Raw genomic sequence first — 115,562 nt, forward strand, 5'->3', positions numbered from 1 at the left:
GTATCAGGAAAAAATTAACCTCAAAATCTGAATTTTACATATTTTCATTTAATTTTGCCTCTATCAGAAGTTACCACTTCTCTATTCCAAGTCACAGCTATAGACTCTCCAAGCACAATCTTTTCCTTTTCCCATGATTTTGTTGGAGCAGGCTGACTGCTTGATTTGTTAGCATAGATTTATCGATTTCACTATATTCAGGGCATGCTCAAGTTGTTTTGGCAGCCAGGGGAAACGACGATTGACTAATTGCCATCTGAACTATTTAGCCTGCTAAGATTGTTACAGCTTAGAGCAGTGCAAGAGCCTGTCTGTCTGACCAGAACAGCTTCAGAAATACGATCAGACAAAGGATTGCTCTCTTACAGAAAGATAAAATGAATAAACTAATAAAAAGATGCCATTGCAAATTACTGCCTGCCATTAGACTGGAGTTGACTCAGGGTAACGGCAAGTCACGCATATCTACAAGAAGGAAGAATTTGACATGTTACATGAAATCATCAGACATGTGTTGCTAGACCACAAGGGACTCTTACGAGCAGCGCTGTTTACCATAAACACTGAGCTCCCATGAAATCATCAGACACGTGTTGCTAGAACCCAAGGGACTGTCTTACAAGCAGCGCTGTTTACCATAAACACTGAGCTCCAACCAAAATATTCTTTCAGCTGTCACGAATGCCTTATCTCTTGTCATAGCACTGCACTAAAAAAACTCCCCCTGTGCTTATTCAGATGAAGAGCTGAAAAAAAGCCTTTGCATTAAGGCGATATGGTGGAGTTACTAAAGACAGACGAGGGTAATACATGAGATTCAGCCCTCTCCTAACTCTAATCCACCTTCTCACAAAGGTAAGATCTTTTTATCTTAGTGGGAATTTGAAACAACTTTATGCACTTGTTTCAGCTTTTTCCTGATGTAGACACAGCGGTTTCCACTGAATTAGCTCCTTTACAGGCAGCAAAAATACTAATTGATCGTACACAGGTGAAGGGAAACAAGGTCAGTTGAGGGTTATAGTGTGGTTTGGAACACTTCAAATATTGACCAGATCAGTGGGGAAATTCTTCCACACCTTGGTGTGGCTGCAGAGTGATACAGGATGAACATGACTGGAGCGGAAACCAGAGTATGTACAGGCCAAGATGTGGTATATTAGAAAGACATTCTTTCCCAGCTGCTGACCACAGGTTTTAAGGTTGTGTCTGGGCTTCTGCAAACCACATCTGATCTGAACTGGTGTAATCAACAGTATTTTTTCCAAGGAAGATACACTGATTATCGTTTCTACCTTTCTACCCAAGAAATCAAAGCAACACAGATTTCCTTCCTAGTTTTTCTCTAATGCAATCCTGGTCAGAATAGAAGGACTTTCAAAAGCCTGTTTTTTATTTCAGTTATTTCATCTCTGGTCTTTCTCTGTTCTTAGTATCCGTTCTGCAAATAAATTAATCTGTACCGACAAATACACATGTGCATATATACACAGATGTATATATAATGTAACATAATGTAATAAGCATTGAGTAGTTTTTCCCCTTCCATTATATTTCATTAATATAAGTGGCTTTATTAGTATATTTATTGAAATAAAGGGTGTGTACATTTGTGTAGAGAGAGAAGAATAGATGAATCTACCCTGACTAAGAAAGTATATTGCATAAACTCTTGTGAATTTATCAGCACCTGGCAATTTTGTGGTTTTTTACACTGCTTCCAAGCACAGCAAGATACTTCTAGCACTTGCTATGAAATAAACATTCATTTCAAGCACACTTTTAAAATATAGTGGAAAAATGGAAACAGGAACCAAGAGGTTGTTCCAGAAATAGGAAACTAGGAACCAGGAATGGAAAACCAGGGGCCTTTATGGTGTAGGAGGGCTGTGCTGGGTCTGGCTGAGATAGAATTAATTTTTTATAGCAGCCCATATGGTGGCGTGTCTTAAATTTGTGACTAGAACATTGCTCATAGCACACCAATATTTTAACTATTGCTAAGAAGTGCCAAGGCCTTCTCTGTTTCTTACTCTGTCCTCTCTCCAGCAAGAATGCTCAGGGTTGGGCAAGAGATTGGGTAGGGGACACAGCCAGGACAGCTGACATCAGCTGACCAAAGGGACTTACAGGATATTCCATACCATAAGAGGTTGCACACAGCAACAAAACTAGAGTAGGCATTGCTTGGAGACTGGCCGGGCATCAGCCCGCTTGTGAGAGGTGAATGTCTTTGCATCACTTTGTGGGTTTTTTCCCCCCTTACCTTCACTTTTTTGGCTGTCTCTATCCTGACCCACATTTTTTTCTCTCTTTTGCTCTCCTGATTCTCTCCTGCATCCCACTGGGGAGGGGAAGGGGAGTGAAAGGCTGGTGGGTGCTTCAGTGCTCTCTGGGGTCAACCCACCACAGAGACTTCAATCCTGCAAATATCTAACAGAAATTTTTATTCCAGTGGATTCCAGTTGGAAAGAGAGTTCAGTCCACGTGCAGAACTTCCCCTTTGCTAAAAATACTGATGGTCAAGCTACACTGATACTGCCTTGGGTCCATGCCTCTAAACCATCACAGTTATCACAGCAAAGACAACAAGAAGGTTCAGGCACAGTTGTGACAACTCCTTTGCTGGTTTAGATTACTGCATTTGAAGGAACTGTTTCAGCTACATGGAAAAAGTGATCTTGGGCTACCACAAACTATGCTTCCACAAAGTCACATCAGCCACCATAGCCTGACCTATGCACTATCAGGGTTAGGCATAAGGTTTATCCTCCATACTCTTTGGGTTATCCTTGAAACGTGGTATAAGCAACCTTTAAATGCAATCGGGTTGTAAGGCTCAAGAGCTCACATCTGGAAGGGGCTCTGTAAAGTCCTGCTGAAAGCTCAGCAAGTCAGAAGAATGATCATAAAGGTCTGCGCTTCACACCTACTGTGTGGGCTGGTCATTCTCAGCATTTTCACATCTGACATAAGTCTCTGAAGGCACAGAGAAAGGACAAATGGAATGGACAAATCTTATTTCCCATTTTGCCTTTACTGAGATCAGCATGTTTGGGTACACAGTGAACAGAAGCCATTAACAAAGAAAAAGGTTTCTTGACCCATCTTTCCACGTTCTAGTGCAACTTGTTATGGTTAGCAAAGGCTGAAAGACACACATGCCTCAACATTTATGATAGGTTTGGGGTTTGCTCAGTTAACCAAGAGAAGATATGATGTCTCTGACTATATTGTCCTTTCAAAACTCAGTGGTTTTTCTTGGATCATTTCTAACTCTACAGCTCCTCCATGTGGAGATCATTAACAAACAAGAAATTAATAATCGTAAACACTAGGTATCTGGTAAAGAACAGCCTTCCCATAACCACTGCCTGTCCACAGCCTTCAGAAACTGAGTTCTGGATTATTTAATGCAGTATTTAAAACATTGGTTTAATAGACAGTGAATATTGTACACGTGTTGGTGATGATACAGTCCAAATGACTTCAGGAAAACCTAATAAGCATTAGGTTTGGGGAAAAACAAAAAGATAAGAAAAGAGAATCACCTGACACTCCATAGGGATTTTGGAGAGCAGGTGCTGTCACTCACCGTCCCCTCACATCCCTCCAGGAGGAACAAATGTGGTGTGAAGAGAGACTGTCCCACCCCTGCCCGTTCTCACAGCTGATCCAGAAACGGCCAGTGTTCTGAAAGGTTGTTCAGATAGCTTTCAGTCACCACAAGGACATCTGATGTATGCCTGGAACTTAGAAAAAGTTATCTTTTAACACTTTGGATTGGAGGTTTGAGGCCGAGTAGGAAATTGAAGAAAATACAGAAAGAGGAGAGACTTCAGGTGCTGCTAGATTTGACCTGCAAACCACACTTTCAATAAACGTCCAATGGTCTGAACTCACATTCGCTATTAATTAGTACAAGAGTGCATCTCACACATGGTAAAGCAGTCTTTCTCCATGCTTTTATTAATTGTTTCTTTAAGCCAGGCCCCAGAATAGGTAGGGAAGGTTGTGGGATTCTTTCTGTTAGCTCTGGTCAGATTTTGACCTCAAAACTTAAAATAAATCGGAGCTAGACAATTCCTTTTGAGAACAGGACTTTATAGCTTTTTGAAGTACAGTCCAGCAAAGAAACCTTAGTCCTTCCTCCTTTCAGCATCACTAAAAGCCCAAAGCTGCTCTGAACCAGGACAAACTGCTGACTGAAGCGTTCTGCTTCATCAGAGTCTACAGCACAAAAAGTCCCACTGGCTGCCCCACCACCATGGCAGGGAGTGAGATGGGGTGCATTCAGCACTGGGCTGAGATCAAGAAGAAAAAGAATAACCTTTGGACACTTTCTGCTCTGAAAGAACAAAAAGAGATTTTTGAAGACGAACAAAATTTGTGACACAATCTCACAAAATCACTTAAAACCCTTAGTTTATTTTAGGGGATGGCATAAAATAGAATGACTTCAAAGGGAAAAAGTGGCATTTTTCATTGCTGTCTTCTCACCAGATTGACACTTGTAAATTCTAGTTTTGGAATAGTCAATGAAATCTTGGCATTCTCAAGGGCCCTTTCCTGTTACCCCATCAATATGCACTCTGTCCAGCTACCCAGGATCAGTTGTTTACTATTTGTACAAAGGTTGTTTGCTTTTTTTTAAATATAAAAACACAGGTTAGGTTTTAAATATTATTTTTGTTCCTCTCCTTATCAGCTCTTCCTCCTTTCTCTGAATCATTATAGTTAAGGTAATGAACAGAAAGAACCAAAGAGTAATGGTTTTAATTAAGTATAAACATAACTAGACCAGAGAAACACTGTTGCATTCAGATGGAAGATTTACATTCAAGTACCTGCTGGCACACATAGGCAGGTCTGTATTCACTGGGCACGCTATATACATTAACCTGCACTTTGTAGCATGACAGATTTATGGTTGGAAGAACTAGTGTGATGTTGAAAAAACAGACATGCAAGAAGATAAAATTGTAAGCAGCAAAACCTGAGAAAGAGATAAAAATTTGCAGCGCAGAATTTCATTATTGTATCTATGTGCATAAAACCTACTGATTTCAGCCAAACAAAGCTGTGTAACCAGCTGGCTCTGTTGAAGAGTCCTCACTGCATGTTCAGGGCCCAAAGCCGGGGCATGTGAGGGATGGGCTTTGTTCCCATGTGTATGCTCATCTAGTAGAATTACTAAAACGTGTGTTAAATTTTTGTTTCTGCTTAAATACACACCTAGTACTGTGTAACACACTAGCTTCTGTCAAAACATCTGCTGTCAGAGGCCCCCTTACATGTCTCTCTTTCCTAAGCTTTTAAAGGTAAATATCCTGAAATGTACAAATAGAAGGCAATGTAGAAACCAAATTCAGTTTTCCTTGCCTGGTCTACAGGCTGAGAAGTGATGCACTTGCAGAAAGGTGTTGTAGAAAGCGCACTAGCAATTAAATCATTATACTTCTCTTAAAATAGCAAAAATTATTCTTGGTCTTAATAACTATTAGATAACACAGAAGAAAACAGAAATGAGCATGATGTGGAAAATTCATTACCTGAGGATTTGCTTTTTGGATGGATTTCTTCCCCTCTCTCAGGTATTTACAATGTGCCTTTCTTCTCACAGATGCTGAAGGCAGTCAGTTTTCTACACTGCTTTCTAGTTCTTGACAGTATATTTTCTTTGCTCATGTGAAATATGCTGAAGCTGCAAAGTAGTCATATACTGCTCTTTCTTATTTGAGTTCAACTAAAATGTAGATGTTTAAAAAGGGCCATGATATACCCAGAAGAATAATTTTTCTGGTGGTAAGGAGTTAACGTAATCTTTAATTTTAGATCCTAGGTTCTTTCCAAGTCAGAAACACTTATGACACAATCCTCCACCAAAAAAAAAAAAAAAAAGAAGATTAATAGTGAGGAAGAAAAAAAAAAAGTTTGCCCATTCCATCAAATCACTGTGATTGATCTATTGTACTTCAAATGAAGTATGTTCCTGCCAGAGGACATTGCTGCTGCTGCAGTGTTTATAAGTGTTTATAAAAAGTTTTATAGCTCCCTAATGAGGTGAAATATCTAGTGTTTATAAAAAGTTTTATAGCTCCCTAAGCTGAAGGAAGGCAGTGTTTCTGATTTCTTTCTGTTGTTGACTCACCCTGAGCCAAGAAGATGCCCAGAAACCATGCGATCAGTATGAGGCAAAACCAAAGGCTATTGAATTGATTCCAACTACGTAAAAGATTTCAGGCTCAAGAAAACAGGAGAGGGAGGTGGCTACAGATGATGTTCCTTGTTGGTGCTGCTCAATGGCTCTTACCTCTTCTTGTTTGCAATATTGTGAAATATATCTCCTGTTCTCCTGGCATAGCTTACCTTTATGGCAGATGCAATGTGGACTTCTATGGACAGGTTTAACAACACGTCTTGAAGCAGCTTTCTGATGAGAGAAAGCGGTGCAGGGTTGGTCGTTGGGGACAGCAGAATTTGATGCAGGTCTTGAGGAAAGACAGAGATCTTGTCATGATGAACCATGACTCCACAGCCTGCTCCGGCATTCACCCTTGGGGCAAAGCCATGATCCCATGGCCCAAGCTCACCAGCATGACATAAAAGACATTGGCGTCTCTCCCGCTCTGGCCTCCAGCCCTTGGCAAGTTCCTGCCAGCCATGTCTCCTGAGCACTGCTGCTCCCAGCCAGGCCCTGCAGAGCAGCAGAAAGACCTACATCCGCCAGCAAACCACCCTCCTCAGCACTGCTCAGGGCCCCACAGCCACAACCCAAGCCCAACACTGCAACATGGCCCCGCAACATAATGGAACACAGTGCCCCTGCACAGCCTGTTCGCACCTGGGCCATGGGCAGCTCACTCAGGGGATGACCCTCATGGAGGCCACGTAGCTTTTCCCCCCACCAAAAACGGTGCTGCTCAAACACTTGAGCTTCAGCTTCATTTGGGCCATCTGAGGTACCAAAGAGCCACGATGGTCTCAGGCAATGTTTTCTGCACACAGGTGTAGCAACCCCACTCCGCTCTTCCCTCCTGTCACCTTCCCACACTGGTCGGGTCTCCCGCCATATTGTGAGGGGATCAGATCAAAGAATCACAGAATCTTCATGATTGGAAGGGACCTTTGAGATCATCAAGTCCAAATGCAAAAAAAACCAAAATCAAAACCCAAAAAACCAAACAAACCCACAAACAGACACAAACCAACAATCTCAGGCACAAGAGCATGCCCTGAAGAGCCATGTCTATACGTTTCTTAAATACCTCAGGGATGGCGACTCCACCACCTCCCTGGGCAGGCTGTTCCAGTGCCTGACCACTCTCTCAGTAAAGTAATTCTTCCTAATATCTAATCTAAAACCTTCAGCCCATTTCCTCTGGTCCTGTCATTATTCCCTTGGGAGAACAGGCCAACACTCACCTCTCTGCAGCCTCCTTTCAGGCAGTTGTAGAGGGCAATGAGGTCTCCCCTCAGCCTCCTCTTCTTCAAACTAAACATGCCCAGTTCCCTCATAAGACTTCTTCTCTAATAACCTTCCCCAGCAAACACGAATCTGTGTACTCCCACGTTAAATTTCTGGAGCGTAGACGACAGGGGAGCACCTCAGTACCTGGGTGACAGCAGCCGTGTGTGGCCTGTGCCTCCTCGAAGCGGGAGTGAGAGGGGAGAAGGAAGAGCAGTGAGGGGGGGAGTGAGAGGGGAGAAGGCAGCACTCCCGCTCTGTTTTGGCAGAGGAAAGGTGGAGGCCCCTCTGTCAGAGTTCAGAGCCTGAGTTTTGCTCACCATTTCCTTCGGGGGGAAGTCTCTAGCCCTCTCTTCAGTTCCTAGGCAGATTCTTTATTTTATTACAGCCATTTTGTGGGGAGGGCCCCCCCAGCAGGCCACGTTATGCTGGTAAGGCAAATAAAGGGGCAACCAACTTCACCATTTACACATTAATTTTTACAGGTGGTGGCGACAGCAGTTCTTTACGTCCTCAGGCAGCAGACCTAAAAGGCCACCTCTGTTCCCCATCCTGACTACAGTCATTGTAGGGCTGGGATGCCAACAGAGAGCAGCCGTTTGCACAAACAGTTTAATAACCAGCCGAGGAGAGGGAGGATGAGGTAGGGGGGGGACATGAACTTCCAACTCCCCTTCAGACACCAGCTTCATTTTTTTTCTTGCTCTGTACACACTGCCATAGAGCCACTCTGGAAATTCAGCTACTCTGGCCTCCTGCCTAACGCTTGGTTTTCTTATCCCTGTTTTCGTGTATGTATCGCCCACTTTCTGTCACTGTGAAATGGTCTGTGAAGTCTGACGAGAGCAATCCTCTCGTTCGCAAGGGGAAAAGCAGAGAGAGCCAAAAGAAATCTCCTGTGCTGGGTCTGGCTCCTCTTCAGGGAAGAAAGCAGAGATTGGGAAAACTAATAGCAAGAGAGACATATAAAAGAAACTGATAACCATAAAGCTCCTAAAGAAGCAGGGACGGCAACAGGCAACTTTGGCAAATTTTAGTTTTTCCATTATCTTCTTATTTTTGTGGGAGAACTCTGTCCCTAGGATCCATGCCATATCAGCTACGACACCAACTGAAAAATCAAGACTGCAAACCATGCAAGAACGACCAGGCAACACACCTACACAGTTCTCTCAGAAAACACCAGAGTGCACTACTGCATAGTTGAGATGACTTATGGGCTGACAAAGCAACATGATTATTGAGGCGTGGATTTGGTCAACTTTAACACAAGTAACCTACACGCTGAAAATGGCAATTTTCTTAGTTTTGGATACTTGATTTTAAAATAAATGAACCTGATGTTCGGTGTTCCTTAAAACCTGAACTTCTTGTTGATTTTCTCTGCTGTCAAAACCAGGCTACATAAAAATATGTACCATAAGACAAAGGCACTGAACATGAAGTTATCCAAGACAACACATGCAACTTAATGATGGGATCTGCCATCAGAACGTACTTAAGAAAATCATCTCTGTCATAGCATTGTCTAGGTTGGAAGGGACCTTAAGACAACACATGCAACTTAATGATGGAATCTGCCATCAGAATGTACTTAAGAAAATCATCTATGTCATAGAATTGTCTAGGTTGGAAGGGACCTTTAAGATCATCTAGTCCAACCATCAACCTAACTGAAAAACCAAAAAAAAACCCCAAACACACCCACATTACTAAACCATGTCTCTACAAACCCCAAACATACCCACATTACTAAACCACGTCTCTAAATCTGTCAATTTGATATAGTTAGAATGTTTGATCCAAGCACCGTTTTTACACTTTAAGGAGACACAGATGCTAACAGAGGTGTTCACTATTAAATAACCAGAACTTTTAAGCTTTCTTCTGTGTTTCCATTGTAAATCATAGAATCAGTCAGGCCAGAAGGCACCTTGGGAAGTTTGTAGTCAAACCTGCTCAAAGCAGGGTCATAATAAATTCATACCATGTTGCTTAAACACTGTTCAGTTGGACTTGAGGAGAAGCTCCACAGATGAAGATACTGGAGCTGCTGCACCTGTGTTTATTGTCCTTACAGTGAATATTTTTCCTTATACCAGGTCAGAACCTCACCTGTATCAATTTGTGACCATGATCTTTTTTTTTCCTTCCACACAAATCAGTGAAGAGCCATATTCTCTACATCCTCATCATATGTACTGGGGGCTGGCTACCAGGTCTCCCCTAAAGCCTTCTCCAGGCTGAATGAGACCTGATCCCTTGGCCTTCCCTCACAGGAATGTGCTCCAGTCCCAACCATTTTGGTGGCTCTCCATTACACTCGCTCCAGTCTTTTCTGGATCTTAACTATGCGTGTTAAACACACATCCTTTTATGCACAGGTTCTCCAAATGTATCATTTTACTTTTCTCAGAGGCTTACCTTGTCAAAGTAGCAAATAATCATGATGCTTCTGTGGGAACCTAAGGGTGAGGATCTTGAGGCAGGTGGACTACCTCACGTTGGCCTGAATTAGGAGCAGAAGCAGCAGGCCTGGACATCAGAGGTCTCCCTGCCTGCAGGAATCCAGACAAACAATTTTGCCTGCTGTTCCTCTGACAAGAAAATAAAGACAAATTCCATCTCCACTTGAGCGGATTTCCTGAGGCACTTACGTATGTGGGGACTAACAGGTTAAGCTAAAATGAATGAAACAGCAGGTCTCATTCATTCAGGAGGTGCTTGAAGGCTGCATTAAACTCACCGCAAACACTTCTCAATTCATCCTTTCATCAATGAATAGCACTTTCATACCAAGGCCGCAACTGAAACGTCACGACTGCAGGCTTCCAGAGCTAAACACAATTAAATGGTAATGTAGCTGATACAATCATGGCACTGTTACACTAAGGGGAGGTATTTCAGCAAATATTCAATTTTTAAACATTTTGAAGGCAAGATCATTACAGTTAATGGACTTGCTAAGGATGCATAGTGCTGCCCAATGAAATGCAATCCAAGCCACGCATCACCTTGCTACCAAAATCTTCACCTTTTCATCAAATTTAGTGCTTCACTGTGTATTTTGGATCCTGGCTATTTTACCAGAAGAATTTCATGAAGGAAGGTCCTTTGGTGCAAGACTATTAGATTTCTAGCTTCCACTTCAACAGTGAAGCTTCGGGTGGTGACAACGCAGCGTTGGGCACTGAGCCCTGTGCAGCAGGACTCTGCCCTATGAAAGGAGGTATGAATTCCCTGGGAAGCAGTGCACTAGCAATGCAGACAACACAGCCTCGGGCACTGAGCCCTGTGCAGCAGGACTCTGCCCTATGAAACAAGGTATGAATTCCCTGGGAAGCAGTGCACTAGCAAGGATGTGGCATTTGTCCTCTACTAAGCAGAGTCAATGATGGCCACGTATTTTAGACTGTATCATCAAGAGTTCTACAAAGTGCCAGGCCACTCTGCTGCTTTCTGCACCCAGGAGAGGGCATAAAGGGGAAAAATTTTCTTTTAGTGAACTGATGAAACCTTCTCTCTTCTCCTGCTATCAGTATGGTGGGGGGCTGATCCTCCCAGACTTCTCTCAATGCAAGACACAGTCTCATTTTCGAGGTAATTACTGTTGTAGTGGATACTACTGCGAAATATTCAACTCTGCAGCGCGGATTCTGCATCATACAAAAGAGCAATTTTAAAATATTTAAAAAGCACACCTCAAGAAAAACTTCAACCTCTCTTTAACATTTCCAAATAGTTCCCAAATATCACTTTGAGGCATTTCATACATTTACAAACCAATTATATTCATTTCTATGACAGAAAGAAGTGAGTAGGCGTACTACTACATTTTTTACTCACAGCACAAGAGCCTGGCAAAGGTAATTGAAGTTAGAAATGAAAATTAACCACATCAGATTTATAGATGACAAAACCAGAGATTTGTTTGAGCTTGCATTTGATCAGCAATCAAGCCATACTTCTGCCTTTTACATACAACCTTCTGCACTGATCCCATGTTCATTACTTGCTGTTCTTTCTCATTTCAAGAGGATTGAGGACAGAAAATTATTTCAAGGTTGATGAGATTTATGCAAGTGCCCAAGTGCATAGATATGAGTTACCTTTCAGAATATTTACCAAACCCAAATGTTAATAATATTACCACCCACAGATCCTAATAACACTCGGCTCCGCAGATGCCGCACAGCTGAACACTTCTAATCTGTTATGTTTAGAAATGTATTCTTACATTCCTCTCATTTCTCCAGCCGTTTTTTCCCTGCTGGCTGAAACTTATCATCGTAATATAAACACAGGAACATTGAAAATATTAATATTAATGAAAACATGCTCACAGTGGGAAAGCAATGACTCAGACCCGTAACTCATCTTACACATTCTACCAACAATCTCTTAAGAAACAAGTATCAAATACCATGACTTTATACAAATAGTACCGTTCAAATTTTTAAAAAAGCACACCGAATATGTTTTCGAAAAATCTTATTTTTATTGTTTGCACTAACTGTAGCATCATTTACAGCTTTCACCTCGAACAAACTGAAGCGAACCAGCACACACACTCCTAAAAGTGGAACCTGGGTTACATAAATGTGCCTTGGTGTGTGACAGACCTACGGACAGTTAGTTCATCCTAACACTTTCAGTACAGTCACTCCAATTTCATGCGTTTTTCAGGGCAGTTAAAAAGTTTGCATTTTAGGGGTGCACAGAGAGAACAGCTACAAGATTTATAGAGACGACTCGTTTTTAAACCCCAAATTCTTACATCTAAATTATTAAACTACAGCAAGGACCTTTCTTCAGCTGTAAAAACTTTGCTCTGCAAAACAAAAAAGAGAAAAAAAATTAGTCACTCTGCCGCAGAAATAAGATCATTAGCAGCCTAAACGCTTGCTGGCTCATGCTGCATATATGTGTGTATATACATATATATATATTGATTATATTATACGTATAAAATCACCAGCTCCTGGCTTTCTCTCCTAGATGAAATAGAAGTGAGTAGAAAACCAATCTGTGAGGGCTTTGCCTTTTTAAATCCTGGCTGAAAGGCTTGATTATATTATATATATAAAATCACCAGCCACTGGCTTTCTCTCCAAGATGAAATAGAAGTGAGTATAAAATCAATCTGTGAGGACTTTGCCTTTTTAAATCCTGGCTGAAAGGCTCCTGCCTGTGATCCCCTGTCGTCTCACAGAAATGTATCCACAAACCAAGACAGTCTGTTTGGTTTTACTCACATCTGCATGCGTTGCTTGTGAACTAATTTTTAAAATTAAAATGGTTAATCATTAACTAGCAGTTTTGATGGACAAGCTTTATCCTCTCAATTTCTGAATGTAGTTTTAAATTGTTCCAGCTGATGTGTTTGTTATTGATCTTACTTCGCTGGCTGAAATCCAGCAGTCAGCACAAGAGGGAAGGAATGACAGAAGGCAGAAAACGAGCCCAATACAAACAGTTTGAACTGCAATAAGATTAATAACAGACACGACAAACATCTCAGCACATACTAAAGACCTCACAGGAGGCTGTCAGGGGGTCCTGAACTAGTAGCCATCACTACGAGTTTAAGCTGTCCAGCCCCTCAGAAGCCACAGTAGATTTTAGTGAGTGAGCCCAGAAGCTCCTTGTCTGCACCCCTGAGAGACCCCCAAGATCAAAATAAAACAGAACTACAACAGCATTACTCTTAGGTATATTCTGCTGTGCTTAAAGATGGGAGTTTTACCTGAAGCACATCCTTAACCTCTAAAGATGCCAATAATGTAGGAGCAGAAACCATGCAGGGATTCCCAGCAGTGCTCCCGTGCCAGTTTCATTGCTTCCGTCTCATTCTCAGACCCCTGACCACGATGGGTTGGTCTTACAAGAGGGAGCATTGGAAGTTTCCCTATTTTCTTAACAGAGCTTTTCCCTGCTCCCCTCGTAGAAGTTTTCTGATCTGATTCGTCCTGGTTCGCTAGATCTTCTGGCTCCATACCAGCAGCTATTTGCTTCATGAGAGCCTCTGTGGGAGCCTTTTGGCACATGGTGGTCTTCAGGACTTGTGTGGATTCACAAGCGTGGGGGAGCTTTCGGAGTTCGGCGGCGATCTGATTCCAGTAAATCTTTGGATTGTTTCTGAAAGCACGACAGACCGATGGCTTGCCAGCAAATTCACACCAGTAGGACATGCCTTGGCTTTTGCATTCGATCCTAAGTCTCATCTCCTCGTCCCCACTCATGCTCATTGTGCAAACATCTTTGGTTTTAGTCCGAAATCTGATTTCTTCGCCATTGCTTCTTTTCTTTGGCTTCAGCTTTTGTCCCAATCCTTCCACGCCAGAGGATTGTCCCAATCCTCCCACCACCACCAGGAAAAGAAGAGCAAAACTCTTCATGGTGAGAGGAGCTGACTGAGACCCTTGAGCAACACGATCCGGAAAAGTGAAAGCAATAAGTAAGCGGCTGCTCACAATTTAAAGACTCGGTGCACAAAGGGGCCTCTTTCCAGCGAAATGTGGGATGTAAGGTGGGTTTTTTTGAAATAAAAATAATAAATCTCACTTCAGTAGGCATGTGCACGTAATTTATAGCCCAAGGGAGTGTCGAATAACCTGTGAACTCCTAGGAAGGTAACAAGACAAATCTTGTAAATGCAGTTAAATACAGAACGATAGTTGTATAACCAAGAAGCACATTCCTATCCAGGATGAACATGTCATATTTGATTTTTAACAGATATTTTCCATTCTCCAGCTGCTTTATAGCTGTCTTCATGCCAGAGCTTGTAAGACCATATTGAAGTTTAAAAAAAAAAAAAGTGCCAAAGCAATCCATGCAGCTACATCTGGATGATTATAAATGTGTCCTACTAACAAAGTCTGATTTGTGGAACAGGTTTTCTGTGGATTTGACCAGTAAGAATGCAACTTTAGTACTTTATTTTGTCAGCAAATGACATGTCGTGGGGACACATGGAAGAATCAACCGCACATTCTTTGAGCCATGGAAGATTTTTAGACTCGCAACATTTAAGTAAGATAAGGAATAAAGCTTTAGCAAAATAAGGTATTACAAGCCTAAACATAGATTTGAAAGTCTTACCACCGTTGTCACACCATGGGTTAGTTTCAGCCAACAGAGCAAGACAACAGAACTAGGATATCATGGGTCACAGCAGCCGGAATAGACTCCAGAGGACGTCAGACAGATATTGGTGCTTTATCACCTTTCATTGTCCCTATTTATTTTTGTTAAATAAATATTTTCCTGTTCATAATAAATGAGCTGTAAAAATACCATTAAAAAAAGGCAAGAGAATAGAGATATTTTAGTGCAGAATCCTGTATTAGCAGTTTCTGCTGCAGTAACTAAAAGCAGAGCTAAGAAAAACCCTAGTAACTCCCCTGGCATTCAGGAGGTCATGAAGAAAAACCCCTCCCGTGTTATTGCAAGCCACAGGACTTTTCCAGCCTGACCTGAACAGCTTCTGGAAGGAGTATCATATTATTTAGGGTATGCTTGAGTAACTGGGGGGTGCTGGAAACCCTGGGTTTAAGAACAGCCCTACATAATGGAATGGAAAACCATTTTGTATATCTAGCCACTCGGAAGGTATCACTACAGAAAACACCAAGGGCAAAACCATTAATTTAACACATGACAGCGAAGCAGAATGAAAAAATAAAATTGCAAAAAATGCAAAGTGGTGTGGCTCCCCAGCCAAGTCTTAGGAGAAACTGTGATTGCACAAGCTACTGAAGATTTACAATTCATTCTTCTGTTGTCTTCTGGGGAGCCTCCTCACCGTTATCCAGCCAGACAGAAGAATCTCGTTGCCCCCGTCACACTTCATTTCAAGGACTTCAAATCCCTACTGCAAGCACTCAAAGGCCTCCTAATATTTGACAAATGAATGTATTATTTACACTTGGTTATGCACAACAGCACTGACAGTTCCTAGATTAGAAACAAAAAGCATTAATGTCTCTTGCTCTAATAATTGTTAAAGAGTTCAAAACAACTTAAAAGTTACTTTATCCCAGTTTCAGACCTCTTGTTCTGAAAGTTTTCAAAGTGTAACCACAAAAACAAATCAGACTAGAAGGATAAGGACAAATACCAAAGCTTGGACTCAAGAGCCCTGGTATTTTTATGTATTACAGTTAATACATTACTGCCAAGTGTTTGTCTCACTCCCACCTGCCATTTGTGTCCTCTGTGCTTCAGATGAAACCGCTCATGGTCTGTTCTATCAGTCCTTTTAGAAATTAAGCTAGGATTCACAAGTTAGCAGTGAATCACGGGACCTAAAGAACTGGGAAACATTTAATTTCTGCTACAGAAACAATGGAGGGAAGCGGTAATACCTTGAGCACTTGCTCATCCTACCATCTTTGTATAAATCACATCCTTGGTGGAAGCTGGAAGATCCCTCACCCAGAGTCAATGTTCTCTCAGTCCTTCCTGCTCCAGTTCTTGGTCTCTTACCTTGCTTAAGGTAAAGTCATCAACAAATGTCAAATACAGCACCATTTTTTAATCAGGGTAAAACCAAAATCATTTTTGAAAGATTTTTAACTCAGTGCAACTCTTCTGAGACAGGTCTACACAACAAAAGAATTGAGAACCAAACATCAGGTAGTTAAGCAAGTTCTTTTTTATTTAAATGAATTGGGAACATTTTCTCAAATTAAAAATAGAAACTTTTAAAAATCTGCAGTTCTGAACATTACATATACACATATGCTACATACTGTCAATTAGAAATGTTTCCATTTATGACCTAAAAATGAAAAATTTAAGGTTATTCCAGATTAAAGACCGGTACCACTTTTCAGCATTTCTTTAAAATTATATGAATGATTTACAGGATTATCCCTACTTCAAGCCAATGAACCTCATTGGAAACAAAGTTAACAACACTGATATATGAAGAGACACTATTTAGGTCAATATACCCAATAAAAAAAAAAAAAGTGCCAAAGCAATCCATGCAGCTACATCTGGATGATTATAAATGTGTCCTACTAACAAAGTCTGATTTGTGGAACAGGTTTTCTGTGGATTTGACCAGTAAGAATGCAACTTTAGTACTTTATTTTGTCAGCAAATGACATGTCGTGGGGACACATGGAAGAATCAACCGCACATTCTTTGAGCCATGGAAGATTTTTAGACTCGCAACATTTAAGTAAGATAAGGAATAAAGCTTTAGCAAAATAAGGTATTACAAGCCTAAACATAGATTTGAAAGTCTTACCACCGTTGTCACACCATGGGTTAGTTTCAGCCAACAGAGCAAGACAACAGAACTAGGATATCATGGGTCACAGCAGCAGGAATAGACCCCAGAGGACGTCGGACAGATATTGGTGCTTTATCACCTTTCATTGTCCCTATTTATTTTTGTTAAATAAATATTTTCCTGTTCATAATAAATGAGCTGTAAAAATACCATAAAAAAAAGGCAAGAGAATAGAGATATTTTAGTGCAGAATCCTGTACTAGCAGTTTCTGCTGCAGTAACTAAAAGCAGAGCTAAGAAAAAACCCTAGTAACTCCCCTGGCATTCAGGAGGTCATGAAGAAAAACCCCTCCCGTGTTATTGCAAGCCACAGGACTTTTCCAGCCTGACCTGAACAGCTTCTGGAAGGAGTATCATATTATTTAGGGTATGCTTGAGTAACTGGGGGGTGCTGGAAACCCTGGGTTTAAGAACAGCCCTACATAATGGAATGGAAAACCATTTTGTATATCTAGCCACTCGGAAGGTATCACTACAGAAAACACCAAGGGCAAAACCATTAATTTAACACATGACAGCGAAGCAGAATGAAAAAATAAAATTGCAAAAAATGCAAAGTGGTGTGGCTCCCCAGCCAAGTCTTAGGAGAAACTGTGATTGCACAAGCTACTGAAGATTTACAATTCATTCTTCTGTTGTCTTCTGGGGAGCCTCCTCACCGTTATCCAGCCAGACAGAAGAATCTCGTTGCCCCCGTCACACTTCATTTCAAGGACTTCAAATCCCTACTGCAAGCACTCAAAGGCCTCCTAATATTTGACAAACGAATGTATTATTTACACTTGGTTATGCACAACAGCACTGACAGTTCCTAGATTAGAAACAAAAAGCATTAATGTCTCTTGCTCTAATAATTGTTAAAGAGTTCAAAACAACTTAAAAGTTACTTTATCCCAGTTTCAGACCTCTTGTTCTGAAAGTTTTCAAAGTGTAACCACGAAAACAAATCAGACTAGAAGGATAAGGACAAATACCAAAGCTTGGACTCAAGAGCCCTGGTATTTTTATGTATTACAGTTAATACATTACTGCCAAGTGTTTGTCTCGCTCCCACCTGCCATTTGTGTCCTCTGTGCTTCAGATGAAACCGCTCATGGTCTGTTCTATCAGTCCTTTTAGAAATTAAGCTAGGATTCACAAGTTAGCAGTGAATCACGGGACCTAAAGAACTGGGAAACATTTAATTTCTGCTACAGAAACAATGGAGGGAAGCGGTAATACCTTGAGCACTTGCTCATCCTACCATCTTTGTATAAATCACATCCTTGGTGGAAGCTGGAAGATCCCTCACCCAGAGTCAATGTTCTCTCAGTCCTTCCTGCTCCAGTTCTTGGTCTCTTACCTTGCTTAAGGTAAAGTCATCAACAAATGTCAAATACAGCACCATTTTTTAATCAGGGTAAAACCAAAATCATTTTTGAAAGATTTTTAACTCAGTGCAACTCTTCTGAGACAGGTCTACACAGCAAAAGAATTGAGAACCAAACATCAGGTAGTTAAGCAAGTTCTTTTTTATTTAAATGAATTGGGAACATTTTCTCAAATTAAAAATAGAAACTTTTAAAAATCTGCAGTTCTGAACATTACATATACACATATGCTACATACTGTCAATTAGAAATGTTTCCATTTATGACCTAAAAATGAAAAATTTAAGGTTATTCCAGATTAAAGACCGGTACCACTTTTCAGCATTTCTTTAAAATTATATGAATGATTTACAGGATTATCCCTACTTCAAGCCAATGAACCTCATTGGAAACAAAGTTAACAACACTGATATATGAAGAGACACTATTTAGGTCAATATACCCAATTAACTTCACCTGTGGAAGTGTTTACACTAGTAACAGTGTTTTACACTAGTAACATAGATACTTTTGGCCTTGTTGATGAATTCTGCTGTTAACTAATTCAGCGATCCAAATGCATGCCTAGATTCAAGGCAATAATACTAACAGTACAAATCTTAACCCCAATTGCTAAACACATTTGAATTTCAGTATTGGAAATCGTACTTTGAAATTATTCAGCAAAAATAGCATCACTGCCCCCTGAAAGGGCCACAGCTTAACCCTGATACTATTAAGGACATTACAGAAGTGAGCGTGAATGAAGAAAAGGGAGGCAGAAAATGTAAAGCATTCTAAAAATCACCAACATAGGACATCTCTCATGCTCTTTTTGAGTACTACTGAAAGCTAGAAAGCTTAGCTTTTTTGCTATATTACGCATCACGCACATTCCCAACCCTCCCACCCAAAGAGTTTCAAAACAAACTTCTCCAAAAAGTCCCTTTTAGATCTATACTGCAAAAATCACTAAATATTAAATAATTAAAAAAAAAAAAAAGGGGAGAAAGCAAAATTGCAACAGAACTTTTCAGAGACATAAGGAGACACTGTGGATCCCATTACACTTCAAATTTAGTCCAAAGTGGTCATTCAAGAGCACCAAATAGCAACACTGATCATGCTGGTAAATTCAATTGTGAAGAGTATTATACAATATTAAAATCTTAACTAAACACTCATAAGTTTTAAGAAAAATGTATATACAAAAGTCTCTGTATACAAAATGTATTTTTATGTAAACGTGTATGTACTGTATTTAACACAAATCAACAATTTAAGATAAGAAGTTGACCAGTTGTCAGAGGATTGCTAGGCAAAGGCTATTAATCTAATTAATTTATATACTGTGATGTAAGGTAGAAAGCCCAGTGTAAAAAAGTAAAAAACAAAAAAACCTTTTAATTCAAGCCTTGAACAGTGGTATCTGAGAGGCAGTGCCCTGATCACAAAATATTCTGTACAGTAGTTTATGGCATAACATTCAATAGTACATTTGGGATTTACAGTACGGGTGACATAAAACAAGTGGCTCAGGATTTGGAAGATGAATGCAAATGCCAATACACTTGGAAGAATAATGATATATTCCTGTAGAAGAATCTTGAGCCTCATTTTTATAGCCTGGAAATAATCACAGAAACAATTCAGGAAAATTTGATGAAGACAGAATTATAATGTAATTTAAGCAGAACGAAGCCATAGATTTTCATATGAACATCAATATGGTTCAATAATTTTTTGGTTTTTTTTTTTTAATTTTTAAACCTTACAGCACATATTATAGAAATAATTGACTTGAAAAGGTTATTACTTACCCCTTAATGTTTCCAGTATGTTACCACTGTTCCACAGAGCTATACAAGAAAAAAAAACAAACAAAAAAACAAACCAGCATTTTCTTTTGCCCACAAATGCAGCAGAAATACTGTGTCTAAGGTGAGACAAGCTCAGTTGGCACAACCTGTTCTCCAACTTTTACCCAATTCATTAGGAATTTTTCAAACAGGAGGAAATAGACTCATGGTTTTCTTCACCAACCTCTCTGGTTATCTTTGTTTCATGAGAGGAAGAAGTGCTTGGATTACCTATTCAACACCACTCCTCTGAGAACTTAATCCAGCCTCCAATTTTGCCCTCACAAAAATGGTGGCTGCATTTGAGGTCATTTGTATCTTCAACACGTATATAAAAACACCTGTGTGAGATACCTGTACAAATATAAATATATCTCATGTAGATCTCATACTTGCATTTACATAACTTCTATTTATAAAGAAAGATATCTGCATCTCTTTCCAGCAGAACAATTCAGTTGATTTCAAAGGACAAACCCCCCAAACCTATGGGATTCTTTACACCTACAAAAGTGCAGGTGTATCCAAAGTCATCTCTCTCAAAGTATTTCTCAAAATAATCTGTAAGAAATACGAAAAAGCAAGGGTAGCATAAAAGCAAAGAGCTGAAATGAAAAAAAAAAAAGACTCTATTGCTACGGGAATCCCAGACTGAGAAATTCAAAGCATGTATCTCATATAATTAGCAGTTTTTCAAATTACCTCAGCACATCAGAAGACAGCACTGCTTCAAACTGAATCCTTCTATTTTATTATGGAAAACCATTTTGAGTAACTTAAAATTTAGGAAAAGGAAGTCAGGACTGAACTAGTGGGTCTTTGTTTAAAAGACTATTTTATGTTAGTGATTTTTAGATTATTCAGGAATTCTGCATTAAACCAATAGTCAATCACTGAAGTATCACTGAAAACATGCTATCAACCTCAAAAGTATTAACATTCATATTAAAGATTCAAAGATCAGAAAGGGACTTCTAAGGCCTGAGCAATTATTAGTTTCCTCTTACATAAAATACTGCAAGTCCTTAAAACTGAGAGCCCTTAGACATGCCAGTGGAGAGCACTTTTGAATTAAATGACTTGTAGGTTAATTTAGGGAGTGCCCTTAAGCTGCAGAACAGACCGTGACTATCATGATGATAAATATCACTAAAGACATGGTTGGTTATATATAAATACTTCCTTCAGAAGGAAATGAGGAATCAAGATTTGGTCAGCAAATAATTATTGTAAAATACAGTTCTAATAAATAATAATATACAACCAATGCAGCCATAAAATCTGGCAAGACTTCCAAACTTTGACTTCTCCTGGTATTTACCCATTCCTGAAAGAATGGTGGTCTCTAGCTTCTCTGCCAATATTTAATCCATACTTTCAGTCATGAAGTTGCAAGGTAAGGCACAGTGAGCTACAGATTTCAATCATAAATCAGATCCTGCCTTAAGCAACTTGGATATTTTGGAAAGCCAAATATTGAAGTTGTGGAGCACCCTATGGAAACTGAAAGTCTCACAACTGGCTAAGGTTTTACAGCACAAAAGTTGTAGAGACAGAAAAGAACCCAAATCTCTTCCATTTTAAACATGAAGTCAAACCTCTTTTTTATGATTTTACCCTAGTTCTACCCATGCAGAAACACCCGGTTTCTCTGTTCATGTTTGCTGCATACCCTGGATCACCTGCCCTGTGTGCAGGAAAAGCTCTTCTCCTCACCATCTAAAAAATAGAACAGCTTCAGAGTAAGAATGCATCCCACTTTCAACTGCTAACGGAGTATTTTAATATGTTTATCAATTTAGGACCACCCACTGCACTCGATAAATACCTAATTACCTGGATTTTAAGATCAAATTCAGGCAATTGCTTTGTTAAGTTGCTGGAAATCACTACAAAACCTGCCGTCATGTAAAGAATATTTGAGAAATATAAATCATACAGCATTTGCTATAGCGAGTCATGCAAAAAAACATAAATTAAGTGATTCACTTTAAAACGTGCAGAAAATCGGACAGGTGATTAATACAGTAGATTAAGTAAGGACACATGAAGGCATGCAGTTTCAGACTTGGTTTACCTTGTAAAAACAGGATTGTGAATACCATATAAATGCTCTTTATGATAACCATTATTACCATTTTCTGTACTGTAATAAAATAAATACACCAAGAAAGACCATGTTAACTCTAAGATGCACTATGTACAGTATGGCTTCTAAGACATGTACATGGATGATGGTATTATATGCAAAGATAAACTGTGTCTGTACAATAGAAGATAACTTTTCCTTTGTAACATTCAAGACTTATAGCATAGTTATAATTTTACATTTTTAAATATTTTTATATTCTCCAAAAATTAATTAATTGTTTTGCTATTCTTCTTAAGTTGTATACTCTAATATAAACTATAAAGTGTGTTGAAACAGAACATGTTACCTCTTCCGAAGTAACAAGTTACATAAAAAATATAAACCCTCCCACCTGAATAAAATAATTTTAAAAAATACCAGCAAAAATGTCTTACGTTTTCATGGGTATAGTTTCGACACTAAAAAAACACAGAAAAGGAGGAGTGATTAACTAGACACTGATAAGTGAGTAGTTTTAGCTGTACATGCCTGTTTCTGCTTCTCCTGACTTGTGAATGTGTAATGAAAAATGAGCAGTGTGACATTTGAGAAATGCAGTGCAGAGGCTAACTGAGCAATGAGCAAAACACAGAGGAGAAAAGAAAACAGCAAAACCAAAACGGATGGGAAAATATGTAAGAACAGTTATCATAAAGTAAAATGCCAAGTCCCTGAGACAGAGGAACTGCAATTGAAAAAGGAAAGACTGGTTAGGAACAACTAAGACAGTAAGAAAGCAAATCATTAATTCAAGGAGATTACAAAGCAGGCATAATTCACCTAAACAGGTCACTTAGCAAAGCTAATCACTTGCACATCGGGAAGGTATTTATATAAAGGCTGTACACAAAGCTCTGAAGACCTCATTCTGAATTAAGCTGCTCCAAGTCAGAGCTGGCACTATCTGCACCGAGTCCCAGCAAGTCAGGGCAACCAAAGCCCACCTGCAGGAAGCAATTTGCAGGCACCAACCCAAACCTGCAGTATTTCACAAGAACATGCAGTTCTAATCTGACAGCACAGAAGGTTCAAGGAGTATTAGCGCCTTCTTGTGAGACACTAGAAAAAAAAAAAACATTTCAACCCCTTTGCCATTCAGCTTATTCAGGAGTATATACTTACTCATCATACACATCCTCTGTATCCATTCTACGGTAGTATTTGGAGAGTTTTACAGCAAAAATTATGGCAGGAATTAAAAATATTGAAGAGCCTCCCAAACCAAACCAGAAGGCATTCTGAAACAAAGCAAAATCCAAGGGAAAAAGAGATCACTGAGAAAATTTATCAGAAAAGTACTGAATCCTTGCTTGATATTCTAAGCATTGTTACCAGAAGAACACAGCAGAAATTAGTGGCACTGCCCTTGTGGACTATCTGAGGTTCCTTATACTGGTGTGGAACAGGGCATGTTGAGCATCCTCCACCATCAATGTGAGCTGAAGTAAGGACACCGCTGTCTTACAAATGTAACCAAGCAGGAATATGACCAAAGTTGCTCAAGGCTACACAGCCACAGGGCCCTAAAGTTATTTCAATGTAGTCAGCCTTGGGCTAGAAAGTAATTTTGTGTCTCAGCATTAATTTACTAGCAAACTACCATTTATTTTATTTATTTTTTTTTTACTATCAACTTTCTTGATATTTCAAACTAGTTGTCTTGCAGTTCTTGTCAAAATCTGAGTTTCCAGCACTTTGTCAAGGTAATTTTTAACTTTCTAACTGCAGCCTGTTTGTGTAACTAATTTCATTACCACACAGTCGAACTGAGTTATCTCCAGGTGCTAAAATGATGATTTTTCAAATTTGATTTGTATTGGCTGGAGGCATTTTGACTTATAGGTGACTCAGCTACGCTCTATCATGAAGAAAAACGTGGTGCATCTACCACCACATGGTTGGTGGCTACACAAAGGAGAAGAAAAGCTCTCTTATGACATAATCAATGAGTACAGTGTGATTCTGGCCGGTTAGGAGATTTCATGGTTGAGCGTTATCAAGGTTAGAGTGCTTTGGCTTTGATTAATTACATGCATTTACAGTTGGTATGAGTAGGACCTGGCTAAAAGTGCGATGAAGTTAAATAATAGCTATAGGATGTTTTAGGCGGTTTCCAGGCATATGGTTTCTTATTCTATTTTTAATACATGCTGTCCTCTTTCCAAGCTCTTTTGCAAGATGAAAAAGCCAATATTACCCTTATATACTGCTACCAGTCACGCTCAAATTCTCCACTGTGCAGAAATGAACCAAGATCTGTCTAATACAAGTCAAGTGATAAAGAGTCCCTTTAACTCATTGAGGTTTTCTAGATTCCAGGAAAGACACATGAGAAAGTCTTTTGTTGGTGTTTCTCACTCACTTTTTGACCCTGCCCCATCCCTTAGCTTAGATATGATTATAGCTGAAACTTCAGATCTTTATGCTTTTCCATTTCAGGGTGGTTCAGAAACAAGCAATTAAAATGAAATCCACCCTTTCCAGAATTTTTATTCCAAAGCAGTATTACTTTGCAATTCAAGTTGGAAGACATTTAGTAAGAACAGTTAATTTTACAGAATTCTTGCTAATAGAAGCTTAAGTTTAATGGGAACCTAAAACAAGTCCAGCACTGCTTTGGCATCGGACTTGATCCAGATCAGAACATTTTTCCCTTCTATAACTTTGGATGTGATACTTTATTATCATACTTCAGAATAGTCTAGCCAGAATAATTAAATGCAGATTTATGTTCAAAGCTTTTCCCACTTGATGGCCCAATTTTGAGTAACAGAAAATATTTCTTACCACAGAATCAGTTATATAGCTGCATAAAAAAATATCTACTGCTGTATCTATCACATTGGCAATAGGCTTGCAGGCTGCTACCTCCATGGCAATCTGAAAGACAGATTAAAAAAAAAATAGTTTGAAGTATCTAACAGAATAAAATAAGAATCTCAAAACTTGCTTACAATTACAGATACTGTTTACTAAATTGTTCTCTCTCACCCTATCCAAATTCAAAGTAAATTCCAGTGGGATGTGCTATCAACTGAACATACACATCTTTAAAACATCATCTTTCTTTTTCAAAGGCTGCAGCTGACGAAAGAAAAATAAAACAAGATGCTAATGACATTAATTTGAACTAAGCAAGGTCAGGCTCAGTGCAATATTAGCACAAATGGTAGATTTAAGGCAAGCCCTGGAAAAATGATGCTGTGTTAAATCTGCATTTTATTCCAATCAACACAACTCATCATTTTGATTCTACTTCGAACACAACAGACCTATTTATAGGAGACAAATTTCCCCCTTCATAGAAAGTACAAATATCTTACAAACTAAACTATAAAACACACTAACAATGTAACATTTTTTATTATTATTTCTATTTAGTTTTTTGAATGTTTTTTATATGCAGCTTCTCTCAATAAAGCAAATGCATCTTACCGACTCCTTGACCCACTCGATGTATTGCTCAAAGTAGCCAACTATGGTATCCATGTACTTTTTTGTCTCCTAGGAACAGACAAAAGTAAGTGAACCACTATCTCCATGACACCATAAATTAATGTACTTTAATCAAGTAAAGCTTACCTGGACAATAACGAAAGAAGCATTGTTATTTATGAGAAGCTGGGCAGCATTAACAGCGCTAATGACATTTTTCACCTTAACCTGGAGAGGAAGAGAGGACGTTTAATACAAATAACTCCCTGTCAGGCTGTTAGAATGGCTCTGCAGCCCTTGTCTGTAGCCTATTGTCTTGATAAACCAGCATCACTGTCCTGTCAAAACTTGACAAAACATGCAATTCCAGACAGAACATAAGCCTGCCTAAGGATTCATGATCATTGGAGAAGTTCTCTCACTACTAAAAAAGTAAGATATCAGTGGTTATGACTGGTATCTTTTCCTGGCACCTGTGTAACTAATTTATGTACCAGCTCAGCTTTCTCTTCCGTTCTCTTTCCTTTCCTTAAGTGTAGAGATACTTTCACCAGTGTATGTGTATTCACTAGGGACACACACACTGCATAGGAAGAAAACAGTGGGCTGTATATTCACACCACTCTTGACCACCAGCAGAACATGCTGCTAATCAATATCCAAAAGGATTGAGACACTTCTTCAATATATGTACAATCCCATGAAGTTTCTCAAAGAACACACACAAAGAATAATGCACGTAAAACCTCAGACTGCAAAGATGTTTCTTAAACATACTTAAGGATGAAACATCATCCTTTTTATCATCAACACCTTATTCCATGGCTTCCTACCATGAACATCCAGGTTCAGACCACACATTCTAAAGGAAATCTAGCTGGTCTGCTGCTGTGGATGGGTGAAAACCTTAATGGGAAGAATTGGGTTAGCTTATCAACACCTTATGCCATGGCTTCCTACCTGAAGCCATGAACATCCAGGTTCAAACCACAGATTCTAAAGGAAATCTAGCTGGGCTGCTGCTGTGGATGAGTGAAAACCTTAATGGGAAGAATTGGGTTAGGTATGGTCCATCACGGTTTTGTGACTATGACTCTTAAGTGCCAACAAGTGCATCTGGATTCTTGCTACCACAGCGGGGCTGATGCTGCAGAGGCAGGAAGGTACCGAGTACAATGCTAAAGAAACAGGCCCCAGTGGGAGCTGGACGTTGGACAAGAGGCAGTTAAGGATGTGAATCACAAACCTCTCTTTTCACAGTTGTATTTTTGTGTTTTGCTTCTTGGTTTTTGTCCCCCCCCCCAAGGTTCGCATTCAATGATTCCAGAAAAAACAACTATATTTTTAGGAACATGAATAACACAATATATGGAACTGTACTGAAGTCCATTTTATCACACGACAGTTAAGTTTACAATTCATACTTCAAAAAATATCCCAAACATTATTTTTTCTTTCCTTTTTTCCTCCTCTATAAGGAAGGGAAAGCCAGGGTAGAAGAAGCTGTGCAGAAAAGATATCTAAATCTTGGTTACTACCTCAGTGCATTACAGTCTCTTCCAACAACAGAACAGCTAGAAATAGAAAAAACTGCACAGAAAATATATGCCCTGCCTATGTGGTGGATGAATTTAAAACATATGCAAATGTTCCTGTTGCCAGAAAGAAAAGCTTACCATAAGTTCAGATGATGTCCTCTTCAGCAACCTAATGCTCTGATTTAAAGTGCTCTATTAGAAAGGAGGGAGGAAAAAAAAGATTCAAGTTATTGATACAGGAAAAGAGCCCACTTGTTTTAACATTATATGCATACTTTGGTCTTCTATAGATTATTTTGTTTCTAATACAACACATCACGTTATATATAGTAACAACAATTGCATTAAATCTAATATATTGTCAGTTTAATCATTGAATCAGTATTTCACCAACAGCACTAAGTAGTTATGAATTGTGCACTGAAGACTTCAGATTTAACTCCAGTTAGTAGCGATAAGATTTATTTGGAGGGAAGAGAGAACAGCTAAAATCAGAACCAAGTGTTCAGAGAATTCTGTAATTCTCCAATTTCAGAAGGGAAAAAGCACTTACCCTAGCTTTAACATATTTCTTGACAGTCAGTTTTGTGAAAGGAAAAAGAGATGAAAATAATTAGGAGTTAATTAGGAAAGAACAGCATAGCATCAGAGTGGAACAGAAGACCTAATGCTTTTCTACAAGGGGGCTTTGATTGAGGCAGAAATACTGTATCTGCTGCTAGGATAAACTAAAAGTCTTTATGTTATGCAGAGGAAGAAACAACACCTAGGCATGTATGAGATTCACAGCTTGATACTACACAAATCAGTGCAGAAGCAACCCTTTCACTTCTTTTACAGCATCAATAAAAAGATTTTTCTTTGGCTCCAAATACATCTGTCAGGAGTTTCCAATTCCAACACTGTCAGGAGATCGCTAACTCCAAGAAACACAGTGTGAAAGTGGTAACTTCTTTTATTACTGAAGATGAATGGTAAGCAAAAAAGAAAAACGAGTGATGGAGGGTTAGAATTTTGTGAAGTTCTCTGCTTCCTCTTTTATTCATACATAAATCACAAATAGATACAGAAAAAAACGGGGAAGAAAAAGGTCGTGATTTTACACAGCACTAAGTACTGGCAGTACTATAAGCAGGAAAACTATTAAATGGGGAAGAAAAAGGTCATGATTTTAGACAGCGCTAAGCACTGGCAGTACTATAAGCAGGAAAACTATTAAACACGTACTTTCACCAGATTACTCTTCAGTGACACAATGCAAATGTAATCTTTGCTTATATAATAGCAAAAATCCAGGTTTCTAGACCGTATTTAAGAGATTTAGCGATTCATATTTTCTACAAACAATTCTAAATATTGCTTTAATATTTTACCATAGCTTGCTCTAGTGGAACGACTTGCTGGTTATGAATCACTCGTATGTTGTTTGCATGTCCCTTTAAGGCATTTTCCAGTGCTCCTTTTGGCTGCAAAAAAAGAAAAAAGAAAATGCAATTATGCGGTATTTATTGTTCAGTAGCTTCAAAGCTTTCTAAACACGTACTTTCACCAGATTACTCTTCAGTGACACAATGCAAATGTAATCTTTGCTTATATAATAGCAAAAATCCAGGTTTCTAGACCGTATTTAAGAGATTTAGCGATTCATATTTTCTACAAACAATTCTAAATATTGCTTTAATATTTTACCATAGCTTGCTCTAGTGGAACGACTTGCTGGTTATGAATCACTCGTATGTTGTTTGCATGTCCCTTTAAGGCATTTTCCAGTGCTCCTTTTGGCTGCAAAAAAAAAAAAAAAAGAAAATGGAATTATGCAGTATTTATTGTTCAGTAGCTTCAAAGCTTTCCAGCAAACACAAAACAATGGAAATTGCACAGTAAACTCATCTGCTGCACAACAGCTGGTGCTAACAACAGCGTACGGCGAATTGAATTCCCCAACACAAGGGAGGGGAAAAAAAAATAATCATAGAATCACTTAGGTTGGAAAAGACCCTTGGGATCATCGAGTCCAATCATCTACCCTACTCTACAAGTTCTCCCCTCCACCATATCCCCCAACACCACATCTAAACGACTCTTAAACACATCCAGGGATGGCGACTCAACCACCTCCCTGGGCAGCCTATTCCAATGCCCGACCACTCTTTCTGTGAAAAACTCTTTCCTAATGTTCAGTCTAAACCTACCTTGTTGCACCTCGAAGCCATTCCCTCTCATTCTGTCACTAATTACCTGTGAGAAGAGACCAGCACCAACCTCTCTACAGTGTCCTTTCAAGTAGTTGTAGAGAGTGATGAGGTCTCCCCTCAGCCTCCTCTTCCTCAAACTAAACAGTCCCAGCTCCTTCAGCCGCTCTTCGTACAATTTGTTCTCCAGGTCTTTCACCAGCTTTGTTGCCCTCCTCTGCACTTGCTCCAGCACCTCTATATCCCTCTTGTATTGAGGTGCCCAGAACTGGACAAAATACTCAAGGTGTGGCCTCACCGGTGCTGAGTACAGGTGGACAATCACCTCCCTACTTCTGCTGGCCACACTATTTCTAATACAAGCCAGGATGCCATCAGCTTTCTTGGCCACCTGGGCACCTATTAATAACCCTATTAATAATTCAAACCTCAGCAACCAAATCAGAACATATTCTATACTGGCTATGACCTTATCAGCACAGATTTAACCAAAGAGACTTTTCACCCCACTTGCCACACGCCAGACCTCAGTGCAGGAACCCCACAGCTCGGTGCCCCAGCTGGGACCAGCATTTCCCCGTCACAAGAACCTGCTCTTGTTTTGGGCACTCTTTTGAGGGCACAAAGGTTTACATATTTTCAAGACAGTAACTTGGACAAGCACCTGCAAAGGGTATTTTTCATTATCGTGGCTCCCAACTTTTATTTCTTTAATTGATTGTTTTTGTGAACTTTAAGAGCTATCACAAATACCAAAGCGGGATCATAAAATACCGTTGGGAAGCAGTATCAATTTTGAAAAAAAAATAATTTTTGTAATAAGTCATATTGCTGTGGGGTTTTTTTTTTATTTTTTGGGGTTTTTTTTAGACATTTCATAGATTACACTAAATAGCATCGCAAGGAAGAAATAAAAACGCACACCGTGACAGTGAACATATTTAATAATGTATTTTTCACAGAATCACAGAATGATATGGGGTTGGAAGGGACCTCTGGAGATCATCTAGTCCAACCCCCCTGCCAAATCAGGTCCACCTAGAGCAGACTGCACAGGAACGTGTTCAGGCGGGTTTTGAATGTCTCCAGAGAAGGAGACTCCACCACCTCTCTGGGCATTTTTCAATGTCTTTTATAAGAAGAAATTACTCTGCCTGATCTATTCTTAGTTCTACTGCTTCCTTTAGATGCTATTACAAAAAATAACGAAAAACCACTCTACCAGCACAATATATTTTCCTCTGTGGAGCTAGGTAGAATACACCGTTAAACAGACATCTCAGAGGCAATTATGTGTCAGATATAACATGTTTGAACAACCTCAATTTCCACTTTGAAAACAGCCCCAAAACAACAGCAAAAACTCCCCACCTCTATTACCTTCAAAATAGCACAGTAAAAATTGAAAATGGAAGTGAAGTGGGGGCAAAGCTACTGGTGCCTGTCCAAGTTAGCAGACATCCTACATGGAATCATCACAGAATGGTTCGGGTTGGAAGGGACCTTAAAGGTCATCAAGTTCCAACCCCCCTGCCATGGGCAGGGCCACCTCCCAGAGGAGTGAACAGGCAACGTGTGGCTCATGGTGCTTGGAGAGGATATGAATGATGATACAAAAAACCAATGAGCAGCCTGACCCTGCCATGAGTGCAGAAAAAAGAAAAAAGAAAGATAAAATAACACAACGGATGTGATCAAATTAAGTAAACACACCAGGAGCTTCTACTGGTGGCCTTCTCTCCCTGGAGGAAGTCTGGATATTTGATAAATTCCAAAGGGAACAGTCTCACACTGCTGTGTCCCTTAGAGACCTGAGCGACTGTCGTACGTGCGCAGCATAAGTCTCTCTCCCACATCCCCCAGCAGGAATCTGTCTTGGGCCAGCGTCCAATCCAGAGGCTAAACTATGACTCTCATTTTGAAAAGTAAATAGACAGTGACCTCCACACGCACGCAGACACATCAACTGAATCTTCCCTCTCTGTTAACACAGCCCTGTCACTCTGCAGGTTCATTTGCGGGCGATGGTGTAGCTCTACCCTCTGACCGTTGTCTGCCTGTCTGCTTTCAGAAAGCCCTTCAGAGCAGACAGCATCTCTTTTGTGCACCCTCCCACCACAATGGAGCCCCAGTTCTCATCAGAGCCCTTACGAGCTGCCACAGTATTAATTTTATGGCTAATTGCAAAATTTTCTGCTCACAAACTGCAAGAAAATTAATTCCCATCATCTTTTCCATAATGATCTAAGCAATTTTTCTTCCAACAGGGACCCTAAAATGTAGACAGAATCACAGGAAACATCCCTAATTTCTAAAGCAAACAATGGAATTTAAGAAATTACAAGTTAGCATACAAAAATCAATAGTAATATTTAAAATACAGCTCTCATGCGACATGTTCTCGAAAGCTTTCCCTTATTTGACAGTTAAGTGTCTGAAGTACATTAATTCTTCCATAAGAAGTCTAAATACTTGGCTATGTATTTATATAGTATAAAACCAATACATTTTATGTATTACTGTATTAAGCTTACCAGCTGGTCTGCTCTTGCTTCTAAGTCATTAGCAAATGACAGAAGATCAACCTTGGTAACACTTTTATTGATCTGAAACAAGATGTGAACAGTAGGGAAAGAAAAAGAGTATGTTATTATTGCATATAGAGATGGCTTGCACTTAACTAACCACACTACCTACTTTGTCTACCCTTTATTTCTTTTCATGTTTATTGACCTTAATTTTTGCAGTGCTTTTGCTCCAAGTTTTGCAATTCTTCAAAATCCAAAAGCAAATTTGTCTCCACTTTTTCCATTGTTAAAGAAATATTTCATTTTATGCTTTGTCGCAGTCGTGTCTCCAGTTTACTACAATCTCACCTCTGTCAAATATGCTGCAAAGTTTATCCCTTCTATTCCTGAGGAGCTGAAATTCAGAAGATTCTCCTTCCCGATTTCATCCAGCAGAATGATTTTGCTGAGGTTTATCTGAATGTGTTCAATTTTAAGTGCTACATCTTCTGTGTACTGTGAGGGAAACAAAATAAAACACAAAAGCAGTTTGCACTCGGTGCATATTCCTCTGTAGGCACTCCTCCCTCAAAAAACATCTTACTTTTGCTGACTCGTCACTTCCATGCAGAAGCACACATTGATTTTTGCTTACATCAGTTTAATACAATTAGCTTTGATAGAATCCACCAGGTAATGCTCTTCCCTTATCTGCAGTATCCTGGCGTGTTCTAACCTACCTACACATCTTTCATACCAATGAACTACTTGCCTCCCATTACATTTTAAGCAGCCTTCTCTGAATAGATGTTAGATCCTCCTAGGAGGAGACAAAATAGAACTCTCTCTCCCCTCCAGGAATGCTATCCTTTAAAAAATTTAAGTTATACCCCTGGCCTGAATGAAGGAAACCCGGAGAATTCAGTATCTCACCTGTGGCCGGGACAGACACTGCTGTATTAGCCACAGGACTGGATGAGACTCCTCTAAATATGTTTAATGGTGACTACAGACGACTTGCTTAGTGTTACCCAAAGCCTTCTTGCACTAGACTGCACTAAAATGTTACCTGTCCTGCACGGGCAGCAGAGCAATAGATGAGGAATCTGGAAACCTGCCTTCCTTCCCAGCCTCCACCATCGCTCCGTTGCGGAAATTCAAAATTATTTTCCCTCTTAGTGAATCTTCCCTGTTCATTTTAATTGTGTATTATCTGGGGCAAGGACTGTATTTATTAAGTGTGTGTACAGTTAGTTCCTGGTAGATCAGAACACGGATCCCTTAGGGGTTGCTGTAGTGAAGATGAGTAGTACAGGTGACCCCAAAATTAGTAGAGTCACATAACGACAGCACAGTCATGTATTATTACAGTTTAACTGAAAAGATTTTATTTTAGCCTAACCCCTTCCCACCAAAATCAGAACCATTCTTAGGAGCAAAGCGTATTATACCCTGCACCAAGATAAATTTGCCTGGAATAAGAAGGGAACAAACCAAGAAAGGCATTTATATAAAAAACAAGACTCTCTTTATAAACACTGTAAACAGCCTTTGTTTCAAAATTAAAGCCAGTGTTATTATCAGCAGCCATAAAAAAAGCACATCAGAAAACCTTCCACAGCCCACTGAGACAGGTAAAAAATACCTTATTTGTAAATAGATTTATTTTTTTTCAAATTAATTGGACAATTCTTGCCGCCTTGCAGGATGTATTGTCTATAAACCCAAAATCCCATAAAACCCAGCCATGCTATACCCTGTTCAAGAGCAAACACCTCTCCAACCATCAAAAATAATCACCAGCTCACTCATACTTTCTTTACTTACCATACTAACATTTAGAAATTCATTGATATTGAATAGGTGTTCTAGGTGAAGGGAAGTATAAATTCCTTTGTTTTCCTTGCAATCACTATAAAAATAAAAATACATACTTCAGCCTAAAAACCACCCTGAGGATCAACTGTTAAGAGAATGATTAACAATGTTTTCATATTCCAAGAAAAGTAGCCCTTTAAAAAAAAAGTTCTGGCTATATTTTTTGAAGCTCAGTCTATAAGAAAGCAAGTCATTAACAATTTCTGCTCGTCTCAAAGATGCAAAATATTTTTTCAAAGAGCTCAACTAGTATTGTCATACAATATTACTCTAAGACTATCTCTAATAACTCACATATAGGAGAAAATTACTTTTGCTAGTGATTCACTTGACAATCAGGATGTATTGGAATGCATGCAATTCCTGCGCATGCTTGAAATACGAAGTGCATGACACCACAAAAACAATATTTATAAATTGAATTAAATCTTAACCATAACTTTAATACCTGTACACTTTCTCAAAAGTCAAGTTAATATTTGGATTTTTAAACAGGAGGCCAGAAAGGTAGTTTTTCCAGTGTTGATTTAGTAAGTAGGGAGTATCCAAAACCTAGAAGAAAAAAAATCAGCAATATTACTGTAATTCTGAGTTTTCAATTCATGAATTTATTCATATACAATCTTTTGATACATACCCACATCTAAGCTCATCACCCAATAATGGAAATACAAGCAAAACAGCAAATTCTGGTGCAGAGAGTGAATATTAAAGCTCCATGTCACCAAGAAATGCTAAATCACAGAAAAAATTAACTTCAAAGGAAGACAGGCATGCCGTATTCGCTGCAAAGCAAATTAACCAAGAAAGGATGAATGTCTCTATTCGGTGTGTAATGGGAAAGTAAAACCAGATCCAAACTGACTTGAAGTGTCCCATAAAAAATAAGCAGCTATACATAGCTGACAAGACCATCAGGACTCAGGGGGATTCTCTTCGGTGTTTAATAACTTGAATAACTTTACCTTGAATAAAGTTTTATCTTCAAAGGGCTCACAGACCAGTTTTTCTACGTTTCCACCTGTGACAAAAGTGAGCACCACTACAATCATCAGCACCCAGGAAAATAGAAAACTGAATCCAACACCACTGAAAAAGAAGTAAGGCAACTAAGTTTTTGCTTTTTAAGAACAAAATACATACACTTCAGGCAACAGTGAAGCCAACAGCAGATATAACAGAGATATAAAAACTGATAGATGGCTAAAATACTTGCTTTCCAAATACTTCCTCTGAAATATCTTATACGTTTCAGCCCTGTAAAGCCTTCAGCCAAGGTGCATCTAAAATGCCCACATTTACATTGGATGTGCAAAGTCTTTTAAGAGATAAGTGCCACAAAAGCACACAATTTTCTTCTTTGAATTCAATTCTCTAGCCTTGTGCTACCAAAAGAGTTTTGGGCAGACTTCAGACGCAATCTTCTCTTAAACCCAACAGAAATGACGTTAAGCCACTACTGGGAACTTCCAAGAACAACCCTAAACCTCCTAAAGTGCTCTGAGAAAGTCAACTTTTTCTTGACTCCTCATGTGGCCTTTTTTCCTTTAGAGCAAGTGCTCAAGTGTACTAAAAAGGTAAAAATTCCCTTTATATTTTCAGTTATCTGTTCCCAGTTTTTGCAATTTCCAAATGGGCTTACATAGAAATTCATTAGATACAACACTTGACTTAAAACACTAGATTCAGAGGTTTTATCCTTCAGCTATGATTCTCAATGAAAGAGCAACCCAAAATCCCCAAGTCCCTCAGTGAAAATACGTGAGGTTAATATTTATTTTTGCTCTATTTTTTTCAGCACACATAGACAGGAGACGAAACAAATTCTTTTCATACATCTGTCCTCCAAAATCATTAAAAACAACTTTCTACAGCAACTTTTATTTTATTTTTCACCAATTAGTGAAACTTACGCCATAAGAAAATTTCCCCCCGTGTTGGAGATGCATCCTCTGGTTGTTGGGGAAGCATGTTTATCGTAACCACAGGTGCCACAGAGCAGTCCAAGATAGAAAAAGACCAGAATCAGGACCAGCACGCAGCACAGAATGAGACAACCCAGCCACCTAGGGAATAAAAACCAAAGTGTTTGGTTATTCACATGCAAAGAACACCCTGGAGACCTGCAGGACACATCAGCCAAAACCGTGTTCCCAATGGGCCTGCTCTTGGTTCTGTTTGAGCCACAAATATTAACGATGAAAAAACTGCTTTTCCTACATTAGCAGGTATTTTGGTCCAGAAGATAATCCTGTTGGTTTATAGACAGCTGCTACTCAAGGTTGGGGAACAAACATCACAGGACTGAGGTGTTTCCAACTCCAGTTACTGCAGGTGGACTGTACCAAAGCGTCAACGTGCGCCAACCAGAGCAAACAATGACTCAGAGGAGGCAGAGTCTCAAACGGTAATTTATTCAAGAAGCAAAGGATAAATTTATGGATGTGGACTGGCCACTGGTCATGAAGTTGGTAGTCGCTCTTATTCTAAGTCTAACTACTTTTGCACACAGTGTGTTAGGTTGCAAACGTAAATAACTGTATTTAAAGCTACTAAAACCAAGGCTTTGTGTGTCTGTGCTGGAATGCTCTCAATGTATGGAGCAGTTCATGGAACTTGATCAGGAGAAAGATCCTGGATAGGAATTGAACTTTCATTTTTATTAATTAAATCACAGAACAGTTCTATCTGTCCACGTATTTGGAGCACATCCATTTATTCACACATTTTGTATCTCATTCTAGCCTTTCACCCTCTCCTCTTCCTTTTCCCTTCAGCCACTTCTCCCAGCTTAAAAGTTCCCTTTTCTCCTCCCTGTAGCTTTGTGGAGAGAAAGCAGGAACCGGAAAAAAAAAAATCAGAGAAAGGTTTATCATAATGAATATACACAAGCAATAAAGAGAAAGAAAAACATGAATGCTGACAGGCACATTAATAAAAGAATATTTATTGAGAACTACAAATAATGCTTCTGTAATTAAGGGATGGATGGGAAATCATTTGGACAACTACAGGCTTGATGTTTTTATTTGTACTTCAAGTACTACTATGTCAGATTTGATGAGAATGGGTATTTAAGTGCCATGTAGATATGTTTCTCCACTTTTTCAAACTGAAATACAAGATTACCAGAAGTATACTGTAGCAGAATGAAGCAATAGATTTATTTGGTTAAATGCCATCTGAGCTTCAAAGAAAACATTGGTAAATTTGTCAAATTAAGGCTCACCATAAAAACTGCCAGGTAAGGAATGGGCTAAAGGTGAGGTTATAAGTCAGGTTCTTAAAGTCTTCTGCACACTTTTATTTAACATTGCATGAAAGCCACTAGCACACTGATTCTGTAGCAGTGAAACTGACTATTACACAAAGATAGAAGTAATTATTGATACAGGACCAACTGAAGTGTCAAAACACAGGGAGAACTTGATGAGCTTGAGGACTGAACTGACTAAAACTGGACAAAGTTAAATGGTATGAAATTAAAAGCCTTATGCTTCAAAAAAAATGAGATCATTACTCAAATGTAGGAGTCACACAGGTCTCAAATATGAAGAATATGTTTTTCTCAAGGTACCTGTGCATTCACAAGGAAAAGCACTATCTCAGTAGGAACAAGCACGGAGGTGTGAAGATTTACAAGGTGTGAAGCAGAATCTGTGCTGCTACTCCTCTGTGGGAGAAAGATAATAAAAAGAGATTGCCTTCAAGGCCTCTCTGGTCCTATGCCCTCGCAACTTACCTGCAACTCAACAAAGCCAAGCCCTAAATAAGAAATGGCCCTGGCGTTGTGAAACAATCCATTCCTTTGTGCATTACATTTTTGACACTGCCCTACGTCTGTCCTTCCTGCCACAGGCCTGAAGGCAGAGCAGGAACTGGCTCTTGCCCTGTAGTGGAACAGCACCCGGTTGCTGATTAACCACAGCTTTGGCTTTTACCACACTGCCAGTAACAAAGAGTTGTCCCACAGCACCTTGGTTTCACTGCACTCGTCATTAAAAGTTTAACTGGCTTCAAAGAACATCAGAATGTTACCAAGTGCTACCAACAGGCAGCACTTCACTCCCACCTCGTTTGCCACACGTACCTGTAGAAATCGTACTGCTCCACTAATGGAAAATAATCCTGAACGTAGGCTTCACTCTGGGTAAGATAGATGGTCAGATCTGCCAAGATCTTCTGAACGGGGAGCGCCTTCGTGAAGGTAGTGATATTTGAACCAATGGATTCCAGCACGTTTTTGATATCTAAAAAGAATACACATATTGCACCATTACAGATTCATAGAAGAAATTTACATTCCACGTATGCTTTATGAAACACTATTAAAAGCCATTTGCCACATGTAACGAGCAAGCCATGAAGACAAGCGTGAGGAAGAGACAAGCAGGCAACAAAACCACTGAGCTTCAAAGTAACACAATGGCATTTTACAGTGCAGACTTTATTTTTAGCATTCGGTTTAATGATGAAAGATGTAGATGTCGAGCCAGAGTTCTCTCTTTCCTTTCGTTATAATGAATGTGTCACTTTTCTATCTAGCCAGCTTAAATCTTGCTTTTCGTGCAGTATTGCAAATGGTAACACTGAGCAAGACAATTAGCCACTAAGTTTACGAAGGAGAAGATCAAAATCTATTTAAACTCCATCCCTTGGGAATACAACACTGTGAAAGAAATTAGACTGCCGGTATTGAGAACCTATACTAGTGATTTTCAATCTTATTAAAAAAGATTACTTAAATTCATTCCCATTAGTTAGCAACACTCTTGAGATAATGATCATTTAAGTCTTTTTTTTCCTCAAATTATGAATGAACATGCTACCCTATATGTACAGTTTAGATGCACAGTATCTAGATACACAAAGACATGATTAATTCACTTATTATACGTATTGTCTATTTGTAAAATGCAGTTTCTGTTGACTCTTCTCCTTCTTTCCACTTGGAACACACTTGGAACAGCAGGATGTAGAACCATAGGTTGCTACTTGGTAGTAGGCAACATCCTTCTCTTTCTCAAACAACTGGACAAGTTTTTGGCTGCTTGTTTTGGTGTTTACTCTTCTAAATTCAACCAGGTAACAAACTAGTAAAACTAGAATATTATTTTTTTTTATTTGTAACTCAAACTCCATTTTTATAAACACAAAACCTCAACAATTTATAAATAGATAAATTAAGATAACCTGTGTTTACACTTATCAGCAGGTAGATACCGAATATGAATAAATTAGCACTAGATTTCCTAATAAAAAGTATAACATCAATTTTAGAAAACTGGCTCGGTTTAGGCAAATTCACACAGTATACTACACTGGAATACATACTGTGTTTCATTTTGCCCAGGAAAAAAAACAAAACAAAAAACCAAAAAACTTACAAGGAACAGCTGTTTATATATGCAGAACAGGTCCACAATGCAAGAACAAAAATTAAAATAGATTAGTATACATACGGTATTACTACATTTTATTCAAATGACAAGTGTCCAGGCACTGTCAAAGAGTAACAGTTTAAAGCCCAAGTCACAAAACAATTAAGTCAGACATTTAAATTATCCTTAAGGCATATTTTTACCTCTCCTTCCCTATCCACTACATTTGAATGCAGCATGAGGCAGGTTTAGTTTTTTTTAACATCACACTCCTAAATAGGCCATAGACACATCAGTCAAAGAAAAATAGCTTTTCAATCAAATAAATCCTAAGACTTCTCAGTACTTGAGCAGTAAAAAGCCTGACAAATAAACCCACTCCAATAAAATACCATACAGCCCATTTTTCGATTTAATTTTGGGTCCTCATTAAGAGACAGTTGTTTTCTATGTGTTTTTTTTTTAAAGAAAAAAAATAATTAAGTTTGACGTTTCCATGTTTAATCATCTCTAGCCCAGAAAAAATATTATCAATAAAAGGAAACAGAAACATCAATAAGTAATGTAAACATATCAACACTAAATAATCAAAGTGAAAAGACAGATTGTCCTCACCTGATAAAATGTTCCTGGTTTGATTCACCACCAAGTCTGGAGTATCATTAAATGCTGCATAACCCTAAGAATAAAAGTTGGAAAAACTATAGTAAGTTTCTCACTGCAAAATTCTTGCCATTTTTTTTAAGTTTATACAAGGAGTAAAAGTATAGACACACTAAAATGTATGTGGTAATAGTATGAAAAATACATTTTTATGACTGCACATTAGAAAAGGTCAAAGCAAAATAGGAACTCAAGTGTATTTCAGATTTGGTTTGCTCTCCAGGATAGTCCTTGAAAAAAAATGTAAATCTACAGGTTAATACATATGCACCAATCACAATCATCTCAAACTTCATAGTCCTGTTGCCTGCCAGACCTACCTCATACAAAGCTGAGAAGGCACATATGAAGACTCACTTAGTGGAAGGAGTTACCACGTACCAAATACCTCCTCTTTGCAATTCTGTGCTTTCTTAACATGAAATGCATGTTATAAGCAGTGAAACCCAACTGCCTCTGAAGACACTGCACTGCTTTTTCTAGTGAGAAGGGGAAAAGCAGGGTCTAAACCTGCCTTTTGTTAAACTGCTCAAACTATGACTTTTTTTCCTAGGAGAAAATAACGGTGTTTTGTGGACAGCCTTGCAAAAATACTAACAGTAATTACATTAAGTCCATTGTGCCAGATTTAATATCAAATGTGCACGTAAAGAATTCAGAATTTGAAAGACATACTTCAAAATAGCAGGAATACAACACAACTAATTAGGAGACCATGGATTTTTTTTCCTTTAGTTTGAATCAAAAAATATAGAGCATGCGAGTAGATCCATGTTTCTACCTTTTTGTTTTTTAAGGATTGTTCTTTCAAGCAGACAATTAGCAATACATTTTTGATCTGCAGTATCCTGGGGATACATTGATACTTTCAAGTATTAAATCTTGGCCAAGCAATGATATAATAAGGAGAGAGATCCACCATGAGGCTGCATAAGGCGGGAACAAGAGAACACTGCTTGAGAAAGCCAAGGGAAACAAGAGATACGTAAGTAACCCAGTTTATTAATTAACAGTTTACAAGCCTGTCAAGAAACTTACCTTTTGAACCAGACTAGAAAGGTCTATTTTAAGGACATCGTTGACCTTGGCAAGCTGTGAGCTCACTCCCGGCAACTAGGAAGCAAAAAGTATTCGAGTCAAATCAAAGTAGTAGTTTTGTTAGTTTATTAAATATTTCAAAAGAAAGGAGAGAGGGCAAAGAAACTAGAAACTAGACAATTTGTAGCAGTAGAATCTTTCCTAGCACACCCTTGAACCCTTTGCTGTACAAAAGCAAAGCTTAACCTCGGTGGTGGTTTTTTGGGGGGTGGGCAGATTATTTCAGTGCCCAGAGCAGCACTTTAATGCAGCTGCTTGACACACACTTTATCTGCTGCTACACAGAAGACGAAAACAGAGACTGGAATTACCCAGAAACACAGAATAAGAGAAGGTCACTTATCTCAAAAGTGACAGCACACAGCGTTGCAGAGATACCACTGGGGTTCCTCAAGGCAATCGCACCCTTAAGAGTCTGCAAAAGGTCCTCTTACCCCACTAAAATTGGCATTGATGTTCAGTTGGCTTAATGAGTTCCTGATGATGTTGCAAGTGGAGGCAGCCTGAGCCGCAGAGCAGGCGGAATCATTGAGGGTGTTGCTCAGGTGCGTTTTAACTTCCGTCAGGTTGGAATGAAGCCTCTCTGTTCCCTCCTGCAAAACCTCTACAGAGACGCTCACGTTTTCCAGCGCTTCCTTTGTTTCTCTGATGGCTGCAAGGATGTAAAGATTGGTTTTGGTTTTGTTTTTTTTTAAAAAAACAAAGTTAGAAACAAGTCTAGAGATACAGATATGGGGAGAAAGTGCACAGGTGTAAATGCTATGATAGTCTTAACAATACTGATTTAAACAGCCCTGCCTCCCTCCCAGAAAAACCCTCTAACACAGAACATGTATTTATTGCACATAAAAATTCACTTGTTTGTAGAAAAACGTAAGTGATGTCACTTATGTTTTCCTACAAACAAATGAATGCGCTCGGGTTACTTTTATTGAGATTCTATCCACTTCCCTGACAACTTTTCTCTTTCCCTTCCTCTCCTTACCCAGGGATTTCAGTAAAGAACTTTAACCCTTGGCCATTAGAAACTAAAAGAAAGACCATATTCATAAAACAGTACTTTGGGTATAACCCAACTCACAAATTATGTGGCTGCAAGATGAAAGGGAAAGAGATCATGTTGCATCAGCAAACATTACGGAGTGTTCAACACTGTCTGGCTTTAGATTTCATCCCAGTCACACCAAACCAAAAAAACAACCACTGAACAGGTATTTAGTGGACAAAAAATCACACAGATACAACTAAAAATACACTAGTCACAAAAATAAAGTGCACTTCACACAACACAAGGTTTTATTGTATTTTTTACCTTTGATAGCCCTTTCCACTTTGACTTCAAGACAAATAAGAGAAATAAAGCAAAAAAAAAGGACAATGATGACGAGTGAATGAGAAAGAATTAATGGGTAAAAAAAAATCCAAGGTGACTCCAGTTCACCGATTGCTCTATAAGCTGTATCTGATTCCTGAAAAAAAACCCTTAAATGGAATAAATAATAAAAGGCTATTTTCTTTAATGGGAGACAGAACTAAGCATGAGCGATGCTAAACTCAAGAGACACAAGAAATGATGGTTATCACTCTCGTAACAGGCTTGGAAGTGTATAGGACAGGGCCACTGAATGTTCATTCCCTCACCTGGTGAAGACTAACCTGCAGAGCCCCATGGACAGCTCTTAAAGCAGTTCTCCTCATCTCCCTAATATTCAATGGAAAGGGACTACCACCTGGAGCAGGGAATTTGGATTTCATCTCTCTTCAATGACTGGCACATAAATCTTTACTTAGTTTTTAAACAGATTTATAAACCTCAAAATATCTGAAATCCCCAGTTCAAAAGAAATATCAAGGCACGTAGAAAAATGGTAAGTTGAATCACAGTACTGCACAAAGCCATCCCATGCTGTGCACTAGAAAGGTGATGCCCATCTTACCATGGCAACAGAAGATTAATACAACAACATGTACATCTTTACCTCCTGCCATTGTCAGAGCCGCATCCAGTGCGGGACGCACTTCTTTTCCCAGCTGTTCTTGAACTCTGCTTCCAAGCAGTGGTCCAACATCTGTAGGAGAAAAGAGAGCAAAAGAACTATTACACACTATTACTCTAAGGCCTGACAGTTAGAACTTAATGACAGAAGATAACGCAGGAACACAGCTCTCCTTTAGCTAGCTACAGGTCTATAAATGAAAGCAGTAAATCAAAATATGGCAGAGAACATTCAATAGCACTTGACCATACAGGTAAAGACACATAACATTTCAACAAACTCCAAAATATATATTTCATTGTATTTAGTGCTGTTTTGGAAACAGTTACATTTTTTTTCTAATGAGGTTCAACATCTGGATGGGAATTTTGTGGCACACTCTCTCGCTACACACTATGTTTCCATAGTGCAAGAGTGACAAGAAAATGAACTCTTTCCCTTTCTCCTGTTCCTCATGCATCCAGCAATGTCAAGGTCACCCATCAGACCTTCCAGCCACCTCTGCTGAAATCCCTTAAGCGTGTTAAGCACAATGTCTGCTGGTCCCTGCCCTCCTCCCTCCCCTCCAGGACATTTAGCACTGATTCTCATGCCCACCCAAAGTCACCCCCTCCAACACACCCTCCTATCTCTCCACCCACTAACAGAGACAAAGCTTTGGTTCAGACAGACAGACAGACAAAGGCCGAGCAGACTTTGGTGAAGCATCTTCATGTAACACATCCTTTAGGTAGTTGATGGGTCCCCTCCGTTTCCAGATCATGGAATCATAGACTGGTTAGAGTTGGAAGGGACCTTATAGATCATGTAGTTCCAACCCCCTGCCATGGGCAGACACCTCCCACCAGACCAGGTTGCTCAAAGCCCCATCCAGCCTGGCCATGGACACCTCCAGGGATGGGGCAGCCACAGCTTCTCTGGGCAACCTGTTCCAGTGTCTCACCACCCTCACAGGAAAGAATTTCTTTGCAGTATCTAATCTAAATCTCCCCTCTTTCAGTTTAAAACCCTTACCCCATATCTTATCAGTACATTCCCTGACAGAGTCCCTCCCCATCTCTCCTGATGACAGTGAACAGGTTTTTTGGAGGGTTTTTTTTGCTCTTGATAAGACAATAATACAGCACAGTACAGAAGCATCCATTACTGTCGGCATTGTCGTGTCTGGCTTGGGATGGAAATTTTTATCAAGCAGAAAACACTTTTCAGCGTCTCTTTAGGGCAGGCAAACTGAACTGCAGTTTTCTCAAGGTTTACGCTACTGATGATTCCCTTACAATGAAATCCTTTTGTCCCCAGGTGTCACACACTTAATTCTGGTATTTCAAGAAAATAAAAGCTATCTTCATTTATTGAGGAGCATTCTCATCCCAGATCCGGCTAGGTTCCCAGTAACTTATATATTAAATTGGCACTGAGAACAAATAAATATTTAATTTGAGATTCTATTTGAAGTGCCTGGGAAGCAACAATCTAGTACTTGAAATGCAGATGTCAATTTATTATTATTATTATAGACTTAAAGATGATACACACCTTTTTAGACCAGAGTGTTCCTGCCTAGAACTAAGTAGAAAGACTACTAGGTACTATTACTTTTGCAACCACATTCAATGAGCTTTAGTTGCCTCATACAGACAAGACACACTGACCCCTGGCTATGCCAAACTGGCTGCATTGAAAATTACCTTTAAAATAGGTTTTAAACCTAGACAGAAGCACAGATTCTGGGCACGATAAGTCAATTCATGGTAAATGGCATGCTGCCACAGTTGCATAGTTTGATCCTAGCAACTATCTTATTTAAAATAGGGTTTGTCTTTCTGTATTTCACTTCAAACGCAGACCCGTACACACTTACTAACAGCTGTTAACGGTGCATCTGGAGTTCTAATCTGCACTGAATATGGTCAGCCCTATCTATTATTATGATTTTTGGAAAGTGATGCTTAAATTAAAAAAAGAAAAACAGTGGTTCTGTTGCTTCTGTTTACTGAGAGCTTTAAAAGGTGACGCTTCGCATCGTAACTCCGCTGAAGGAGAAAGTGCAGCAGTTGTATTTCAAGTTTTATCTCCTGCTTTTCAACTGCTTGTTCTAAAATGGCAAATACCTTAAGCAGCTTTAGAAAGAAGATAAGCTTATGCCTAGACTTGTAGCTGAGTAGAGGACAAAGGTATAACAACAAAAATAAACAAATAGATCTCTCGCTGGCTGGAACCACCAAAACAGCTAGTAACTTCATTTCTTGACATTTGGCTCCACCATTAATAACCGAGGAATAATATTCTAAAAAAGCATTAAGTATTAGTGGCTACTGATCTATAAAAAGGAAAATAAAATATTAGCCTGACTTATTGTATAAGCAATTTAACAAAAGATTTTTATTTCAAGGCACAATATGCATTACAACTGCTCCAAGACGTTTTATGTGAAGAGAATTTCAGGTTTTAGTCTCAATTACCACTAAGAACAGCACTTCTGCTTGAAAACCATATTCTTACAAATAAAATTTCACTTTGCATTATAAGCTATTTATATCATCCTATTGAAGTCTTTAAATACACATCGCTAACTCCCTTTAAATCAAAGTACTTACTATTTAGGTCAGAGAGTGCTTTATCCTTAGTTGTGTTGTACTGGCTCACCAAGTAGTCAATTTGCTGAAAAGAAGATGATGAAAAAAAACTATTAAAATAACTGGAAAAAAATAATGCTTTTAAATAATGAGACAAACTGCCACTTTGGAACAATCAAAATATTTGTGCGAACGCCCAGAATCCTGAGGCTCTACTGTTTTCATTTAAGCAAGTATTTTACAAGTTTGCTTGGCAGAACTGCACGTCATAAAAGATGTGTTTAATTGAGAAATCTGCTTAATTGGAACATAGGTGGGGTAAATGATTCAGCTTAAAAGTGTTACGTAGCAGGAACTGTGGCATTATGAAGGCTTCAAGTTGGTGAGGCCAATAAGGTTTTACATGTTTTCATCTTCATTATTTGATTTTCTAGTGGCATTAGCTCCTCCTTTACGCAGAGATACGTGGCAAGTTGACAGGGTGGTAATTTGGAAGCAATTCACCAACCAGATGGGCTTTTATCTCCACAGCTTCTCAAAGCTTCTCCTGCAGAAAGGAGCTGGCTGCTCCATCTTAACACAAAGGGTTTTCCTTGCCCCCGGAGGGATCTGGCCAGGTCACAACTTGGACTCTACCAAGACTCCAGAACAAGCAGCAGCAACTTAGTTATCACCAGATCCCAGGTTTGGACAAAAGGCTATCAAAGAACCATCCCAAGTGGAAATCTTGCTGTACTGATTTTGAAAAGACATTAAATAACCTCAATTGATTTCTGTATGTTTAAAATAATGCATTATGAATCCTACTCCTATTGAGTTAAAGGTTAACACACTCGACAAATGGGGTTACAATTTTAAACGTGACTCAAATGAGTACCAATGCGTATCTGACTGGCAATCTCAAACTTTCCATGGAATAAAGAAAAAATAACAGAGAAAAAAAAACATCGTCAAACCAACCTATCGATCATACAGCAGTGGACATAATTAAATGATAAATATGAGGCAGACCTCCTTTTACTAAAAATAGGAGGGAAAAAAATTGAGTTTCCTACTAAGAAGGATGTAGGTATATTTCTGTTTGTTTTATCTTCTGAGGCTAACCTGAGGACACAAATTTTGCAGGGGGACAGGTTTTGCATTGTCTCCAGCAATGTCACAGACAAAAGGCAATTCCATGTAAGTAATAGTGTTATCACTCAGTACTCAACAGTCTGCAAATCTTTCTCGACACGACCTCTTAACATGTGACTTCTTTTCACAAATCCTCTTACATGCTGTACACCTCATACCGATGAGTCAAGGACATCAGTTAGGATTTCAGAGCCAATTAGCTGGATTCTATGACTTTTTTAAGAAGCTGAAGTCCTTCTCCTATCCTTAAAAAACTCTTACACGTGTGTGTGTGTGTACATGATACCCATGCACCTTGTCTGTCAAAATGACTTAGAAGATATATCTGGTAACAGCATCATTAAATATCATCAAATCTAAAAAAAAAGAAAAATTAACAATCCTGCAAAGAAACTAAAAACCTACTTCCCAACTGAGACTTTGAGAAACCCCTGGCACAAATGTTCAAGTCCTGATACTTTTCAATTAAAGAGTTCAGGTGGTTTTATTATCTTTTTAGCTAGTGTCTATTTTTTTTTCTTTGTTAAGTTACTTCTACTTAACGGATTTTCTACCCTGCCATTTCCAGCTGTCAGCACTCAGCATGCTGCGAAGGGGAGTCTGGTGGTCTCTGATGTGACTGGATTACATCCTTCTGCGCCCTGCGTCAGCTCCAGGCTGACAAAAAACACTCTGTTTCAAGAGAGATTGTTGGCACCACCTCCACTTCCTGCCATAGACCTCCATCACCGGGCTGTCACCACACTGTGGGGAAATAAAGAATTGTACAGGGAACAACTCTGGATACGGAAACGTTCAATGGCATCCTGTTCTCCTACACTTCTGCTGGCAGAAAAACAGCTCGTCGGTTATAGGAGCCCAGAGTCACCATGACTGGGATGTCACCACGCTCGTGGATCCCACATAATTGTGTCAACTCCACCTATTCCCAACTTATCAGTCACGTGCAAGTAAAACAGATTAAGTTAAATTAACTAAAAAGACGGGTAGACATAGTGCTTGGAGATTGGTTTAGTGATGCCTTTTGTCAGTGTTATGTTGATGGTTGGACTAGGTGATCTGAAAGGTCCCTTCCAACCAAGGCAACTTTATGATTCTATGAAAACTAGTGAAAGCCAAGATAATAGGACTGTTGGACTTTCCCCCCCCACCTAATCCATAAAGAACTGAAATTTGTACATGGGAAAGTTTGCAAGTCTTCCTTGCTAGCGTCCTTTTTTCTTTCAAATCAAAATAAACACATAGAGAGGACTGCTTTTGATACTTTAAGGAAAGTCTGAAAGTGGAGAGAATCTTTTCCGTTCAGTGTGACACAGTATGACACTCATTTAAAGAAAAAAAAAAAAATTAAAAATAATGCTGGAAAGGAAGTTATTGTAGCTCACTCCCAGAGCGCATACAAGTTAAGTTCAAAATACAAGGAAACAGGAAACTGCAACAAGGAATCCAAGTCTTCATGTAATATCATTTTTTAATATGTATTCCTTTTAAAAACACTTTTTTTCGAAACAATTCACCTTCTCCTAGAGATCTACACTAGTTCAGTAGGAGGAAAAGGCCTGCAAGCATCATTGCAGCATGCTCCCAGCTCAAAAGTTGCTCAAAGAACACAGATCCATCAGGATAACTCCCAAACATCTACTGCAGTGTGAAAATGTCTTACCTTGCATCATTTATTCTACTTCGTAGGACTGACACACAAAGAATAAACAAAATACAGTAGGTGCGATTTATACCAAATAGAAAGAAACAGTTATTTTCTGCAATACTTCTTACTTCCACCTCTTCCCTCCCACCCCGTTCCCCATAAACAAAAAATTCTTTACCGCTGGAGTGTCGTTAAGGAAAACTTTCAGATCTTTAAAGTTACTGTTAACCAGTTTCTTTGCTCCTCGGACTTGGTTAGTTAAATGCTGGTTGGCAGCATATGCACAGAGTACTCCAACACTACAAAAAATACAGATAACAGATATTTCTTTATTACTGTAAATGCCCATTCTGACGTAAAACAGAACCAAAAAACTACAACAATAAAAAGTCAACATTATCAAAATGAAGGTCTTTATAAAGATACACTCTCTTTTTTTCTTACTACAAGTTCTCCCAGCACCACGAGGCGGAGCAGAGGAATTAGCCATAAGGGCCAATATTGTACCACCAATTCAAAAAAAGAAGGAAAAAAGCAATGTTCACTCAGAAATCTTCAGATGTTATGAACGTACAGCTACCTATCCATTTGCATTGATACTGCCAGAAAACGTATATAGCCTAGGTAAATTGTATGAGACTTTGAAATATTAGGATCTTTTACAAGTATCATTACCCTTGACACAGCTACAAGCAAATGCTCATAAAATAACTGTAACAAGTATATCTTACATTTGAAAACTTGAGCAACATGTACTCATAATGGCCCAATTTATTTACATAATTGCATAGATCTTTTGAAGGAACAAGAATAGTCCTTATTAACGCTAAAATAATATATAAGCATTTCCTGATAGTAAAATAAAAGGTGAAAAGTGAGCTAGGCTTGCAGTCAGCACTGCTGATCGTTTTCTATTTGATCATTCCCCACTGTAAAACTCTAATTACAGCCTGGCAGATCTGCACAAACAGTAAGTAAAAAGGCAATTAGAAGTCCCATGGGAGGCTTCAAAACCTCTCTCATCATCCTCAGCTTGTTGTTTAGCTTAGGTGTAAAATAGACTTAAACAGAAAGATGACTTTTTGGGTTTAAACATCTTGCGTTCGGAACAGCTAATCTTTTAGACAAGCACCAGAAAAATGAAGAGTAACCACCAGAGCTCAAAGGCATGCTGGCTACAAACCCACTGGATGGGTTAAGCGTTAACTCTCCACAGATTTAGCAGGTATAGACAGCACAGATCCACCCTACACAGGCACGACACATCCCCAAGGGGAAAAAAAACCATTCCCCAGTGGCTGGAGTCAAGTCAGCTACATGGAATTCCTGGATGGGACGTGGATGGCAACTACAATTCTTGCTCCAAAGAATGTATTTTCAAAGGAAGCCATAATCCAGCCACATAAATGAGAAATAAGACAGTGGAGAGCCAACAGGTACCTAAAATAACATGATTTGCATATCCTGGCCAGCATACCCTGGCAAGACCAGGAGCAAACACCTTGATGATGCTCATCTCCTCTTATCAGTGATCCAAAATGAAGCCTTCAGCTTTATTTTGCTTTTCCTGTTTTAACTTTCCCAAACAAGGTAAAGGCTTGTTCTCCCAGTAAAACTGGTCTCAACTAGGAGAATTTTTGCTGCTCTGACAAATAGCATGATACAGGGAGAGATGGCAAGACTACACACCACAGGTGCTGGTGTGTTAGGAATGCTTCACTAACATTTTTCTCAATATCCAAAAAAGAAAAAAAATAAAAAATCAGAACAGGATGACAGAATTTAACATAAAGAGGTTGCTTCTCTACCCAAAGTTTCACAGCTACATCTTTAAGACTGGCTATTAACTACCTTCCCAGCAGTCACTAATGAACAAAGGGACACCAATATTTATCTTACTACTTATTTAACTAACAGCAAATGCTATAGTCTTATTTCCACTATGACCAACGCTCAAGCAGCCATTAACATCAGCTACCACTCATGGAACAAGAACTCAGAATGCATAAAAAATACCAAAAAAACTGAGTAACTTTCAACATAAGCAGAAGGAAGAAGTTTTCAGCAGTTTCACACACAGTATATTATTTCTTTTCACTCTACAGTGACAGTAATTGTTTTTAAAGCTTTTTTTTTTTTTAAATCAGAAGACAAGCTATCTGACACTACCAGGAAAAGTAAACATTTGTACATCAGTCTGGGGTCCGGAGTTTATAACAACATCCTTGTTCTTTGAACAGCCATCATTTTTATGTCCTTTCCATGTTATGCTCACAGAGCAGAGAGGTCAACTGGAAGCTAACAAAACACTACTTCTGTAACATTTGAGCACGATCATTTTTCTCTTCAGTCTCCTAAATGGAAGGAGTGGGAGGAAACAAGATAGCGGAGATGCTTGAAGCAGACAAGGCACTCGGAACAATTGCCACTACACTCTGAAATGTAACTAAACAAATACACAGCGTGAGTGAGGAAAAATCTATTTATTGCATAACTGAGCCTTGAGTCAACATTCAATGAGCAGCTACAAGGAGAGAGGCATAAAGCAGGACTAACAAGGACAAGCCTTTTCTGCAACAGATTAGAGAACTGTTTAAACAGTCTCTCCAGGAGTCAGATATTCCACACTCAATTTCTTGTCAGGTTTCACAGACAGCTATAAATGCTACTAATCAACTTGCAGGGGGGGGATCCAAGTTTTTCCTTCAGCTGGGCTTGCAAAAAATTTCAAGTCGCAGAACAGAAACCCTGGATGGATGCACATATTGGGGAAAGGCCACCTTCCTCACAACTAGCTAATGAACTTCAGAAAATAATGGGCTAGAGATTTCTGTACCAACTTTTTCACCAATTCTTGCAGATTATGTTGGTTCCCAGGTTTCTGAACAACAAGCACTACGAACCTCACAAAGCCAAGAGGGCTTCCACGAGGGCTGCATGAGGTACTCGCCAAGGTACCAAGTACCATTCCCTTTCTCCACACTTGGTTTTCTCCAGCTTCATACAGAACAACCCAAGTTCCTTCTTGAAGCTGTGGATAACACAAGCTTTCTTGGAAGGACAGAAAACTGACTATGAATTTTTCTATCTAATAGCCAGGACACTTTCTATTGCCAGTATTACATTTGGAACTGCAATGTATGCTTCCTTAAAAATCCAGTGTCCCTCCCTTGTCTTTACGATGTAGAGGAATTAATGAAATCACATTTCTTTCACAGAGAAAACGTGTTTGTCTAAGCTTGCAGATGACTAGGAAATAAAATGAAACAGCAGCTCTGTGTCCCTAAACTCCCAGTTAACCTTTCAAGAAAAGCACATTGCTGCTTTAATGACAAATTTGGAATATCAAACCTACTCAGCTACCTATTGGACAGACTATTTTTACACCCTTCCTTTGTACGACAACTGTCTTGTATAAAACCTGTGAACTACCAAAATACTACATGTATTTCTGAGTCAATCTACCAAAAGAAATATATAAAACACAAAATGCATCTACTGGAAATGACACACTTAAGGCTTATTCATTTTAAAATAAACAATTGTGTACATCTTCACGAGACTTCTGATTTACTTTTTATATCTCTCCTGGAGGAAAGCAGACTTCTCACGTGTACCTCATCTTCAGAAAGCACATGTAGGTAGGGAATTTTTTTTTTTAATAAAAAAAAAATCTGTCATCTTTGTCTTTCATTTACATATTACTCCAGTAAACTTCACCCTAATTACTAGAGCACTGTATCAGTGGAAAAGTGAGAAGAAATTATGTCCCTCATGAGTAAAATCTACTAGCTGAAATCTCAAATCTGCATTACCAGCGTACATATGTCAGTGTGAACTTGCATGCTCGACACACAGAAAAACCATCCCCCGTTACTGGAGTTTTCAAGAGTTGTTGCCTGTACGTACACATGATCTACTGCAAGCTCTGTGTTCCCTGTCTTTCCCCCACTCTACCATGCCTGTGACCTGTCTTTCCCAGCTGAGACCCATCGAAGTCCATACCATGGACTGAAAAAATGAATTTAACTAACTAACTAAATAAAAATGGTTCATGTTTCCTGCTTGTTAAAGTTCTGATCCATTGACTGAGAGAATCCCAGAAAGGCTGGCGTTGCAAGAGAGATGGAGAGAAGATGCAGAACATACACTTAGATGGTATCTCCTGAAGAAGTCTATACCTTAGAAATCCTTCCCGTTCCCTCCACACACACGTTCTGCTGCAGAGCTCCAAAGCTCCACTGGCAGAGATGTGGGTTCAGGGTACTGTGATGGCTGTGTGCCTTGCTAAATACATCTTCTGAAGTGGCACAGCACTTGGTGAAGGAGTCTATGGCACTCCAGTCACCTGGAAAAAGGTTTGGGAGACCTATACTCCTAAGAGATGCCCCCAGCACTGCATGAACTTTAAACTATACTCAAACAACGTGAGGACCCTCCTTAGCGATTTGATGGCACATCTTGATGTAACCTTGTACCAGCAGAGATCATTCGAATTTCTGTTCTTTTGGCTCTGTCTGCAAGTAGCTACAAGCGCTTTACTTGCACAGGACTAAACTCTTCTGGTTATTGTCACAGCTTTATGTATGCAGCTGTGGCACTTGAGATATGTGGGTTTGGGAAGTCCTTGAGATGTGTGGGTTTGGGAAGAACCTCTCCAGGTACACCTTCCACCTAAGCTGAAGCTGTATGGGAACTTGGGGGGAAAAGTAAAACCACAAGTCTAAGCACAAGTGTAAGAAACTTGAGATATGTGGGTTTGGGAAGTCCTTGAGATGTGTGGGTTTGGGAAGAACCTCTCCAGGTACACCTTCCACCTAAGCTGAAGCTGTATGGGAACTTGGGGGGAAAAGTAAAACCACAAGTCTAAGCACAAGTGTAAGAAACTTGAGATATGTGGGTTTGGGAAGTCCTTGAGATGTGTGGGTTTGAGAAGAACCTCTCCAGGTACACCTTCCACCAAGCTGAAGTTGCATGGGAACTTGGGGGAAAAGTAGAGAATAAAACCACAAGTCTGAGCACAGTGTAAGAAACAGAGAAACAGTTTTAAGTAAATCTCAGGCTTTCTCTGGTTTTTTTTTTTTGTTGGGGCAATACCAATTGGGCTACCAATAACACCATATTTTTGTGTTTCAGCTGAACAGTAAACAAGCTGACGTGGGCTTAAACAGATCCAGGCATGACATCCTGCCTTCCCTGGGGAAAGATGATCCAGGAAGGGCAGGAGAGTCCTGCGGAGGCGTCCTGGAGAGCTGAGCACTGCGTCAGGCAGGGGTCAGCAGCATTAGCCCCGTAAAGTCCTGCCTTGCCTTGCGCAGCACCCCCAGCATTAGAGACTGAGCCATATGAGATTATCTCCACCTGTGGAAACCTGCAGACAGAGCTCAGGCCAACTCCTTCCTTAGGGCAAGCATCTGATACTCCTGATGTCTTATACAAAAGGGGAAAGAAAAAAAAAAAAAAAAAAAAAAAAAAAAGAGATACAGAAAAGAGGCAGTTTCCCTAGTCCTGGAAAGCACGTTACTAAGAATCACTGATCTCCCAGACGTGAGCCAGGAAGAAGCATTTGCTGATGCTGGGTATGTTTAATGCCACCAGAATAGCTGGCAGCAAAAGCACAAGTTGAAGAGACCAACAAGAGGGATGATCTTCTCATTTCTCTGCCGACGGGCAACATTCCTCAGCCATTATAACCAGAACGCAGCGTCCTGCAACGCGGTGTAAAGAGAGCTGGCAAGCTCTGCGAGCTACCTTCAGCTTTGGCATGCTGAGAGGCAATTTAATACCTCTTTTTCTTTGAGGCACCACTGTACTCTGAAGAACTTTTGTCCTGTCAGCACGGCAGGGATGCACCTCTCCCCTACAATACCATTCAGCTTTCTGGCCCTTCAGAATATTTAAGTGTCATGTTAGTGATGCCTGGGAGAAGAGAGCGTGCTCCCATACCTGATATCACTGTGCTGTCCATCTGAGCAAAGGCAAGCTCTCAGTTTGTCGTGACAAACAGTAGTAAAAAGAAAAAAAAAGTCTAGATTACAGTGAAGTGACAAAGTAAATCCCCTTAACTGAACAGTCACAAAGTACAGATTTATTTTTTTTTAAATATAACCACAAAATAAGGGTAGTAGGCAGGTGAAAATATGAAGAAGTTGAAGGAAAATAAAAAAACAGAAAGCAAACAATGTCTTTTGAAAGCATCTACAGGGAAAAGAGAAGTCTGGATTGCAGTCCCTCATCGCCCTTTATATCCTAGATTACAGTGAGGAGACAAAGTAAATCCCCTTAACTGAACAGTCACAAAGTACAGATTTAATTTTTTTTTAATATAACCACAAAATAAGGATAGTAGGCAGGTGAAAATATGAAGAAGTTGAAGGAAAATAAAAAAAACAGAAAGCAAACAATGTCTTTTGAAAGCATCTACAGGGAAAAGAGAAGTCTGGATTGCAGTCCCTCATCGCCCTTTATACACCTGGCATAGAGCAGGAGAATGCTCCTAACACTAATAGAGCTAAAATGTCTTCAAACTCCAGGATTATACAGTGAGTGCATGCATGGATTAAACAACCCAGTGCCCCAAAAAAAGCCAAAGAGGGTCACACAATAGCTTTTCTCACCACTCCTACACTACCAGGAGCAAAGCAGTATGTTGTACCTCAAGTTCTGTATAGCCAGTAATTAAACATAGGACACAGTTATTGTATGTTCCTAAGTTTAACAGAACATCCTACAATTGCCATTTAAAGACTGACAAAAACTTCATTTGCCAAACTCATGCTTAGTTTTTTTTTTGTTTCACACCTACATTCTTCTCGAGTACATAATGACCTGTGGACAACAACGGTAGCAGCATTTTTATGATGCAGTCACATTTTCTTTAAAAAAGCAGTAATATTAGTCTAATAAAATCATTTCTGCACCTGTAGGCTAATACAGAAACATTATTTGTCTTATGACACTGCAAAATTAGTGCTATACCAAGCTTCATATTGTTCTCTTTATTACACTTGCCTTATTATTAAAGAAGCAACAAAAAGAAATGTTGCAAAACAGCTCCTCTGACAGTCAGCATTTTTCTTCTGTCTTTGATGCATTTCCCCACCACAGTTGTCACAGCAACGACACATACAGAAGCAAAGTCCCACAAGAGGCAGTAACAAAATAAATAGCAATCCCAAGGCTGCGGAGACTATAAAACCGATTTCATAGTAGATGGCCTGTAATTCAGACAAAAATAGTGGTAATAGCAGATATCACACAGTAACTGCAATCAATATAGAGCAAATAATTAAAAAGCAAACTACAGACTAAACCATCTACTAAGTTACCGAGGTTACGGACTTGGTGCATTTTGTCAGTAATTGACAATTTTTCTAACAAAAAGATACATAACATTGTAGATACTGAGAGCTAAGAGTTATTTAGCTAGAATATTAGCCAGGCAAACTACAGGAGTGAGTGCTAAGAGAGAAATACGCTCACAAGAAACTAATGTGCATCAAGGCAATTGAAATAGGTTATAAAATGAACACATTTGATTCCCCGGACCACATATTTACTGTTTCCCACATCTGTTTCCAAAAAAGGCTCCCCAAATGCCAGCAAGGCTGAGCTAGATCTGCACTTCATCTAGGGCTGGTGGGGGGGGACACACTTGGCTTGTTCTCCTTTTTTAATCAGTTGTGAGTGTAAAGATTTGTATGAAGTGCAAAGGGAAGGACTTTGCTGGAAGATGGACTGCCAACGGCAGAGGTTTCCCCAAACTGCAGAAGTTACAGCTGCTTAGGGACTGGACAACACGAAGGAGAGGATTTCAAGCTCTCTCAGGTAAAGATATTTGTTCTGCTGCTGAAGTTAAAGCTGCTTAGGGACTGGACAACGTGAAGGAGTGGATTTCAACTCTCTCAGGTAAAGATATTTGTTCTGCTGCCAAATGGCAAAGCAGCAGCAACTCAAAGGACGCTTTCAAAAGCTGGAAGGAGTGAAAGGGAACGATGCAATGCAATACCCCCTGGCTAGTTTTTAGGCTGGAAGCGGTGCGAGCGCCCCAGGGACCTGGCACAGCCCCACACAATGTGATGTGGCTTCCAGGGGACAAGCCACGAGCTGGCCACCCTGTTTGCCTGGCTTGCCCACACGAGCCAACACATCCCGATGGGGATGGGGCAGGTGTGGGCACCCAGAGGTGATGCCATGCCCCGGTGGGTCTTTCCTCCCTGAAAAAACAAACAAAAAAAATCTCTTCTCTCCTTTCCTTTCCCTTCCCAATTTTAGGAGAGCTAATTCTCACGCTAGTACTCTGAGTCCTCCTCTGTTCCACTAATCCGCCAGCGCCAGGGGGGCTTGGCAGTAAAAGGAGGAAATTGAGGCAGCCTGTATTGTCCTGCAGAACGAGCTACAATTTCTCACGAGCTATCAATCATGCTCCACTTCCAGCTTTGCTGATGCCCTTCCTCACGGTCCCTAATTACCAGCTGATCCAAATACAGCAACCACCACCAGCAGCAGAGTTGCAAATTTCTGACCTAATTACCAATTCTAGGATGAAACCTATTTTATTATTATTAACCGCTGGTTAAAAGCTGTTGTCCCTCCTGAAACTAGGTGCCTGCAAGAAGAACTTGGCTAGAATTTGCAAAAGAATTATCATTTTTTAAGTGAGCTGAATGCTTCAGAAATTATTTGATAGCATACATTTTAAAATAGGTTAGATGGAAAAACACATTTTAAATAACATGAAAAATAATTATGGACATTTTAATAGACGTAGTGCATACAGACATGGTTAGTTGCTTTTCAAAGCTGTACATCTACCATAAGACATTACCTGAAGAGTGAGGACAACATTTTCTGGCTGTGGAAGTCAAAACAAATGGAGAATGTGTATAATGCACAGGCAGCATGCACAAAAACAAATCACGTGAATAATGAATAATTAACCATGACCAAAACAAGTAACAACACAGAAACAATAATAAAAAGCAACTAAAGTAAAACAATGCATACAAGCAACATTAAATAATTATGAAAAATTATTTACAGTAAAATACATAGCAGATAATTTTTGGTTTCCTTGGTAAATGAGAGGAATTTAGGATTTGTCCAACAAATATTTCCACCTTAAAACAATAACAGACCAGTTATTTCTACACTGAGCATCTGTTTCATGTAATCCCTAACACATCTCACTGATTAGAGGGCCAGAGATTACATTACTTTATGGTTTAGCGATTTATTCACAAATTCCACCTGTCATAACTGACCTACGATATCCTTGACTAACTTTTTCAATGCTAATTTTGGCATAAAAGCAGCAGTTTTAGTAGTAGTTTTGGGACCTTAACACTATATAAAAAATTCGCCCTCACTTTGCATAATTTGAAATAAACCTCTACATAATTAGTTAAAAAGTAAAAAAGAAAAGGCATTCAAGAAAGACTGAAGACGTCTATTTATCAGGTTCTTAACTGATTTCTTATCTGTAATTTCAGAAAAAAACTAAATATTCAATGGCAGGAATTCCAGAAGAACCCAACTTCCCCTTTGTTTCCACAGTGGAAATAGAATTTCTTGTATTTAGAATCACAGAACGGTTTGGGTTGGAAGGGACCTTAAAGATCATCGAGTTCCAACACCTCCCACCAGACCAGGTGGCTCAAAGCCCCATCCAGCCTGGCCTTGAACCCCTCCAGGGATGGGGCAGCCACAGCTTCTCTGGGCAACCTGGTCCAGTGTCTCACCACCCTCACAGGAAAGAATTTCTTCCCAGTATCTAATCTAAATCTCTCCTCTTTCAGTTTAAAACCATCACCCCTCATCCTATTGCTCCACTCCCTGATCAAGAGTCCCTCCCCATCTCTCCTGTAGCCCCTTTATCCCGGTATGACAAGTTCACAGTTGATAACACCTTCCCCTTCCTCATAAGTAGAAGAGAAAAGGGAAGTGGACAAGCTAAAGACAGCAAGATCCTTCAACCCAAAGTCAGACGTGTGAGAATCAGAAATATTTTTAAGTTTTTGGAATTTTTTTTTAAGCACCACGCACATCTTCATGAAATTTCTACTGTACAATATGCTTAAAAAGTTCAAAATCATATTTGGAACTATACTTCCAATGGAAGGAAAACAAATGCATACCCTCCCTTAAAAATCTGGTACCAAGTATGATTTTTAGTGTTTTAAGCAAGCCCATCTCCAAGCAGAAGTAAAGCAAGGAACTGGCTCCCCCTGAGCAGGGACAGCAGCCGTGTAGGGCTGGCCCGGCAGATTGCTGTCCCTGACAGGGGATGGGGACAACGTCAATGGTTGGAGTCCAACTGGGAACACAGGGAACACGGCACAGAAGCCAGAAGGGCCTCCTGGGTCACTAACACATTCTACAAATAGGTTTGAAAAAAATTAAAAAATAAAATAAAAAGGATACAGAGAAACAACAGTAGAAATTTAACAGGATAAATACCAGAACCAAATTTCCTGTTCTCGCGACTGAAGGAGTGTTCCCAACGCTCGGTGAGCTACTAAGCCTTACATGGATGTACACTTGGCCCATTGCTGCCCCTTTGCTTCTGTGGTAGCACCATCTTTTGCCCAATTAGCAGTTTTTTACGCCTGGTCTTTCCTCTCCATACATACTTGTAAGGACTAATCAATTATCAATTATTTTGCTAAGCTAAGCAAACTCTTCCAGTCTCCTCTGAAGACCTGTGTGTTTTCCCAGATCATCCTCATACACACTTGCTGCACCCATCCAAGTTCATTCTCCCTAAATCTGAGTGATCAAAACCTCAGGCAACACTTTTGACTACTTACCCGCACCCTTCAGTGACATTCACACTTCCCTGTTCCCACTGGAATCTCCTCCAGGAGCACATCTACAGCCACGCTGGCCTCTTCACAGCTACCTCTCTCATTGATGCTTCTGTCTTTTGAGGGACTCTAGTTGTCTTGACAGATTTTCCTTTTCCAAATTTGTTTTAAAGTTTTGCATTGTATTCAGGTCAAAATAAGGACTTATAAATGGCCTCTATCTGTTTTACTTCCTAAGCACACCTAATATTGTATTTTCCACCCTATAACCAAACAGTATCTTAACAAGTGTCTCTACTACACAGCTGTCATCAGTCTCAAATATCTCATGACTTGCACAGCAGTTACTAAATACTTGCACTTCTGCATACCACCCATGGTCTCATGGTTTTGTTCCAAAACCTCTGCCAACCAAGTCCACCCTAGGCTCCTCCCCGGGTATGCAGGCACAATCTGTGATGCACCGCTCTCTCAGAGCCCCACCAGGCACATGGGATCAGCACATGTCGCTTGATGCACCACCATGTCAATACTCACACACTCGGATGCCCTGCAGAAGTTATCAAGCTACCGGAGAGATAGCTTCGTTGTTCAGGAACTCAAGGAAGCACAAGGCTTTCCCCCTTCACATCTCAAGATCATTCAGGTCATCCTGACTGAAGGCAATAGCTCAGCACCTTCATGCCAACTTCCATACTCATCTTCCTGGTAGGTACACCACATGGCAGGGGCTGCCAGCAAGTAGCTTACACGAAGTAACGTGTCCATGGTGTGGGCCTGGTCAAAGTTCCTACTGCACTCAACCTGTGACATTGCCTCAAAGATGGGGTACTGTCCCTGAGAATACCCTAAAATAAGACCCACTTCTCATTCTATCCTCTCTTGCTACCAAGTACCCTATGAATTTCAGGATAATCAGCCACCTAAAGAGAGAATGGAAAATATCCTTGATGTGATCAGCACACTACGTAAATTAAAATGTACTTTATAAGCAGGCTATGGAAAATTCATTTTACAAAGGCACCAGACCAAGCACATAAATTCAGCTTTTTGTGGACAATAGCTAAAGTTAACGTGAGCTGAGCACTAATGGTTCAAAGTGTTTTTAAATAAAAGCAGTCTTTGTAAATACAAAGAGCCTTCAATCTTTGTGCAAGACACCACAATCACATTACAGCTGGAATTGATGAGAGCCTTAACTATATGTAGCTTCTTTACAGTGACTTATGAAAATTTCTTTGTAACATTTTTTGAAAGGTTTTGGTCCCAAGTTTTGCATGAAACCATCATACACATCATTCACAAATTTCATTCTTGCATCCAGTTGTTATAACTTTAAAATACTATCTCCTATTTTAGAAAGAAAACTGAATTTCAAAGTAATTGTTTTCAATACTTTATGCAGATACACATAGACAATTTACCTTTTGATAATCGCCCTGTGTATTTCCAAACTTCTGCTGTGCTAGTTTTCTGATGAGATCTGAAAATAAGCAAGAACATTCCAGAGTTTTAAACAACATAAAAACTAAAAACGGGAGGGTAAGAGGATGGTATGAATTCTACTGTTAGGTAGGCAAGTTGAAATTAAGAACAGACATCAACAGCACAGGCAATTGCATGAGTGTTTCCATAAACCTGTCTAGTAACAACATTTTTAATCAACTGTGTGCTTTATGAGCTCACAGGAAGATACTGATTAAATGATAGATAACCTGGGTATCTGCTGAAATATAGTGAAGGTTTTTCCGAGGTCACCCTCTGTACCATAGCATCATTATTAAAACTGTATCCTAAACTTATCAATTACTTGGACTAAATTCAGGTATCAGCTTTGCTTCGTGTTTATGACAAGTACAAACATACACGTGTGCATATATATATATATACACACACACACACATATACAGAATTGGGTAGATAATGTGCAAAACAAGGATGTTAACAATGACTTCTTGATTGGAAGATACAAGGAAGAAGACCCTTATTCTTGTTAACATTATCCCAATCTTTTTTTTTTTTTGGTCCCTGGACCAACAGACTTTGCCTGAGAGTATACAACACCACCAAAAGAAATCAGAAAGCCCAATACATGCCAACTTACTGCATGTGCAGCTCCAACACACTCATTTCTAACAATATAGACAAAATACAGCAACCACCAAAAGAAAGAAAGTAGGAATTTAACACAAATAGCACACCTTAACATTATAAATATCATTTCACCACACCAGTTTCTTTCAGTAAACACCAGGAGCTGCAATGAATGGATACTCTATTTAGGACACCACCTACCATCCTTATGGACATTTTGCCAACCCTGTGGGAACTCACTGGGAACTGTGGCTCCTGGCCATTTCAGTGACTCCCTGCCTTTAAAAAGGGGCACCCCAAGCCCTACAGACCCTCTGCCTCAGACAGACACCAGTGGCTCTGGGTATGCTCCATGCCAGGTTGTGTAAAAGCAGCAGCACCTGGATGTCAGGGAGAAACGACTGACCCAACTTTTGGTCTCCTCTGATGAAGGAGAAACACATTAGGAAGGAGCACACAACACATCGAGGAGAAGCACTCTGCCCCACTTGTTCATACAGAGCTGCACTTCATGGTACTACTGCCCCGTCATTAGTCTCCCCATCTGCAACTAAACATATTTGAGAAAAACCCCCAGCAAGTTACCTATCCTGTGGATCAATAAAAGATCTGTAGGTTCAAACCTGACCATCCATCTCCTCAAAAATCCAAGCCCCCTCAGAATTTATCCCTAAGCTAACAGCACCCATAGTCCTCCCTCCCCAACACCCTGCAGAAGGAGCATGGACATGGCTGATGTGCAAGCTGAAGAGATCACAGAATGGTAATGGGGTTGGAAGGGACCTCTGGAGATCATCTAGTCCAACCCCCCTGCCAAAGCAGGTCCACCTAGAGCAGGTTGCACAGGAACGTGTTCAGGTGGGTTTTGAACGTCTCCAGACATGGAGACTTCACCACCTCTCTGAGCAGCCTCTAGCAATGCTCTGCCACCCTCAAAGTAAAGATGTTTTTCCTTATGGTCAGATAGAATTTTCCGTGTTCCAGTTTGTGCCCGTTGCCCCTTGTCGTGTTGCTGGGCACCACTGAGAAGAGTCTGGCCCCATCCTCTTGACACCTGCCCTTTAGATATTTCTAAGCATTGATGAGGTCCCCTCTCAGTTTTCTCTTCTCCAGACTGAACAGACATGGGCATCTCAGCCTTTCCTCATAAGAGAGATGCTCCATTCCCTTTATCATCTTTGTAGCCTCCGCTGGACTCTTTCCAGCAGTTCCCTGTCCTTCTTGAACTGGGGGTCCCAGAACTGGACACAGTACTCCAGATGTGGCCTCATCAAGGCAGAGTAGAGAGGGAGGATGACCTCCCTCCACCTGAAGTGTTATAGACCATCTGCAGGCAGGTGGCCAAACTGGGGAGCCGGCTGCCCAGGACCCTGTGGCACCATCCTCCTCCCTACTACTCCAAAGCTGAGCAGAAAAGCCCCCAAGCAACTGGCTCTCACTTCCAGGTTGCTCCTAACCCCAAGGCTCATCTTGCTTTGGAAAAGGGTTGGACCTGATGACCTCCGGAGGTTTCTTCTGATCTAAATTATCCCAAAGTTATCGTAAAATCTTGCTGACTTTTTATTATAAATTATTTAATGGAGGAGTGAAAGCACTGCCAAGAAGCATGTAAGAAAGCTAAATTTTATTATTGACAAAAATGTTCTTTGATTCATTTCCTACCATTGGGAATCAGTAGAGAATAAAATTTTTAAAGCATTAGCTTTTCCTGTTTTTTACCAGTTCTTCTAGTTGAGTGTCTGTCCCTGTCGTAAGTTAAAATGAAAACTGAACAAAAAACCCCCAACAATTTACATCAAGTTTTACAGACATCTATACATATATATATTTATGGACATCTATATGCATATGTGTATGCATACGTAAAGCTACTCAAAGGAAATAGAGGGTGGTTGAGGCTGAAAGGGATCCCCAAGATGACCCAGTCTGACCCCCCAGCTCAGCACAGAGTCACCCACCACAGGTTACTCGGGGACACATCCAGTCAGGTTTTGAGTATCTCCAAGGTCAACATCCAATACTTCAAGAAAACAAAACAAACAAAAAACCAAACTGCTCTGATTGCTTGCTCAGAATGTTCCTGATGCACAGTTTTTATTTATCCTGTTTCCATAATTTATAGCCTGTCAGTCAAAAAAAAAAAAAAAAGAGAGAAATACTGTTTCCATAATTTATAACCTGTCAGTCAAAAAAAAAAAAAGAGAGAAATCAACCTGAATACATGATGACAAACTAATGCAGAAAACAGCAGTTGCAATGTGTTTTTGAAATTTAGAGGCTCTAAAGCCCGCTCATCAGAAACTAAAACACCTTTAGGTTTATAATCAACAAGAAACCCTGAAAATAGGCACAAAAAGTTCCCACGTGGATTGAATAATTTACAAAGGAGACTAATACAGGTTTCAGACACAGCACAATAGCCGGTATTACACAGCATATTGCCTGAAAATAGACACAAAAAGTTCCCATGTGGATTGAGTAATTTGCAAAGTGAGACTAATACAGGTTTCAGACCCAGCACAATAGCCGGTATTACACAGCATATTTTTTCCTTGGTTTTCCAGGAGGAGAGATTTCCCTGATGAATAAAAACTTGCTACTTATGTTACTTTCTAATGATTCCATTTCCTCTTGTCCTATGGCCTGTGACCTGGGGGAAGAGACCAATCCCCCCTCTCTGCACCCTCCTTTCAGGTAGTTGTAGAGGGTGAGGTGGTCTCCCCTCAGCCTCCTTTTCTCCAGGCTGAACACCCCCAGCTCCCTCAGCCTCTCCTCATAAGCCTTACTCTCCAGACCCCTCACCAGCTTCGTTGCCCTTCTCTGGACCTGCTCCAGCACCTCAATGTCTTTTTTTGTGGTAAGTGGCCCAAAACTGGACACAGCACTCGAGGTGGGGCCTCACCAGTGCTGAGTACAGGGGGACGATCACCTCCGAGTCCTACTCATCGCGTTGTTCCTGAAATACACAGGTCCTACTCATCGCGTTGTTCCTGAAATACAAACGTGCCGGGAAGGTGTGATAAAAAGCAGTGTCCTCTATTTTCAAATTAACGGGATTACTTCTGAAATCTCGGCTTGACCAGCTGCACACATTGTTTCACAGGACCAATAATCCCAGGCTTTAGCACAGAACACATTTTATCACCGGGGTTAAAGAGATTTACCTTGTGAGGCTCATACACACGGCTAATTGCATTACTGCTTCGCCCCCTCTCCTCCCTGCTCTCATCACACATGCAAAATGCCATCTGCCCGAGTCAATCTAACTAGCCAGATGAACTGTTAGTTTACCAACGCAATTTGGGATGAAATATTAAGCACCTCTGAGGAGCCCCGGTGAAGAAAACATAATCACCAACTCCTGCGTTGCACGCGTATTGTATACATAGGCTCAGTATCTCATTACCCAGACAAGAAAATGAGGTTAGCACCAGGCTTGCTTCTTAAAACCGCTCTACAGAAAGGGAGAGCAAAAATAATACAGATTTAAAAATAAGCTGTCTGGCTATTAAGTACCAATTAGTTCGAAATTCTTCTGCCAAGAAAGCTTTTCAGATCTAGGTGACAGGAAAACAGTTGGAGTAAAACCTTTGGGAACGCTACGCTTCATCTTCACTCAAACAATTCCATTGAGCCCGTTCAGTTATAGTGCAACTCCAGCATTAATCAAATTATGCCAGAAATTAATTTATCTTTTTATGCATAATATAACATATTAGGCTTCTATTCTGGAAAGGACTTCAAGCAAACCAGTAAGAACCATGACTGAAGCATTCATGTTGTACTGAATGGAGATTTTTCAGAACAACAGGGGAGAATTACATAGATAATATACATGATAAATTAATAACTGCTTTAATGCTATCTCATTCTAATGCATATCATAGTATTTCACCCCATTCCCCTTCATAATAGAGGCAATGGACTGCACACACACTGAACAGTTCAGCATCTCTCTGAATACGAGTCAGTTTGATGACATTTAGTGTCATAAATAAGTAGAAATAATTAATCTGAAATTAATGAATTAAAATTACTTCAAGATTGGTGGGTTGTTTTTTTTTTTCACTCTAATTATGACTCAGACTAATGAATAACTCTTGCAAGTCCAGGAAAGCTTTATTAGCCTTGCAGACCTCATATCAGAGATAAAAAACCTTTTGGGTATCTTATAGCAAGTTTTACTGCAAGTTCACTCTACTGAATTTTAAAAAAAAAAAAATAGTTGTTTTGACTTGAGTGGGGCTTTGGTTGCTTCCCCAAAGTTAAAAAGCCTCTATCCATTAGTCTTTATGGCCAGATTCATCTGCAATTGAAGAGGTCTCCTTCAGCAGGTAACCCAGGGTCCTTCACTTTTACTACCCACCCAACAGCTCTGCTCACTCTTACTGCCATCACTTGGCTCTGGTTCCACCACAGATGAGGTGGGAGCTCAGTAACGTTGATGGCCAAAGAAGCCACAGTGCACATTGGTACAGAGACTGTAGAGAGGGTCCTGCTGTGTCGCCCACCCCATATAGAGGACACCCTTTCCGCACAGCAAGAAGAAAACTCACTCTTGCAGGCCAAGTTGGAAGTCTCAGAGGTGGGATATTCCCACTTCCTACCACTGTAGTCCACAGATGATGAGTCTAACCCATGTGTTGACTCAGTCTAGACTGTTCCTTTCCAACTCCAGATTCAGCAGGTTCACTCCTCTCCCTCTTCACAACATCTCCCTCGGACAGACTTGGGCCAAAACCCTCGTCCCCAAACTAAGAAAACCCCAGCCTTGTCAGATAATTTCACCCCACAACTTTTAGGCAAGCTGTCTCTGTACAATTCCCAGTATTTTTAACTGGAAAACATCAGGCTGATTCAGCTTCCACCCTCCTGCTCCTCACAAGAGGCCATTCTGGCTGCCTTCTCTTTGAGCACAACTGCAGAGTAACACCCACCTGCCCTCTCCTTTTGAAGCCCCACACAAGACCACCACAGAGACGTTGAAAGGAAATCCTTTGTTCAACCTCCTGTTTTCTCACCTGCATTACAGAAATAACGTACAAGAACTATAGCCTTAAACCATCAGCCGTGCCTTTGGAAGAGAATAAAAGGCAAGTAAGAAAGGGACCTTGCTGTTGTACCTCACCTCTGACATGAAGAATGAAGCCCTAGAATCTGTTATGCTACAATGGCTGGAAGAATTTGTTCGAATGGAGGTAAAAACTGGCAAATACATACAAACTTGCTTTAAGTATTTTAACTTCTCATCTCATCTCCTGAGGAAGTCTTCCTTTTCACCCTTTTCTGCCTTCAGTGTGCTGTTTCCTCCCATCAACATGATCATCATCCATTCCCATTCTCTGACTCTGCACTCTTTAATTATATGTTGATCAAAAGCAAGAGAAATACATTTATCTGAATCGGTCTCAAAATCCAGCAAGGCACAATATGACACAAGAAAAAACACAATAAATGCATTTTTAAGGTCTCAGCAGACTTGTAAAGCACATATTGCTTTATTCATAATTGAAAGGACAACCTAGAAATGAGTCTTAGCTTATACTGGATGCAATAAGGGACAGTGTCAAAGGGGTAGAGCTGCAATATGAAGTAGGTAATGAAGAGATGAAGATCTACAAGCAGAATTGAAGCTCCAGGAGTGGTCCAAACAGGGTGAGCTTTAACCAGAGCACAGGTAGGACTAAGCATGGTGCAACTGCTGAAGATGAGGAACTGCAGAGCAGCACCAGCTGCTGAACGAGCAGGCTGCAGTAACCAGAACATGAAATTAAGGACACCCAACAGAATTAGGACTTCCCAACAGAAAACACCACTGATCCACTGAAGAAACTATACAGCACTGGATCACATAATAGTAACAGTCAATCAACTTCATTCACGCATACAGAAAGTTCCCTAATTTTCAAAAAATATGGATGAAACGATAGAAGTTTTATAAATTTAACTTCCTCAAGGTCATTATTCATTAGGAAGACCAAATGGGTAATTTAAGTCTTCCACAGAAAATAACAGAATCATAGAATTCTCTAGGTTGGAAGGGCCCTTTAAGATCATCTCATCTAACCATCAACCTTAACTGATAAAAACCATCACTAAACCACGTCACTAAGCAGTAAATCCTGACACAGTTTATTCCTTCAGTGCAGCCACATTTTCTGTTCAGGCACGTTCTGCTTTCTATCAACACAGACAACGTTCAAGAGCCTGGTCAGGAAAAGGTTTAAAGGAAAAAAAGATATTGCTACAATATTGACTGTTACAGGACACCTAGAATGAAAGATTTCTCCTTTGAAAGTAACCTTTGCAGGGACTTTCTAGCTGTTCTTTGATACAAAGAAAGTTCTGTTCCTGCTGAAGTTTTGGAAAAAGAACAAAAAAGAAAGTAGCTTTCAGAAAAATCTTTCCTTAGGAGGCTGCAATAAATTTGCATACATCACACAGACACAAGGTCAAGCAGAAAGCTTGGAAGAAGTATTCCACGCAGAAACTCTCACTTTCTGAAGGCAACAAAACTTGTGTAGCACATTGTTGGTGCCACGGCAGCTATTTTTTTTGCCACGTACTTTCTTCGCAGGAGCTACCTAAAGTTCTCTCTAGGCCACCATCTGGTAAGGATTTACAACAGATTATGGGCGAAGATTTAACTTGGTGCACTGTATATGCCCGTCTGTTTTAGCACACTGCAGAGACTGAGCAGCTTCTTGATAGTGTGGGTTGTGTAGACATATTGGGCTTGGAACTTTGATCAAAATAGTAAATATTTAGACTGTACGAACAACAGGATTTTTCCTACTACTTTCTCTCCTCAGAAGATGCTGTAAACCCAGGAAAGCACAGAAAATCCTCTCTTATGTTGCATAACTTGAATTATTGGAAGTACGAACACAGATAATTGGGAATGACACACTGGAGCCCTGCTGGTACCAGCTGTTAATTACCTCAGTGAGTGGTGTTCTGGCAGCCTCACTGAGATTCCTCAGAATTCCCTCTCTCCATTTTCTCATTTCTGCAAGGGACACAATTTTCCACATATATTCGATAACTGGGGCATGTGTATTGGTTCAAAGTACTACAGAGATCATCACTGCTTCACTCAAAAATCAAAGCAAAAGTAAAGGTCGATACTGTGAAGGAAGTTAATTAGGCCTCAAATTTGCATTTATTCTGTACAAGTGCACCCAGGCATCTTTCAGTTGAGTTAAACAGCCAAGGCAATACTTAGTAAGAATATTCACATTCAAAAGTGTAATCACTGTTTAAAGTTCACAAAAATAAAACAATTTGCATATTTTCAGAGAAAAGAAAGATCTTGGCTATGTTACAATGTCGTACAGGTCATAATTTAATCACGGAACTGCTTTTAGATGAGAAGAAATATCATAGAATCGTCTAGGTTGGAAGGGACCTTAAAGATCATCTAGTCCAAAAGAGCTTTTGAGTATACTTCTTCCTTTTCCACAAGTGAGTTGTCTTCTTGTTAGAAGGGAAACCAGCTGCCACGAATGTCAGCTATTGCAGTTTAAGCTGAGTAATCTATCAATATATACACCTTAGTGGAAGCCTACCAGTTACCAAAAAAAAAACACCAAACCAAAAAACCACACACAAACCTGCTTTAACCCTTTTTTGCAAGAGGTTCACACATGATTCATGTTACCAGAGAATGTGGCTGATTCCATCCCACTTCTCACCTGCAGGTACACCCTGCAAGTCTCAAATAAGCTTTCATGCTTTTAGTGGTTTAGATTTCCTGTTAACAGAGGGAGGGACACAAAGAACTGCCTTCTTCACGTGGTGTGCTCTGACTGTGGTTGTGCACTGGCATCTGAAAAGGCAAAACTTAGGCTTTGACCAAGTTGATGACCAAATTGCTTATCTCTTTGTTATGAGATACTAAATGGGATGGCTAATCTTTTCTAAAAGTTAAAAAAAAAATGCATGCAGAGGTTAATTCAGTGTTTTACTGTAATTGTACAGAGACACCATGCTACATTCAAGGTATCTACCACTACCAACCCCACCACCAATACACACACCACACAGTAGTACTAATTATCTACAGACATGCATTTGTAGGACATGGTACACAAACAGAACGGGGTCAGGACAGGCTCAAGCACTTGCCTGGCATTGCCCATGCTGTAACTATTAGCAGGTTTCCTCAGCCCAGAAAATGCCCAACCCACTCACCAGGAAACCTTCCCAACAGACAGAAAGGACACAGCTGTCTGATTAACTTTGGGAAATAGAAGCTGAATCTCAATACCACACAACTACAGGGGCATTTCATTAATTATTATAATCTAGCCTCCAAGAGGTACTACTGCTTGAGATGCCCTCCAGCCTGTCACCACAGCCATCTGTGGTAACCCCACTTCTGAACATCCTCCCCACAGAAAGTAACCCAGCTCCCCCAAACTCAGCTTGAGGTTCATTTTCATTAGTTTCTCCCTTCTGCCCTAGTAGCGTTGAAATTGTGAAGCTGGATTGTCATTTTCCAATTGCTGTCAAGGGATGTTTTTTCTCCTAGGCACAGCTGGCAGGCAGTATTAAACCAGATCAGGGCAAGCAATTGAGGATACTGTAGGGAAAGGATTCCAGATGTGGGTATAGTGTAAGATTTTCAGATGATCAGCTACACTACGCTGATTAAAAAATGACTTGCATATTTTCCACATAATACCTTCCTGCAAAATAGATCCCTTGTTTATGCAATCCAAAAGAAATGGGCAGGAAGACATCAGAGAAGCATCAATGTCTGCAGCTGTAGCTTTCTGTGGTAGCCTCTAGCAGTTAATCTGTATTAAGCCTCCCCTCCCTAAAACCTCTGTCTCTCCCCTCCTGTCCACAAAAAGAAAAAATATATCCTTTGACAAGCAATCTGTTAGATAGTCTGCAGTTTGGAATAGTTTAGGGAAAAAGCAATTACTCTTCTGATGCCTAAGAAAATACATATAAAAAAAGTCTGCTTCAGAAACATCCTCAGAGTGTTCCTTGTTTACATGGGCATGCCATCAAGTGGAGCATCTCTTAACTTCCCAGCCAGAAATGTGCAACGATTTTTTTAAACACTATTTGCTTAAATGTATATGAGTGGGCAGAGAAAAGAAGAGGCTAATTTATCTTGTATCGTCCCCCTGCTCCATCTTCCCCAGTATTTCCAATGTTAGACACAGGACATTTCTTTCAGTGTATACGCCGTATCACTGAAGGAGCATTTCACCTCCCCCTTCTTATCCCAGTTCTACCCAAAATACACCACCAGTATTGCTTGTCACTGAAACCTGCATTTTTGATATATACGCTTCAGCTACTACTCTAAATTCACATCACAGCTCCAGCCACCGTGCTGGAAAACCAGTTACAGGGATGTGGTGAAGGCACTGACTCCCCAGCTTACTGAAATTGTCGTTTTCCAACAGAGCTTACCCAATCTAACAGCTAACAGTAAAGAACAGCTCTCTTGCTCTTCTTCCCTTCTTCTCACTTCCTGCCCCAGCAATTGCATCTGTGCTCCCAACCCAGCTCCAGGACATCAGCTTTAAGAAAACCAACCTGTAGGCACAATAGCTCGAAAAAATAAAGTCTATCACATCAGTGCAGCTCCACACCCAAACTAAAACTTAGTTTTCTTCTTCCAGTTGTGCGAAATCTCAATTTCAGGTTTCATAAGAGGTCATAATTGCTTGGGGTACCCGAGCAGCATCTTATGTCACCGAACTGTAGCATCTGCACATAAGTCAGAGCTGGATTACAGGCTTTTTTTTTAGATACCAGAAAGAAATTCTTTCCTGTGAGGGTGGTGAGACACTGGAACAGGTTGCCCAGAGAAGCTGTGGCTGCCCCATCCCTGGAGGGGTTCAAGGCCAGGCTGGATGGGGCTTGGAGCAACCTGGTCTGGTGGGAGGTGTCCCTGCCCAAGGCAGGGGGGTTGGAACTCAAGGATCTTTAAGGTCCCTTCCAACCCAAACCATTCCATGATTCTTTTCACCGCATGCTGGTGTGGATGTGGCCGGCATTCCAGGGAAAGGCTCAAGTTTATAACCAAAAAGGCATTACCAGCTACACATAGCTGAGTTCAGCTCTAATGCTGCAACATCCAGGCACATGCATTTTTTTTTCATAGGGGAACCGTGGAAGATTAGTTTTGCTTCCTGTTAGTAACAAAAGTAGAAATGGAGAGCCAAGAACTAAATAGTTAGAAAAGCAAAGAAGTTAGTTTTACATGAAAAAAACCGAACCCAATCCTGACTTACTGAGGGGGTGATAAAGTGTTTTGATTATTTTCTTTAGAACCTCATATCCAACACAGCCAATCTATAAAAAAAACCAATCAATATCCTAGGAGCTTATCAAATCTGCCTAAAACAACAGGGTTTTGCATATGTATTTTCTATTACAGCTATACTAACTAGAGATACACTGTATATTTCCACATCAAGTTATGTGACATTTTTTTAAATGTTAAAATGTTTTAATTGCTGAATACACTCATGTGGGAGATTAATTGCAGAGATAGGGAACACAAGATGAACTTATTGAACTCCATAATTTGCAGCTGCTTTAAAGGTGACCAGGTGAGGGGTCAGAAACAGGATTTTGCATTAAAATAGTCAAGCTCTGACCCTCAGCCTTATCCTCAAAGTGCTCCACAAGTGAGATTCCACAAACAGAAAGAGTTGAGAGCTGTAGACCAGGTCTAAAAACCAGTTTGCTCTTGTTCCCAACAGGCAAATAGAACATTGAACATAAGTAGCACAGTTGTCCTGCACTATGGTCAGGTAGAGACAAGCAAGGTAAAAAGGCTTGTAAGTTTTTGTCTTATTTCACCTAAAAAAAAGGAGCAGATTTATTCCCAGATTGGTTCCCTTGTGAACTCTTCACATTTTTGTTACAAGACACAACCTGTGAAGCCGAAGATTTGTTGTGCACATCCTGCTGGCAAGTGGAATCTCAGATTAACATTGTCTTACTGGAACTAACAACTGGTTTCCATGGGAACAAAGACAAAGCCACGATAAGATACTCGGAGCAGCCAGAGGATCATACTGACCATGCCCTGTCTGCACCAAGTTCACATCTGAAGGTCTCCAACACAACAGGTGACATCCACCGTGTCACAACAGTGAAGTGGCTTAACTTTATTAATAAAGTAATGCTTCAGCTTATGACAAATTCCAAGAGAAAAACATGACAATTCATTTTGTTAGATGTCCTCTCAGCTGAGAAGGAACTTGTAGTTTTCCTATTATCATCTATTTATTGTAAATGGTGCTATTAACAGGAAGGAATAAGGATGCTCTATCCTACACAGTCCTCAACAAAAGGAGTAGCAGCACCATCATCTCCATTTTACAGATGGAGAAACCAAGGCACAGCACAAGTAGAGACCTACTGAGCCCCAGGCAGCAAACCAGTGACCAAACACAGCCTCTTCCACTCTAGTGTATCATTAACTCAAAGTGGAGGCTGCTTCCCAGCACAACAGCTTCTGCTTGGCATAAATTCACTTCCATTTACACCAGCACATCATCCAGTTAGAAGAAAAGGATTTGACTGGTGGAGCTGAAAGCAGAATCTATTTACGCTCACTGAAGCACTGCAATCAGATATCCTAAATCACTCTTTTAAACTACTGCCATATCCAAAGAGCAGTGTGCTGCTCTTACCCATTCAGCAATTTAAAAAAAAAAAACCCAAACAAAAAACACTTAAGGAGTTTCAGTTCCTTGCTCTGGTTCTGTTACTGTGCTTTATGCGAGCACTATATTTATTCCCATTAATAACTTACCTATTAAATCTAAACTTAGATGAAGCTGCATGCCCACAAACTGGATGGCAAGAATAAATCTAGAAGTGAGTAAATAATTACTCACTTAGATTTAACCCCTTAAAGAAACTTAGAAAATATTTCTTGGCTGATTTTTTTCCTTTAAGTGAAGCGATCCCTCTCAACTTTCAAGTAACATATGAGAACACTTAAATAAATGTTAAGGCATAGCAGCATGAAAATACTTTATAAACAGTGCTACCCAAAACACTCTGACATACTTCATACTTTGTTTTATCATACTTTCTTCCTGTCCTGGTTTCAGCTGGGACAAAGTTAATTTTCCTCCTAGCAGCTGCTGTGTTTTAGATATAGTACGAAAATAATGTTGATAACACATTTTGGTTTAGCTGTTGCTAAGTAATGCTAAGTAATGCTTATAGTAAGTCAAGGACTTTTTCAGCTTCCCATAGAAGCTGAGAGGGAGCTCAGACAGGACAAGGTGGCCAAAGAAATATTCCATACCATAGATGTCATGCTATGGGAGGTGGCCAGGGCTGGGGAGGATCTGCCAGCACTGCTGGGGATGGCTGGGCAATTGATCATTGGGTAGCGAGAGAAATTCAACTGCATCACTTATTTTGTATATTCTTTTACCATTATTATCATTATTTTCTCTTCCATTAATGTTTTATTAACCTGTATTTATCTCAATCTATGATATTTCTTTTCTTTCACCCCCCTCTGATTCTCCTCCCCTATTCCCCTGGGAGGGGAACAGCTGCGTGGTCCTGGCTGCTGGTTAGGGTTCAACCCCAACACTTCCCAAAAGGCATCCTTGAGACTGAAGGAGTGTGAATGCTCTACTGTAACATTCAGCTCCATCAGAGCACCACTGCAAGCACAAAGGCAGAAATATCCACATGCAATTAGACATTCCTGTCACTTTTTTCCCTCCCAGATAAGAGCACTGAAAGTAGATTGGAAAACCAAACATCAAGTATTTCCAAGTATTAGGTTAAAAAAAAAAAAATAGACTACTAAAATCTAAGGTCTAAGTGTCTGATGTCAAGTCCTGCACACACATCACACTCCTCTCCTCCTTATGGTTATATGCAATACACTGGGGCATTGCCCTGAAGCTGACTCTTCTAAAGCACCAGCCCAATCAGAATGATGAAGTTTTGAGCTAGAAACATCAAAAGGCTTGCTTTCTGTGCCCATTTGTGATTATGTTTATTTTCATCTCCGAATCAGAATTAAGTCTATTTCAAGTTTGCAGTTTAAAAAGAAAAAAAAGAGGCATCTCAAATATGTAACTACACCATTAATACACTGATTGTGAAAATAGAACAGCATATGGCAAAAGAGATTATGGGGATTAACCAATTAAATGGTATGACTCAAACTGACGTGATCCGTCAAATCTGTATTTTCCAGTGAGGTACGTGGGGGCATGGGCAAAGGGCTTCACCTCATGCAAATAATGAAGGCCAGACTTCTAGAAATGACTGATTTGGCAACAAGTATCTCCAAGGAAGGAAGGAAGGAGAGGTATGAGATGTTCGAAGCTTACAAGCTAAGAACAAGCGATTTACCTCTGGATGCCTCTTTTCTCTTTAATGCTGGATTTCGTAACACCCACTTGATGCAAAACTTACAACAAGCAGCCCCACAGGACTTTAATCTTGATGGTAAATTCTATAGTCATTAATTACTTATATGCTTAGGACACATAATATTTAGTTTGACATACAAGGTTACAGACCAAATTCCTGTGAATATAAAGACACAGTAAACATCCCGCTGAAATCAAATTTCCTCAGTCATTTAGAGAATCAAAGCAGGGCTTTAGGCAGGACAAAGGCCTGTTTCTAAGAGTCCAGTGTAGGTGTCAATCCTAACATCTCACCTCTCACAGGGCAGCAAACAGCTCATCTGCTTATTTAATGGAAGGAAAGAGGCCACAAAAGCAGAGGCATCTGGAAACAGTCCCTCCGAAAGGTGACATAACTGTCACCTTCATGCAATTGCCCTCATTACACCTTGTGTAAGACCTGCTCAGAAGACAGACCCTGCAGGGAACACGCCGGGTTTTTCCTCTCCAGGTTAACACCTGGGACTCCAGGCACTTGTCTGAATAGAATTCATTCATTCAAGTTCATTTGAGCTCATTATTTCACAGGTATTGAAGAGATGTCAAAAATACAAGTAACTAATAGTTTGCAGGTATCATGCAGGTATGTGACCAATTTAAATTTAAAAGAATTTAATTACTAAAGGTTTTAAAATGTAAATTGAAAATGTACTCCAGAATGATATAAACATCTTCTATACACAGTTACAGCTAAATCACCAGAAGGAATTGATAACAAACCAAAGCCATTCTCAGATTTTATTAAAGCTTCGCCTCAGTATAAATTTAAATGCAACGCTTAACAAACACATTAGCATTTTATTTTAAGAACTAAATGAAAGAAAAAGCATGTTGGAAAGTTAAGTTGATACAGCTACCACATCCACAAACACACAAGAGTTACCCAAAACACCTTTTAACCAATGCAACCGCAATAAGCACACACTTCTCTCGTATCTTAACTTTTCCTTTAGAAAAAGTGACAACTTAGAAGAAAGGAATGGAAAAAAAAAAAAAAACAAAAACTCAATAAAACAAATTCTAAATGCAGTCACAAGTGTTAACTTCAGCCTACCAAGGAACAAGAAGTTTCATGTGGCTGTGTAATGGAACTGCCCTTATATAAAACTTGACTGTAGATGCATAAATGTGGAAATGAAAGAAATTCATTTCCAGTTGCTGCATTTCCATTTCCTAGGCTAAATCTCATAGTATTATAATCACCTGACTGTTTTTCCTAATATGCAAATCTCAAGAGCTGTCTCTTACGGATTTAATATTAAATACAAAGCAGTTTATGCTTTAGTCCTATATCCCATGCTTCTGGGCACACGTAAGAAAAAGTTTCAGTTAAGAAAAAAAAAAGCCTCAAATGCATCGGTGACAGCTTTGAGATATGTAAGCAGAGTCCTGTGAAGTTTCATCAACGTTTTGTTTTAATTAACAACCCCCTACACACACTATGCTTAGCAGAAAAGTGTTAGTTCATATGCAACTGTACACATTTCCAGGGCATAACACCTGCTACTAACAAAGCCCCTCACATCATTCAGTTCCAGGTGATGGTCTTGGTATCTACAACAGAATGAATTAGCATCACTAATAAATATTAAAAAAAAAAAAAGATAGATGTGTATCTACTTACCTTGAGGAAAAGAATTTGGCTGCACTAAGTACAGGAATGCATGGACTATTTTAAACAAAATTCCTATTGGCCCAGGTTCATGGTATGCACCTGTATCATACGTCTTGGCTGGTACAAATCCAAAATCCAAAGTCCCAGGAGGTGGCTTGTATATAGGCTGCACCTCTGAAATAGTACTTCCACAGAAGAGCAGCAGCAGCAGACAAAGTTCCACAGCCATAGCTAGCAGTATTCATAAAACTGGAGGTAGAAATAATTATCCCACCAAGTCTAGAAATCTTCAATACATTCGCTCGGGGGTTAGCTTTCTAGCCAGGAACACACTGGTGCACCCCCACACCTTTAATTCTTTAATGGATTCTTGCTTCACAGTGGTACAGAAGCCTCTCGTGGAAATGATTCAGCGCACCATCTCTGGCAAAAAAAAAAAAATGAGAAAGAGCTCATTAAGGCGTGTGCAAGCAAAGAGGAAAGTGAAAAGAAAGTGAATAGAAAGATAACTTGCATTCTTCTGTGGATATTGTACATATCAATAGTTGTAAAAGCAAGCCAGATAGGATAGAAAAGAAAAAAAAAGTTTGAAGTTTGTGAATAATATGGTTTACTACATACAATGTACTTGAAAGAGTGGAGAAAAAACAATTATGTGCAGTTCCAGGTCAGTGAGTTTTCAAAAACAAACAAAGCAGAGCTTTGGGACGGCTCCAAGGGAAACAGAACTAAAGGAACAGTGTATGAATTGCACTTCTGACTAAGTACAATATGTCATGTCACAACAGTTACACAATGCATTTAATCAGCCACCTGATGTTACCGTAGTTGATGGCAATTATTACAAGTCATATCCTGTAGCTTCCTTAATCTCAACCTTTCAATAAAACCTTCCCGATGCCAACTATTCCTAATCGTCCTCCAAGAATGAGGAAAGAAGTTATTCCCCACTGAAAAGTTAAAAACAAGAAACCAACAAAACTTCACACAGGTGACAACAGGTTTCAGTAATTACTTTCTACTAACTCCAACTATCTCAAGGTTCTCCTTAGGAACTGGAGATGTCAACTCAACAATTTTTATTTGTAGCTTGCTAAAGCTGACTGACATTAAGATGCCTTTGGATGCTTGCACATTGTTTAAGAACATTCTGAATTCACAAAGTCACAGCAGTTTAATCAACCACCACTTAAGAAATGTAAACTGACACACTCCATCACCCCCAGGTTTCCAACAAAACACCTTCATCTACCGGTCTCTAGGTAAGACTCTGTCACTTCAGCATGGGCCATGGTGGCCTTCAAGGAAACGGACCAAAAATAACAAATAAAAGGTAACAGAAAGACTTCTGCCCCTTTCTAACTTTGGAAGTCGCACGCATGGTGTGTCACCAATCATCACACTGACTTTACCACCAACCAGACCGGCTTATCTTTGAAATGTCTTTGGTGATCTACACCAGAGTGCCAGTGGTGGGGGTATCTGGGACAAGCTGTCCACTGCAAACTGAGGGCAGTTTGTGCTGGGTGCTCCCTTCTCAGCACAGTTGTGTCTCCCGTCTTTTTGGGAGCACCCAGCACAAACTGCCCCTTTCTCAGCACAGTTGTGTCTCCCGTCTTTTTCAGGAGCATTATCTACACAGAAATATTGTTAATCTCCACCTTGGTGTTCAGACCATTCACTTGCAAGAATGACACCAAAATAACTCAAACATCTCAGTCTCCGTCAGCCCAACCCTACACCAATACCTTGACTTCCAAGGTGCTTCCAGGTCGAAGAGACGCTGAAGGCAAAAGACTTAAAAATTGGAGCTAAGGTGGGACTTAAGTGTCTCCCAAGCTTTACAGTTTTTGGTAAAATACAGGCCACTATTCTGAAAACCATTATCGACTTGCAAGAAACCACACTGCAGGCTTGTTTAGTAGTCCGTGCTACATTCAAAGCATAGATCAAGATCAAGAAAAATAAGGAAGAAAGGAATACAAGACCAAATCAAAGAACTAGAGACAGTTTTGTTTCCCTGAAGTCCAACGGAGTTAAGATTAGCCACTCGTGGCTACTGAAAACCAAGCAGAATGAGCAGTAATAACGCATGAATAGCAGAATTATACAAACAGCATTCAAAAAAGTGATGTTAGCAAACACTCTGAAATATGATGTTCAACACAGGAATACAAGAACTTAGAACACACCAAACCATGAGTGTTTTCCTACCTGGAAAAGAATGTTTTGTTAAAGAATAATGAAATGGGGGACAAAATTCCAGTTTCAAAAATATTATTTTTCCTTCTTTAATGTTTTCTTAGGCTGAAGACAACTAGTCTCAAAAGACATTTTTCAGTGGAATTATCTTTTATGCACCTACTACTTCAGGGCTGAACATAGAAATGGTCAGAAACTGAAAATTGTTTAGGCTGCAGTTTATTAACAAATCTACAGAAACTCCACAGGTCAAAACATCAAAAGCCCAGAACTATGTGAAGGCAAAATAAAAGTACTTTGCCTTATGACAAAACAGTGAAGATTGTGCAAGCTGGGTATAATACATTCTAACTTGGCTTTTCTTTAAAAAAATAAATTTGAAGACTTTTTCTAAGTAAAGTTCAGTTTTTCTGGATTCTTCTCAAGGACAGTCGCAACACTTCAACAAGTCAGAAGGAAAAGCTCACACGTGGTGACTGAGCCTTGATTCCAAGAGTTGAGGAAATAGATAAAAAAAGCATATAATATAGGTAAACATTAGGTGTGTTTGTGAAAGATGAAATGGAGAGGAAGATCACCTCCCTAACTGGTGTCTTAGGGCAAAGCTAGAAGACAGAGCTCATTCTCTGTAGTGCTTTCTGTTATACTAGAGAGAAGGCAGAAGAAAAAAAAAAAGTTGTATGTACTTTCTAAGTCAGATTTTAGGTTAAGGGCAATTTAAAGTGTATCAAATTGTATCAACAGGCAAATAAAGCATTATCAAAATGTCCTCCCATTACAGGAAAATAATCACTATGCCTTCTGGAAACGTGAAGTCGTGTATTAACCAAGATAGAGCGTTGGCAGCTTTAAGACAAGGACACTACTGAAATTGCAAGGACGCTACCTGTACTGCAGCTACAAGTAACACCCTGCTAAGTGGAGACACATAACCACCTTCCAATTCCAAAGAATCTACAGAATTTTCAGTTAAACTTTCATAAAGTTCAGAGTTTTTCAGCAAAGCGGGTGGGTTTCTTTCAAATCAAAGCACCTGCAGAATTCTGACCGTACCCTCCTTCCTCTCCCTTTGTTGGCAAACACATTCACAATAAACATGGTGTATATATAATCTCACCGGGCAATTCCTCCAGCCTGACACCATGTCTTCTCTATTCTGCATAAACCACAACTCTATTTTCAAGGTTACGTTAATACGGGTCAGGAACTTGCAGAAACACTATTAAACCTGTAACTCAGGATACCTCTGAGCATTCAGTATGTATTCAACCTACCTAAAAATAACTCGGATGTAAAAAAGCTCCCAGCAGTTATCCTTATCTCGGTGTCTAGAAGCAACTTAGCTGGGAGCAGGGTAGTAGTTAAATACGGTAGACACACAGTATTAAAAAGAAAAAAAAAATAATCTATCCATGAAATTTATTGTGAGAGCTGCAAGCGTGACACCTGCACGAGTGATATATATAAAGAGAATTACACAGCAGTTTGTGGCACTCCTCATTGCAGCATGTGGCCATCTCATTTCCCCAGAACCAGCGTGGCACCGCTGCAGCCAGGGAGCTACAGGAACTGCCGGTACAACGCACCCCAGGTTCAATAAATAGTGAATGAAAAGAAGCTGTGTGAACCTTTGAAGTGCTTCCATTAATTACCAAATAAGATACCCATTTCAATATTATGTTTCAATTAAAAAAAAAGAAAACAAAACACCAAAACACAAACCCTGTTAAGTAGTTAATATCATAGAATCATAGCATAGTTCGGGTTGGAAGGGACCTTTAAAGGTCTATGTTTCGATTAAAAAAGAAAAAGAACAAAACAGCAAAACACAAACCCTGTTTAAGTAGTTAAAATCATAGAATCATAGCATAGTTTGGGTTGGAAGGGACCTTTAAAGGTCATCAAGTCCAACCCCCCTTGCAATGAGCAGGGACATCTTCAACTAGATCAGGTTGCTCAGAGCCCCCTCCAACCTGACCTTGAATGTTTCTAGGGACGGGGGGGATCTACCACCTCCCTGGGCAACCTGTGCCACTGTATCACCACCCTCAGTATAAAAAATTCTTTCATTATATCCAGTTTACATCTTCCCTCTTTTAGTTTAAAGCAATTTACCCTTGTCCTATGGCAACAGGCCCTCCTAAAAAGTTTGTCCCCATCCTTCCTGTAGGCCCCCTTAAAGTACTGAAATGCTGCTATAAAGTCTCCCTGAAGCCTTCTCTTCTCCAGGCTGAACAACCCCAACTCTCTCAGCCTGTCCTAACAGGAGAGGAGCTTCACCCCTCAAACCATTTTTGTAGCCCTCCTCTGGACTGTATTGATACCAGGGCTTGCCCCAACCCATTCAATCCCTCAAATAATTTTTGTAGCCCTCCTCTGGACTGTACTGATATCAGGGCTTGCCTCAACCCAGTTGCAGGACCTTGCACTTGGCCTTGCTGAGCCTCGTGAGGTTCACACAGGCCCACTTCTCAACCCCGTCCAGGTCCCTCTGGATGGCATCCTGTCCCTCAGACATGTCAAACACACCACTCAGCTTGATGTGGGCTGCAGACTTTGAGGGTGCACTCAATCCCACCATCTGTGTCACTGATGAAGATACTGAACAGCAGTGGTCCCAATACGGACCCCTGAGGCACACCACTTGTCACTGATCTCCATCTCGACGTTGAGCTGTTGACCACTACACTCTGGATGTGACCATCCAAACAATTCCTCATCTACCAAACAGTCCACCAATTCTCCACTGATTTAGAGAGAAGGGTGCTGTGGAGGATCATGTCAAAGGCCTTACAGAAGTCCAGATAGACGATATCCATAGCTCTTCCCTTGTCCACTGCTGTAGTCACTCCACCGTAAAAGGCCACTAGGTTGGTCTGGCAGGACTTGTCCTTAGTGAAGCCATGCTGGCTGTCTCAAATCACTTGCCTGTCCTTCATGTACCTTAGGATAGCTTTAAGGAGGATCTATTCCACGATCTTCCCAGGCACAGAGGTGAGGCTGACAGGTCGGTAGTTCCGAGGGTCCTCCTTTCTACCTTTTCTAAAAACGGGTGCAATGTTTCCCTTTTCCAGTCACTGGGGACTTCACCCAACTGCCATGACCATTCAAATATCATGGAGAGTGGCTTGGCAACTGCATCAGCTAATTCCCTCAGGATTCTGGGATGCATCTCATCAGATCCCATAGACTTCTGCACGTTCAGGTTCCTCAAGTGGTCACGAACCTAATCTTCTCTTACAGAGGGAGGGACTTTGCTCCCCCAGTCCCTGCCTTATGGTCCATCCACTCAAGAGGTGCAGGGAGAGAAGTTGCCAGTGAAGACTGAAGCACAACACATTGTTGAGCACCTCAGCCTTCTCTTAGCCCGACGTTACCAGTTTGCCAGTCTACGCTTTTTTTGACCCTCCTTTTCTGGCTGACATATATAATGAAAGCATTTAATTTATTTTCCATGTGGTTTGCAAGTATCCATCTTTAAAAGACTCGAGCTTTTGCTTTTTATTCTGCAGTTGTCACTAATATTCTACACACACAAGTCACTAAACATAATTACCATGGTTTTAACTGCTGTCTGTGGAGAACATCACCCCCCGTTTACCAAGTATGCTGCAGTATTATCACATGTCTGATATATATTACTTATTATTAAAAATATGGTAGTATTTTCCAAAACCAGTAAAGCTTCAGCAACTCCACAGTAAGTTTTAAAAGGGGGAGAGGATTCAGAGTGAGATGCAGAAATTCATCAACTGCTTCCATGACACATCAACTCTAAAATAGCAGAGCTCAGAAACAGCATGATGTCCAGCTCTTTTGTTTCAACAGGACTGGCCTCCTTCTGTTTAACACTGCCATCCATGCAAATACAACGCTGCAGTGCAGTGATGCAACAATGATTAACCCTGGGAACTGAAATTCAATCAACCAGGGGCTGGACTGCTAAAGCTCAGTGTGGGAGCCTGCCGGCAGTGAACCACGATGGGATGGTGGAAGAGGTGGTTGTCCATAGGAAGCCCACCCAAAGGATCTGGCTACGCTTGTGACAATTTTTAACTAGCCATTTGAAAACTCTGCTCCAGTAACAGCAACCACCAGAAGTGTGAAATGCATCAAACCAGCCACAAAATACAGGCAGACTACAACTCCTAAGTATTTATAAAACAAAACCCAACCCACAAACAACAACTTCCCATTCAAAAGACATAATACAGCTAGACGCTGGCAAGTTAAAAAGATAGTTTTCTGTTACAAAATCTGTCCTAAGCTTACAAGCAATTACAACCTGTTGCCATAGGAGGAGTAGGAAGCAAACGAACCTAGTGAGCACTAAAGACTGCAGAATAGAGTCTGGCAGCACCACCAGAAAGCAAACAAATAGGATCTTCCACACAAGGTAGCCTCGGTGTCTATCTGACACGCTTGCTATAGGCTCAAAATGAGTAAGTGCTCAAGCCAGGAAAAAAATGGATATTCAGAACCCAGTTCACTCTGAGCAGCCACTTTACAATTTGAAAATAAACAAACAAACAAAAAAAAGCAACACCAAAACAATCCTGCTGTTTTGCAAGTTACGGCCATTTGCAAACAACAGCAGAAACTGACCTGTAAAAAGCCCAAGTGAGACACCCTCCCCAGAACACCAGCAGGTCTGGTTTTTAGCTCTCACTGAAGTATAGTCTCGCTAACTGAACCAAAAAAAAAAAGAAGATAGATATATATATTATTTAACTTGATTTTAAGTGGTGCATTTACCCTAGTATTCATAGTGTGTTCCTTGTGAGAGCGCTTCTTAGCGTCACATAGAATTATTTTAAAACATGGTAAAGCCAGCCCATAAAGAGCTAGTTTTTTGGTGACCCGATGAGGGCTGGGGACGTGGGACATTTACCAAGGAACGGGGAAAACGAGATGCCCCTCCCGTGCTCCCACTGCCAGCTGAGACCGAGCCTTTCTTCCCTCATAGACACCAAACCTGTCGACACCTCTCTTCCCCCTTCCCTCGCTGCTTCGCCCTTGCTCTGCAAACTGCACCGGGTACGGCGGGCACCGCAGCTCTGCCTCTGCTGGAACCAACGACCCATCCGGTACCTCCTGCCGCTTCTCCCCTGCGTGTGTGTGTGTGCAGGGGGAAGGCACACCCCGGCTTTTCACCACCACAAACCCCTCTTTCCCCCCCCCCTTCTCCGGCTCGCAGAAGGAGCTCACCCCTGCAGAGAAAAAGGGGTTTTTCTGTGTGTCCCCCCTCCCCGAGGCGGGTTAGCGGGACCTGCCCAGGCACACACCGAGCATCAGCCCAGCACCGCCTCGGGCAACTCCCGCGGGGCCGCCATCCGCCGCATCGCGCTGCCGTGCCCGACAGGGAAGGGAGGGAAGGAAGGGACCCCCCGGAGACAGCGGCGGCCGGGCTCCCCTCCTCTCCCCGGCTCACACACACCGTTCCGCCGCAACCCCAAAGGCAGGGGCTTCCCCTCCCCGCCGCCTCCTCCTCCTCCCGCCCTGACGAGCCGATTTCGAGGCCACCACCGTGTCCCCTCCGCCTCCGCGGTGCCGCTCAGGCCCCACCGCCCGCTCCCCGCGGGCAGGTGCCTTCAGCGGGCGCCCTTCTCCCCGCGGGGCTCCCCCCCTCACTCCTCTCTCTTCAGCGGCCAGGGACTCCCAGCCAGACCCCGACCCCCTCCCTCGGTCACCCCCGCGGGGAGGGAGACCCGCTGGGCCGCCAGCGGCCGCGCCCGCCGCCCCGCTCTCCTTAGCGGGGGGATCCGCCCCGCGCTCCCCTCAGGGGCACACACCGCCCCGCCGAGCCGCAGCCCTTCCTCCTCCTTCCCGCGGGGTCCCTGCCCGCTCCCCCGGCTCCCCTCAGCGCGGACCTGCCCGCCCGCCGGCCCCTCTGAGCTGGGGCTCCCTCCCTTCCTCCCTCCGCTCCTCCATCCCGCCGGCCGCCCTCCCGCCTCCGGGGGATCCCCACCGGCCCCGCTCCCCCGGGCATCCGCCTACCCTCGACGGCCAGCCGTACCCCCTCTCCCCGCCTCACCTCAGCCCCTCACCCGGCTTCCCACACCTCTCCTCCCGTGCTCTCCCCCCTCAGGACCCTCCATGCCGCCCGCAGCGGGAGCAGGGCCGGGGATGGCGGAGATCCCCCCCACCCCTTCCATCCCTCACCTTCCTTCCAGCACTTACCGGCCGAGGAGAGGGGGGGAAGCGGAGTCGGAGACACCGGGGCACGGCCCGCTCCGCCTGCCGCCTCCCAGCGCCGCGGCGGTGGTGGCGGTGCCGCCCGCGCATGGATTATGGAGGGCGGGCTCTGCCCCGGGCCGGGGCTGCGGGACCACCCCGGCGGGCTGGGGCTGAGGAAGAGGAGGAGCGTGAGGGGTTTAACCCCGGAGGGACCCGCCGGGCGAGGGGCGGGGGAGCGGGAAGGCTTTGTGCCGCGGTTATTTAAGGGCGGCTGAGGCGGGTCGGGCGGAACCCGCAGCCGTGCGGGGAGGAGGGTGACACCCAGCCACCGGAGACCTGTTGCTTCCCCGGGACGGGCTGGCTCCGAGGGGTAGACCTGGCCCCCGCCGGGAAGGTGTCCCCAAGGGCCGGCCTCCGCCAAGGGACATCCCTCCCTGGGCTTGGTTTGGGTTCATGAGGGTCGCTTTCCCTTACCAAGGTGGCTTATCCCATTCACTTTCGGCAAAACATCTTGTTTTCCCCTTCCCGAGGGGTGTCTTATTTCCTGATGGGGTGATGCTTATAAATACTTAAAGGGTGGGTGTCAGGAGGATGGGGCCAGTCTTTCCTCTGTGATGCCCAGGGACAGGACAAGAGGAAATGGGCACAAACTTGAACACAAGAAATTCCACCTAAACATGAGGAGCAACTTTTTTACTTTGAGGGTGGCAGAGCCCTGGAAGAGGCTGCCCAGAGAGGTGGTGGAGTCTCCTTCTCTGGAGACATTCAAAACCCACCTGGACACGTTCCTGTGCAACCTGCTCTGGGTGGACCTGCTTTGGCAGGGAGCTGCACTAGATGATATCCAGAAGTCCCTTCCAACCCCATGGGATTCTGTGATCATTTCTCTTAGGGCTAATATCCGTGTTCCTAATTGGGTTTTGTTTCTGAGAGCTGGGGATTTATTGGTAAGACAAAAAGCACTTTTCCTACAGGTCCCAATACAGTAACAGACACTGCACTTTCCACCTTCTGCCTTTTGTGGTTCTTATTTGCAGCTTTGATACTTTAATAGGGTTTCCCCAATTTTCGCAATATTAAAACATAAACATGACTCTTACCTCTCCCTCCATTATTCAGCATTACGTGTCAAGGCAAAGTAAGAATTTGCACTGGAGATCCAAGGTCATGCTCGTTCTTTGGAAGTCCTTAAAACACTTGAAAAAAGGGAGAAGGTGTTTAGTCTCCCTCTTGGCTTTATGCGTTGGCTGGCAGAAAGAAGTCAAGGCCGTGGCTATGGCAGTGGGCTGCTTTGCTAATGCAAGTTTGGCCAAACATCCAACAGTTTCCCCACCAGCCGTGTTTGGTGTTGCTGAATTTTCCCTGTATTTCAGCTCGGGGCATCCAAAGAACAGGTTGCCTCATTGGCTGCACATAGAAAGGACGACTATTCTGACCAGGGCTAATCTTGGGCTTATTCAGCAGGAGGGTATGTAGTGATACAACCCAAATTGGAGTGGCACAGAGCTCAGAGAAAGGGTCTTGACCTAATTCTTTTTATAGTTCTCATGTGCACCCTAAGCCAAAGAGAGACAATGCTGTGGTCTTGGGGAAAACACAGAACGTCTCGACAAAAAGATGAGCGTGTTACATTAGCCAGATAGTCCCCGAATTCAGAAATGCATCTCCTCTCTTAAGCTTTGGATCAAAATTGTTCTAAATGCAAGAGAATATTCCTTCCAAATAACGTGCTGGGAGTGCCCGCCGCTAGCGATCAGATGATCTGGGGGATTTGATTCCCTTGCTTCTGTACAACAGAAAGGCCAAATCTCAGTGGCCACATTGATGCATTGACTGAGTGAGGGCATATGGCTACAGTGATAAATAACCTCAAGGGTGGAATAGGCTGTAGGAACTTGAAGAGAATGTGGAAAAGCAGAAGAGAACAGCATGGAATGAAGTTCCAGGGAATCTAGCCTCACTGGAGCCGAAGGCACTAAGATTTTCTTTTGGATTACTAATTAATACAAGTTACAAGTTTACTGCGATTTATTCTAGGCTACCACAGGAGTTTTAGGTGAGAAATTTGCATAAACCAATCTGTAATTTGCATAAACAAGGACATGCAAATGGAGTCACAGGAAAAAGATAATAGCTTTCAGAGAAGAACTGAAACTAAATCAAGCCCAACACTATTAACGGAGGCATTTCTTCAGTAGGCTAAGCCCACACCCATTTTCTGATTAGCATTATCCACGTGTAACAGCTTTCTTGCTTTTTTACAGATGATGCCACCGATATAGGAAAGCTTTCCAGTCACATCTGAGTTTCCTTGTACTATTGGTATCCAGCCTGAGACAAGGAGTTTGCCCAAGGTCTCTGGAAGTGACTGAGTTACGGTGATTTACATTGCATCAGGTGCTGAGAACGTGTTCCCTGGGTAGCACCTAGTTAAACTGTCAGAGCTTGTCACTCTGAGACGGTAAATGGAAGCCTGACCTCTTCAAGCTGCCTCCCATTACGTTGCTGGCAACCCCAAGCCTAACGTTCCACCTGAGAGTGCTCCCAGCAGCTGCTGACCTTTCCTGGATGTTTCCTCTCCACTAACTCCTTACTGGCAGGTAGGGACAGACCACGGCGGAGTGGGAAATACCGCACGGGTTTGCAGCCCTCTCCCTCACTCCCTGTCTCCCTGCCATCCACATCACACCCGTGCCCAGGCTGGCTTCACTGCATGCTTTCCTGCTTGGTGTTGGGCTCTTGGGCACTGCCAACAACCTGTTGGTGCGTGGTTTGCACGCACAGTGTGACACAGGCTCACTGGAGAAGCAGAACATGTTTAAAAAAAAAAAAAGTCAGAGTCTTAGCAGGCTCAGGGAGCATCGAGAAGACTCATCCTCCAGGGACTGCACCATCTTTTATCTGTGGCCCTTCGTGCCTTAGGGCGACTGGGCTAAAATTAATCAGGGTGCCTTCTAGCTTTATACTTTTAAATGATCTCAGAGCAGCGGTCAGGTTCCCCAGACAGCAAAACCCCTAATTGCTCACATAAATGAGGAAGCCGTCGTTAAATCCACCGCGCAGTAGGTGCTAAAGCCTTTGAAAACCTGCTTTATAAGCATCCGAAACAGGAACAGCTGGATGAAAAAAAAAACCTGGCCTGTACTTGGTGCTGAGCATTTGAAAATCTGGCCGCGTATCAATCATCTCTGTTATCTCAGAGGAAAATCCTCAGATAACAGGAAGATACATGAGATTTAGAGCTTAACTATAATGGTTGTATCATGTAATTGATTTTTAAGTAGAGCTCGTGATTAAAGGTCTATTAGATAAATAGCCTTTTTCATTAGTTGGAGCTAAGCTAAGGCATAGCATGGCCTGAAGAAATCTAAAATAGTAAGTCCAACCTTTCCACCTCCCAACAACAAAAAGGTCGAGGTACCAAACCCTCTTGGGTTGTGTTTAGTCCTCCTCTGGCTGTCCTCTGAGCGTGTGGGCAGGGAGAGAAGCACACATGGAAGATGGGGAGAGGGGCAGCGTGCCTTCCCTGCACCAGGGCCGTGGAGAAAAGTGATTTACACCCTTTGCCAAGAACATGCTGAATCAGCGTGAATTCTGCCAACACCCCCAAATCCAACCAGACTGCCTGTCCCTCCTGCCAGCTCTACCCCTTACCCCAACGCCTGCCCACCTTCTGTGGGTTATAACCTCCAAGTCCTTCCCTGCCCTCCGCCGCCCTGCAGACTTAGCTCTGTCCTCCCTCCTACCACCCAATGCCACCCTCCGGGCCTGGCTTAGCCCTTTGGATTCTGCCAGCCCTCCCAATTAGCTAATGCCACCCAGCAGCACCCACCAGCTACCCCGTGTACCCCATACCCTCCTTTTTTTCAGCTCCCCATCAGCACGGTTTCTCCCCTCTCCGCCATCCCCAGCTGCATCCCTCCTCCTCCTTAATTCTCCCAAGTCACGAGTGACAGGACAAGAGGAAATGGCCTCAAGTTACACCAGGGGAGGTTCAGGCTGGATATTAGGAAAAATTTTTTCACTGAAAGGGTTATCAGCCATTGGAATGGGCTGCCCGGGGAGGTGGTTGAGGCACCATCCCTGGAGGTGTTCAAAAGGTGGATTGATATAGTGCTGGGAGATACGGTTTGGTGATGGTCTTGCTTTTTGTTTGCTGTGTGGGCGTTTATTTTTGTCAAAGTTAGGTTGACGGTTGGACAAGATGATCTTTAAGGTCCCTTCCAACCTAGAAGATTCTGTGATGATTCTGGGATGTGAGGTTTAAGAGAATTCGGGCTGTGGGAGTTCACAGCCCGAACTCCAAGCTGTGAACTCTTCCAGGCTGGAGCCAGGCAAGCCCAGGCTGGGAGAGCAGGGGTTATAGCAGGCAGGAGGACCGTGTTGCTGTGTTGGACACAAAAGACATCAATTTTGAAAGACCCATAAGAAATGGTGGAAAACAACACAATTGCTGTGTGCTATAGCCTGCCGTGTATTTGCTTAATTTCTTACTCCTGAGGGAAAACAAAAAGAGGAAATGGACAATCTTATTCCCATTCATTCTCAAGCTTAGAAAACAACATGACATTTTATTGTAGACCTTTGATTCATGCCAGTTTAGGATATGATTTCAGTGCAGATTGCCTTCATTTGAATGGAAGATTTATCCTGCTGTATATCACTTCAGGATGCCTTCAGAGAGTTGATGTTTTGTCAGCTACACATGTCTTGCCATTACACTCTGCTGTGCCCCCTCCTCGTGACTGTGATAGATCTGCATGACAACTCGTCAAGGAACTTAAAAATTATATTCATTGCTTTTCATCTGAGGAAACCACTAGTTGTTGCTATAACAGATTTCACAGCTAAACAAAGATACAAAATGACAGGGATTACATGATGCATGTAGTCAGAGCTTGTAGCTTCTTTTATGAGCTCCCCCCGCCCCTGTTTTTCCATCATCTCTGTGTTTTATTTCTGCTTGCAAGCTTTGACGCTTGACATCCTGATAAATTACCATGTCAGGAATGCTTGAAGTTAAACTGGGAAAGGCACATTTCCTTTTGACACTGGAACAAAAGGAGCACGACTTGGTTCTGATGCTGTTTGATGACAGATTGGGGAGCAGTGGCCAACTACCACTCCAGATTTCTGGTTCCAGCTTGCATCAGCAAGGGCATTTCAGTTTGTTAGAAAGCAATTTACGGCCTTAAAATAATGCTTTCAGATGAAGTCCTGAAAACCTCCTGCGCAAGTGTAATTTTGTCTTATAGAAAAAAAAAAGATTTTAAATAAGGCTGTTCCTGTTTACCAAACTTGCACACAGAGTTTGGTGCCTTTCCCCTCAGACATGAGGGTATGGCCACGGGGCACATCTGTTCTCAGCTACTGGTAATTCCTTGCTTGTGATCAGTTAATTGCTGACTACAGCTGGGGCTGTTTCTGGTGGTGCACCTGTATCCTGTGGAGGCACACAGGGGCTTCAGCCAGGCTGGGTCCCACAGGCACAGCCACAAAGGTGAGTCCTGGCTCACAAAGTCACCTCTGCGTGTGGTTCAAGTGGCCAGCAGCTCGGTGGTACAGCACCGAGCCTGGCCCACTGCATCACCACAGGCTACAGTCATGGAAACCTGGAGGTTAGGACTGGGAAATTCTTCATTCTCCCTCATGGCTTATTTATTTGATTTGATTTTGCCTTTATTTACCTCTCCTGAGAGCTAGGACCTGAGCTGGACTGATGGGGCAGAGGCAAGAGATGCTGCAACCTCCCCTTCTCTGGAGATGTTCAAAACCCACCTGGAGAAGAGGCAAGAGATGCTGTAACCTCTCCTTCTCTGGAGACATTCAAAACCCACCTGGACGTGTTCCTGTCCAACCTGCTCTGGGTGAACCTGCTCTGGCAGGGGGGTTGGATGAGATGATCTCCAGAGGTCCCTTCCAGTCCCTGCCATTCTGTGATTCTGTGATAGGGTTTAAACAAGCAATTAATAATTCTGTGATAGGGTTTAAACAAGCAATTAATCTAATAAAAGTATCTACATGTCAGTAAGAACAAAACACTACAGCAATAATTAATCAGCCAAACCAAGTACACTCGTGGAAGATTGCACAGAACCAAAGTCACTCATCTTGGTAGTCAGCTGTCAGGAAAAAAGCAGAGATCTGTGTTTCTCTCTGTCTGTGACCCTGTGATAAGTCCCCTCAGCGCAGGGTGGCTATCCCATGCTTCCCACAAATGTAATCCTACCTTAGGAGCTTAACTGCTGCAGTGACCTTCTTTTGTCTGCTTGCTCTGGTGTAAATTCTGTCTGACGTGAGTAAAGAAGATTGGAAGAAGGTTATTTTTAATATCAGTACAGAATAATCTGTGGCGCAACAAAACACAAGAAAGGAAGGCATCCGTTCATTATGTTTTCGGGGAGAATGACACCACCACCTACAACATCTTGCAGGAGGCACATAAACAACACACGTCGTGGGATTAACCTGACAGGGCCCCTTCGCTCTAGTTTCTATTAATAAATTTACACCGAGTGCAAGTCTCCTCAAATGAACTATGTGAGGTTTAACAATTTATCTATCACAGACTGCACCTCGGCTGAAAATTTATTACCAGGATAGTAAGAGGCCTGGGTTTTATACTCCCTTCACAGGGAAGTGCTGAGTATCTGATGCCCAAGTTTCCCACAGAGCGGATAGAGAACAATTTTTATTGTTGACTTGTCCAGGCTTCTGGTCTAGGTGGTGAACTTTTCCCTCCTTCTCCTCAGGTTAAACTGAACACTTAAAAAAACACCAAACATTTCTGTCCCTCCCCATCCATCCCAAGCCTCCACTTCCCACGGAACGGTTGGGAGGGCAGCCTGCTATCCACACGCTGTTATCACACACAACACAAGTGCAGCCACCTCACAGCTCCAGCTCCCTCCTTGCTCTCCTCAGGTCTGGCACAAAAAAAAATGTTCATTACAGCTGAGCCTGACTGCAGCCCTGATGATAACATGCCCAAGCAAAATGCCATTTTAACTCTTGTAATATAACCTCTGCTTGTTTTATTAGTTTGGATTTTTTCTTTTTTTTTGTCAAGGAAGGTGTTTTCAGAATTTTATGGAGGATATTGGCTTTTTTCCCCCCCAGTGTTCTCATTAATGTATTCTACCTCCCTGCTGATTAAAATATGAGAGACAAAGAAAAGGAAAGGTATTTCCGCTGTGAAAGCATGCAAGACATGCAGAAGAGAAGCTGACTTTTAACTCTGCTCCTTTGCCTTTTTTGCACGTCAGAATGTCAAATAATTTTCCGTATTCTAAGTATTTTGTGGCATCGCTAAGCATTCGAGAACAAGGAAACGTTTATACTGTCAGAGGCAGGACACTGAGGTTTGTTGCTTTGAAGTTAAACCACAGTCTTACAATCCAGCCTGAGTAAGAGGTTCCCTTGAGCACGTCCCACAGTCTGCACCCTTTGGCCTGGGGATGGAGGCCCACGCAGGGACAGAGAAAAAGTGACATTGCACACGTAATCTGGGCAAAAGAAAGGCCAACTTTCATCACGGAACTTACTCATCTCCTGCTTTCATAAAAGGGACTGCAGCAGCAAGTCACGCACTCTTTGGTCTGCACTGCGTCCGGTGAAGAAAAGAATGATCAAGTGTTGTTTCCTAAGTTCCTTGATTCACAGGGCTTTTCTTTTCAGTCAGAGGAGACTGTTCTGATCACTTCACTTGTGATTCATAGGCACAACGTGCCATGAAGCCATGGAGGCTCACATGGGAGTTTCAGCATCAGGCTCATCACACGTGCCACACTTCTGGAGAGAGGTCCCTAGGCCTGAGATGGCAGTAGATCTTGGCTGGATGGTGAACTGTCTGAATGACCATCTTCTCTCGTGATTAAAGATTAAAATTTTAGCCTTCCCCTGAGTTGTCTTGTTTCAGCTTCCAATTTCTTTTCTACTCTTTCCAACAGCCTCGTAATAGTGATAAACAATGTAGTGTCTCCCTTTAGCCTTCCCCTGAGTTGTCTTGTTTCAGCTTCCAATTTCTTTTCTACTCTTTCCAGCAGCCTCGTAATAGTGATGAACAATGTAGTGTCTCCACGCTACCAAGCAACACCAAAGGATTAGGTGTGGTAGCACTCCGTGGTGATACTGGTCTTCAAGTCTAACCCCTACATCATGGCCCGATGCTGTTTGGTGCCATTTGACCTTCATGAGAGTCTTTTAGTCTTTTCCTTTGAGAAACTAAAGCTGTTATGATAGTGTAGCACCATTCTTGAAGAGAATCTTGCTAAGTAGAACTTTGATGCTTTTGTCTCCTTCTCTGAAATAAATATTAGAAAGAACCATGTTTAATAATATGGTTTAATACTCCCAGCACTGGTCACTTGATTGAAATAGTGCCTGTGATCACATATTGTTGTTTATCCCTGCCATCAAGTATGGTTCAAGTTATACAGCGTAGGAAAAGAGGGTCTGTGCTTGGAAAAGGCAGTGGTCCAGAGTGGAGATGACTCATAAAAGATTGGGAATCTGGTGCCAATTCCAACTAGGAGGCACCAGTATTCCATTCAGCGTAGAGAGCCTGCAAATCCTCCACAGCTGCTAAGGCAGAAAAGGTCTTTTGACAAATCTAGAAGCCATTGCTTGTTACTCTAATGTTTTATCTATAAATCTGAACCTGACTCATACTGTGGCAATATTTCTCCTCTTTAGTTCCCTGAACGTTGAATCTCAGACGTTTGGAGAGCTGGAGGTCCAATAGGCTGAGCTTAGACTGCAAACTCCCGTTCCCACTCCTCTCGTTAAACGAACACTTCATTTAACTCCTCTGCGTTTCATCCTGCCACAGAAGGACTTACAGGACAGTCAAGGGCACTTACCTGCCAGACAGGTTATTCTCACAAGCTCAGGGACTTTGTGTTTATTTGTTGCATTTAACTTTACAAGTCCAAACGATAGTCATTTTCACCATACTCTGGTAAAGCTTTCCCAAGATACCAGATCACAGTTTTTGGTGCCCCTTCCTCACCCGAGCATTTGCCTCTGTACAGGCTTAAACGTTTGCTTTTGCAGATTTGTAGTATTTGCCCTCTGCTATTTGTAGTAAGGCAAAGAAATAAATTCCCAAACCATGCTTCAGTTGTAGAAGCAATCATCCTACAAAAAGTAATCCTCAGTACGCCGCAGTAAAGCACGTTAGTTGATGTATTCTGTATGAGCTGAGAGCTGATACAGCACAGGCATGCAATTAAAAATTGCACATTTAGATGTATTTTAAGCTTTCTTTAGCAGCTGTTTCATATTACCAAGCATGCACATCGCAGTGGCTTTGTAATTGGATTTAAGTAGCTCACAGAATATCTCAATGCACAGAGCAAAACCCAGCAAAACATTGTAAAAAGCGTAGTAATTCCATCCCGGAGTTGCCAAAGCACGAGCAGAGAGATCCCATGAAAAATATCTCCCACCCGTGTGAAATCTGTGAACATTCCCAGAAAGACTAGGACACAGGGCTCTGCCCTGGGATGGGAATACAGTTTCCATTGAACCCCACAAGAGAAGATACATGCGTGTGTCTCTGTCAGCCAAATCTGAATTCTGGTGTACGTCAGATGTAATTAGTTTGTACTTAATGACACAGCATACCACGGACACTTGAAAAATCCTTCCGGTTGAATTTCCACCCCAAGTTTGTGTATATTATAAACATTCCAACATTTATTTTCTGTAGTCACTTCGCAACATCTGAAAGACAGGGAATTAAATATCTTGTCTTTTGATTTTGACTCAGAAGCCCAATTTATTTTTTTAATATTGAAGGTCTTCTGCGATAAAGGAGGAGGGAATAGTATTTTTATAATTGGATGCTTAAAGATTTTAAGTATACATTTTCTCCCCAATTTTGGAGAGGGGGAAAAAAGAAATCTTCTAAGGCATTTTTGCTGCTGAAGCAGGATTTGCAGCACTACCAGGGACTGCTGTTCTATTTGTGAGCTAAGATTACTCTCAGTGAAATGGCTCAGCTCCCCGAGGTTCTCAAAATTCCCGTTATGCCTTTGCCAGATTCACAATAGTCTCGCATTTGTTATTTCACTAAAAAGAAAAAAAAAAGAAAAAAAAAAGGGAAAGCACGTGCATGGCTGAAATAAAAAGGAAAAAACATGTGCATGGCTGAAAAGCCTCAAAAGCATCTCCACAGAGCACCTGTGTGCTGAAGAGGGTCGAGAATCATTAACTGCTTAACCAGGAGCTGTGTATCCCAAGGCTGGGAACAAAAGGTGGATGTCATGACCTAAAACCTCTCCCTGAGAAGTTGTCTGTCCCCCCCCCGTCACCTTGAGAAAATACTGTGCTTCCTGCAGTCCATGTTACTAGCTGGCAATATGGTTATAATAAAACTTGCCTTTTTCACAGGTTTCTGTCAGCATATACTTGGGAAGTGCCTCTGGAGCCCTGTTTGAAGAGCACTGCATGGTACGGTATGGTGTCTCGGGAAATCAGACAGATGTGTGCCATGTTTAGAAATGATATGTCTGTTAAATGAGATCATAATTGGTTAAATTGCTGGGTAATTAAGGAATTTTTGCTCTTCTTATTAGATAAACAGGCTTTTTATTGCAAACAGTTCTCGTCTTTCTAAATCAGTTCCAGGAAACCCTATAATGTCAGTCACTATTAGCATTTGGAACAGCATTAAGAGCTTTATAGGAGCTCATATTAATCTGTCTAGGTTAACCTTTGTATCCAGGCTGCCTCAGTTGCTGTATTTCAAATCTGCGGAGTGTCAGTTCTTCTCGGTGGGCAGGAAGAGGTTTAGCACAGATTTAGCAGTGCTTTGATCCTAGTATGAAGTCATTCTGAAGTTACTTGTGACCAAAAAAAAAAATTTCTCTGGAGCACTTTTGTTCAGTCTTATCAATTGAGTTGCTTAACCAGTTGGAGCAAATTTTTACCTTCTTCTTTTGTTTGAGAAGCTGCTATGAAGACCAGATGAATGTTAAGGAAAATAGTAGTGTCAGGAACATCACGATTCATTTGGGCACTGGATCTCAGAACTGCAGGGATACCATGCAGGCATAGAGACAGAGTGGGAAGGGTCCCCGGTTCCCCCTCCCAGCTGCAAAGTCTGCCCAGAGCACCCCAAGACACTTGCCCAACCTTGATATTTTCCCTCCTTTTCACTTTGCTTTCTTTAATTTCAAATATATCTGATTTAGGACTTTCTCAGTTTGTAAAGATTATTTGGAATAACCCTGTCTCCGAAATGTTTGCTGTGTCTCTCAAATTAGCACGAGTTGCATGTGCTTTTGTGAGCACACCCTCCACTCCCTCCTCTGTATCGTTGAGAAAAGTATTGGGAGGAGGCACAGAGCTGGGTCCCAAAAGACCCCACTTTAAATGCCTTGAGAAGTTGTCACTGAGCCATCAATATCTAACCACCCTGTTGCATGCAGTGAAAAGATTGCCATGCCATCGGTTTCTCGGCTGCATACAAAGCAGGATTAAGAATGGTTCGATGGTAATAGCACAGCTTTCAATAATTATGGTACAAAGTTATTATAGAATCATAGGATGGTTAGAGTTGGAAGGGACCTTAAAGATCATCGAGTTCCAACCCCCTGCCATGGGCAGGGACACCTCCCACCAGACCAGGTTGCTCCAAGCCCCATCCAGCCTGGTCTTGAACCCCTCCAGGGATGGGGCAGCCACAGCTTCTCTGGGCAACCTGTTCCAGTGCCTCACCACCCTCACTGGAAAGAATTTCTTCCCAATATCTAATCTAAATCTCCCCTCTTCCAGTTTAAAACCATTACCCCTCATCCTGTCACTACACTTCCTGACAAGAGTCCCTCTCCGGCTCTCCTGTAGCCCCCTTCAGATATTGGAAGGCTGCTATAAGGTCTCCCCAGAGCCTTCTCTTCTCCAGGCTGAACCTCTCTTTTCATTGATTTCCTTCTCTGCAGAAGGGAAAAAAAAAGATGCTTGTGAAGTGCATGGCTCCTGGGGGGGAAATGCTGCTGAAGTGCAGAATAGAAAAGGTTGTGTATCTGGTCCTGCCCTCACTCAAGTTGGCTGAAAATAACGTTGCTGGACCCAGACCCCAGATCTGTAGCGCATTGTCCTCTTGTGGGGACCCTTTGCTTTGATTTCCTCTTCCAGCCTTCAGGAGCAGGACACGTGCTCGCGCTTGGCTGGCAACAGCGCGGTGTGGAACGTGGCTGGAAGCAAATCCCAATTATAATTCTCTGTGTGCACCTGGCACAAAGTTCCCACATTGCTGAAAGGGACTGAAGTCACCCATGGAAATGGGATGTGGGACCCATCGGCGTTAGTGGTGGTTGCTATGATTTTGTAATTCATGTTAAAATAGTTGACTTCTTTCCTTTCTGCTTTTTCAGCTTCCTGGAAACGGTGCAAACGGTTATAATAATCCAACAGCTTGAAGCCACAGCGAGATTTGGAATCGGGGGGGTAAACAAAACTTGTTCCAAATAAAAATGTGCCGAAACACCTGCTGGGTGCCACGGACACCACTGGGTGACAACTGAGGTGGCCAAGCCCAGGGCCAGCCCCGGGGGGAAAGGGACCCGCTGCTGTGCCAGGGACTTGGGTTTTATCCCCAAAAAGCTGTCCTGGGCTCCGTGCCTGCCTCCCAGACTGCTGCCACGCACCACCTGCTGGGTGCCACGGACACCACTGGGTGACAACTGAGGTGGCCAAGCCCAGGGCCAGCCCCGGGGGGAAAGGGACCCGCTGCTGTGCCAGGGACTTGGGTTTTATCCCCAAAAAGCTGTCCTGGGCTCCGTGCCTGCCTCCCAGACTGCTGCCACGCACCCTGCCAGACCCTGCCCAGCTTCTCCCCACTCGGTGACACCGGGGTGACCGTGATGCTGAGCCTTTGAGGAGAAAAGAAGAAATGTAGGTGGACCCTGCCCCGCTCGGTGGCACTGGGGTGACTGTGATGCTGAGCCTTTGAGGAGAAAAGAAGAAATGTAGGTGATGCTGGAGGGATGGTTTTTAAAAAAAAAATAATCAAAAAAGCTGATGTTTATGACTGGCTGCCTGCTTGCTATTTAAACATGCAGGGAGACAGCTGATAAATATTTAAGTAGCACCAATTTATTTAGTGCGGCACATGTTTAACAAGATGAATACTAAAGAGGCTAAATAGATTGAGATTTCTAAAACGATTGTGCCACATGTGTCTTTTTACTTCAGGCCTCTGCGTAGCAAGGATGCTTCCACCAGTGTAACTATCTCTTAATATATTAATAAATCTTGGGCTTTGAAACCCCAGCGAACATACCCTGCACCAAGGCGGCCACGCTGAAGTAAGGAGTATTTTCTGCCACTGCAATGCATCCATGGGGTATCTGTACCAGCAAAACATCTCCAGGTCAGACCAGGCTGGGGATTTCACCTTGAACAACTTCAGCCTCACCTTGAAAGGCTTTGCTTTTGCATGGAGGTGGTTTTAATGTTTAGTATCACCCTTGCACACACACAGGCTAGCGTCACCAAATTCACAGGGAAATATATGTGTACATACATGTGTGGAGAATGCACTCCCCTCCCTGTGTGTGTCTCTGTGTCAGTCACATGTGGTGGGAAGTGTGGAAGATTAGCTCAAGCACTTTGAACGACATATAAAGCCTCACTGAATCTCACTTGATTAGTTCTCCTGTCCTGACCCTAATACAGAGGTAAAAATATTTAATGGCCTGTACTAAATTAAGTAACACCAGGCTGTGACTCAAGTATGCATGGCTAAATCTAGTTTAGTGATTCTTATGCTTGAAGTGTGTCACCAAGCTACCCCCAGAAGAGAATGGCTTAGGTAAACACACCCTGGGATCTGCTTGCAAAGGAAGAATCATTTTTGAATACTTGTTTATATTAGTCATAACCATACAAGAGCCCTTGGGCAGTGCTGAGCTTTTGTGTCAGATAGTAGGATACCCGTTAGAAAAGAAATTACAGCATGGGCATCACTGAGAGCTTTTCCTTTTTGTGGTATTTTGATTGAGAGAAAGCTTGTCTTCAGTGTGACCCCGTGGCAGCTGTCATGGCTGTTGATAGCAGGGCAGAAGACTCCAAATAGAATCATAGATTGGTTCAGGTTGGAAGGGACCTTAAAGATCATCAAGTTCCAACCCCCCTGCCATGGGCAGGGACACCTCCCACCAGACCAGGTTGCTCAAAGCCCCATCCAGCCTGGCCTTGAACCCCTCCAAGGATGGGGCAGCCACAGCTTCTCTGGGCAACCTGTTCCAGTGTCTCACCACCCTCACAGGAAAGAATTTCTTCCCAGTACCTAATCTAAATCTCCCCTCTTCCAATTTAAAACTGTTCCATACATGCCATACGTATATGCCACCATTTCGTGCTTTTATTTGCTCCCCTGCAGCACTGGGGAAGCTCAGCTGAGATCAGAGTGTCGTGATTAAAAATACAGGCTCCCATCCCGCAGAGAGGTTCAACTTCCCATGGGTCAGGATGGGGCAAGGCCAATCCAAGTCTTCTTAACAGAGAAGACAAGGCTGAACTTCTGTTCCTTAGCCCTGAGCATCCCACTGAAGAGCCACCGGAGCAGCTCCTGCGGCCAAAACCCTCACCAACAGCAGCAATTTCCCTTCTTCTAGGCAAAGGAGGCCGTGGCTGCCCCTTGTAGGGTTTTTTTGCTGTCCCTGTCAGGCTTCTGCCTGCTTATTTTGCCCACATATTAAGCCACTACAGGAAGGGGAGAGTTTCCACACCGTCTGGTGAATTCTCTTTTGAGCAGAACTGGAGCTATAAAAACCTTGAAAGCGTTTTAGAAATTACGCTATGGTGTATGAGAAATACAGCCTCTGCATCCATATACAGGAAGGGGAGAGTTTCCACACCGTCTGGTGAATTCTCTTTTGAGCAGAACTGGAGCTATAAAAACCTTGAAAATGTTTTAGAAATTACGTTATCGTGTATGAGAAATACAGCCTCTGCATCCATATATAAAACAAGATTTCATATTAAATGCATTTATCCTCATTCTGTCACCCACGCAAAGTTATTTTCACCATTAAAGTTTATGCGCGACAACTTGCTTATCCATTCTGAATGCACTGGACAGGAGCAGAACATATATCACCTCCAAACGTGAATATCACATCTATTTGAGATGTTTGCAGGAAGATTTAATTCCTTTATCTATTTCTTTAGACAGCATTTCAGATAGGGACAGAGCTCTGGGTTCTGTACTGTGGAAAGATCTTCCATCGGTCTCGCTAAGACACAGGAAGAAAAAGGCTGCTGAAGGTCTCTCAACCAACAGCAAGGAAGGGACACTCTGCCAGAGAGACAATAAAAAGCCCAAATGGGAGGCTACAAAAGCCACAGGATTATTTTATTTGGGAGAGGTTTGCCAGGATGACAGGAGTCCTGGTGCCTCAGAGACCGGAGGCTGAAATAAAGACCAGAACACTGCTGTCAACTGGAGGAAGAACCCAGGCCTTCAACTGAGTCCCCCCAGTTAATCTGTGGAGATCAAAGACAAGGAAAGTGGGGGGGTTTGTCCTCTATAATTAAAAAAATATGCAGAGGAGTTATTTTCTCTGGATTTCACACCACTTGGTTACCTTTACTTACCAAAACGTTGAAGAAGGAGGGGATTTCTGAAGAAAGACTCCCCAGCGTGTGGCTCCATTTTGAGCAGGTAGGGTTCCTCACAGTTAACTGGGGCTTCCTCACCGCCAAGACCACTGCAATTACCAGAGCAGAAAGACAGCAGATAAGATATTGGGATACAGAAAAACTAGTTCTTATTGCCTTGGGCATTTACAACCATTTTGCACCGAATACAAACACTGTGATCTTTTGCAAAGAGCCATTTCGGGGTGTGGAAGCAGAGGAAGAGCTCAGGGTAGGGTTGTGATGCTTTTGAGGGAAGATTTCTGTAGCATGCAAATGCTTGCGATGCTTGGTCTCTTGCTGTGAATATTTTATTTTTTTTTCCCTAGTCCTGGGGTGAATTGTGGTGTGAGATACAGCCTTTAGAATAACATTAATTAGTATTTCCAATCCACAGCATCTAGCTTGAGCCAGCTGTTCTTTTAGATTAATCTCCAGCACATGTCCGTCTCTGAGATTTTATAAACAAATCAGACCGTGTGTGTATTTGTTTTCAGTAGCACACAAAGAGGACGCACATTTTATGTGAATTTACCCTCTGGCAACTGAAAAGTTCAGTATTTGAACAAGTCATGCATTAGAAGCCCCCATCCATATAGTCACCAAAATCCCCCCCTTGTGATGAGTGAGGGCAGGAGGGGAGAATGAACCATCAAAGTACGATTCCCAAATTGTCAGCCTGCCTCAGTAATGGCTGCTGGAAGCTGTGTGTGTTCATGTGGCTTAGAGACTTATTTTGAGCATTATTGTCAGGCTCTTCCTGGTACATTTGCCTCTGTTTCAGAAGCAACGGGTCAGATTTATTAAGTGTGTTATTTACACACCAGTGCCGTGCAATTTCCATCATCCAGCTACAGAAACACTTACCTATTCACTATGCATAACTTCCCAAATCTCGGATACACACTTCAGGCCATGCTTTCCTCCCTCTTTTTTTTTTTTTTTTTTTTTTCCCCTTCCCTATTTACTAATTTACTCCTGCTTTGCCCTACAAATATATATAATTCATTTTGAATATTTTATGCAAAAGGCAATACTAATGGGATTTGAGTCTTGCTGATAAGGATTCAGGTTCTGGAACTGCTATTCATGTAAAACTTAGTCTCTAGGTTTCAAAATAGATGCGATTCACAGTGCAAAGCTGCTTAAAGGCACAGAAATAACAACGTTTAAAAGGAAAACCAGAAAGTGTCACTCATGCAATTCCCCAAGAATTCTTCCTGAGCAGGAAGAACTTCTTATCAGAGAGTCATAGAATGGTTAGAGTTGGAAGGGACCTTGAAGGTTATCTAGTTCCAACCTCCCAATGACAATGCTGGAACCTCTCCCATTACCTGCTTGGAAGAACATGAAAAATGAAACTGTCCCTCCTCAAGCTGGCAGCTGGATCATGCTGCAGTAGATTCTTGTTTTCAGTGCTCATGGTGTTGACAGTCCAGTGTGTAGCCAGGTTAAAGGAGGAAGAAGACATCCTCCTTCCTGTGGTTTAGAGCCACGTGCACCCTGAAGGCATACAAAAAAAAAATCAGTTCTTCTAATCTCCATTTGCAGAGAAATAAAGATATTTTTGTTCAACCTGAAGCATTCTCTCAGTATTTTCTGGGTGCATCCAGTCATATTTATGCCATGACATTAAAAAAAAAACCAAAAAGATTTGAACTATTTGGCATCTCGTCCTCTATGGCCGTTTCTTCTACCTGCAAGGTGGTTGACTGGAGAGACTGGATTTTTATTTGCGCTCAGGTGATGCTTCCACTCAATGTGATAGTCCATATCATACCATGCCCTCATCACTCACCATCTCTCTGTTACCCATAAAGGGTGAATATTGCCTTCCTTACAGCCTGCGTTGGTCAGGGAGAACTTCTTTGTGCTCTCAAAATCAAAGGAACCCTTTCTTTTTATACAATTGTGTTCAGCACATTTTTTTCATGCAATGGGAGCAGTCCCTCCAAGCCTAGTCATGCTAATAGCCAAAGCAAAAGTTAGGACAGCTTTAAGTGAGATCATTGAATGAAGTGATGTCAACACCATCATTAGGCCGCCACAGTGGGCCACCCTTAATTTACCAGCACTCACCATAAAGAAGATTCATGTGAAGGAATGTCTGACATCCAAAAATCATCAACCTAGTGCTCTGCTTGCACCTTTGTCAAGCATCGTGTTTAAGATACAGCCAGATCTCGTGCAACCTTGGACTCGAAGCCTTGGACGTGCAGCCTTGGGCTTGAAGGAGTCCAAGATTCTCATTCAGACAGTTGTGACTGTGCAGAGCCGCACTGAAATCACCTGCAGGGCAACTGTGGCTTGAAAACAGAGAAGTCACCTGGCAGAAAATAATACATCCCAGATGAAAAGGGTGTGAATATTTCAGGTCAGAATATGTACAAAAGCATTGGGAATTGACTGGGCTTCTTGTCAAAATAACAAGCAAGAGGTTTGCTTTGTTTTCTGAATAACTGGCTTTTTTTTTTTTTTTTTGCTTTTTGCTTTTTTTTTTTTAATAGAAACCTCAGAGGAAATAGTGATCCTGCTGGAAAAAACTCTCAGATATTCATCAAAAGAATTTCTGGTGACAACAGTGTTTTATATTTCTGAGTTGGACATCAAACAATAGCTGGACAAGAGCAGCACATGAACCTGGAAAATTTCTCCCTGGAGTCCTTCATGGATATCAGCTTCCAGCTCAATGTCTCAGCTGCTGAAAACCTGTGGGGATCATATGAACTGCCTCTCGCTCGTGTGTGTGCGAGTGTCTTCCCCCATCATTAGAGCTATTGGGAATATTACGGGATCTGGGAAGCAGAGAGAGGTGAATCGGGCAGGATGGGTCCGAAGCAACCTCCCCTGGCAGAACTCCAGCAGCTCCATCTGAACAGCTTGTGCTGTGCTCACTGGCTCTCCCCGCAGAGTTCAGGGTTTCCAACATATGGTGGCCATAAAAGGGCACAAACAACTTGTGCTAATTGTGCGTGAGAGAAATAAGCAGTAAAAAATTGGGAAGATCAAAGAGGGAGAGATTATTACTATCAACAGCAGATGTTCTAGAAAAAAACAGTCCTAAGCAACTGGAAATGAGAAATTCTTGATGGCCCTTCTTGTGCACTAATTCACAGCTGCATTTATCTCCATCTCTTCACTACTGTCAATGACACGGGGTCTTCTTTAGAGGTGCAGCTGCTGTTGGGTACGTCGGACACTGTCCTTTTCTCATGATCACTGCTTTCTGCCATGGTCCATTCTCACGTAAACCCACAGTGGGAACCACTAGATTAAATAAATCACCGTTAGATTAAATTAGATTATTCAAGTATCAGAAGGGCCTTGCAACAGGGAGCAAATGCACTGAGATAAGGGAAGGAGGGTTGAAGGAGGAGGGAGCCAGACTCTTTTCAGTGGTTCGCAGTGAGAGGACGAGGGGCAACGGGCACAAGTTGGAACATAAGAGGTTCCACTCAAATATGAGAAAAAACTTCTTCACGGTGAGGGTGACAGAGCCCTGGAACAGGCTGCCCAGGGAGGGTGTGGAGTCCCCTTCTCTGGAGATTTTCAAGACCCGCCTGGATGCTCCTGAGTAACATGCTCTGACAAGCTCTAGGCAATCCTGCTTCAGCAGGGGAGTTGGACCAGATGATCTCTATGGTCCCTTCCAACTCTAAAAATTCAGTGAAATAAGAGGCTGGATGTTAACAGGAGGGTCACAGTTTAGGAAGGAAAGTGGGTGTGAAGCCCCACAGCAAGCCTTAGCAGTCTAATTTAAACTCATTTCTTTCCATCAATTATCAGGATTTACTGCATTTAAACCATATCCACCAAGGGAAGAGTACTGCCATAGTAAAGTTGATGTCTTTCAAGAAGCAGTATCTGTTTAAAGGGGAAACCCTCTATGAATCTTATTAAGGGCAAGGTTAAAGCCAGAAAGCTCCCTGGGGTGTTGGTTAAGTAGGCGTAAGCACAAGCACAACAGAAGAAAAGCAACTCAGAGGAAGGAAGAGGGGACTGCCCTGGGTACAGCTGCAAAAGCACATGCAGGAGAACCCCAAAGGAAAGCCTGTGAAGACAAGGCTCGGGGTCAGGGCGCTGGTGGTAAGGCCAATGAGATGTTGGAAAGAAAACGCCGTCCTGTTTGATCTTTCTCAGGCTCAGCTGAGCTATGCCAGAGCCTTTGTCAATAGGATGGCATCAAAGATGCGTCCACGCTCGGTTTTCTCCTGCCTTTAACACAGTTTGAAAGACCTTTCAGTTCTTGCACTGCTTTGGTTCAGCTGGGCAGCCCCCCAGAGGGAAACCTGCCCAGATGTTAAGTAATTCCCATTGGAAATGGGCACAACAACCTTTGCTGCTCCAGGGCTTGTCGTTGCATTATCGTGAACAAGATGATGGAGATGACCACCACTCCACTTTCAGACTCCCTTAAGAAAGTCTCCTAATAAAGCTCTCTGAAATTAATGGAACATTTACCGTGTTTGCCTCGAGGAATATTTAAAAAAGAGCATTTGTTTCAGGCACTATTAACTAAACCTTTGATCAGTTCCGTACGCTAGAACCATATTACTGTATAGACATATAGACCTGTAGTGCTTTTGGATTTTGAAACAGAAGAATATAAATCAGAATAAGAATATAAACAGAATGTAAATCAAACAGATTTGTATTTTGTGACTTTTCTTGAAAATGAATAAATTTGAACTACAACTTACTCAAACAGTTCATTAACTCTTCAACTCCAACCTAAAGCTAAGTTAGATAGTTTTGACCTATTTTTTGACAGAGTAATGAACAGATGAATGACTAAATACTGCCTAGTTTAGCGCAGGAGACATTTCTGTGTTGTTTTCTTTTCATGCACCCAGCGAGTTTCCCCAGTGCATGCTGCTGGAAGCAAATGGTACTCACTCAATTCAAGTTTCCAGATCATCAGGTACTGTCCTTAACCGTCTACACAGCGATGGCTGTTGCCAACACATGTTTGTAGCTCCCCTGGCACAATGTGATCAGAGCTGTAGTGCAGAGGTTGGCCTCCACTCGGTATGGTTATAGTTATCACATAAGAAATACTCCTGCTAGCCAGGGGAAAGCCTTCAGAGCACATCCTCCACGCCTGTGACCAGTGCTCAATTCCATCACCTTTTAAAGAACAATTTCTAGGCCAGGACTGGGCAGCAGACATACAGATTGGTGTGTTTTGGGGGATGTTGCTCAAATGGAGTGTAAATAGAGAAAAGATGCTTTTTTTTTTTTTAATACTTACCTAATCTGAATTGTACTGTGAGCTTTCCGCTACAGGCAATGACAGTTCTGCCAGATGAACCATGGAGCTCCAGTAGGGTACTGCTGCCGTGGCCAGAACTAAACTAGTATTAATGTATGCTTAACTGATTAATGTATACTTTACTTCACCAGAGCAGTACAATCTTTTTTAGATTGCCATAGCAAGTTTGGTCTAATGGTACATCAGGTCTGGAGCAGACCTGCCTTCTCACCTCTGATCGTACCATTCAAGGATGCTGAGAAATCACGAGGTCAGGAAAGAGGAAAACACATTCTTCAATAAAAAAGACTTAGATTTAAGAATTCTCAGATATACATTAAAGAAGGAAAGAGGAAAAAGTGTTCACTGCACTATCAGATTATTATTAGCTCTAGAGAGCTGTGTGTGACTGTAAACTCAACAACTTGTGACAACTTTTCAGTCAAAGTAAATTGTTCCCCAAGCCACATATCAGCTAACCCTGTTCATAAAAAGGTCTGCTCTAATTGCTGCCTTGAAATGAAGCTGCTCGTGCAGCCAAGGTACCACTCAGTAGCGTGCTCATCACAGAGAGGAGAATTAGGAGTTGTTCAGCTCTTACTATGATTGCCCTTAATAAGCTTGTATAATTATATGGTAATACAATGCGAAACAACTTCTGTGAGTGCTATGCAGCAGAGAAGCATCTCACCCTGGGAGAAAATGTTCCGCTAAGGTGGCAAGCCTGATTTTGGCACTGCAGCCCTGCCAGCCTCACAGCACTCACACTCGCCCCGTTTCCTAAGGCTGGAACTCCTGGGCTCTGCTGGTTGTATGACAATCTGCAATTTATGTATTTACTATAGATAAAAAGCCTCCAGCTCTTCGGGTTTACAGACAAAAGTTTCCAAATAATAATAAAAATAATAGTAATAAAAGATGTCCTGGAGGTCCAAGAAGAGAAAGCGGAATGCAAACCTTTTTGGTTTTTAATTCTCATGATGTGTATCAATCACGGTGCTTCAGAGAGGGGTAAACTTGCTCAGAGTTTTATCCCTGGGGAATGGATAATCCTGAAACTCAAGCTTGAAACACCTTTGCACACTCCCTTGATGAAGCCCAGCACAAGGACAGTAAAACAAATAGTTGCTTTAGCTTCAGGCAAGTGCTGTTCTTTGGGATGGACCAGATACAAAGGTCCTTCTGGCCTCGTTCCTTCCTGCAAGACGGATTTTGGGTCAGCGAGCTGGATTCCCTGTACTTCATTTCATGAATTGCTTGAGCTGAAACAGTCTTTTATGTCCCACTGCAGGAGACTGTGCTGCTGTGAAGCTTAATTGAGATTTATTGTTTTTGAGATGATTGGCTGAAATGTGAAAGCATGGTGTTATCTTTGCACAGGGATTTATTGCACATTTCAAAAAGCAGAAAGCATTGTGGTTTAAGTGAGAGCTATTATAGAATTTGGGGTATACGTTTTAATATGCATCTCACTTTCAAGCAGACACAAGCTTTTAAGTACTGCCAGTTCTTTGCTGGGGGAGTTGCCTAGAGGGAACTATAGTTTATTTCCTAATTAATTACTTCAGATTAAAGGTATCTTTAAGTGTTACTGCATTGAAGGGCAAACCATATCGATGCTTTCAGCTTCCAACCTAGGAATTACTGATCAAATTTGTTTTAATTAGGAAAAGTCATCTAGAACTGAGGAGCTGCCCCACATAATTTTTAAGATTTTTGTAAATTGCAGTGTCCTGGTAATTGCTATCATTCACCTTAAAAAGACAGCGTGGGCTGAGCTTTGTGGGGTTTTGTGAGTTGTTTTGTTTTTTAAACAAATATTTGACTTTTTGGTTTTTTTCATTAGATGTTATAGACAAGAGTGGGGTCTTTACACAAAATAAGCACTGTATAAAATACACCCATTGCTCAGGAAACCTGTCAGGGGGAAGCATGTCTCTCTGATTCTTTGTGGTCTGCTGGTATTCCACTCAGAGGAAAGGCCCAGAGACTTCACTTCTTGCCTGAGGTAATCTATTTCAATTCTCAGCCAAAAATATAACATCCAAATCTTTGACACCTCACTGGAAGCGTAAATGTAAAGATTATTGAAGTGCAAAGGAAATCAGGCAAAGCTTGCACCTTTCATCTCTCCTTCCCAGCGCTACATCTAGGATTTTATGTCAAGACAGTGACACTGTAAGTGGAGCTGATGTTGCGTCTTAATTGCCTCCTTCAGGTCTTGAAAAGAGTGGCTTTTGATTATCACCTATAATCAAGGCATCAGGATCCCAAAGCAAAACCATTAAGCCATATTTATGACTATTACACCTTAATAAAGGAAAGCGACAATCTCCACAGAACACCCAAGAGATCGGTTTTCTCAAATTTTTCAGGTGCCTAAATAAAATTCATTAGGGTCTAAATCCTTCTTAAAGTCTAGCCCGGACTTGGTGCAGTTAGCCATGCTGCTACATGGGAAATGTCCAAAGTTTACGCTGACAGAGACAACTTAATTAAAGATTTGCTTTATGAACTATGAAGTTCATTGATCGGAGCATAACATGGAAGGGAAATCATTATTCTGCTGGTTTTGTTCCCAGTGAAGGCTCGACAGAAGGACAGCCTCCACTCTTGGGGACAACACTTCAAAGATGCAGACAAATTACAGAGAGTCTGGAGGAGAGAAGCATTAAGCTTCTTTTGTCTAGGAAAAAAAAGACAATCAAGAAGAGGTATGATAACAATATTTTTAGTGGAAGACTGTTATGAAGAAAGTGATTCATTGCTAGGGTAAGGAAAAAGGAAATGAACATATCGCAGGCTTCCTCTGCTTCTACTCTAAACAGGTAGCTGCCAGATGAAAGACTTTAAATTGCTGCTCCAATATCCTGCCCACAAGTAAGGATTTGCTTTTTGTGGCAGAAAATTACAAATGTCTCTCTTAAAAACCAAGTTTCACAGCCATCACTGCAAGGAAACAGTAGCAGGGACTGGTGACTTCCAGCTGGATGTGGGTAGAAGGGCTCTTGCCCAGGGGTCTCTGTCGGCACCCAAGCCTCAAAGGCACCAGAGAGGCAAAAAGACAGCCAAGAGTCACTCACCAAGTGACCACAGCTGCTGGACTACTTTCAAGAAAGGCTTCAACAGGAGAGAAAGTAGAGGTGGTTGCTTGAGATTTGTGAATCTAATCCTTCTGCTCAAGGACCAGGTGGAGCCACGTGAGTACTGGAGACAAGGTGATGTTTCCAAGATGGTTCCTAACAAAGCCACGTGAGTCCTGGAGACAAGGTGATGTTTCCAAGATGGTTTTGTCACCCTCAGCCATGGGATGATGTTGCACAAGCTGTTGAGGAAGACGGCAACCCTCTGGACAAGGATTCTTTGGCTGCAGGCTTTCCAGGATGGAGAGGCTTGGCAACCCTCTTGACAAGGGTCAAGAGGGACCCTTGGCTGCAGGCTTTCCAGGATGGAGAGGCTTTAAGTAAGATTTGGGAGGAAGAGAGTAACAGGAGCCCATTGGCAAGCAATAACAGCTCAGTCTGGACTAAAGTCTGAGGACCAGAAGAAATCAGGTCCTTATTGCAGATGCAAGGGAAGGACAGGAGTGAATATGAGGGAATCTCTCCACTGAACGTTTTAGATGCCTGAATACTGCCTGAGCTGCTCCCTTTCCTGAAGCCAGCAAAGAACAGGGACCAGGGTGAAGGCTGCAGCCCTCACCCTGTGTTCAAGGGCCATGGTGGGGCACTGCCTTGCCTGCATGACTTTGACAGGCCTTTGCTTTCTCCTTTCTCATCACTGGACATTAGGATATCACAAGAGGCTTCAGAGGTTTATCTCATTTCTTCCCTATTCCTCCTTAGTGTCCTTCAATAAACATGGATTCTGGTGCCAGGTTAGCACTTTCCTCCTTATATTCCCCATAGGTACTTGAAGGCACCTTAGTGAAGCTTTGCACCACACGTTATGAGAACTTCTTGCTAGATTCATGTCAACCTTCTTTGTACAAAGACAAACCACAGCACAAACCCACCGCTCTCCCCGCCAAACATAAACACAGCAGTTTCATGGACACCCGTAGAGATCCTGTTACATCAGCACTTCGGAATGTGAGATGTTCTCACCCAGCTTAGGTTTTATCCTGGGCACCAAAGCAAGAAACTCCAACAGGTGACTAACAGAGTTGTTAGCGGTTTCCTCGGGATTTAAAAGAGCAATCTTTAGAACAGGGGAAAAAGGAAGCGATACATCAAGCCAACTGCAGTCTTCCAGGATTTTTCTGGGCAAGGAATCAGATGTAGGTTTTGTTCTTTTTAGCGCTCGAAGAGTAGCATGATGATGAACGAAAGCCAACATGGATTTGTCAGATCATTTCAAACAGCGTAATACACCATAAGGTGAGAAGCAGCAGATACCACATATGTTGATTTTCATGAGGTTTTTTGGTGCTCTCTCGCACGATATTCTCAAACTAAGGAAACACAGTGCAGATTGACATTGCTTGGAGCAGTTGACAAAGCTTGTTAGGAAATCCTGCTCAGGGGGGTGTTTCTCACCAGCTCTCCATCAGGCAGCAGTTAAGATTCTGCATCCGTCCCTTCCTGCTCCGTTGCCACTCAGGGTTTTTAATCAGCAGCATTGTGCTGGTGTCAGAGAAAGGTACAGGAAGGGCTGCTACGCGACAGGAGTTCAAAACAAACTTGACTAACCACAGAAACAGATGGTGAAAAAAAATAAAATCAAACCGAAGCAGCTTCAATAGAGGATCTTACATGCTACAGCTCAAGTGCAGGCTTGGGAACAATTAGGTGGTTCCACAGAAAGTGTGTAGATCTCCCAGTGCATTCCAACTCTCCCGGGTCAGAAGTGGCATCCTGTTTTTAAGAGGTAGATCCCATACCAGGATGTGGCGACTGAAAGCCCTTTGATGTGACCCTCAGGCTCCGCTCAGCTGAGGGCCAGGAGGCATCAGCTGGAGCTCTGTGCCCAGGACGAGCACGGGACAAGCTGTCTGTCCACACAAAGAGAAGCTGAACTCCTTGGGGTGGTTCAGCAAAGGAGCCTGAAGGGAAACACGAAGCAAGACTCAGCTGCCAAAGATGTAAGAGAAACACAGAAAGAGAGAGAGAGAGATGATATTTATTCTCCATGCCCAGGATGGACAAAAAGTAGGGAGGAGTGAAATTTCAGTACGGAGGACTTAAGACAGGAGGAAGCTTTCTACAACCAGCATTAGCAGGGTACATATTTACTGTTTGAGAAGGTTGTGGAATCTCTGTCATTAAAGATTGAGGAAGAAGTTAAGCAAATATCTATCAGGAGGTAAATGAATTGGATGCTGCACTGGACAGGACCTGAGCGAGAATAAGTAGCTCTATCCAGCTTCTGGTAACTGTGAGAGAGGCTTGATTAACAAGGTTAAAAAAACAGTAGACAAGTAAAACAAGCAAATACAGCAGTGAGTACTGACACAAAACAGGCAGAAACCAGCTGACCAGCTCCAAGGACAAACCTCAGCCCTGGCATCAAGCTGCTCTCAGCTGCTGCCGTGGCAGGAAACCCAGCCACCACTGCTGGACCACGTGATGGGCACCAGAGCAGAGGAACAAGGAGAAAACAACAGCAGAATAAAACCAGAAAGATCCTCAAAACCCGTCTGGACACGTTCCTGTGCAGCCTGCTCTGGGTGGACCTGCTCTGGCAGCGGGGTTGGACTAGATGGTCTCCAGAGGTCTCTTCCAACCCCATATCATTCTGTAATTCTAAGCTGACATTGGCCTCCCAAAATACTGTAGCTGCTCCAGCCTAGTGTACTGGACTGGATACTTCAAAAGATTGTTCTTCCTGATTCTTCCCTGATCTTTAAAAGCTGTGTCTGTCCTGTGTACGTATGGTCTAATAAGGCAAGTAGCTTAAAAAGGTCTAGTAGAAGATGGGCTGGAGCTCAGATGTTCCCACCCCCATCTCCCACGGCGTGTGCCAGGCTGCTCCATGCCCACACACAAACCCACCCCACTTCACATGGGGCAGGTGGAACAAAGCCCCTCTGCCTCCTTTCCTGTGCCAGTCAAATCACACCACCATCATCACCATCGCCACCACCACCACAGCACCTCCCCCGGGCGCTCCGCTGACAGCTTGGAGATGCAAGAGAAGGCTTCCTAAATGACTCCCTCTGGATGCGAGTGCAGCGTTTACTGATTACAACACGAGGTCAAGTAGGAAACTTCTGTACCTCGACACAAAGGTGCATTATTTACGGTTACAAAGAGGGCTTTGACAAAGGCCTCCATTTTCTGCTCTGCTCTCTACGTGCAACCTACATCCAGGAGAGCCTGTCAGAGTTCACAACAGCCTCACCTTGGCACTGGGAAACCATACCTGGCCAAATTCCTGAGCAGCATAACAAAGGAGAGGAAATATCTGCTCTTGTAAAGTGCTCAAAGTCAGCCCCACCTCCTCCTCCCCAAGGCCTAGAGCTCCGTGAGTCAAGGATGACACCAGTCCATGACCAAGGTGGGGGGTTTCTTCCCATCGACAGACTCAGCTCTTGCTCTACGAGAACTTCTGGCCTGGTATCAGAGAAAACACTGCTCGAAGGAAGACCTTCCCCAGGCCCTTTGCAGAGGCAGCGACATGACAACCTGGTGTCCAGCCACGGGAACAAAAGGACCTGGTAACTCACAGCCCAATTTCATTCAGGGACCATTTGGTTGATTGGAAGGAGCCAAGTGACACAGTGACACGGCCTAGGAGCGTGCAATGACAACGAAAAAAGACCTTACCCTACTTTACCCCTACCACATAAACATACCCAAATGTATCTCTGGAAACCTGCACCCAAATGCAGGTTATTCCCACCGTTACCCTTCATGGACAAAATTCTACATTTGCAGAGGCTATTTTCAAACATTTCATATTTTTTTTCCCCCTGAAGTTATTTATCAGCCCCCTCCCTCTTTTTTATCTTGTAATAAATAAAATCATATATATATATATTCTTTCTAGATCCTTAGCCACCACATAAGCGACACGGGCTTCAGAAGCCCCAGCCTGCTGAGCTTTAGGGTGGGCAGAAGAAGAAAGTCCCTGATTATTTTTTTCCTGTGAAAAACATTATCCCAAACAATTTCTCTTTAAGGCACGAGGAAAGACTCTCAAACGCTCCATAATATGCTAAACAGAATGAACAGGTTTCATGTGGCTTTTAGGGCACAGCTTCTCGTTAATTAGGCAGCTCTGGTTTATAGCTGCGGCAGGACCGTGTTTGAAGGTTACCAGGTGTCCTCGTACTCAAATCATCCAGCAGTGAAATCCTGATGCTGATAATTTGATATCCATCTCGCTGTTTGCCGCAGGCTGCCGACAGCTACTTGGAATATTATGGCAAATCCAAAGCCAGCAATTGTCTTCAGAGGAAGAAAAGGTAATTACTATAAAAATAGGACAACTAACATCTGTTAGTGCTCCAACAGCCCTTCCCTTCTCAAGTTAAATTCCAGGGAGAATATTTTCCTCTACAGATGAGATTTAGTCAGTCTTCATTCCTTAAAAAGAGCTGCCTTAAAAAAAAAATGATGGCCTGGGTGAACACTAGAATAACCAACGACAATGTGACATATCCAAAATGACAGCAAGGAGAACACATTTAAAATCTAGCTCATTCCCTTGGTGCTTAAATCAGAGTGAGAATTTACAGGTAAACTGTAAGACCGAGTGAGTGTTCTGTGCACCAGCCTCTTACTGGGCTCCTCCTGCTCACCCCAGAGATGAACCAGAGATTATCTGGCCCCTTCCAGTGGTCCTGTGGAACTTCTGGATAAAAAAAAATAAAATCCACATTACTGAAAACTAGGACTAGTTGAATTTTAATGTTTTAGAAACCAGACTTGTCAAATCAATTAAATAAATAGCAATAAAAGAAATGACAGGTGTATTCAGGTCAAAAGCTGAAACTTTTGAACCTTGAACCCTCCCCAATTTGCCATTTTGAACAGAAGCAGGTAAGTCAATTCCACACAATGACTCTGGTGCCATTAGCAGAACATCTGCTGTAAAGAGTCACTTATTTAATATACACTGAGACTTTGGTCCCTGCTTTTAAGAAATGAGTGTCTAGCCCAAAAACTAGAGGGAGAATTCACTCCTGCCCACACGGAGGTGAAATAGCACACGGTCACTAAAGGGCAGATCAAGCACCATAAGCCATTAACCTCAGATGGAGCAGAATTCCCTCCCCTCCAATGTCAAAATAATTTCAAGTGACTAAAGACAACTCAAATCCTTAGATGAGCCCGATGGTGGGTGTCCATATTAAGGACATCATCTCACATCAGTAGCTCGTGCTGAGCCTCAGCACAAGACTCATTTTCATCACAGCTGCGCCTCGCAGGAGTCTAAAGGGCACAGAGGGGTAAGTGACCTGAAAACAAGATCCTGTCCCTTCGGGGTCCGATACATATTCACATGGTATTTCAAGAACTCTGTCCAGAACAGACTGGTTTAGTGCTGCTCCTGCTGCCTTGGCCACAGAAAGAAGGTGGCCCATGGCTATATCGCTCAACAAGAATGTCAAGTTCAAATCAAATCTGCAGGAAGACTTTGGGCTGACAGACAGTCCTGTCACCAGGGTTGTACTTGCCAGCACCAGCTCCGACACCGTCCCGTTCCCACTGAGCATCCCGAGCCCAGCAGCCTGCTGTCCCAGGCTGGATTTCCCATCTCATTGCCACACTGCTCCATGAATCAGAGGCATCCCTTCCTGAGGCTCCACAATTCCACTTCTCCAAATTATAGAATCATAGAATCATCTGGGTTGGAAGAGACCCTTGGCATCATCGAGTCCAACCATCTACCCTACTCTACAAAGTCCTCCCCTACACCATGTCCCTTAGCACTGCATCTAAACGTCCCTTAAACACAGCCAGGGATGGTGACTCCACCACCTCCCTGGGCAGCCTATTCCAATGCCCGACCACTCTTTCGGTGAAAAATGCTTTCCTAATGTTCAATCTAAACCTACCCTGGTGGAGCTTGAAGCCATTCCCTCTCATTCTGTCACTAATTACCTGTTACTAATTATCCATTTTAAACAGTCAGCATCAAGCCAGAAATTCCTGAGCTACCTCAATATTTACTTTATTTTCAACAGGAACAGCAAATATAAGCAACCGTCAGGACCGGGCATAACAGGAACATACTCCAATACTCAAAGCAGCCAACACACAAAGAAACTTACTGCTGCTTTTCTCCACCAAATCAAGCGTGGATGGGAAGAAGCAACATCAACATAAAACCAAAGCCTTCCCCGAACGCCAAAAAGTGCTATGTTAAAAATATACTTCTCTCCCAACATCACTCTGACATCACCAATCTAAAATTAATACATAATTCTGATACAAAACCATGAAAGTAGTAAAAACCATGTCACGTACAATACACTGCCTGTTCAATACAGGATTTATTTAGCAAATTTTACAAATGGAAACGCACCGGAATCAACCTAAAAAAAATATGAGAACCCAAGGCAGTGGTGCTGCAACCCACAGCTTCGTACTCACAGAGCAGACTCCTCTCTCTCCTGGACACTCAATGCTTTCTACAGTGTGGCTGTAAAATAGAACTGCCTCCAATTAACAGGGAAACTCTAGCCCTGCTCTGCTGCAAAACAGCAAATGAAGGGAAGAAATGACAGCCTGCAGAGCCTCAGAGTGTAGCTGTGAGGTACTGGTGGGAAGCACATGCACAATAAGGGCAGATTTTAAAACCTGAGATTATTTCATTGCAAACATGGTAATACTGTTTTGGGAAAAACAGAAGTATTGTCAAAAAAGCTACTAACATTTTTGATTTTTCTGTTACTAGAGCTGTGTGCTCAGTAAAGCTTTTTAGTATTGTATATTAACGATCCATCTTCTAACTCCTCTGTTGGTGGTGTTTTTTATGGTGTAACAGATAATGAAGTCCCAAGAAGAGGGTAGGAAGGCTCAGGGTTAGTTGGCACAGCTGATGAGAGACAATATTCTCCTAGAGGAGACATAGAAAAATGCTAAATTAGGCATTTCTGACAGCCTTTGTAGTCTGTGCTTCTCATACCACTACCTACAGAAACACTTCCTTGAGACAAAGAGGGTCCCATTGCATTGACTTCACAGTTTTTGTTACAGACCCTTTGCTGGCTCTGAAATACTTACAATC

General features: G+C 41.7%; 2 protein-coding genes across 15 annotated transcripts; both read right to left on the reverse strand.

The window, feature by feature from the left end:
- Nucleotides 1-11,944: 11,944 nt before the first annotated feature.
- FGFBP2 (fibroblast growth factor binding protein 2) lies at nucleotides 11,945-14,597 on the reverse strand. Its single transcript, XM_014937053.1, has 2 exons — nucleotides 13,215-14,597; nucleotides 11,945-12,299 (listed from the first exon to the last, which is right to left on the reverse strand). Exon 1 carries the CDS (start codon nucleotides 13,864-13,866, stop codon nucleotides 13,228-13,230), a length of 639 nt encoding a protein of 212 aa, XP_014792539.1. The 5' UTR covers nucleotides 13,867-14,597; the 3' UTR covers nucleotides 11,945-12,299; nucleotides 13,215-13,227.
- A 3,764-nt stretch (nucleotides 14,598-18,361) lies between these two features.
- On the reverse strand, nucleotides 18,362-84,622 carry PROM1 (prominin 1). Of its 14 annotated transcripts, XM_014937110.1 has the most exons (30): nucleotides 84,488-84,622; nucleotides 76,115-76,528; nucleotides 60,391-60,449; nucleotides 56,989-57,015; nucleotides 55,173-55,378; nucleotides 48,340-48,460; nucleotides 45,401-45,464; nucleotides 42,786-42,875; nucleotides 41,241-41,458; nucleotides 40,747-40,821; nucleotides 39,661-39,724; nucleotides 39,052-39,060; nucleotides 37,755-37,914; nucleotides 35,578-35,730; nucleotides 34,630-34,753; nucleotides 34,113-34,216; nucleotides 33,614-33,698; nucleotides 32,156-32,302; nucleotides 31,814-31,885; nucleotides 28,777-28,869; nucleotides 27,641-27,658; nucleotides 27,226-27,279; nucleotides 25,697-25,777; nucleotides 25,550-25,618; nucleotides 24,902-24,994; nucleotides 23,237-23,352; nucleotides 22,510-22,533; nucleotides 22,061-22,129; nucleotides 19,945-19,983; nucleotides 19,513-19,750 (listed from the first exon to the last, which is right to left on the reverse strand). In XM_014937110.1, exons 2-29 carry the CDS (start codon nucleotides 76,332-76,334, stop codon nucleotides 19,965-19,967), a joined length of 2,634 nt encoding a protein of 877 aa, XP_014792596.1. In that variant the 5' UTR covers nucleotides 76,335-76,528; nucleotides 84,488-84,622; the 3' UTR covers nucleotides 19,513-19,750; nucleotides 19,945-19,964. The 14 variants fall into 14 exon arrangements, with proteins under 14 accessions (XP_014792608.1, XP_014792596.1, XP_014792601.1 ...); XM_014937115.1 differs by lacking the exon at nucleotides 56,989-57,015; XM_014937111.1 differs by lacking the exon at nucleotides 39,052-39,060.
- Between the last annotated feature and the right edge of the window lie 30,940 nt (nucleotides 84,623-115,562).

This window comes from Calidris pugnax, unplaced genomic scaffold, assembly GCF_001431845.1.
Source record: "Calidris pugnax isolate Ruff unplaced genomic scaffold, ASM143184v1 scaffold49, whole genome shotgun sequence".
NCBI classification, from domain to species: Eukaryota; Metazoa; Chordata; class Aves; order Charadriiformes; family Scolopacidae; genus Calidris; species Calidris pugnax.

Excerpts from the sequence above, each read along its gene's own strand:
- FGFBP2 (XM_014937053.1), bottom strand. The coding sequence starts at position 13,866 with ATGAAGAGTTTTGCTCTTCTTTTCCTGGTGGTGGTGGGAGGATTGGGA.
- PROM1 (XM_014937110.1), bottom strand. The coding sequence starts at position 76,334 with ATGGCTGTGGAACTTTGTCTGCTGCTGCTGCTCTTCTGTGGAAGTACT. Across the intron at positions 40,822-41,240 it reads TCAATGCCAATTTTAGTGGG|TTGCCGGGAGTGAGCTCACA; the intron begins GTAAGAGGACCT and ends TTTGCTTCCTAG. Across the intron at positions 22,130-22,509 it reads GAAACTATACCCATGAAAAC|TACAGAAAATGGTAATAATG; the intron begins GTAAGACATTTT and ends ATTTTATTACAG.